This window comes from Populus nigra, chromosome 1, assembly GCF_951802175.1.
Source record: "Populus nigra chromosome 1, ddPopNigr1.1, whole genome shotgun sequence".
Lineage (NCBI taxonomy): Eukaryota > Viridiplantae > Streptophyta > Magnoliopsida > Malpighiales > Salicaceae > Populus > Populus nigra.
Window position 1 is genome coordinate 36,370,282 of NC_084852.1, and position 130,706 is coordinate 36,500,987.

A 130,706-nucleotide genomic window follows, 5' to 3' on the forward strand; every position below is an offset into this window, starting at 1 on the left:
TAAACTCTCTACCTCTATACTACGTGTCTGTTTTTACTATGCCAAAGGGCATTACAAAGGCTATATCCTCCATCAATCGTTGTTTTCTCTGGAAGGGCACCTCAAATTCACATGGTATTTGTAAGGTTGATTGGCATAAGGTAACTAAGAGTAAGCCCCTTGGAGGTCTCGGGTTGGGTTCTATTCACAACAAAAATCTGGCTCTGATGTTTAAATGGCTCTGGAACCTTGATAAAAGAGTGGTAGGAGGTTGGCAAGAACTTATCCTACGAAAGCACCAGCCATACTTCGTAAATGGCCTTCCTGTGTTTGGAGGCTCTTTATCTCCAACTTGGCGTGGCATGGTATCTGCAATTTCCTTAAATCACAGCATATTCGCTCCCCTTCAATCCAATGTCGGGTTCAAGGTGGGCGATGGGAGAAACATCAAGTTCTGGTCTGATTCCTGGCTAGGCCACACAGCCCCTCTCCAGTTCATGTTTCCTAGGCTTTACAACCTCTCCCGGCAGCAATCTTTAAGCATTGCAGAAGTTCATAACCCAAATGATAACTCAATCAATCTTTCTTGGAGAAGACCTCTTCGATCCCGCGAGCTCTGCATGCGGGAAAGCTTGATAGCAGAAGTGGAACGTGGTCTAGTCTTCTCTAATGGTGAAGATAGCAAGATTTGGAAATCCCACAGCTCCAACGTTTACACAGTCTCCTCAGGGTGCCATCTTCTTGATGGTTTAATTGTTTCAACAAACCTTCACTACCCTGCTCTGCTTTGGAAAGGGTTTGCGCCTCCAAAAATAGATGTGTTCATATGGCTTCTTCTAAACGGCAGTGTTTGCACAAAAGATTTCTTAGCTAAAAGGAGAATCATCAATTATGAGGAAGCTTTTTGCCCTTTCTGCTGCAAAGAGATTGAGACTATACATCATCTCTTCCATCTCTGTCCTACATCATGGTCTCTCTGGGGTAGACTCTTTAGTTGGTTTGAGTGTGTAGGTTGTCTGCCAAACAAATCATAACCTTCAGGAATGGTCCGGCTTGTTAAAAGGAAAATTTCAGCGTCAAGCAATTACCCTTCTCTGTAAAGGATTATACTGGTCAATTTGGATAGCGCGCAATAATATGATCTTTGACTCCAAAACTCCAGACTGGGATGTGATTTTTTACCTCACTTTTCATCGGTAAGCCTTTTGGTTGAAGTCCTCTGTTAAAAATTTCAGTTATACAGGCTTCGATCTTTATAGAAATCCTGAATGTATCATGAACTGGACTAACTAGTCGGGGTTGTAAATTCCTCGCTCTCTTTATGTTTTAATTCCCCCCTGTAATCTTCCTTATTGCAGCCCTCATCTTCTTAATGGGGTCGCCTTATTTATAATATTCTCGATTACTATAAAAAAAAAGTTTCTACCCTATAACATTATTTTTTTAATAGTACACTGGTAGTTAGGGTGCACGTGTTATGCTATAAGTCTATTTATTTTTTTATAAAAAAAATATCATAATAATGCAAATATTTTTTAAAAGAAAAAAAATGTAAGATTCTCGTCATTGAATTGGATAGTGATAATAAACTCGGTTAATGTAATAATATAATTAAAAAATAAGAAATTGACAAAAAATAAAAAGAAAAAAAATAATAACGATTCAATGCAAAAGATGAATACTTTCTAATATTATAAAAATATATTTATACAATATTCAAAAAATGTATGAATGATCTTACTTGTACACTATTCATAAAACATCCGATCTTTAATTTTTTAAAACTGAAAAGAAAAAAGTTCAGGAAATGCTTATGTTTTCAAAGAAGTAAGAAAAATTTGATAATCAGGTTAAATCTTGATTAATTTAATAATATTATAAAAATATGAGGCAACCAAAAAATTAATAAAAAAATATCAAATAATAAAATTGAAAAGGAAAATAAGATAAAAAAAGATTTCAATTCACGTTAACTTTTCAAATTGCATGAATAAAATAAAAGACAAAAAATACCATGCAAGGCTGCACATATTAAAAATCTTATAAAAAAATATTTTTTTTCAAAAACATTTAATCTATATAAAATTAAAAAACAAATCATAGCGCTTGGCCCATGAAGCTACGGCTCACGTGCGAGTCATTTATTTTTTTTAATCTCGTCATCCGCCCCAACCATTTCCAAAAAAAAATGACATGTCATCTGCTAGGCTCAAAATTCAGCCACTAGTGTGTTAGGAAAAAACAAGGTTGTTTTGTTTACCCACAAACTAATTCTTAACTTATTTTTTACCGAAAACACTTAGGAAACACCCCAAGGACCTTGTTAAACCAATCTATAGCCTCTAAAAAAAAAAACAAAAAACCGGTCCAAAACCCAAATCAACATAAAACCCAAAACTCCTCCCAAGTCTAAATCTGTTTTTTAGGTGTTTTCATGCTAAAAAAAAAAAAGAAAAAAACATAATTGTAACCTCCCTCATCTTATGGAACTATTTGACACAAAGAACGACCGTTTTGGTGGTTGAAATTGACACCAACAATAATTTTCTATGTCCACACCGCAATTTAACGACTCCTCTCTCCTCTCCAATCAAAGAAGGACCGAAAAATAATGAAAATAAAGTTCGTTACCAAGATTTTTCTCTCCCTCTCTCTCTATAAGAACTTTTTTGCATGCTACCCTCAATATATGAAAATTACAGGGACCGATAACCTAATATCTCAAAAAGATAGGGGATGAAAATGAACTTCCACAACAAACTTTAAATACACCCCTTATTCTTCCCGCCTTTTTCACTTTAATCCTTTATTTTTCAATTCAACCCTCCCTCCTTAAAAAAGATCTTCATAACATATTTATTTTTGTATTTTGAAAGTGAATTTGAAAAAAAATAATTTTTATTTTATTTTTTTACTTCAAATTAATATTTTTTGGTATTTTCAAATCATTGTAATATGATAATATCAAAAATAATTTTTTAAAAAAATATTATTTTAATATAATTCTAAACAAAAAGTACTTTGAAAAATAACTATTACCACAATATCAAATAAGCTTTAAATAAACAAACAATTCACAGGTCAACTGCTGGCATTTTTTACTTGGTTATGTTAATTGCAAGATAATAATAATTATTAATTAATTAATTAAAAAAACACTAAAGATGAAAGAGACATTATTGTAGCTAAAGATTCATATTATTATTCATTAAAATAATGATTTGATAAAATTGCTAGTGACTCACTAAAAAAGAACTTTCAACAAAATATTAGGGTAAGATGGTCTTTTTACCATAACACAATTATTTTATACAAATTGTATGAGGTTAAATTGATCATTTCACTTTTTTGCATAGTAAAAATATAATTTAACCCTAGAATTAAAAAAAAAGATAATGCCTATTACTCATGGATGTTTTTGTTTTTTAATTTGTTTTAAAAATAGTGTAATTACTTTAATGCCTTTAAAGACAAAATCAACTTAACTCTCTCACAATGACTTTTTTTTAAAATCATTTTATATTGATTTTATTGTAGATTAGAAGGTTATTTAGCGTTTTTTTTCCTAATTAAAATATATTAAATATAATTAAAAAAATTATTGATGTCTGTGTGGCACGCACTAGTATGTGGAGAAACCCTACAGTGTGTTGGGATGTCTAACAACCAAACACCGCCTTCAGGGACAGAATTTAAAAGGTCTCGATGCCACCGATCTGATAAGGAAAGGCATGTTTCAAGATTCATGATGGTTTGGCGTTAGCAACCATTTCTTTCCCCCTCTTTTCTCTCTCTCTCCACCAAGATTTTCGCGCTAACGTCTTAAAAATTCAAGAAGAGCCCGTTGATTTATTTTTTGTATCTTGATTAATTTATAAAATTTGTATGCCTTTTCAATTTCATTCTTCTTGAAAAAAAAAACATCTTTAAATTTGGTCCAAATTCTTTTTATTGTAATCTTTTTGTTTTAAATAATTTTTTAAATTGATTTCGTTTTACGATTTCACTCTCCTTTGATTATTTTTTTCTATCCAATTTAATTCTTATTCTTTTGATTGTCAATTTTTTTGCCTTGAAATTTTTTTAAAATTGATATTTTTAAATTAGTTCATAATTTTTTATTGAACCTGAATCCAAGGTTTCACGAGTTGCTAATTTTTGGAATTTGACTAAGTTTAGGATGTTTGCCTGAGTATGCTGTGTTTTTTCCTTTGCCTAACCTAATTGTTTTTTATTGTTGCATCCTTTAATCTTTATTCAATTGAAGATTGGGTTCCTTTTGTTTTAGCTTTTTTTCTCGTGTCTTTTTTGTTTATCGTCATTTTTTGAGTTTTTTTTGCCTAATTCTTTAAAATAATTTTTTTTATCCCTTCCTTAGATATTTAAAATGATTTTTTAAAAAAAATTATAAGGTTAGAATTCTTTTCTTGTTTCATCCCCTTTTATTTTTATTTTTATTTTTTAAATTTACTTCTCATTCTTTTGATTACTATTTGTTTTATTTGAAATAAATAAAAAATTAAGTTTTTTCATTTATTTTGAAAATGAACTGAGTTTTCTTGGGTTTTTTAATTGTTGTTCTTTGTTAGATTTACTTTGGTTAATCAAAATTAAATTGGTTAAGAATTGAGATTTTTGATTCAGCTCGAGTCTAGGATTTAGTGGATTGCAAATTTGAGACATTTGTCCAGGTTTAAAAGGTTCACCCAAGTTTTCTTGGGATTTTTTCTCTTTTTTAAAACTGATATTTTTTTTTAATTTTATCATTCAATATTTATATCATTTTTTATTAAGCTTTTTTTTTTTGCGTATTTGGCTTCTATATGATTTTCTTAACCATGTATTTTTTGTCGTTTCACTTTTTTTGTCCATATATCAGCCTTGTTTCCTCGATCATGTTTATGTCTCGAGTCACATTTCAAAAAAAATAAAACACGTTTGTGTCATAAAATCACAAATGTTTTTCAATTTTGCCCTCTTCATTTTTTTTTATCTTTCAAACAAATCCACTCCCTATTCTTTTTATTGCTATTTGTTTTGTGTTGGATGATTTTTCAAATATTTTACAATTTCATCCTCCATGAGTTTTTTTCTATCTAATTTAATACTTATTTTTTGTAACTTTTTAAAATTAATATTTTTTTAATTTGATGAATTGAAAATTGATCTTCATGCTTTTTTTCCCTTTCCTTTCAAGTGGTTCTTTTTTTTTTAATGTTTTTCTTTCTACGAAAGTATCTTAATCTGATGTCAATTATCATGAAATTTGTGAGTTAGCCCATTTTAACAAGGTTTTTTTTTCTAGCCTTTTTTCACCCTTAAAAATTGGGTTTTTTATACTCCAAATAAGCTTATGTCGGGGATTTTTTTTGTTATCATTTTTTTGTCATTTTATTTATTTTTGTTATATTTTTTTTATATTATTCAAATTACCAATTGGTTCAATGACTTGGGTCTTAAATATTTTTTCTTGGCATTTTTTTCACGCCAAAGAAATTCTTTACCTACCCGTGGCGAAGCGCGGTCCACAAATCTAGTAAAGTACTAAAAAAAATGATGTTTTCACTATGCACCACCTCACAAAAACACTATTCATTTTAATTGTGTCTTATGTTTTTTTTTTGTGTGTGTTTTTAATTTCATGAATCAACATTTGATTTTTTAGGCATTAGACTGCATGATTTGTTTTGACTTGGTTTTAATGAGGTTATCCGAGCCTCATGAACTGCATCATGAGTTTGGCGGGTTAACTTGGTTTATTCAGGTTTTTTTTATTTTTTTAATTGATATTTTTTTTCAATTTCATCCTTGAATATTTTATTGATTGGAAATTAAATTTTTTGATTTATTTGATTTGCTTCCTATGAAGTTATAATGATCTTATGAACCGAGACATGTTTTAGCAATTTAACTCAAGTTATTTTTTTATTTTTTTTAAAAAATTAATTTTTAAAAAATCTTATTCTTTAACTTTGGGTTTATTAAAAATTATGTTTTATAATTTGTTTTCATTTGATTTCTATATGGTTATTTCACCCTCGTGACCTCAGTCGTGAATTTGGTAATTTAACTCAGGTTAACTTGAGTCGTGAGTTTGGTAGTTTAACTCAAGTTGACTTAGGTCATTTTTTGTTTACTTTTTAAAATCTTATTCTTTAACTTTGGGTTTATTAAAAATTATGTTTTATAATTTGTTTTCATTTGATTTCTATATGGTTATTTCACCCTCATGACCTCAATCGTGAGTTTGATAATTTAACTCAGGTTAACTTGAGTCGTGGGTTTGGTAGTTTAACTCAAGTTGACTTAGGTTATTTTTTGTTTATTTTTTGTGAGATTATCTCGGTCTCATGACATATTTTATGGGTTTGACGAGTTAACTGGGGTTGACCTGTGATGTTTTTTTGTATTTTTTTAATTTTTTTTTTCAATTTCAGCATTTACCATTGGGTTAATTGGGAATTGATTTTTATTAGTTATATTATTTTTTATGAGTTCATCGTGGTCTCATGATTAGATTTCATAATTAGATATATATCCATAAATCTATGTGTTATTTTTGGTTATTTCTTAAAAAATTTAAATATTCATAAATTATCCATCGTATTTCGGGTATCCAATTAGTATATATTATTTATTATTGTTTATTAATAGTTAATTTATATATTTAAAGTTTGAATATATATATATATATAGGGTTAGTTTCAGATAGGTTTCAAGTCGGGTTTGACAATATATATACCTTATCTATTATCCATCAAGTCTAAAAAATTAATTATTTATTCAAGTCGGATTAATATCCATTAGATTTAGATTAAATTATCATCTTAAATGTGCATATTTATAGAACCTTGCTAGGCTGGTGACCCATTGATATTTTTACCAAGATAATTTTTTATTTTAATTAAAAAAACCCAAAGTAATGTTATTTTAATATTAAAAAAAATAATGAATTTATCTATTTATGAATTAATCCATCCAATTCACAACTTGAACCCGGTCTTATAAAACTATGATCATGTAGGTAGGTAGGAAAGGTGCGATTGGGGTTGGGTGCTCCCGCTCTTGGAGCATTTGAATACAAGTTTTATTATAGGTATTATAAATTTACAAGGGTGATTATTTTTTATTTGATTTAATTTTTAACTATAAAAATAACTAAATTAAAATTTTATGAAATATAAAAAATAAAACCAAAACTGAATCGAAATCAGTTCAAACCGATAGATTTCGGTTCAGTTCAGTTATTTTATATTAAAAATCAAAACCCAACTGACCGGTTTTGATTCTGTTTGGTTTGGTTTTAGTTCAGTTATTTTATATTAAAAACCAAAAACTATATTATTTTTTGGGTTTTGTTTTTTACTTTCTAATGAGTTTGATTTCGATTTTTTTTGTTTGGTTTGTTTAAAATATTCAATTCAGTTTAGTTTTTTATTTTAGACTTATAAAATCAAAATTGAATCAAACTGAATACTTTTTAAATATTTCAATTGTTTTTTTTAATGGTTTGATTTTTTTATTTTTTTAAATTTGTTTCTTCACTCTTGATGCACTATGCAGAAGAAAAGAAGACAAGGTACAGATTGGGGGGCCGTCTTCCCGCCATCTACACCACTCCCCACCACACACCTCATCATCCTCCAATTTTCTCAATTTTTCTTTTTAGTTATTTTGATTCTCTTTCTAGCTTTCAGAAGACCTCAAATCTCTTACTGTAATTGGGGCATCTGATCTCTCTAGAGCCAGTTTTCTCTTTGACTAGTGACTCAGCCCTAAAAGGACACATCCTCCCTCTCTCAGAAACACACAAGCACTCACACGCTCTCTCTCCTATGCACAGTACCCAAACACATCTCAAAAAGTTTTTAACTTTTGTGAATTCCCCTCATTTTATCTCCCTCCTCTCTCTCGCTCTAGCTAGAAACGACAATAATTCTGGAAGCTGCTGAATTTAAATAGAGGAGAAGATATGCACACACCTATACCACTTAAATTTCATTTCACAGTGAGCTATTAGAATCATGTGTAGGGTTTTCTCCAAGAATTTGAAGGGAGCTCCTTATATGTATTTTAATTAAAATTTCTCTACTCATTTTTATATTTTTTTTGTTGTTTTGTTTATATCAAGATCATCAGTCTCCATATTGAATTACAAGTTCCAAAAAAGGTAGAGCTAGAGGTGGTGAGGAGAACAAGTACTATTAATAGTATTATAATAATCATAATCATAATACATCATCAAGAAGTAGAAATGGAGGTGGTGATGAGATGATGATGATGAGTAATAGGATGAAGCCTGCATGGCTTGAAGGATTGATGGCAGAGACATTCTTTGGAGGTTGTGGGGTCCACGAGAATCGCAGAAAGAATGAGAAGAACGTCTTTTGCTTGTTCTGTTGCCTTAGTATCTGCCCTCACTGCCTTCCTTCTCATCGCTCTCATCCCCTCCTCCAGGTACACAATTTATCACTTCTTCTCCATAGCTAGCTATCAGAATTCCTTGTATATATCTATATGCATGTCTTTCTTACACATATAATTGTACCTTTTACTCAAAATCTGAACTTTTTTAGGGCTTTGATTTCCTTTTGAGAAAAAACATCCTTGATTCCTCGGTGGGTATTTAAAATTTTCTGTTATTTCTCTTCACTTTTTTTTTGGTCTTGATTTTTTTCATGTGAAAGTGGAATCTTTTCTGTGTTTATAATTTCCTTACACAGTCAATTACACCCATGTGATTCACATACAATTTTCAATTTTGAAGTTTGAACTATCCTTTTTACCAGTTGTATTTTTCTAACTTTTGCACAGTTTTTCTTGACTTGCCACCTTGAATTACTTGAGTCTTCTTTTGAACCATACTCGCCCTGGATTATTTGATGGGTTCTTGAGAATTTTTTGAAAGCAATTCAGAAATCTTAAAATTCTTTTTAGGTGTCATGTTTCTTCTCCCTTACATGAAATCTGGGTTTGAAGTTTTGTATTGTATACGTACAATTGTGGACTTTTCTTTATCTACTAAATTTGTTTTCAAAGAACTTCACAGATTTTCTTTTGAATATTATTGGCATGTCTTTCTATTTTCTATTTCTCATTATTTAATTATTGTTCATATTCCCATGTATGTAGTTCATCCACCCCCCCCCCCCCCCACAATACATGTACATGTAAAAATCTTCTGAAACCAACCAGCTAAAAGTTTTAGAATAAAAATAAGCTAGCTAACAATTCAAGGTCAATTTCCTTTTTGTAGGTCTAGCACATTGAGCAAATTGAACGTTTATTTTAATTTCTTTTCGGAAATTTTCTTTCTTTTGTATGATTCCACCAATGGATGTCGTCCATGAATCCAAGATCCTCTTAAGCGTATTTCCTTTCTACCAAGATTTTCCTAAGATTGATTATGTAATTAAACTTTACCTTATTTATTTTAGTTTTGATGATGTTCCATAAATGGATTGTCTTGTCTCCCTTGATTCCCACCTTTTTGATTTGGTTTGTTTCCCATATGTGGAAGATTTCTTTTCTATCCATTTCCTCTGCAAAGCTTCCTCACCTGTTGCTTTCAAGAAAGCGAAAGTTTGACCATATTTTTTACTGTTCATTTTCTTGTTCGTTATATTATTTATATATATTTCTAGAATAAAAAACCCAAGTTCATAATTTATGCTCTGCTCAACTCATTTACTATTTTACTTAGCTATTCGTTTTTTCTTATGAGGAAAGAGGTTTCACCTAGAATTTAAGTTGGTAATGGTGGGTGGGGTAAAAGCTTACATCACTTTCATGAAATAATTACAGTTATCTACCCCAAGATGCCCATTGCCTTCCCAACATTATCCTGTGCTTCATCAATTATAGTTCGTATAGGCACTCGTTGTTAATGATCTTTGACTCCATACGTAGAATTCAATATAAAGGGCTTAATTGGATGACAATATAGTGGCTAATTAATTCCTATCTATTAATGAGCTTTAGATGGAACTAATTATTGGCGTAATTAGATACCATGCATGTAACAGGTAAGGAGATACGTTTACCATGATGTGGTTCGCTTGGGGGATCTTGAGAAGCTCATTGACTGTTCTTATATTCAGGTAATTATAAATCTTGAAGATAATCCAGCGATCTTTAGGTTGAAAAAGAGAGGAGAGAGATTATGATATCAGCTGTTCTTATTTGTTTGACAGCCCTATACAATAAACAGTGCCAAGGTGATATTTCTGAATCAGAGACCACAGTCAAGGTCTTGTAAGGATTCAGCCAACAATTGCTTCACTTGTGACAGGATACTCCAAGACCCATTCCACTTCTGTTCTCTCTCGTGCAAGGTCCATTTTAATTTCTTTGATTAGTTAGTTTTAATCTTGCGGGTTTTCCCAAGTTTGTAAATGTATATACACTATAAAGGTCTTTTTTCTATGACAGGAGTTTTTTTTTTTTTTTTTGAAAAGGGAGTCATTACTACATTGATTTGGTTGCACTAGGAATGCCAAAAAGGCAGTAGTTGGGGGTGATCTTAACTAAACTCCCCCCCCCCCCCCTTAAGTGGATGTGCTTTTAGCTTCCTTGTTAGGTTTGTGGGGTTTAGCTGTCTCCTGTAGAATTATCCAGATTATAGCACTTTGTTTCTTGGGAGTTGCAGCAAGTAAATTTTACTACCTCTATACTATACGTTCATTTATGTCGCGTTTCCCTTTTTATGTTTTTTTTTTACTTCTCTCTTTTGACCTTCATGCTCATCGACTTAGAAAAGGTACACACAATGCAGGTTAATCACCTGGTGGATCAGGGGGAGGATCTCTCTGCTATTCTCTACAGGATTGATGAATCTGATTTTGCATTTTCCCAGTTTGAGGGATTGAGGATGGACAGCTCCGAGATTATCGATGATGAAGGTCAAATCACCCCGAGCTCCATTCTTGAGAACCCATTACAATACAGAGGATCATCGTGCTCCAGTGACATCATGGGCAGCTCAGGAACTGCACATGAACCCAAGGTCCTGAAAAAGAAGGAAAAAAATGGCTTCCTTCAGGGGAATTTCTTCTCCTTGAGCAGCAGGCGAAAGGGATCTCCTCACAGGGCTCCTCTCTCTTAAATTAGACGACAACAAAAAAGGGTTCATAACTATCTGGAATGCTAAGGTACTAAAGCTGGTCATGGTATTAAACCAATCAGTATAGCTAGCTAGCAAGGCTTAGCAATTGCATGGAATGTTTACTTAGGAATTTACCTCCATGTTTTTTTTTTTTTTTGTAATCGTTTTTAGGGTAGGAATTTGCCTGGGCATTCCATTGCTGACTTTAGGTGGTTGTAGAGAGACTGGATTTCTATCTGAAATCTAGGCGAGCTACGCTCTTCACTCCACCAATTTTGCATCCATGTAATGGAATCTGTACGTATACATTTATATACATGTATGCTGTTTCCATATATTGTATCCTATTGTGATTTTCCTACTTTTCATATGTTCATTTTCACTGCACGCGATGGTTTTTTTTTTTTTATCAAAGTCATGGATAATCAAGGAACAGGATTGGTCTCGCGGTTCGTCAACAATTTTTAATATAAAAAGTGATGTTTAGATTTTAAAATGGAATCAGAAAAATAACATAAAAAATGGTTCATAATAAACTAATATCTATTAAGCATGAGTTAAGCCTGAATATCTTACCAAACTCATGAATATCTTACCAAACTCATAATTTAGATAATATAATTGAAAAAATTTAATAAAAAATTATAATTTTTTTTAAAAAGAACCTGAGTTAATTTTTTAAGTTATTAAATTTAAACCATCCAATCTAAAAAAACCATAAAGTTCAATTTTTAATCAATTATATATTGAATGATAAAATTAAAAAGATCATTTTAATTATACAAAAGGATTTTAAAAATAGCAATTAAAAAAATAGAAATAAAAATAAATTTATATACTAATTGAAAGGTAAAATTAAAAAAAAATTAATAAAAGAACCAAAAAATAGGGATTAAAATTGACATAAAAATGTTTTTAATTAAACGGTAAAATTTAAAAGAATAATAACTTTTACAAAAGAGTCAAAAAAAATTAAAAATCAAAAATTAAAATAATGATGATCAAATTGAAAAAACATAATACATTCAATTTGAATTGGATGGTGAAATTAAAAATCAATAAAGCTTTTATAAAAATATCAATTCACAAAAAAATAGAAAATTAAAAATTAAGAACCAAATTGAAAATATAATATTTAGTAAATTAGAATTCAATTGCAAAATTAAAAATAAATAAAATTTTTACAAAAAATCCACCGGTGACAAATCATACCACTATTTATAAAGTGATTTTTTATTATGCAATAATTAAGATGGTTATTTGATTGTAGATAAGAAAATATTTATTTTTTTTAGATCAATTTAAAAATAATAAATGAATCATAAAAAAAAAACTTGAATGCTTTTAAAATTCAGTGTAAAGCTTTCAGATAAAGAGGGAAAAAATCAGTGCTTCAAGGAATGGAAGGGTTTTAGGTTATTTTGATTTGGGAATATATAGTGCTCCGATGTTTTTTAAATTTGAGAAAATGAAGTACGAATACGATTTAAAAGAAAAACAAATAAAACATTTTTGGACACTAGCTAGCAAAATAGTAGTATAGTACAATTCTCGGGGTGAGGTACGCAAAGGGCGCATGTTAGAGGCAGGACAGGAGGTCATCTCATGCGTGATTCGTACGAGAGGGGGGGGGGGTCAGCCAGTGGATGATTTTGGTACTGTGAAAATTTCAAGTTTCTAGCAGACAAAAAGACGGTGTGAGGACAAAAAAAAACACGACACCTACTAACACCTACCGCAACCCCTAAACTAATCAACAAGTAGTATCGTTGTCTTTAATAGATAGTAGGAGATTATTTTTTAAAGGAATTTTTATTTATAAATATATTAAAATAATATTTTTTAAATTTTAAAAATTATTTTAACATTCGTAAATTAAAATAATTTAAAAAATCAAAAAATCAAATTTTTTTAAAAATATTTTTAAAATACAAAAACAAACAACTCTATCCAAGGTTTTTTTTTTGTTTTTGGTTACCCGTACTTGTTATCCTACTAATTCTACAGCCTATCGCACCCCCGCCTCATTCATTCAATGCATACACCTATATATTCAATCCATTATATCTTTCAGTATTGTCTCACAAAGATTTAATTCAAGGTATGGGTTAAAGATTCAATTCTAGTTAATTTGAGTCACTCGAATTTAATTTTTTTAATATTAAAGTGACTCATTTAATATATATATATATATATATATATATAAAAGTCAAAACAAGTTTTGTTCACACACAACTTCATTATAAATTGATGTATCAATCAAGTTAAATCAAATTAATTTTAGTTTGATTTTTTTATAACCCCAATCAGTCAGGAATTAGGCTAAGAGATCATTTGATTGACCGGTAAGTACAGCTAGGTTTAGAATATATTTAAGATTTGAATAGTAGTATTGTTTCGAATATTTTTTATTTAAAAATATATTAAAAATTAAAAAATTAAAAAATTATTTTTAATATTAATATATAAAAAAATATTTACAGTTTATTTACATATCACGTTTCCAACCAGAATCGAGAGGAGTGTTGTTTTGTTGATGTTTGTCCAAAGATTTAGCCATAAAATTAGTAGCAAGGGTTAATTCAGTCCCCAAAAAAATTAAAAGTAAGATGGGGTGAGGGCATATGACCTCTCTCTTTCCTGTCACCGCTCCCCAGTTACTCCACCTCCATACAGACAGCAAAATTATTTCCTGACCAAATTAACTGTGTCACGAAGAAAACATTGCATGTACATTTCAAATTTTGTCGCAACGAGTGGACTCCTGCATCCTTTTCATCTCTGATTTTACTTTGTCCATTGAAGATTGCAGATTGTGGGTTGAATTCAAGAGAAAGCTTTTTTAATTTAATCATTAAATAAATGAAGAGTTAAGATTCAAACTTCAGATCACTTAATTAATTAATCAAACTAATATTTTGTATTGTTAATTGAGATCCTAACAGTTCGTGCCTATCTTGTTAACATTCTTTTTTTTTTTTATGATAAGAGTATTTTTAGACCGACTTACAAGTTAATCAATATTAATTTTTTTTAAACAATTTCAAGGATATATTTCTCATATAACGATGGTGTATTTAAAAAATATTCAATTTTTTAAATGCTATATATATATATATAGACGGGGTATTTTTGAAATCACACATCGCGTATGAATTCGGAACCATTTAAGAACACCGTCTAATCCGTGTTTCTAAAAAATTTGAATTTTTTTTATTTAAAATAAATATTTTTAAATCATTTTACTACATTGATATAAAAAATAATTTTTAAAAAATTAAAAAAAATTATTTTAATATATTTTTAAATAAAAAATACTTTAAAAATTAACTATAACTCAACTCTTAAACACATCTGAAATTTTTTTTGGATTTGAGAAAATCTCATTTCTTCAAAAACGTATTTTATAAGTCCAGATGAGTGAATAAAACCCTAATTATTCCAGACTTTTATAAAAAATATACATTTCCACTCGAATTCAAAACTTACTATACATATCTTAAGCCCTTTGACACGCTATAACTCAACTCTCAAACACACCTGAAATGATGAGTGATGAATGATATTTCCATCCGTAAATGAAAAATCGAGCGTGCACCAGACAAAAGGGGACGAAGGGGGTAACTCACCGTCGTCACCGACACTCAATGAGGACATATGTCATGAAGGAAAAAAAAGTCACGAATCATGACTATACGTAAAGCAGGTGATTTGTAGGGATGGGGAGTGTTTGGTTTAAATTGAAGGGGACCACCGAAGCATCTAGCCACCGATTCATTAATTGGATTGTTAACGGTTTAACGGCAATCTTTTGGCCGTTAACTATTGGAGCTGTACTATCGTGTCATACTTTCATTTAATTTGATCGCTATCATTGACCAACGACCCTCACAGAAATATTAATCCTCATACGTGCTGATAAAAATCCAGTCTACTGTAAAAAGTAATTTCGAAAACTTTTGAGGTCAACAAGCATTTTTATTTTTTAGAAGAAAAATAAATATTAATAAAATTATAAATGATGTAAATAATTTAGAATGATCGAAAACTTCATTATAAATTCATGTATATTCATACAACTTCCTTATTTATGACTTCTAAAAGAGTTAATATAATTCTGGTTTATTTTATATTTTTTATAATTTGTGGGGTTTTTATTTTTTACAAATCAAAAAATAATTTTATACTTTAAACACCAACTTTTTAATTAATGCACATAATATTTACTATATTTAATTATATGTAAGCATTAATTTTTTAATTCACGGTGATATTTTTTACTCGATGTTAAAAAGAAGTTAATAACACCTACAAATTAATTCTTTTGTGTTAGAAAACGACCTGCATCAAAGTAAGTTGAATAAACACCTTAACCTTTTAATTTATAATAAGAATTAAAAAAAAGCACAATTAATAAGATTATATTTTTTTAACAAAATTACAGATTTATAACAAAACACGAGTTAAATAATTAGTTAATACCTCAACTTGATCGAAAGCTTCTAGAAAGATGGGTCAAGCGTAAGTTATCCCTAGATAGTTGCATGGTTTATGACCATATACATATACATATATATGTACGTGTGTGTGTGTGTGTGGTCACATATACATGCATACTAGATGGACGGATCAGAGACTCGGATGGAATATCTCACATGGGCTGTCCCATTCCATCGAGTTCCCAGAGAATATAGGCAGTGCAGTTGCCGTTTTATATACAGGACAAGGGGCATCCGTTATTTTCTCTTTCGGTGCACAGTCATGATCGGACAGGAAGCAGTTATATTATATACGTCGTGGCTAAACTCCCATACAAAATAATAATATTCTACGATGGCAGCCCCTTACTGATGATCCCCTGCCACTGCACTGTCGATTCAATTTTGCCCACCGTTTCAATTCCATATTCTTTCCTATTTCCTGCTTCTATATGACCATAGCATGCCTCGGATGTGGCCTCTTCCCTGTACTCAATCTTGTTGTCTTTATATTTTTATCGTTTAAAAATATATTAAAATAATATTTTTTTATTTTTTTATTTTGGACCAAACAAAACAATAATATTGAAGCAGGTATTTGATTAAAACTGTGGTTGAAATTAAGGTTGAAAAAAAATAGTTTAATGTGTTTGGGTAATAATGTTTCTGAAATAGAGGTTATAAAATACTTTTAAAAAATATATATTAATATTGATGATTTTAAATTTAAATATTGTAGAATTAATTACTCATATTACATTATGAGATAAATAATGCTTTTATATAAAATATTTTTTTATTATTTCATTAAACTATTTAATAATATAATTAAATAAAATATTATCAGGTATAAAATTGATATTACACTGCGAGTAAATTTAATTCACTCTATACTAGTTTTTTGGTAAAAAAATATTGTTCATATCATAGTACAAATAAATTTAATTTACTCTAAACTAGTTTTTTTAAAAAAATATTAATAAAATTAACACACACTAAAAAAAACTGTTTTAACAGTGCAAGTGAAATGCACTGTTCACATGAACAGTGCAATTCTCCTGCACTGTTCATGCTAATTGCAATGTTAAATGAACAGTGCAATTAGCATGCACAGTGAATGGACCCTTGGTTCGAGGTCCATGTGCTAATTTCTCGAGGCATGGAATGACTTAATTAACTATCATTTTAATTAGTATTATAGGAATTACAATGATTTAATATATAGATAATTAATGTGGTGATTTAATTCTACCTCTAAAGAATCTATCCCTTAATGTAACATATAATTGAATTTGAACCAAATGTGATTATTTGATGATATCATGGCATCAATTTAATATATTATATATATATATATATATATATATATATATATATATATATATATAGGAGAGCAGGGACAAGAAAAAAGAGGGATAAAGTGTAACTAATAAATATTTTATCTAAATAATAATCTCAAAACTTTCATATTGCCGATAACTGCGAGGCTCGTGAGTGTATAGGAGAGGTTACCTTACCCTTCTTGGGATGCTCCCATCAGCAATGAACTTTTCAAAGTCACTGCGTCACAGGGTGAAAACAAATTATGCACTCGACAGACGACACCCTTAGTATATATCCGTTTTCTTTTTCTTTTTTGTTCAGAGTGGCGTGATAGTTTTGCTTTAATTATCATAAATTTAAATATATTATTTAATTAATCAATACATATTATAAATTACATGAAAAACTCTATCATAAAATCTTAATTAAAAGAATTATAATTTTATAACAGCAACTACACAGTTCATAATAGTACCGAACACAGCAAACAGAGTAGATTGTTAATTGGTTGGCTGGGTGTGCATGTTCCAAAGTCAGTAAAGAGTGCAGTGGCAACTGGTTACACCGCTTTACCCAGTGGTTCTTCCTGCTTATTTATTGCCTTTGTGTCTCTTCTCTTGTTGCGCTGCTTCCTGGAAAGTTCTTGCTTAATACAAACTCTCTCAGTACTCATTACAAATACACATAGTATATGCGTGCGTACGTACGTACGTGTACATAGTATATGCGTGCATGCATACATGTATGTATGCATGTAAAGTCCAGCACTACAAGGGTCTGGTTAGGAATAGAAGGCCTCGCGCGGGCATCAAACAAAATATAGTTTCCAAAAGAACATGGGGGAATGCATGAACATGATAACTTTTTGACCAGCATTTCAATTAATGTATGGAACCCCACTTGATATGACCGATGACCGTTAATTTACTTAACATTGACCGTTGACTGTATTATTTTTTATTTAAAAATATATTAAATTAATATTTTTTTTATTTTAAATAATATCATTTTAAAGTTAAAAAAATTCTTCTTAAAAACTTTTAAAATACAAAAATAAATATGCATGTCATCGTTGAGCCTGTGAAAACCAATAACAGAATTGCTTGAAGCTGAATGCTCTATTTTTCTAAATTATTAAAAAAATTTAGTGTTGATTTTTTTCATTACTATTTTTTTTAATATAAGTCTTTTTTATACGAGGGTGTTTCTATAAAGTTTGATAAAACGATCCAATCAAATGATAGATTGAAAAGCGATCTTATATTTAAAATAAATTGAAAATAATTAGACTTATAGTAAGGACTGAAAATAAAATACAATTCAAGTCTGTCCACGTTGACAATTCCCTTATTCATTTTGTTTTCGAGCAAGGGTAATTCCTCTATCGAACGGACACGTGTCAAACACTGTAGGTTCCAAAAATCTCCATGCCCCACTTAGTTTTCCCTCCTTCCTTGATTTATCTAATCTCTTAAAACAAAAGTAAGAAAGGTCTTTCCACCCTTTTCTTTTGCATCATCAGATCATCAAAAGCAAGAGGAGACGAGGGAATAATCTCCAGCTTCAAACGAGACTGATAATATGGGTAGATTTTGGCATCCGCAGTTGGATACCCTTTTTTTAAAAAAAAAATTAGGTGCCATTTTCAGAGAAAATGAGAATTACAAGGATGTCAAGCCCTTCAAGTTCCTAATGATTGAAATGTTCCAAAAAGCAATAACAAAAAGGGAAGCAGAGCCACCCCCCCATGAAGCACTGCAGAATTCTGAGGTGGGACAACGCTATTTGCAAGAAAGGAAGAGAGAGTTGCAGGGTTGAGTCCCATCTAAATAAATACACATCCCTATCGTCCTCGGCAGTGCAACTTGTTGCTGCCATGCCCAACGAGAACACCTCTCTCTTTCTCCCGGCGGCTTATTCTGTGGCCGTTGTTGTTCGAGAGTGTGAAACCGGTTGTGTTGGTATGGAAACAATTATGTTTGATATTTGAAAATATATTAAAATAATTTTTATTTTTTTAAAATAATTTTTAATATTAATAAATTAAAAATATCAAAAAATTATTAATTTAAAATAAAAAAATTATTTTTTAAAATTATTTTTAAAACACAAAGTCAATCAAGTTATTTTCCCATCTTTACAATTTCACCCACTTGCTTTCTTCAGTTCGCGTGCTCCATAATTTCTAGCAATAGTATTTTAATAATTTGTCTTCTTATTTAACGTTTTAATCTTTCTTGATCTTTGAGAAGAATATATGAATGGTAATATGTAGAATCTATATAATGGTTGTGTTGGCACTGACTATTTTTAACTTCTCCTTTATATTGTGATTTTTGGGATGCAATTATGGCTGTAATATTGGAGGTAAAATGTTGCATAGATAATGATCATGGAAAAAAAAAACTAGATAATGATCATGGAAAAAAAAAACTATCTTAAATTTTATAATAAAAAAAACACTCGCAAAAATCAACCTAATATCAAAATGTTTTGTAAATTGCAAGCATTGTTTCCTAAATAAATAAAAAGAAGAAGATAAAAAGACAGATGTTCATATATACTTCATAGCCGAGTCATGCCCAGTTTTTAGTATAATTGAATGGCCAGCACAGTAAGTGAGAGGTTGGGATAAAAGAGCTTGGCATTGAGAAGGGTGTCGAGTGCATAATTGAGGCATCCGCGGAACCTGTTCCTCAGTTAGCACCACGGTGTTTACCACCTCACAACACCACGCCGGAAGCGTTTAGTATCTTAGTTTTTTTAAAAATATATATTTATATATTTTTAAATTATTTGAATATACAGAGATTAAAAATAAATTTTAAAAAATAAAAAATATATATTAATATATTTTGAAATAAGAATAATTTCTCCGGCACGTCCAATAATTGAGTGACAGGAAATGGATGCTCAGATAAAGGGAGGGAGGAAGGGTCCAAATTCCAAAAGCCCACCGGCCACCACCACTAACAGCCGGAGTAGTGTTTGTTTTATTTAAGATTTTCTTGATCTTGGCATTGCATGATACAAATGCAGATGATGGGCACTCTCTGTGTACTCTTGCTAAGCAGGAGAGTGTGGAAAGGGACCTGACACCAGATATTCCAGAGCCTATCATTGTCCCATTTCTTTGACCACCGGTCTCCCTTTTTGTACCCTCCCTTTGACCCTACACCCTACTCTACCACCTTACAGGCTTTGCTCCCCCCTCCCCCCCATGATGAAGATCCCTTGTTGAAAATTGAGACCAAATCTGGAGTTGCGGCAGCTTGTTGATTGATTCCTAGCATCAGTCTCTTCCATGCACCTCCCGGTAAATGAATTTTCTTAATGTTCTTCAAGGTAAATTATTCATGTTGACGAGATTTTATCCCGACATTAAATCTCACGGACCTGAATAGGTAGCCTAATAGCATAGGAGTTTCTTGTTTTGTTGTCTATGATAATTGGATTTTATTTTATATGTTTTTTAAAGATTTTTTTTGTTTATCAAATGATAAATTCTCAATATTTTTTTCTTTTTTTCACCGCATTCCTCATATAATGGCCGCTTTTAGTCTTCCAACTAGTAACTTTAGCAAATCTATAATGCAACCTAAACATCAAGTTCAATCTAATCTTTTGGAATAATATCACAACTGGTATGCTTCCCAACTCAATCAATGATTGATTCAGCCATATTATTTATTGTATTTTTAACTTTTATTTTAAGTTCGAATAATTATGTTACCCAAGTTTTAAAAGGGATGTTCTTCAAGCAATTAACAACATCATTGTCAATATCACCAATATTCTTCATATAATTATAGTAGTTAAGGTATGTAAATGATATAAATGTACTTGAAATCTAATTTTGAGCTCTATGCTATAAAATTCTGTTTTCTTTAAATTAGCATAAATATTCCTAACATGGTTTGTAGTTGATTCAAGTTTTGATTAAGAGGCATACAAAGCATCATTCTCAACTTGTATAATAACATATGTCATTGAAAATAATTCATTCTATTATCAAGAACACTCTTATATAAAGACTCTTCAAATAAAAACCATCAATTCTCATAAAAGATTTATAACCACTTACAAAGTCATCCTTCAAAGATTTCAAGCAAATATATTGTACCTTTCATGATAAATAGATATCAACATTAGAATTAGGATCAAACCTTAAAACTTCTTTTCAATGACTAAACATATCTAGGCAAGTTCTTATAAGAACTTTTACAAATTCCTTAGCTCTTTTTTTTTTCCGTAGCCATTAACCACTATATTAGTTGTAATTTTATTTCAAACTTATCATCTAGAATAATCTTGAAAGCTTTATTGGATATGTTAGGGTCAACATTAATAAGGGGGTAGCAATTTTTTAGCTATCCATGTGGAGTTAGTTGCTTTGATGATGGTTAACCTAAGACAACTATATTTACCTTTTAATGACCTAATTAGAATAGTTTTGCTATCAGGTAACAAGAAAAAGCATAACTCCCCAATGTGCAACCATTATCTAAATAATATGCACCCTTTTTTATTTTAATTAATTGTTTTTTTCAATGTTTTTTTAATAATAACTATACTTAACTTTATATTCTCTAAGTGAGATATATCATTGAGTATTTGACACTTTAAAAATCTATGGATCCATCAATTGAAATCTTAAATCAACATTTGTATTTAGAGGGTTAATCTACATTTCTTTTTTTACCTTATTGTTTTCATCTTTACTATTATTAGTTTTGTTCCTTAAATTAATATTATTATCATCACTACTCAATTTCTATTCATTCTCAAAATAAAAGCCATAATCTAATTTATTTTCTATTACAAAGTCACTGTAATTACAAGTGTTGTTAATCCATTCATCCTCATTTTTATTTTCAAATTCAAAACCTCCTTGTTTGATGGAATATAATCATCATCCAAACTCTCAATGTCACCATCATACTTATCTTCATCAACATCACACTCCATACCAATAATAACATTATTATCAACCTCACACCCCAAATTAACATTTTCATTATCTTCACCCATAATTAACATCTTTATTAACTAAAAACACTACATTATTTCTCATATTATTTTCATCATTATAATTGTTGAAATACATAGTCGTAAGAGGTCTACGATCATTAGGTTTAACTGAGTAGCATTTGAGCATTAAAAAATTAAAAGGATTATGTTTAGAGTTGCATGTATAATTGTATGACTTTAACATCTTCACGCAAAGACAAAGACAACATCTTCGTAATGGAAACATCATTAAAAACTTCATTACCTTCATCATCTTGAATTTGAAATCCCTTTTGGTCACCATCGAATACTTGTTTTCACATGAATAATAAGTTTATGTGCCATGTATAGCCAGTTCATATTTTTTTAATATGTAGGTGTCACTTCCATGGTGTATGATAAAATTTGGCTTTTTATTTTGCAAACAATCAATTAAAGCTTAAATAAAAGTTAAACAAAGTTAATTAAAGATTAAAAAATCAGGGTTTAGTTAAATCTATGATGAGAATATTAATTAGAAGATACGAAAATTTGATAATTTTTTAGGATTTTGAAAAAAAACAACAACAACAATTCATTTACAAATCGTAAAAGGTGTTGGGAATTCTAAAATATTATGATTTAACCGAAACAATTAGGCAACAATTGCGTTTTTAGGGCTTTGTTCATTCGGGATTGACGAGCTTAGTTTAAGAAATTGGTTTTTCTCATTCTTGATTTTTGCTCACTACTAAAAGAGAATAAAATATTCCAGGACACAAAATGAAGTAGAGAAGATTACTTGGATAGTTGGGTAATTCGATTTCTTTTGATTTGTGTTGGATTTTGTTTGCTGTAATCATTTTACAGAGAGGTTGAAAAGAAAACTCGAGAAGCTAATAAGAGAATGTGATCTATCATGTGTTTTGGTATTTAGTTGCTATGTTATATGCAAGAGTATTTTTTTTTTTCTTTTTATTAAAATTTAAATCTTACGTTAAATTGGTATATAAAGAGCAATTCTAAAAAAGACGAGAGGTAAAATGTTATCGCACTCAAATGAAGGAAGGGTCAAGAAAATCTTTCTTAATATCATCCTCGCACGTTCAGACCTTCTATTAGTTGATGTGTATTTATTGACACATGGTATGTTCCTATAGCATGGACTTTTTATTGATGTATGTTTTGGTCCTTAATGTTTCTTAAAAAGTACTTTGATCCTTATATTTCTATCTCTAAATATGATATTATAGGAATGAATTCTATCTCTAAATAATAGCTCAATACCTGATAGTTTTTATTTGTTTGGATTAATTGACCATGTATGCGAATATTTTTTAATAATTTTGAGAATTTAAATAAGTTTTATAATTTGTCACGTAAGAATTTAATTGACAAAAACAAATTGAGGAACTAAATTGTATTTGTTGTAAAATATGATGACAAAAACTTTCAATCAAGGGCTTTTTTATAAGAAAAATAAAAAAATAAGGACCAAGGTAAATTTATTAAAACAAATCCAGGAATAAAAAACGTACGTGCTATAGAAGCATAACATGTGTTCGTTTTCTGGTATTCATTTTTCTAGTTAGTCCCATCCACAAGCATGGGCAGATCATCTCTAAGTCTTTTCACAGCATATTCTACCAACGGATCATTAAGCACAGCAAAATAATTTCTGAGACAAGAGGCCTGGTAAAAGCATCTTAAATACTTTTCTAGAGAGAGAACCGCATAACCACCACCGTCTAGACACCTTCACGATCCATTTGCAATACCAACCCTTTTATTTAGGCATCTTCCCTTAATCCTCCCTGAAAATAAAAATACGAAGAAAGTATCCTTAGACAAATGCCATTTCTGCGGTAAGGTCTCAATTGGATCCATAAAGCATTTACAATTCTCATTATATAAGCTCTAGATAAGTTTTTATAGGAAAGCATTAAATAGATTGCCTTTGTATGGAATCCATTAAGGAAAAGAGATTCAATGGAGAATTTATGAAACTATGGGGACCCGATTGAGAAGGAAAATTCTTAGGGGACCTATATGGTTGGGAGACCTTTTGAACTCTGCCCAAAACCTAAAATTGATCCCACTTTTCAGTTCCATTTACACGAACCCACTAATGTATCAGTTGGTTAGATTCAGCAGAAACCAGATTTCCAACCACACCCACCCCTTCAAGCTGAATTTTGACAAATTATCAAGTGTGGTAAAACAAGTCAATGCAAATCTACCAGGATAGGAACTGCTTTCAGAGGTGTAATTTTTGGAAACTGAAAATCGAACACAACACGAAATGAATGTCATGACAAGACACAAAGCATATGTTAGTCAAACCAACACATTAGCCTTGTTGACAAACATACAGGAGTGCCAGAGAATTTTAGCACAAGTGACACGTGAGCTTATGCATACAAAAAAATCAGCAATAACATTTGAGTTAGAGGCCTTAATCATTCTCAAAAGGAAAGAGGGGGGTTAAAGATATAATCAAATAAGATTTAAATATTTCCAACTCTTTTATCCTCTTGTAAGGAATAAAAAGTCATAGCAGCATCAAATATAGACATACAATTGATCAAGTTTAAATTACTTCCTTCAAGCACTCCAATGGTATATAGAAAGTTTATGGGTTAAAGAAAGACATGGAGACCATAGAAATCACGGGCTGTGTAAGTTCCATGAGGCAAAGCATAGATATATGAAAAGATATAAATATCATAAGGTAACAGCTAATGCTAAATACATAAAGTTTGGTTCACGGACAGGCAATAATGAACTTACCCAGCAGTCACTGACATACAGAAGCATATGCAAAGACAAACTTAGTCCACTTGGAAATTACCTGTAGAGAGATTCCATGGTATTCTTCAACTTGGCAACATCAGCACCAACAATTGTAGTTTCCTTTTTGCCATTTTTGTAGAAATCAAGAGTTGGCTGCAAAAGAAGACTCAAATCAGAAAGATTTGAGCCATAAGCCCTCCAAAAAGAAATTTTGCACAAATAGGCAAGGCTTCTTTTGAGGCATAAATGAAGTGATTGTATAAGGAGAATAATGTACTTATACAACTAGGAGAAAAAAAAATTGTAGAAAAGAAAATTAAACTCAAAACAAGAGTGCCTCCCATCCCACTGTACTTCAACCAAGGCCTCTAATGGCAACAAACACTAGACATTGTATGTTTCTTCTTATGCCAACCACTATAAATGCTGAAAAACTATGAAAGCAGAACATACATGTAAAATATTACAAACTTTCCTCCTGCCAAAACCTACAAAAGATATTCCCTAACACCCTGCCACAGTGGAATGGTTAACATACAATCCATTAACACATTGGCATGCCCAAAACCTTCTCCCTAATGCCATGTTGGCTCTCATTGCATCTTGCAAAACCAATACACAATTTCCCATGCCTGCTCCATCATGATCAAGTCATGCAGAGAACTCTTTCAATCTGAACATTCTAATTTATATGCACCTTCTGGTTTCCTAGCAGTAAGTGGAGAATTCCATGTTTTTTAATGTCACATCACAACCTTGGAAAATTTCTTATTTATTCTATGAAGAACAGATGCAAACCATATGATATTATTGGTTCAAAACAGTCACTCAGCAGGTAATAGAAACAGAGAACAGGAAGGGAACTTGGAGACAGACTCAAACTCTCAACCTCCAAAAACTTTGCATGGAGTGGGTAATCTTAGGACTTGAACGTGAAACAATTTGGTTGCAAACCCAATACACATACCATCCATTCCCAAGAACACTCTCAGAATAAAATAAGAAAAAATACAAATATATTGATTAGTAGGGATGTTCAGGGAACATATATGGAATAGGAGCAATGAAGGAATGAAAAAGAGGAGTGAACTTTACCACAGCAGCAATATTCAAGCTCGCCAACGCATTTTGAAGACCTTCCTGCAAGGGAGGCCGGCAACATTAGTCCCTACCATTTTGAATTCATGACTATCTATGCTACCATAAGACAGGAAGCAATTTGGCCCTTTAACAAGGTTGCTTTATATCTATGAAATATGAAGACCAGAGCTATGTCACATTGCTATAATGATCACAAGATAGGCTTTCCTGTGAGCCAAATAAGAATACTCAACAGTCAAAACTAAGTCTTGATTTCTTGATTGTTTCAACCAATGTGCTCATACTACTATACTCTTATTCATTTTTAATCCACATCATCCCATGTTTCCAATGTGGCAGACAGATCAAACCATTGACCATTTTCAGTGGGTCATTCAGATCACAGGGACAGTTTTAACTTTTATCTTAGATAAACCTAAAGCACACAACCTAATGTTTCATGCATAATATTGATGTTGTTTAATGCCTTCAAATATTATTTCCCCATGGTCTTACGCTCCTATTCCTTTTCAATTATCTTATGAACACAATAAAGAGCTCCACAAATCCCCCCAGACAGATTCAATCCGTTGACCATTAGGACAGGTTCATCTTAGGTGCCTCTGTAGCGCAGAGACTAATGTTTCATAAATAATGCTATTCATTACACCTTTTAATCAATAATGACTATCAGCCACCAAAATATAGGTTATGGCGTTTGTGGTGGCGGCGGTGTATTAAAATTAAAATTGCAAATTTGATTACATTTTAATTGGTTTCATCGATTCTCTTAAGATGTAAATAGAAAGAAAATCCCATGATATAGAATCAAGAGAGAAACTTTTTCGTAAGAATAGAAGTATAATTTTTACACCATGAAGCATGAAACTTTCATACCGTGTCAATGTCAACTTTATATATTGTTGCATGAGGGTATTTCTTACTCAGCTCTTCGATTACAGGAGATATAAACTTGCCTGCAGGAGATGAACACTCAATAACATGACCAAACAGGAAGCTCTACGTGCTGTATTGTGCACAAACATCTACATAGGAGAAATCACAATGCCCGAAAGCAAAACAAAGCGATGATTGATGAGGAACTTACAAGGCCCACACCATGTAGCAGTAAAATAGAAAACCGCTGGAGAAGACTTCTCTGAGTCAACGAATTTTCAACAGAAAAGTAATGTAAGCCACAAGGAATGCACAATGCAAGGAGCTGTCACTTCAGACCTTATATATTTCAAATGTTTGTTTTTTAATTTGAAAGTCCACCAAATTCAAATTGCATGCAACATAGAATAATTAATAATTTAAGGACTGAATTGAACAAACTGCAAGAGTAAAAGGACTAATTTTGGAATACCTTGAACATTTTTCAGTCCGCTATTCAGCTCTTCATCTGATTTTACAAGAACAATGTTTGATGCACCTGAAATTATATGATCGATTCATCATTAATTCAACGGGTATACATACATGCAGCATTAAAATACCAGAGAATTATAAAAAGAAAAAAAGTAGAAGAGATTAAGGCTTTACCGGAGGAGGAGGAGGAGGAGAGGGTTCTTTGGAAGAGTTGCAGATAAGGAGTTGAGAAGTGAAATTTTGTGGTGAAGTTGGTGAGAGATTTAGAAGGATGTGAGGTTTTGCTTGGATTTGAAATTAGGTTTTCATGAAGACGACGGGAGAAGGAGTTCATTGAACTCCGGTGGCTTCCGAAAATTAAAGCTCGAACCAGCAGTGCTTTATTATTCCCCCTCATGTTTTGCTCTCGCTGTTTGTTACCAAATCTCTCTCTCTCTCTCTCTCTCCGCTTTGTTGTTTTGTTCCGAGCACCGCTGTCTGGTTTCGGGGGCATGAAAAATCCAGGATACCCAAACAGACAAAACAATGGGCTTGTAAGTCCATGGGTGCCAGCTCTTGGACCTAACACGGCCCAAACATCTTAAACTAGAAGGGATCTCAATTTACCACTAACAAAACCTGGCCCAATATATGTTTGCCTAGCCTAGATCCATCTTTTAGACATGGGCCAGCTAAAAAAAAAAGACCTCACCATGTGTGTGTGTATTTATTTATTTATTTATTTATATGTAGCTTTGCATTTGTGATTAATATAAATATTCCTTTGCTGATCTACCTGATTCGACAATATTAATTGGATGATGTTACGAAGTATGCATTGTTTCGAAACAAATAATGTGGAGTTTGCTTGCGAAGGAGCTCAAGATACTAATGATATTTAATTAAGAGCATCAATGAGCTGTAAGATAAGAACAATCATTTAACGTTAGGTTCTTAACCTAATTACTAGTTGAAACTAGAAAAAAGAAATATATATATTTTTTAATATATATATAAATACATCATTATAATGTTATGACATGCTTAAAAGTAGATTGAGAACAATCTGATTTTATTATTTAAAAAACTAAATTGAATATACTATTTTAATAAATAAATAAGAAGCATATATACTTTAGACGGTACTAGATAGGTGGTCCGTGCTACGTCGCGGGTCGGTCTAAATTTTTTCAACATAAGAATATAATACTCAAACGATGATAATCTTAGACAAATCAGGTTAAATTTACTAAAGCACAACTCACGGTATAAAACAAAAACAACCCACATTAAAAAAAAAGCGAAAATAAATCGTAAAATTCAAGACCTAATAACTTAATATCAAATATATATATATTGCCAAAAAAGTAAACCTGAGTCAACTTGACCTAACTTGATAAACTTACAACCCATGATACGATATCGAGATAAAACAAAAAAATATTAAAAAAAAACACCTAGCAAAAAAAACAAAGTTCAACAAAAAAAAACTTTAGAAAAAACCCGAGCTAACCCGAGTTAACTTTACAAGCCAGCCATCGTAATAATCAAATAGAAGAAAGCAAAAAAATAACAAAGCTCGATGACAAATTATTCCATGTAAAATGATGAAATTGAAAAAAAAACTTATAAAAAAATCGAGGTAAATAAATCAAACTTCCAAAAGAAGCACTTAGCAAAAAATACCAAAGTTAAATAAAAAAAAACTTAGTAAGAAAATGCAAGCTAAGTCGGGCTAACTTTACCACCTCGCACTCAAGATAACCCATCATGTGCAGACACGTTTATTTATTTTTAAATAATATTTAATAAAAAAATGTTAAAGGGTTAGTAATTAAATGACAAATGATAAAATAAAAAAATAATTTTAAGAAAAAATCAAGTCAACCCAAATTAATTCAACTAACTTACGATATGAGATACGAGGCAAGAATAACCCAACAAAAAGGAAAGCAAAACAAATCAAGAAACTTCAGGGCCAATAATTCAATGTCAAATGATGAAAATAAAAAAAAAACCAAGTTTTAAAAAAGACCCTAAAAAGATCAAACTTAAATCAGGTTTATTGTCGAAACTGGTGGACCATGTTATGAGATTAGGATTACTCTGTAAAAGGCAAACATGAAAAAACCACATAGAAAAATTTCAGACCATACAAAAATTAAAATTTAAAATAACTAAAATAAAAACAATGAGAACTATACAATGCACATAAATAATTGAAAGAAACTAATAGGGGACTAAATTGAAAAACAAAATAAATAAAGAAAAGGATAAAAGAAAGAGCAATAAAAAAATATGGACAAAAATTGAAAACCAAAAAAAATTAAATCAAACTCCCAAGGACAAAATAAAAAAATAATAATAATGAAAATGATAAAAAAAAATATTAATCAAAAGAATGAGGACCATATTAGATTAAAAAAAAATCTTATGAGATTAAATGATTAAGGACAAACTTAAAGAAGTATCAAATATATAAAAAAATAGAAATCAAACTAATGAGGATCAAATCCAAAACAAATATAAATTGGAGGATACAATTGAATTTATCAAAGCTTTGCACATATACCGAGGCCTGGGAGAGAAAAAAGAAAGGGAGGAGAAAAAAAACAATCATCGTCAAACCGCCGCTCATATGACAAAATGCATCACCCTAAAATATATGCTGCCACATTTCATGTCAGGTGAGTAGGCGATCAATTTTTTTTTATTACTGTACGTACCTCATACGCTACTAGAATGACACAAAGGGTGATGATGCGTCTACGCGTGTGAGGCATATGTAGAGCTACTTTATCGATTTATTAATATTATAGGAAAGCAAATTACTAAAAAAGTCTAATAGCATATACACATTATGAAAAAACCATGATGTAAATACAAAAATATCCTCCAAAGGCAACCTTTAATTTTTCAAAATCAAGGGGCAGCACATGAAATTTTATTGTACATGAAATGTGCAAGGACATAATAACCTCTCTTTCAAAGACTAATATTTTTCTTGCCTAAAGGATACAAACGTTATTTAACTGTGCAAATAAAACTTGCAAAGATGCAAAAGCCCCTGGACCGGAGGTTAATTTTTTGAGCTTGGTAATATAGTACTTTTATTGTACATAAAATACGCAAAACAATAACTCTGTCCTTAATCAATTCTTAAATAATATTCAAACCTCATGAAAAATATGATTTTGTCTCCGGTACAAAGACAATTATTAAGAGAAATTTAAAGATAAAATTATCATTACACTGCTTAAATCCACAATGAATTTCCTCATATACTACAGTAATTCACCAGGAACTTTTAGGTTTTTTTCTTAATGCTTTTCTTACTCTTCAAAACACAAAATCGGCATTAAGGTCCAAATATTCCTCTACTGTAATGTATTGCCGCTTTAGAAGCTACTCTTTTCTGTCATACCCTCATTCTCTGATTTAGCACATGGAAAGTTGATAAAAGTTCGTTATGATCCGACATCTTCTTTTTTCCCTATCAGCAATTCACTTGACCCAGAAGCACAGACATCACATTCATCATCGGGATAAGCAACAAAAAGAAAAAGAAAAGGAAGAATTATGGAGTCAGTGGCCTCGCCACCACCAACCCTAAACGAAAAGCACCTTAATATTAGAAAATCATATTCCCAGTTGTGGGAGTTTGTTTGGATGATGGTTGCGGAGCTAAAGGATTGGGTGATTGACATTACACCAACCGCCCGCTCTGGATCACCTGTCCCAACTAGAAAACCAAAACCCTTGACTTCGCATGCATTTCTTCCTTTTTTCCCCGCAAGCGTCCATATCAGCTATCACCCTCTCTTCCATACTCCACAGATTTGGTGAAACTTTGGTGCTTTTAAAAGCATGAAACTATGATGCACTTTATTGCTAAGAATACATAAGATCACCTAACAGCAGTTCTCAGAATTACCGAATCCTCCTCTCTGTTTTGGGACATCAAGAACTTGATAGTACATGGAGATACAAATAGTGTAATATTATATGCACCGATGGGGTAAATGTTGGGTTTTTTTTCCTTGATAATTCAAACTCTAGAGATTTTATGTTTCTGTAGACTGGGCCAGGATTTGACAATGACAGAATTAGATCATGTGAGTGTGTGTATACATGCACACATCATAAGTGGGTGTGAATGGATGCCACGTCATGCCATTTTTACCAGGAAGCTAGCTTTTACGTTTTGGTGGAAGGATGAGAAAACCCATTTTCTTTGAATGGGGAAACTGTAGTGTTGGGTGGAAAGATGAGAAAATCCAGTTTCTTGAATGAGTAGTCTTGTCCTGGTTAGCGAAGATTGTTTCACTTTTCTTTGAAGCTTTGCTAATTTGTCGGTGCTCTTTGCTGGTGGACAAGACGTCATTTCTATCAAGCTACCTATTTGACGCGCTTCGCTCTTGGGGTGGTAATTTTTTTAAAAAAAATATATTAGGTATTCAGGTTATTTTCTAAAAAAAACTTCAAAATATAAATTAAAAAATTTATATAAATATTTAATTAAATAAACTGATAATTATTTATATAAATAAAAAAATAATTAACAATAAAAAAAAATTTAAAACCTGACCTATTTCTTGCTGAATTGTTGCTAGTCTTCAAGCGATATCCATAAAAGTGTTATTGGAGGCCAAGATATTTAATTTCACAATATTAGTCATTTACATGATTGCGAATTTATTTATGAAAATTAATCCATAACAAAAATAGATACACATATAAAATTTATTGAATAAAATAAAAGGAAACTTTTTGTTAAAGGCCACACATATTAAAAATTTTGAAAAAAACAAATGTTTTTATTTTAAAAAATAAGTTTAATCTATATCAAATATAGAAAAAATTATAGATGAACAACATTAACCTTATAAAAAATTAAACAAACTCTATATAATTAAAAAAAAAATTATTATTTCAAAAAGACTAAATAAGCCAAAACAATTACAGAAAATGGGTATTAATAAAAAAAAATATAAAAATTATTCTGAAAAATATATATAAAAAGATAGTAATTTTTTAAAAAAATCATATATAAAAATAGAAAATAGAAAGAATGAGGTCATGCATTATGGGCCCGGTAAGCCAAGCCCAACGTCTGGTCCATAAAGAAAGGCCCCGCACAGGCTTTTTTTTTCAGAAATGAAAGAATGGAAAAGACGACACGTTGTCTGTTGATCCTAGAATTCGGTCATTGATGTGGCTGATAAAACAATGTTCTTTTTCAACCCAAAAATCTATTTTTGACCAAAAACATCTTAAGAACCTTCTTAAACCAATCTGTAGCCTCCAAAAATGCACAAAAAAAAAACATCCTAAAACCCTAAATCAATCCGATACTAAAAAACTTTCTGAGCTCATATATGTTTTTATAGGTGTTTCTAAGGTAAAAAAAACAAGACTTAAACTTAACTCTTCTCATCATATGGAACCTTTTGACATAAAAATAAATTATTTTGGTGGCCTAAATCTTTCTCAACAACAACTTTCATTCTCTAAGCTGGAATTTGACAACCTTTTCTCTCTCCTCCACCCAAAAAAAACTAAAAAAAGAGGAAAATAAAGTTTGGTACCAAAATATATATTTTTAAAATTATAGGTATCGGTCACCTTATAGTTAAAAAAGACTGGGGATGAAAATGAAATTTTGAAACAAATTTCAAAGCCATCACTTATGTTACCTGTGTTTTTCACTTCAGTCCCCTGTCTTTTAATTCAACCATCACCCCAAAAAAAAAATTGTAATTGAGCTTCAATTTGGGCTAAAAAAGGTTTAATTGTGTAAAAAAAAGTTCAAGGATCAAATTAAAACTTTTTTAAAATCTCAATATTACAATCCACAATGATATTATAGGTAATTTGTTGCAACTAAAAGTTTTTCTTTTCCTTTTTTCTTGTTCATTTAGGACTTATTAGATAGATGGTCTGCGCCAGAGTTTTAAAACCTGGACCGGCCCAACAGGTCAACCCAGGACCCAACCGACCCGGGCCTAGAACCGATCCGAGTGAACGTAAAAACCCGCTTAGGAGTTGGCCCGGTGAAACCCGGTCGACCTGGCGGGTCGACCTGGGACCCGGTCCACCCGGTCAAACCCGAGTGAGACCCAGTCTTTTTTTTTTTAATATTAGTAGTTATTAAACGACGTCGTTTTGGCCTTTTAAAAGGCTAAAATGCTGAAGAAGAAGAAAGCAATACTGGGGACAGTTGCAAACCTAATTAATGAAAGAGGAAATCAGCTCTTTGAAACCCAGCTAAATGATTTTTGGTTTTTTTAAAGTGCTAAGAGGTCAAGGAAAGATGTAAAACCAAAGAAAGAGAGAGTAACAATTGACTCTAATTTAGATTAAAAGAACCGGTGTCGGTTGCAAGATGCATTGCCTCTTGAGATCCCGTCTGATCCGGATTCTGCCAAAATTGAGTCTGGTGGTGTGAGCAAAGAAACAGACAAGAAACCAAATGAACACGGCGAAGGAAGCAAGCATTCTTCTAAGCCAACTAAAGTGCCTTGGTCACGGTCCTTTTTTCAAGTTTTTTCTTTTTGACGTAATTGTTGATATGTGGTTTTGTGAAATTTGTTCTGGTGTCTCATTGTCATTATCTAATGGATATGAAATCTAGCGCGGTTGAGACAGTAAGTTCAGAAACTAAGGTATACTTGGGTGCGTATAGAAATAGAAAATTTGAGTTTGTAGCCATTATAGGACTTAGTGGTCTGGGATTATTTCTATACTTTCCTGAAATGTCATTTATACTATACAGTGGTTGCTTTGTAAATGTTTATTTGCTTGAATCAAAACAGAGCAGTTCAAATTTTGCAACAAAAAAAGGAGAGAATATGTATATATATAGGTGTATTTTTTTAGGTTGACCCGGGTCAACCCATCTGACCCGTAACCCAATCACTTGACCGGGTCAATAATCGGGTCGGGTTTCAAAACTATGGTCTGCGCATTGTTGTGGACCGATTTATAAACAATATATTGTCATAGCAGTTGGAAGTTAGATTTGTGAACGTTTTAATATTTGTAAACCATGTCAAACTCATGCGCCTTCGGGCTTGGCAATCATGCCTGACCCGAGCACCTACGGTATAACTGTTTTGCCAAACCCGAGCGTCTAAGGTTTGGCAGACAATATTGACCCCATCGCTGTGTGTCTGACAATCATGCCATTTCCCAGCCCCTGGGGCCTAGCAGTCATGCCATACACTAGCATCTGGGGCCTGATAGCCATTCCATATACCAGCGCCTGGGGTGTCATTCCTCGGCGTCTAGTGTCTGACAGTCTTGTCATACCTCAGCCTTGCCATACCCCGACATCTAGGGTTTGACAACCAAATTTCTTGGGTCTGACAAGCATGTCAGATATATATTGTTTAGGTCTAGCATGATAAGTCAATATATATATATATATATATATATATATATATATATATATAAATTCACGCAATAACCGATCACATTCATGATAAGTCAATTGAATTAAAGAATAAAACTAAGTGAAAAAAGGTTTGAGGGTTCATTACTAAAATTTTAAAAAAGGGACAAATACAAAAATATTTTTATATTCTATTTTTATATTTTTTCTTCATACTTTCATAAATTATATTTTTCATCTTAAAGTTTATATATTCAATAACAATTTACATTCTTAACCATTCATTTTATTTTATTTTTTTGTTTGATCTATGATATAAAATATAATTTATAAAGGTACGGAGAAAAATGAAATTTAGATCAAATTATAGGAGTAGGGATTTTGTAATTATCCCTTTAAAAAATCATGGATTTAGTTGTCACCACCACTTCCATTATATGAGCAATGAGAGCGAGGTATCATGTTCAAGTTCCACTTTTTGAAACACATGCAGCAGAAAAACACACCGCTACTAGGTCCATTACCGCATTAGTGGCAATTTGATAATAATTTGGTGATTGTATAATGGTAACTATTTTTTGAAAGCATGTCCATCAACATCTCGATCTGTAACAGGAGGAGGCAAAAAAATAATATTAGTGGTTTTAATTAAAGGATGGACCAAAAAAATGTAGTGGCTATAGCTAAAGAAGAGACAAAAACAATTAAAAAAACAAAGTGGTTTTAGTTAAAGAGGGACAAGAACAAATTATAAATAAAAGCAAAAGGTAAGGTGAGAAAGTATAGATGTTGCATTGCATTAATCGCATGCATAGGATGAGGCAATTAAAGGTTCTTTTTTTGCTCGGTCTAATTTTATGTGTGCAAATTTATTATTATTATTCTGTTAATTATTAATTTATATTAAAGTTTATTATATAAACACACTAGAAGAAGCTTTTATTTTTCTATTGTGAAATTGAAAACTCATTAGTGTATATATTTTATGTTCACGAGAAAAAAAATTATATTTTTTTAGTGTAAAATAAGAAATCTTTTTCGTTTAAATATTTAACTTACAAATGAGAAGATAATATCTTTATAATAAGGAATTAAAAAATATTTTAAAAAATATTTTAAAATTTATTATTTATAATATGCATTGCATATATCAACACGTATTGTTTCTTAATTTTTTCATGTAAAATATTAAAAGCTTAAAATTTTTTTTCTAAGCCGACTCTGAACTCATCCTCTTGGTCGGGTTAACCCTGGGTTTAAAATTTATTTTTCCATCAACTATTCCAAATACATTATTAAAATTAAAATGTTATTTGAATTTTTTTTAATTATCTATTATAATTCTTCAATTTCCACTCCAAGTTTCTTAATCCTAGTATTCAAACGCCCCTCAGTGGCGTGAGGTGCATAATGCACTCCAATTCCAAGGTTCTGCAGGAAAAAAAAACATGATTAATAAGCCGATCAGCATACAGTCACCATGATTTTTTCCGAGCAAATAACAGTACATTAACAAATAATTAAAACCAATTCTAATTTTTTTTTTCATGAGGAATTAATCGGTGGATGCATCTTAACCCCATTTGTTTGCTGGAAGATAGTTTTTTTTAAGTGAATTCTAGAAAAATGAATTACTTTCTAATGTTTAGTAGTGTAATGAAAAATAAGTTGGAAAACATTGTTCAATGTTTGGTTATATCATGAAAAATGAGTTGAAAAGTAACTTATTAATGTTTTATTTTTCTCAAGTTTATTAAAATAATAAGGAACAAATCTTATAAATTAAAAAGTTGAATGAGAATAAAATTGAAAAAAAAATATAATTTTAGGAAAATGAATTATTTTCTGATGTTTGATAGTGTAATAGAAAATAAGTTGGAAAACACTTTCCAGTATTTAGTTATGTCATGGAAAATGAGCTGGAAAATAACTCTTTAATATTTTATTTTTCTCAAGTTTATTAAAATAATGAGGAACAAATCTTACAAATTAAAAAGTTGAATAAGAATGAAATTGAAAAAAATATAATTTCATAAATAATCTCAAATAAAATAAATAATAATCAAAATAATAGAGATCAAAACTAAAAAATAAAAAAAATAAAAAATGAAGAAATTAAAATAATAATAATTAACATTTCATAAATTATTTCAAATAAAATAAGTAATAATCAAAAGAATGAGGACCAAATTTGATACATAAAAAATTTCAACAAAAGAAAAAAGCAAATAAAAATTATAAAAATGAGGACCAAAGTTAATATAAAAATTAAATTTTAAGAGATGAAATTGAAAAATAAATATTCAAAACAAAATATATATAGCAATCAAAAGTTTGATGACCAAATTTGATATAATCAGCAAATGATATGATATTTTTAAATTTTTCACAACTTTCAAAAAGTGTTTTCCGTCCAAATGTTTTAGGAAAACACTTTTCTGGAAACCAAGTTAAATTTTTCTTTGACTGTAAAGTGTTTTTCGTTGACTAACTTTTATATGACAAACAAACACAAGAAAGTTTGGAAAGTAGTGTGGTTTTCCAAAAAATGAATTTCAAAAAACAAACATAGTCTTATAATCAAAATCCTGAAGTGTATGATCCTTTGAACTTGACTCATTGAAAAAGCATCGCTTCAACTTTGGTATGTTTTTTAGATTATAGTAGAGATTATTTTTTAAAATAATTTTTATTTTAAAATTAATTAAAATGATAATTTTTATTTTTTAAATTTTAATTTTAATATAAACATATCAAAATAATTTTAAAATATAAAAATAAATGAATTTAAACTAAAAAATTAGGGTTTTTAAAAAATAGTATCCAACCGACATCAGGAAAAGAGCGTTGAGAAATCGTAGGAAGTAACTTACTTATGTCTTTAGAGACGGGGGCGAAATTGGAAGGTTCTGGTATATTTTTCCTCGTGTTCAAATTTGTAGCCTCCCAGGCTTGGCCCTGAGTTGGTCAAAGCTTCTCCCACACCTTCCGTGTCTGCTACAGATAACAGCGATACGAATTACGACACGCTAACCTGTTGCCTGCTACTTTTAATAATTCTCTCACATATAACTTCCCAAATCCCAGAAGTACCCTCGAGATCCCTAACATATTTTATTCATTCTCAGACACATGTTGCATGTGTTAAACCAAAAAATAATAAGTCAGGAGAAAAACACAAATTAATTAAAAAATAAAAATTCGCTGGTCCCAGCTTCCGAGCTATTCTATTGTATTTGTATTTTATCCTTTTGCTTAATTAATTCTTATTATCAACAATCTATAACTCATAATTATCTATGCCGAAATATTTAATTTCGATAAAAGTGCCTTTTAAATTTCAAAAACCATCACATATATTAAAATAAATATATTGATAAATATTAAATATATTGTCTTATCTTAGAAAGATTCTATGTACCAAAATTAAATAAGCTTCTACTCTATATATAAAGAAAATATTTTTTTTAGATGACAATACAAAAATATGGTAATACTAGTATTTGAATTTAATTATAAGGGACTAAAATATTAATATATTTTCTAAGAAAATAGATTAGTCCTGTTTTTCTGTTATATTCTATTTATACATCTTATTAATATAATTCTTAAAAAATAAGTTAATCCTGTTTTTTTAATATATACCTATTTATATATCACATAAAACCTTAAATAATATAGAATAAGATTTTTAAATTACCCCTTACCTATATATTACTTTATTTTGACTATTAAAACTCTAAAAAAATGTTTTAAAATAGGTCAATAAAAGACAATGATTGAAATTTAAAAAATCATCAAATTATATATAAAATCATCAAAATACTATATCAAATCCTTGATTTTTATATAAGATATAGGGTTGTTTTATGTCAACTTTTTATTTCTCTAGATGAGAAGGTTGGTAAAATCTTTGCTATTTTTTTCACTATCGCTATTGGTATTAAAAAAGACTCCTTTAAATAAGATGATTCATAAAATTTATGTTCATGTGTATATTTTTAATTTTTACATGTAAAATTAAAATTAAAAAATAATAAAATTATATCAAAATTTAATAAATATTTAATTGGATCTTTGTTATTTTTCTTGTAGGGAGCCATTGGTAATTTTTTTATTTTACTTTTGACTAAAAAAAATAATTTATATCTTTTGATAAATTCCATTAATATTAAAAGGACCCTTAGTTTAAAAGGTATAACAAAATCTTTATTCGTATCTACATTTTTAAATCATCTATTTAAAATAAAAGTATTTTTTTAGTATTAATTTAATTATGTTAAAAATCAGTGGAGATGTGAAAAAAAAAATTATTCACATATATACCTTGTGTATTTGTGCTAAATATGGATGATTTTATTCAAATTTTATTTCTACTCGGTATTGTATTGGATTTTAAACTCTTGATTTTTTTTTCTCAGACTTAATTTTAATATATTTATATAAATTTTACGGATATATATGCAATACGTGTGCTAAAAATATTAGTATCTATAAATCTATCTATCTAACAAAAATCAAGAATACATGAGTTTATACTTATCTGGTCAAGCAACGTGTTTTTTTTATGCGAAATTTTATTTGATGATATATTTATCATTGAAGAAAAATATAAAATTAGATTCCAAATAAGATTAATTGGTATGACTATTAAATTTAGGTAAATTTTATTAAGTTTAAGACTTCAGTTTACAATTTTAAATAAAATCACTGGAGGCTTTGTCATGTAATAAACGGGTATGTTTCTACCTTAACATTCAAAATTACTAATTAATAACCATCTAGGTGGTAACTTAGTGATAAAAGTCTGGGATCAAGAGGTTTGCTCTCTCTGTGGTCTTAGGTTCGAGCCCTGTGGTTGGTCATATGATAGCCACTGGAAGGCTTACATGGTCGTTAACTTCAACGGCCATGGGATTAGTCGAGGTGCGCGCAAGCTGACCCGAACACTCACGTTAAACTAAAAACAATTTACTAATTAACAAAAATTATTAATCATTGGAGTTCTCATAGTAATATTTTTTTATTTGATTTTTTTTAATTTTAATTATATGTTTCAACTTTTGGTTTATTAGGGATTAAATTTTATATATTTTTTCAATTTATTTTTACGAGGTTACTCAATTTTATGATTTGAACCGCAAGTTTGACATGTTAATTCGATTGACTCGATGTTTTTTTTTTCTAAATATTTTTTTTAATTATCCTTCAACATTTGTTTGTTTGAGAATTAGACTTCATGATTTTGTTCTAATTTATTTTTTATGAGATTATCCATGTCTCATAACTCGGATCGAGTTTGATGAGTCATTAACAAAAAAAACTAAAAGAGAAGATGGTTTTACTGAACTCCTCCTAACATAACATTATTCACTGTAATTTTTTTTTGTTTTTTTTTTCAACCTCAATTCCATCATTCGTTATTAAATTTATTAGGAATTGAACTTTATATTTTTTTCAATTTACTTCTTGTCACGATATTATGATCCGGACCGCGGATTTTACATATTAACTCGGTTGACTCAATTTTACATTCCCTTTTCTAATTAATTTTTTTTCTCAATTTCATCTTTAAATATTTATTTGATTAAAAATTAGATTTCATAATTTATTTCAGTTTACTTTCTATGACGTTACATCAATCTTATAACTCTGGTAACAAGTTTGGTTGGTTATTAACATAAAAACAAAAAGAGGAGAAGATTTCATTATACCCCTCCTCGCTTAACATTATTCGTTAAAATAATTTGTTTTTTTTAATTAAATATATTTTTTTCAATTTTATTTTTCAACACCAGGTTGATTGAAAATTTATCTTTGTAATTTGTTTCAATTTGATTTCTATTTAGTTATCTCAATTTTATAACCTGAGTTGCGAGTTTGGCATGTTAACCTAGGTTGATTAGGTCATTTTTTTGGTTATTTTTTTAATTGATTTTTTCTTCAATTTCATCATTTAACATTGAGTTTATTGAGAATTTTATTATATAGTTTGTTTTGATTTACTTTCGATGAGTTTATCATAATCTGACACGTGATCCAATATGTTGCTATCTTAAAATTTATATAAAAAAATATTATTTAAAATATTTATTATGAATTAAACTATGATTTTATTGGCTATCCATAATATTTTTAGACCAACAAAGTCAATTGGATTAATTCTCAGTTAGTTTAATTTTTTTTTACTTGAAAAAGATTAGCAATGCTTAAATAATTTTATATAATTATTTTTTTAATCCAATCAATAACATAGTGCGGGCCAAAATTTAATGGAGTTTATGATGAGATTGTAAGGGGAAAAAAAATTTACTAATATACTACATAACTAAACTACGACTCCATATATAAAAGACAAGAGGTGATATTTGGAATTACGGTAAAAGTATATTTTTGAAAACTTTTAATTTTTTTTTGTTTTGGATTATTATGATGATATTAAAAATAAATTTAAAATAAAAAATATAAATTATTTTGATATATTTTTAAATAAAAAATATTTTAAAAAATAATATTCACTGCACTCCTAAGCATGCAAACTTGATTGATAAAAATGTTTATTCCGTAGAAAACTAGCTTAAAAATGTTATGTATAGAAACCAAATCAGCCAGCAGCTTGGGAGCACGTGATTAGTGTTTTTCTATTATAGTTTCTGGCTTTGATAAATCTTAGTTTATTTCCTAATTGGTGTTCGTGCGAAGCTGCGTATTAGATTATTATTTTTTTAATTCAAAACAATTTGATAATTGGATTAAATTCTAATTAATTTAATAATACAATAAAAATTAAAACAATGACAAATTTTTTTTTGTCTTGAGCAAAGCTGGATTAACACATAAAACTCGTAACCTAAACATGAAATATATTCAGATAACATGTCTATTGTATATCATAGGACATGAGATTGAGATAGTTCGATAAAAGAATTGACAATGAATAAAAACAAAACTAGAAAAACTAAGAGAAAAATATATATCAAGATATTTAATATCACAACATTAGTCATTTAACCAGTCGTGTTTAATGAAATCGATTATTAAAATTAATTTGTAATAGAAATCGACATATATATAAAATTTATTAAATAAAATAAAATGAAAAAAAATACTATGCAAGACTGTATATATTAAAAATATTATAAAAGAATCAATATTTTTAATTTTTAAAAATAAATTTAATTTATATAAAATAAAAAAAAAATTACAGATGAATCATACCTCTTCAAAAATTAAACACACTCAATATAATTAAAAAATAATTTTTATTTTAAAAAGGCTAAATAAGCCAAAAAAATCACAGAGAAATGTATTAATAAAATATAAACTTAAAAATTAATTAAAAAAACATATAAAAAGATATTTATTAAAAAAAAGAATGAGGCAAAACATTATTGGGCCGGGTAAGCCAGTCCCATCAAGGTTAGGCCCATGTATGCAGGCTTTTAATCTTTTTCTTTTAATTTAATAGGGTGGACGACATGTCGTTTGCTCTAATTTGTTTCAGAAAAATAAACAATGCGTTGTTTAAATTCCCCTAATTCTGACAACAACAAAAAAAAAAAGAGTTCATATTTGTTTTTACCTAAAAACCTATTTGTAACTCATTTTGACTCAAAACATATAGAAAACACTAAATGAACCTTGTTAAACGAACCCATGACCTCAAAAAATACTAAAAAAATCTCAAAACCTGAAATCAACCCGAAACAAAAAAATATTTCTAAGTTTATATCTATTTTTAGGCACTTTCAAGATAAAAAAAGACACCTAATTCGAACTCATCTCATTATATAGAATCATCTGACACAAAAATTAACCATTTTGGTGGTTGAAATCGTCGTCAATGACAACTTTCTCTCTCTATACTGGAATTTAGCAAGTCCCTCTCTCTCTCTCCAACAAAAAAAGGATTGAAAAATGAGAAAAATAAAGTTTGGTATCAAAATTAAATTTTTAAAAATTAAAGGGACTGGTTACGCAAGAGCTAAAAAAGATAAGAGATTAAAATATACTTTTCAAACAAATTTCAATGTAGCTATTTATTTTTTCTGTTTTTTTCACTTTAATCATTTATCTTTCAATCCAACCATTTTCTCTTAAAAAATATATAATTAGATGTTAATTTGGGTTTAAAGGGGTTAAGCAGTAAAAAATAAAAGTTCAAAAATAAAATTATTTTTTTAAAAAAATAACAACCATTACTGTTTCATTTAAAGTTTGTAAATGACCATGGTCCCTTAATCAAGATTGCTCACGTAGACAACACTTTCAAATTTCAATGGTTATGCTAAGAAGATTGGTGGCGATCATGTCCATTAATGCATCTTTTCTCAAAGATAAGCTGCTGCTTATACTGTGTTTGGTATAACAGTAGAAATTATTTTTTAAATAATTTTTATTTAAAATTATATTAAAATAATATTATTTTTATTTTTTAAAATTTATTTTTGATATTAATATATTAAAGCAATTTAAAAATATAAAAAATTTATAAATTAAGGAAACAGTAATGGAACTGCTACGCTAAACTGTCCCTGAAATAAACTCTTATGAAAATTATTTTATATATATTTCACAATACATTAAATTTAAATTCACTGTTCCATTCAAATTAAATACAAATGTCAATGTTTGAACAGGAAGACTTTCAATACAAGGACAATATTTTTTTTTATTAATAGAAAAAGAAAGACGAACCAACTAAATAAAAATTATTGTAAATTATTAGGTGTAGACTATAAGCGGAAGCAACAGAGACGCCCACAGGCTGAGGCAGTACAGATTACAAAACCACCAACCATGCAAGTACAGAGGGCAATTATGTACTTACACAACTTCTTTTTTCCAAGTTCTAGTTAAAAAAAAGTCGCTGTTCCAACCAATAAATCTTCCCTCGGAGCCCTCTTGCCTCTTCCCATCTTTCTGGCCTCTCTCTCTCTCTCCCAAAATCTCTCATTCTTCCGTTTTAATTACTTCAGCTCTGTCTGATATATCGAGAGAGAAATAGATTGGCTCTGCTTTTGACCCCAATTGACGTCACCTAACATGAGAGACCTACAGTTGACCCAGGTTGCTGGAACCCGGAAATCCCCTCCGGCCATGATTTCTGCAGGCGAAGAAGATGCCGATGACATGAAGGAGGATGTTAGGCTTCTTGATTCTTATGAAAGCCTTGGAGATAATGATAATTCGCATAGAATTGTGATCGAGGAAGATGGGTTTAAGAGAATTCAAGTGAGAGTTACAGGGATGACTTGTGCAGCTTGTTCCAATTCTGTTGAATCAGCATTGAAGAGTGTTGATGGGGTTTTCAGAGCTTCTGTTGCTTTGCTTCAAAATAAAGCTGATGTTGTATTTGACCCTGCTTTGGTTAAGGTAGGTTGGTATTCTTGGCGGTGGCTAAATTGAAAAATATTACAATTGAATTTTGATTTTTTTGTGGCGTTTTGATTGTTAAGTAGGAGATGAGTTATTGTTAGTTCTTTGAGATTCTTAGCTTTTCATTAGTTAGTAGCTTTGATTTTATCTCGGTTATTTTGAAATTTTGTTTTGCTGAATTGGATCATATTTTTGTGCTCAATGTGAAATAGTTTTAGATTTTCAGTTTGGGTTTGGTTATAGCTGATGGTGGATTGGAAGTTGTTTTTATAGCATAGTGTTTTGAACTGAATGTTCTAAGTTTTAAAGCCGAGCTGAATATCATACTTTTGACTTTTAAGCTCTAGGTTGGCTTCCTTGTAGCTATTGAGTTCATATATTTTCAACCGCGGCATAATTTTTTTTTTTTAATGTACATTCATGGATCATATATCATGTAGACTTGATTGAGGAACTTCTTTGTGGTTACCGTACTTCTGATGTTAGAAAAGATCTAAGATGACATGTTAGTCCTAAATGATGAGAAAGGTATGATTTGACATTGCTATTGATAAAGCAGAACAACAGGACATCCTATATAACTTACTCTGGATGCATTCAGGTTAAAGATTTCTTGCTCCTACATTTTCCTTTTTGAACACACTCAGAAAGTTCGACTTTGAAATTCTAGGTCCCCATTTTCTGAATACATTTCTTGCTATGGGTGGGGGTTTGGTAAATTGAAATGTTCAGGTACTCTAAAAAATTGTAAATTGTATGTTTTATAGATTGATTGCAATGCTTCAAGTGAATCTCAAGGTTATATATTTGTGGCTTATGAAAGAGGGTTTCCACAGTTGTTGAAAGACACCTAGATAACAGGATCACTGAGATGTTTATATAACTGTGAGAGATTTATGTCACATGGTTTCCTTCTCTGAATGGCTTAAGTGAACTGCATGGGCTTTTACTTTGTGTGGCTTAACCACTGTTAACGTAAATGTACTGAAGTATTTTATAAATGCCTCTGAATTCAGGATGACGATATCAAGAATGCAATTGAGGATGCAGGCTTTGAAGCAGAGATTCTATCTGAACCCATTAAATTAAAAACAAAGCCAAATGGAACCCTTTTGGGGCAGTTCACAATTGGAGGTATGACCTGTGCTGCCTGTGTAAACTCTGTTGAAGGCATTTTGAGAGATCTTCCTGGTGTCAAAAGGGCTGTGGTGGCTTTAGCTACTTCTTTAGGGGAAGTTGAGTATGACCCTATTGTCATTAGCAAAGATGATATAGTGAATGCTATTGAAGATGCAGGCTTTGATGCGTCTCTTGTACAGAGTAGTCAACATGATAAAATTGTACTTGGAGTTGCTGGGATATTCAGTGAGGTGGATGTACAGCTTTTAGAGGGAATACTGAGCATGCTTAAAGGAGTAAGACAATTCCGTTACCACTGGATATCCAGTGAACTAGAAGTTCTCTTTGACCCTGAAGTTCTAGGTTCTAGATCCTTGGTTGATGGGGTTGAGGGAGGGAGCAATGGGAAATTTAAATTACATCCCATCAACCCTTACTCAAGAATGACTTCTAAAGATGTTGGAGAGACCTCTGTTATGTTTCGACTTTTCCTTTCCAGTCTGTTTCTTAGTGTAAGTATTTCTTAACATGCTAATGGTTTTGATTATCTCTTCAATAGTGTACCTCTAATGTTTTTTCTTTCTTTCTTTATGTTTATGTGTGTGTGTGTGTGTGTGTGTGTGTGTTGGGGTTGGTTGGTTGGTGAGTATGTTGAGGTTAGTTTACAGTTGGTATCCTTGTTTACCTGCTTTCATACACAAGTGTGCACTATATCTCCTGGTTTCTTCTAAGGACCGAGGATAATTGAGAAGGCATTATATGTTAATACATTCTTCTGAGAATCTCGCTATGGTGACATCTTCTCTTTGAACACTTGGAAAGCCCATATAGGCATCTGCTTGTTTCTTTGTTGGTCTGTTTTTATTTTTTACTGTTGTATTAATTATTGGCATTTGATGAATTGTATCCAGATTCCCATCTTCTTCATGCGAGTAATTTGCCCTTATGTACCACTGTTGTCTTCCTTGCTGCTCTGGCGCTGTGGACCCTTCTTAATGGGTGATTGGTTGAAGTGGGCATTGGTGAGTGTTGTTCAATTTGTAATTGGGAAGCGCTTCTACGTGGCAGCTGGTAGAGCCCTTCGAAATGGTTCAACCAATATGGATGTTTTAGTTGCATTGGGAACTTCAGCCTCATACTTCTACTCTGTTTGTGCACTACTATATGGTGCAGTCACTGGCTTTTGGTCTCCAACATATTTTGAGACAAGTTCCATGCTGATTACATTTGTATTGTTGGGGAAGTATTTGGAATGCCTTGCCAAGGGGAAAACGTCAGATGCTATCAAGAAGTTAGTAGAACTTGCTCCAGCAACAGCACTGCTGGTTGTCAAAGACAAAGGTATTTTTTCGATCTTTCCTTTTTAATTTTTTGCACTTGAGATATGGTTTGAAATTATCTCATTAAATTTTTTTCACAATGAGCTATAGACAATATCGAAACACAGATAAATTCCCCTCAATCTTAATCAGGCTAAAAATAATAAAAATGAAGAGCTAAGTAAATTTTGGTTCATTTTCTAGGTGGAAGGTGCATTGGAGAAAGGGAAATAGATTCATTACTTATTCAGCCTAGTGACACATTAAAAGTTCTTCCTGGTACCAAAGTTCCTGCTGACGGTGTGGTTGTATGGGGTTCAACTTACATTAATGAAGGCATGGTGACTGGTGAATCTGTGCCTGTTTTGAAAGAAGTTAGCTCATCAGTTATTGGAGGTACGATGAATTTACACGGTGCTCTTCACATAAAAGCTACTAAAGTAGGATCAGATGCTGTTTTGAGCCAGATAATTAGTTTGGTTGAGACAGCCCAGATGTCCAAAGCTCCAATTCAGAAATTTGCAGATTATGTAAGTACCCCTTAAGTGGCTTTGGCTTGGCTCTATTTTACCACTATTGTCCTTCTGGTAGAAATTTTTATGGAATATGTCATCTGCTTTGGGAAGAATTGCAGTTCCTGTTGCTTGCCTATCTGTAGTAACTGAATGAGTTTTCATGCACTAAGTAAACCGTACCTTTGTTAAACACTTGTTAGCTGTTGCCAAACATGTCCTTGCGAAATTGCCAATCCATATTCTTATGTGCCAAATATATGCTATGCATTAGCTTAATTGTCTCTTATTTTGATGTGAAAAGGTCCAATTTCAGTTGTATTAATGTTAATTTGAGCTATTTATTGGGACGAGGGAGACACTGCTAAGATCAGAATAAAAACTGGCTTTAAGACTGCCAGTTGTCTTTCTGGAATATTTTATAGTTCATGTTGCTGTTGGCTGTTTTTACAAATAAATTGTCAAAGGGATTATGTATTACTTGATACACAAGTTCAGTCAATTTTTAAAATCTCGTAATCCAGTTTTTCTGTCTGTTCCCCTCCACTGAATTACCGGTATTGCTAGATCTCGGATAGAAGGAAACCAATAGGATATTTTATCTTGTTTGGACATTACTTGCTAAAACCATCTGACTTGTGTCTTGTTTTATATACATATCTGGTTGTTCATTTCTTTCTGGCCACTCTTTTTTCTATAGGCAATCATTGTTGTTGTTATGCATATAGACAGATATGTACTCAGATTGTCTTACTCTTTAATATTCTTCTTATATTAGATGTCTCTATGAATTGCAGGTGGCAAGCATTTTTGTTCCTATAGTTGTTGGATTGTCTTTGGTGACATTCTTTAGCTGGTAAGTTCATTGCTTGTTTTGCTTTGTTGATGTGGCATCTTATTTTTTTTAATGGTTGTATTCATAAATTCTTTTGATTAAATATTTTCTGTAATCTCTTGCAGGTACATTAGTGGAATTTTGGGAGCTTACCCAGAAGAATGGCTTCCAGAAAATGGCACTTACTTTGTCTTTTCCCTTATGTTTTCAATCTCAGTTGTGGTAATTGCATGCCCATGTGCACTTGGCCTGGCAACACCAACCGCTGTCATGGTTGCTACTGGGGTTGGGGCTAACAATGGTGTGCTGATAAAAGGAGGAGAAGCTTTGGAAAGGGCCCAGAAGATTAAGTATGTGATATTTGATAAAACAGGTACTCTAACCCAGGGAAAAGCCAGTGTTACTGATGCAAAAGTTTTCACTGGAATGGGCCGTGGAGAATTTCTCAGATGGGTGGCTTCTGCAGAGGTGATTTTTTCCTTGTCAAATGTATCTTTGCATGTGTTTGCATGTGATGTTTATGGTATGTGTGCATCATACACAGCCTACCAGAGCTTGGTTATGGCTTGGTGTCCCATTTAAGGTTTCAAAGTTAGTGCCTTGAGTGTTGGTACAGAGGATACCCATAATTTAAAACTACAGGAAAATAAGCCTTAATGCATTTTGTGACATGCTATGAGTAATTAGGCACTGAAGGGAATCAACCCCCCCTTCTTTGTTACAGATTATTCAAAAATATAAAAACAATCTCTTATTCTCCATTACATTGTTTACATGTCTCAGGCTAGCAGTGAACATCCACTGGCAAAAGCAATAGTGGAATACTCACGTCATTTCCATTTCTTTGATGAACCTTCTGCAACCAGCCAAACCCCCAGCAGAGAGTCTACAATCTCTGGGTGGCTTCTTGATGTCTCAGACTTCTTGGCTCTTCCTGGAAGAGGTGTGAAGTGCTTTGTAGATGGAAAACAAGTTTTGGTGAGTTCCTTGGCATAATAAATATGTAACATATTACAGCTTGAATCTCAAGAAAAATGTTCAATCACTTCCGGGAATACTCATAGGACTGTATTCTTAACAGGTTGGTAACCGGAAACTTATGACTGAGAGTGGAATTGCCATTCCAGACCAAGTGGAACATTTTGTAGTAGAGCTTGAAGAAAGTGCAAAGACAGGCGTCCTTGTTGCGTTTGATGACAAAATAATTGGTGTTTTGGGAATTGCAGATCCATTAAAGAGAGAAGCTGCTGTAGTGATAGAGGGCCTTCTGAAAATGGGTGTCAAACCAGTCATGGTGACAGGGGATAATTGGAGGACAGCACGTGCAGTTGCTAAGGAGGTTAGTATATTTTCTATAATACCATGCCCATAATTTTTTCCGGAAACTTTGACCTACTTTCACAAAGAAAATCTATTTTCACACAATTTTGAACAGTTTGTAGATCCATGACTGAATTGAATGAAACAATCACTTTGTTGTTATCCCCTCTTTCGTGAAACTAGACACCAACGTTGTGGAAATATGATCTCCCTATTTATGCATCCTGGTTCTGATCAATCTTTACCATTTCTCTTGATCCCACAAGACAATAGAATCCAAAGTCCTTCCTTAATTGATGTCTGATTTTTTGCTGTGGCAGAATTATTATCATTTTAATCTTCACCAATATGATTTTTTTCAATACTTCACATGAAGTGAAAATTTTGCACTACAACGTGTTTTCAAACAGTTCTAGTAGTGATTTTACGGTTGTGATTTAGGAACCCACATGAAACCATAATAGTTTCCTAGTTTTGCTGAATAAATAACTGTTGATTGCTGGCATCATTGGCTCATTCCCTCTCATTTGTGCTGTTATTAATAGGCCTCTTTATAAACCCAAGTGCTCCATCACCAGCTTCATGTTGGTCATTGTTATTATGCTATGTGGCTCTTTATATGCTGATTTTAGCTGCACTTTGCCTACTAACTTGGAGGCTAAAACCAAACTTAAGCTATTTTCTGTGTGAAAACAAAAAATGGATTTACATTGGGTGGGCTTTATATTTTGGCTGTAATGTAAATAACTTCTAGTTTTTCTTGTATTGTTTGGAAGGGAATTTTTTTCTTTGTTCATTTTTCTTTTCAAGTAAGCCTAAAGACTTTTTGCTGAGCAGGTGGGCATTCAAGATGTCAGGGCTGAAGTAATGCCAGCTGGCAAAGCTGATGTTATCCACTCATTTCAAAAGGATGGAAGCATCGTATCAATGGTGGGTGACGGCATCAATGACTCGCCTGCTCTAGCTGCGGCAGATATTGGTATGGCAATTGGGGCAGGGACGGATATTGCCATAGAAGCTGCTGACTACGTGTTGATGAGGAATAACTTGGAGGATGTAATCACAGCCATTGATCTCTCAAGAAAAACCTTCACTCGCATTAGACTGAATTATATTTTTGCCATGGCTTACAATGTGATCGCAATACCTATTGCTGCCGGGGCTCTATTCCCTTCTCTAGGGATCATGTTGCCACCATGGGTAGCCGGTGCTTGCATGGCTCTCTCATCTGTAAGTGTTGTGTGCTCTTCTTTGCTTCTTCGAAGATACAGAAAACCCAGACTTACCACCATCTTGGAAATAACCGCGGAGTAGAAAGAGAGAAACACAAGAACTCTAGTTGTCAGATCCCTTCTCTAGGGATCATGTTGCCACCATGGGTAGCCGGTGCTCGCATGGCTCTCTCATCTGTAAGTGTTGTGTGCTCTTCTTTGCTTCTTCGAAGGTACAGAAAACCCAGACTTACCACCATCTTGGAAATAACCGCGGAGTAGAAAGAGAGAAAAGCAAGAACTCTAGGTGTCAGATCTGTAGGGGAAAAAAAAAAGAAGAAAACGGAGATGAAGAGGAGGATGGGACATAAAATTCTCAATTTTGTATCTATTTCTCTTTCTTTCGCACACTTGTTATACGCCGAGGGGATGCAATTCATCACCCGAAATGTAAATGTACTTGTATAATGTCATCATTGTTGTATTTTCTTGTGGTCTTCCCCATTCAATGAAAAGGGTTTGGTTCGTTCTCTCTCTCTCGTTTATTGTACTCTGTGACAGTTCATTGATTTGAAAATAATCTTGGTTTCTGGACATTGAAAGAATTCGTGGAAACTACTGTTGGGGTGGCTTGGTTCACATTTTCCTTCTGGCATTTCCTTCTATAAAACTCGGCTAGCGATGCTGTATTGCTGGAAAACGTAAACCTAGGGTTTTAAAGTTGAAGCCACCTGGACCTCCTTACGGCGCAATAGGCTTGTCAACTGGCTTTCAGAACGGGACTCTCTCTCTTTAAGTGAGTTCCGGTTCGTGTGGAACTGACCCTAGGAAGTGGGAAGATATAGCTGCAGGTTTTTTTTTTCCGTCAAACAATAAATTAAGATCACAGCACCAAAACTGCCACAGTAGCAGCAAGGTGGGAAGTGAGCACATCAAGTCAGTAATTATTTATTTTTTATATTTTGAATAGCTGAGACAAGGAACCCACATGAACCATGTGGGCTTTGACACAGGTAATATTATAGATAAAATTCAAGAACAAATGCAATGGCTATGTGGGAGAAGCAAGAGATCGAAGTATAAAATCATTGATTGATGCTGGTAGAATGGTGAAGGCGCAGCAATCTTCACATCAGTCCAAGGTGCCACACCCGCAAAGTGATCAAATCAAATTTCTTTATGTATGGGATGAAACATGTACAGTATATTATATAGACCAAGTCGTCTAAAAAAGTTTTTTGGCAATAAATCCGTTCATATAATTCAACTGTGATCGGAGAGATGATAAGTTTGATCTGGAAAATTGTTTTATCTCACCGGTCCATGGTATGCACCTACCGCTGCTGTCCAAGTCAACACTACACTTGAAGCTTGCTTTCACACCACACTTGACGAAAGAAAAGTAGTATGCCACAGCTGTTTCTACTCTCTAGAAAGATGTGCTTTCAACTTTCAACTTTCAACCTTCAACTTTCTGTTTTATTTATTTATTTCGTAATTGAGTAAGGCCACCTAAAACAAAAGGCTTTTCACTACTAGCCATGTAGTTTAAAATCTTCCAATGTCATCCTTCTATTTCCCACAACTTCCAATCTTGCACCTAAATATTCAATAGCTTACCTTTTAAATTTTTTTTGAGTTTTTTTAAGGTTTTATGAGATATTATATATTTCTAGGGCTTCAGATAAACTAAAACAAAATATAAACAAATTCAAAATCAACTCTTATTTGGTAGTAAATTAGTTCAGACGCTCGTGTTGGTCAGATGTCTCTTTCTTTTCCCTCCCCTTCTCTCTTGGGACAAGCCTTCATTAGGATTGAGTGAGATGAAATTTGAGATTAAATCTAAAAGTTATTAGAGAATCAGGGACTATATAGAAAAAAAAAGGCTTGAATTAGGGTGAGATGAAGTTCAAGACTAAATTGAAGAGTTATTAGAGAATTAAGAACTAAATTATACAAACAATGCAAAAAATATCTAGCGTGTGTGTTACCTGTTCTAACATGTGAGAGGAGCTGCCTTATTAGGGTGGTACTGCTCACGACTTCCTCCGATCTTTGATATCAGCTTTTCTTGATGTTGTTAGTATTGTCTTGGTGAGACCTTCCTTCCAAGACGTCGCGTGGTGTTGATGGAGCCTATGTGGCCATGGCAACCAATTCCTTTTCTCTTCCTTTTATTTTTATTTGTCTCTCCTTTTCCTGGTTTTCATGTCTAGTTTCTTCTCAGTCATAAAATAGGGTTGCATTTTTTTTCTTAATGACAATTCCAGTCCCTCTATCTTTAGTCCTTTGTAAAACAAAACATTTAAATTAATTTTTTTGTAAAATTGAGCGCCAAGTTGACATCAAGATGTTTTTTGGACATTACAAGGACTTTATATCAAGCTAATCAAATCAAATTATAGAGCCTAATACCGATTAAACATATTGAGTAAGGATTGAATTAAATGACCAAAAAACTACGGTGATGGAAAAAAGGCAAACAATGAATGAATTGAACTAATAGAAGAAACAATGAAAAAACCCTAGCTATTTGATTTTTTTACTTAGTTAATAATGGCAAATTCATTTTTGTTTTTAAGAATTAGAGGGGCAACATTGGGAAAAACCAAACTAGGGGGATAGAAGTGGAGCATTGAAGAATCTACGAGGGCAAAAACATAGTTTAGCGAAAAACAGGAAATTGGCAAATAATCATGCCCAGTCTTGGATAACAATCAGGGTGGCGTGTGTATTCAATTTCTGAAGCAATCACTTTGAATGGGATTATAATAGAATTGACTTGTAAGAAGATCAATTAATGAAGTTGCCTTCCTGGTTAAACTACACATCGACTCCCTGCCCTACAAACGTGGCCATCGGTAAGGACGTCAAAGTTGATAGTCAGCTAATTAATCAATACATGCCTTTCAGACATTATTGTGGACCTGGAAAAAATAACCTTTGGTCAAAACCACATCTCTTCCCCCTGCTTGCTTTGCAAGCTAACTAGTGGCTAAACCTTGTTGGAATCATAGAATTTCCAGGCAGTTTCCTGATTGCCCAACTAATCCTTAATCTTCGAACACGATCCTAGCTAATCCATAAAATAAACACCACTGCCTACTTCATAATCCTAGCCAATCCTTAAAAAAAACCAGAATATACATCAATGCCTACGTCAAAGCCTCGATACCATCACCAGCTTTATGTGAAACGAGAGAATTGATTATTCTGCTGATACCATTTTGTGGGAGAGTGACGGCACAAAACATCAATCTGTAGCAAATTCGAATACTGAATATAGGGCATATATATCGTTTCGAACCCTATCTTGCATTAGCTAGCAGCCTTCATTAATTCGTTAGATGTTCATATTGATAATTCTAAGAGCTGGAATTCCCAAGAAATTTACATGGTGGATATATTCCGTCGAAAACAAGATCATGACATTAATGAATTGCTGATCGTGTACATGCACAATATATACTTCAATTTCATGCAAAAGAAATTCAAGAAACACATTTATGACAGTAGAAAAATACCAATCAATGCCGTGCGCTGATGAATGACTAAGTACATTAATTGCCAAAGTCAAATGGGCAAATCATCCATTGGTCCATTCTGATGGACGCCGTACAGTTTTTTAAAATATTTTGATAGATTAATCTTTCTTAGTCTAACTAAACTATACCTTAAATTATCCGAGACGAAACATATTCCTAACGAATAAATACAGAAGAAGAAAAAAAGGAAAAAAACAAAAACGAAGGGAAATGGAACGTCGTCTTTACTTCTCTTGCATTGAATTGAATCTGAAGGTACAAGAGTACATTCAACCCACTAGGATGTTTGATTCTAGTCAAAAGAGACTAAGGGTGGTCATTCTTAGACGCTTGATTAATTCAACAATGTCTTTGGTTGAATAATTATTATTTTCAACATATATTATTCTGTGTAGGCAATAAAACTGTTTCGAAAATTAAGGCACTGCTTTTGGTTTCTCAAAACAAAGGGCCAGGTGTTTGATATCGACGAGGAGAATTGACGCAGAAGAAACTAATAAGGGAGAGGTGGTGGTTTGCGATTGCAAATCACGGTAATAAAAAGCAGTGCTGCATTATTTTGATGAATCTATATTAATTTAAGCAAGATTTTCTGACCAAGAAGCTAAGACCATCTCGAATGAACCCGAAGATAACCTACTATAAGTCTAAAGGTGATTTTCACTCTCTGGTATTGTGATCTCATTGACAAAAACAGCTGTTGCTTCCAGGAAACTACACTCGCTTCGGCCTTAGAGGCCCAGTTTGTCTCTCTCCCAAGGAATAGTCAAGAGTAAGCATAATTACTTTGACTGAAGATGGTCTTCTCGGTATATGTATGACTCGAGGTTTACATTTGTATTTGTTTGCTTTCCATACTAAATAACACGGCTTAATACAGTGCCAGACAGGCAATTTAAGATTACCATCAGAGCCACCGTGAGTGACACTATGGCTAGTTCGTCGAGTGATTGGGTGCAAGTGCAACTCTATGAACAAGCCAATATTCATGGACAGGCAACACCTTCCTTTGGATTCTCAGATGCCACCAATGTTGCAACCAGTGGTGCATCGCATATCATAAATCCAAGCAGTTCAATTACATCAAGTGCTGGTGATCAGACGTTGACCCCTAAAGGTTGTGGGTCGAAGCCAATCAAAAGGAGGTCTAGAGCTTCTAAGAAGACACCAACCACCCTGCTCACTGCCACCACCGCAAATTTCAGAGCCTTGGTGCAACAATTCACTGGCTGTCCTAGTAATCCCATTTCAATCGGGAACCAAAAGGGTCCAATCACCTTGAATTTTGGACTCGGGAGTGCACAAGATCATAGCTACGCGACTGCAGAAATGGCACCTTTTGACAACATTTATTATCATGGGCCATCTCAGATGCAAGAACGACAGCAACCGAGGGAAAACGCACAGCAACTGCACCAGGACCAAGGATTACTTGATCATCTTCCTAATAGTAATGCTTACTTCTCAATGTCTAGTGACCTTGGACCTAATTTAGACAGGCCAGCTGATGATGGGCTTTTCAATATGGACGATATTGCTTTGCAAGAGCTTGCTAAGGAGTCTTTCTCCGAGGAAAATATGAATAATATTGATTGCTTTTAGGGATAGTTAACCATATATATCCAGGTGCGGTTTTGTTCGTAGAATCTCCTCTTAGAGCTATATTGTATGTTTATCCATCAATTCCACAGGCATGTATGCTATTTGCTATTTATTAATTCCTCATCCAAATAACATAGGAAAAGGAATTAAGACTAAGACTAAGACTATATACTATATATTAAATTTTCATTTTTTTTTATCAAACAGAGTGGGATAGAGCTGAATCTTAGTGAATAGTGACGCCATAGACCAAAGTTATGATTAACTGCGGGCTATTTGGTAAGAGAAAAAAAATACTCACTGGAGTTTTGATCAATTGAAACCTAACCTTTCATTTATCTGATTTTGATTCCTAGCCCACGAATTTTTTTTCAATTCATTTTTGTATTGTTGTATTGAAACTGCTGGCATGGCAAACAAATTTTAAGCTAATTTATGATGATTTGGTTGGGATTTCATTCTTATGCCAGGGGCGAGAATGCATATCCTTCTGCTCATCAATGGGATGGTGATGATGACTTCCTTTAAAACTGAACGTTTTTACTTAGTTATTTTTCTGGCATATGCTCGCTTCTTTTGCATGCCCAACTCAGATTATACTGAAGTGTTTGGATTTTCTTGATTTACGGGGGAGTTGGCACACAGAAAACAACGATTCTTTTCTGATGCTATTGAAGGAAAATTGGAAATGGGAAGTGTTTATTTATATATATTTTCTAACCCCATGGCACTTTGAATAATCCTCTAATATCCATACATCAATTAAACCACGTTGCACATGCCTTAAGGTTATTGTTCATCCATCTTTCGGAGACTACTCTGGGTGTGGCATGTTATCAAATTCTCCAGTTACCATATCAAACCTCGAAATTGAGTTTGAACATGGTGTATCGTCAAATTCTCTATTTCTTGGTGGCAGGTTTTGAGAAAAAGATATTTTGACTTTGATGCAGAGCTCCATCTACAACAACAGGGGTAGCAGAACGCGGATGACAGTAAGAAAGAGAAGCTCGTTAGGTGTCAGGCTAAACATCATATACATAAAGCATTCATGTTCCTCAAGAACAGAAAGCACCCTAACACCTCTTGTCAAAGAATGGAAGAAAAATTCACACATAAAACCAACTCCTTATCCCGCTGGTGTTTGGATAATCATAAGTTCTTGTGCCATCGGATTCCAAATGAAAAACACCCTCTTTGCTCAAGTGTTTTGAAAAGTACTAACGAAGAACAGAAAGGTGAACAATTAAGCAGTCGCAATGGACGCGTGGGGGCCTGCTCATTTGCCGTACTAGAATCTGTGAGTGAATAATCAAGCAGTGGCATTTGAATTTGATGCCTGACACCTTGTTTGCTTGCTATGTACTAATCTCCGGCCGTTCATTCTAAGAACCGAAACTTGTTGAGTTTCAAACCAAATCAGTGGATCGAAAGGTTAAAATAGAATTACACCTGCAAGCATGGCCCAAGCATTCTGATATAAATCCTTCGACAACCACATCTTCATCGACTGATTTAGAATTCTCGCCTTTTGAAGACAACATATATTCTTTCCCATCTGCATCCGCCACTATCTTCTACTGGAACCTTTAAAATATGAGCATGACTCACCGTGAAGATCAATTCCAAGAATAGAACAATTCCCACGCCAAGATTTGTTTCCGGTCAAATAAATAACCCCTTATTTATCGATCAAGGCTCTAGCCACTGAACCCCATTTGTAACGAGAGAGAAATTATTTTCTCAACAACGTGAGATCCCCTAATCTAAGCATCCAAAACAAACCACCAAACGTACAACAAAGAAAAATAATCCAGGGATCAAAATAAAAAAAGCAAAAGGACTAACTTTTTTTATAAAAAGAAAAGAGAAAACATTATGGAACACCATTACAATTCATAATGTTTTCTCCCTACTTCCATAGTAAATCTACCATACCTTTAAGTTTTTTCTTTTTTTCTTTTTTTGTAATTGTAATGTAATAGGATTCTTATTTGAGTGAGAGGTGTAAAAGGAGTATTTTATTTTTTTCAACTTCTATTATTACGTCCTATTTTCTCAATTCAGTACATACTATTTTCTCAAAAAAAAAATAATGTACTAATTTCATTATCTTTTTCCACGTGGAAATGAAGGTAATGGTTTTTTTATTTAAGGAAAATGGTTCATCGACAATTAAGCAACTGGCTTATAAGTTTAAACTCCCAATGCTTGTATTTGTTGTTCAAGTCGTTCCAACACCTGTGAGGGGAAAATAATGATTAGATAAACAAAACTTGATGAGATCTAAATTGGCAGCAGAACACCACAAACATCTCTAGGCTCACCGCCTTCGTGCTGTCAAGAGCAGTTTTCAGTGCTTGGATTTCCTGCAACACAACCGATTTATTCAGCATCACTACTTCCTGTCCGAAGCAAGTTATGTGAATGCCACTCACTTTGTTGGTGTCCACAAGTGCACGTTCTAGTGCCTGGATATTCTGCGCCTCGGTTTTTCCAGCAACTTTGGTATCCTCATGTTCTCTGTGTTCTTCTCGTGTGAGGCAAGCATCACCGGAATCTACATTTTGGCCAGTACCCTGCATTATTCAGCGAGTTAAATGTTGGCTGATAGGTTGGAATTTTATCATATCATATTAAAAGCACCAAACCAGAAGCCCGCAGGCAATGAATTGATAAGTATTGCTAGTGTCATAAGAAAGGTTGAATAATTTGTTGATTAATTACCATAGCCTCCTCTGAAGCGACACCTCTGTTTGATTCAGTATTGTAAATCTCCTCTGTTATAGAAGTTGACTGCAGGGAACAAGTTAAATATTCACAGGAAGGAATCGCTACTACGTAATAAACACTACCCTAAAGAAAGTATTTCACGGTAGTTAAGAAGATAACCTGAAGCATTTCTACAACTTCTGGGTTCTGCCAGGGTCCTTTATCACTAAACAGGCAACCACCATAATCAGAACATGTGCAGTTCCCTCCAAGAAAACTTGGCAAATTACTGTGAAAGAAAATAGGGAAACTTAGTGGTGCTAACAAGTGTAAGGAAACATTCAGATCCAAAAGCAGCATGCACATGCTTTTCAGAACAGCAATACAAGTGCCAAAAACTTGCCACCTTTGATCAATAACTTCAAGCAGGTTGCTTAGATAGTTGCATCCCAAAACCTGCAATTGAAACAAACACTCGATTCATGCAGTTTGAGAAGGGATCTGCAATTGTGTTTTTCAATGGGAGAAAAATCCTTACATGAATCTTCGCTAATGTGCGTGCATCAAGAAAAGCCCTGAGTGCTTTCCACAGCATCCTGAACCCATTCCCAGCATTGACTATAAAGAGCCGATTCAGAGTCTGGAGATTTCCATAGCAAAAGATTATTAATTAATATTAATTCATAGAAAGAGGAACATGCCAAGCTTGACAAGAGCACCACTTGGTCTTCCTAGAGAGAAGCATAACCCCCATCCTGCTTTGCACAAACAGAACAATGGGAAAACAATTTTTTTGATATCAATGCACTAAAATATAATTAAAAAATTAATATTTTAGGATTTGTAATTCATGGTATTCATTTGTGGCTTTATTAATCTTCAACACTCACAAATTGCGAAACTTACTATCCATCTTAGCTTAACTTACAAATCATATTAGAGGGACCACGCATGATTAATTAGTTAATGCAAGTTTAAGATATATTATGCCCAGTTTCATAATAATAGAGGAACACATTCGATTAAAAAGTCAAATTAGAAGGAACATGGGCCATAACCCAAAAGGTTGGGCATGCATGGCCCTACAAAACAAGACCCGTTCACCCATCTATTCAAATAAAACTAGGCAACGTGTCGTCATTGGTGAGCCCCCGACCACCTCTAATAGCCGAAAAAGCATGCTCAGCGTCCATAACCTATAAAATCTTGTTTTCCATGCTTTTTTTTATCATATAACTGTCAAACTAAAGGGACGACAAAAGATTTTGACAAAAAAATGAAGGCATAATTCTTCAAAAAGGCTGCCTCCACGGTGGTCTGCATGTTTTTTTTCCCCTCAAATTCAGTTTGAGTCCCTTTACTTTTAATTTTTCAAAATAAAAAAATTCAAGCAACTTTTTCACAAAATCGAGGGCTTACCAAACTTTGATTGGATTTAAAATAGAGTTAGCTGAAAGATGTATACTTCAAAATAAATATAATGCTTGTTGGGAAAAAAAAAAAAAACTGAACAAGAAGTCCTGGACTTGTTATAATATCACAGTATCATTTTCTTTTCATTTCTCCTTAATTTTAGAAGATTGTACCTCTTCTTCTACATCAAGTAATTTTTCTTTTGGTAAAAACCATGTTTTATAAAATTTTAAAAATTTTTTTGTTTAATTTTTATTTTATTTTAATATATTGATGTTAAAAATAAATTTTAAAAAATAATAAAAAATAATTATTTTATATATTTTTTTCAAACAAAAAACAGTTACTGTAATATTAAAACACACTACCTAGAACCTTCACCAATCTAGAACTTTAAACAAAAATATTACCTCTGGGTAGTAGTTGCTATCGATTTTCAAAATTTCCATGAAGAGACATCTCGCAGGCTTTGAGAAATTGGACATGCCCTAAGCAAAGGCAAGAATCAAACTATTGATCAGGACATGCCACAGAAAAGCTTGGAACTAAAATTAGTATCAAGAAAACTTTATGGTTTTCCCCGACATCAACAGAAACGAGAGAGGGAATGACTTAAAAAGTCAAGTAACTCTTAATTCTCAGTGCTAATAATTTGCAAGACACGAGTATAGGATATGATACTCACCACTCCCTTCACATCCAAGATACTTGTGGTGGATGCTATATGCCTTTTTGCTGTAATTGAACATGCAGGGAACCTCAAATTTAATGTCTTCTCCTGTTCGGACACGTGATACTTGACAAATCTTTCAATGGTAGTTGCCTGTACCAGGGAATTAATGTCTACCATTCCAATCCGTTCAATATATATCGGTCTTCCATACCTATCAACCCCATGATATCCATGAGGATAGCATTTCTTTACTTCTGCATATTCTTCGAACTTAAATTCCTGCAGTGAGTTCCAAACAAATGAATCCCTTGAAGAATTTACAGACAAAGGCAAGAGTCGAGCCTTGTTAAGATCGAGGATTCGGTGGAGGTCGAATTTAAAGGGAAGGTTGGATTTGAATGTCAAACGATGTACGGTAACAAATAAATTCGGCCTTCACCTTTGGAATTGCATCAACCCCATATTCCCCACGCCACTTGAGATAATTCACATATGTGTCCTTTGCTTTCGAAAAATCAAAGTCTCTCATTCGGAGAAACCTGACACGCATATAACGTTAAACACCATCGACTTATGGTAGAATAAGCAGTCAATAACTAAGAATATTGCTGTGTAATTTATCATTAAAACTAAAACTGATACCATCAAACTTACCGTAAAAGAGTATGATAATCATTGTGCTTCCCCGTTAAATGACCTTCAACAAAAAGCAGTTCGCGGAAAGAATCAATAAGCTTTTCATCTTTTGGATCATGAACTCCTTCAAGGACTACTCGCAAGCTTTTGCTCTTTCCAAGTTTCTTCAAGGAGTCGCGAATCCTGAGAGGGTAATTTAACATTGACTTGATGCCTGGTTTTGGCAATGAATTAGATGGCTTATTTTCTTCTGGAGAACGGAGAAGCCAATGAGATTCAATGGGTGGATGGATTGATTTTTCCCTTCCTTTTGTAAATTGAGAACTCTTCAAGTCCGAAGTTTCCTCACCTTCTCCACTGCCTCTCGAGATGATTATGTCCCGGTAAGTCTCCTTTGGTCTAAACATATGTGATGATAACCATTCACCTCAATGCGTGCACACGTCGAAAAGACTTATCGACAAAAGATCACTAAAATCTGTTTCTGCAGACTCCAATTCTATTTACTCATCTAGAAACTATTATATGACCTATCTAGGACAAAAATAACCAAAATTCGAAGGTCTCGCTCTATTAGTCTGGCGTTTGCAATGACATTTGCTATCAAAATTCAAGTGCAGTGTTTAAGAGATCAATTTCAAGCTCCAATGTAATAGAGAATTGATCAAATTTCAAGATATCATCTCTCAAGCCATCCAATCAAACTCTACTACGGAGAGAGAGAAAGGTGGAGGCACCACTAAAACTATTAAGGCACACAATAAAAGAAACTGGTTACAGCTTACAAAGAAAACAAGAGTGATAAAAAATAAATAAATTTACATGAACAAATCCATCAACCATTAGAGAGTAATATTTGTTGAAGCGGAAAGAAACGGAATAATTTGAGCTTGTCCAAGTTACGTGAACATGACAGCTTTTTAACAGAGAGAAATGAAGAGAACAACTGTATTGTGTACGGCTGGGGGGGGAAGAAGAAGAGGCAAAATGACGGAGGAGAACGAAAATTCTGCAGAATATTAAATAATTAAGAAAGCATCGAATGCAATCCAATGCTTACTTGGTCTTCACGATTGGGTTCTAACTTTTCTCTTTTGGAATATTTCGTTACCAAGTAACCTCTTCTTTTCTTCTTCATTTTTCATGTTGTTAAGCAAACAAATTTATGGAGGTTTCACGAAACAGTAAAGATTGTTAAGTAAACATGGCATGAGAGGGAGATAGTGCCAAGAACTTTTAACGGTAAATTCTCTTCAAACTTCCTAAAAGCCCAGAGAAAACATGAAATAGCCCACTCTGGCCTATTAACAGGTCCAGGGTCTAAGGCTAAACACTTGACTGATAAGCATAATCCAATCCACACAGGCGATGCCGATGACCATATACGGCTATTAGCAGCCCATCCCCAGAAAGAAAATATCGAAGTCTTTTCATAGGATTTTTTTTTTGAGAAATAATCTTTACGGTATTAGTTTCATGAAGTATGAATTAAAATTTGAAAATTTTATATTTCTAAGCAACGTCAATAAAAGAATTTGGCTAATGTTTGTGATCACAAAGGGATGACGATACTTTTTTTTTTGTTTATTTATCTTAGAATTTAGAAGACAGAATCTCCATGTATTCGATTTTACAAGGTAGAAGATCAGAAATTCCTTCTTCTTGTGTTAGGAAGGATGAATAAACTTCATGTAGGAGGGATTAGTTGAGATAGGTAAGTTCATTCGAATAATTATATTAATAATAATAATTAAAAAAAAGAGGATGAATAAACTTTGGTTTTTAAGGTACTGTCATAATTGAATTTTTAAATTTCAGATTTTAAGCTAAAGGTTTGGGGGATGAATGTGATTATCTCCCGTTATGTATAGTACATATACATAAACTTAATGATGAAATAGCTTCGGGGTATAATAGGAGCAAGAATCAGAAGAACTACATTAGTTCCAATATTTTATCTTTAAATTATTTATGAAAGGGGGAAAATCAATTTTACCGAACGACTAAATTAGTTTGCATTTTAAGTTGTCATAGTTAGAGAATTCAAATATGTAATAACCTATAGTTTAAGGCACCATCGTTTCACATAAAAAGTGTTTTTTTTTTTGTTTATAATCAATTTTTGTTTATATTTTTAGTTTGCTTTTAACTGTCGATTTCAAAAATAAATTGTGAAATATTAAAAAAAATTATCTCAATGTGTTTTTAAACAAAATATACTTTTAAAAAATAATAATTATCACAATATCAATCACTACCTAAAATTCTTAAAATTAGGTGGTTCTTTAAAGAGAAAATATTCAATAATTCTATTGAAGTTGACTACATAAGCATTCTATTGTAGGTGGGATAAAAAAATATTTTAATATAAAAAAATATTAAAGCCATAAAATATTTTTTAATAATATCATTAAACTCAGTTCAACATGCCAATATTAAAATCTCTTGATCTAAGTCTTTGACTTGCCCGAACTTCAAATCAAACCATGTTGGAGTTGCCTTGACATAACTCAACCAATTTGGTTGATTCAAAAACAACTCGGAAGACCAGTAAAAATATGATTTGACTTTTAAAAAAAATCAATATTGACATTTTTTTTCTAAAAAAAAAATTGAGATGATGACATATTAAATCGACCCGAGTCAATTTAGTTTAATCTGCTACACTCGTGATCTGAGTCACGGACTCTACTAAGTTTAATAAAATTAATTTTAGTTAATTATTTAATAAAAAAATAGAAGCTCAATCGAGCATCAATTCAATGTCAAGATGTTTATTTGAGACCGCAATAACCTTATAGAAAACAATCAAAATAAATTATGAGACTCAATTCTTAATATATTTTTCTTTTAATTGAGAGACAAAAAGATGCTATTTGTACATTATAAAATAAATTAAGAAATATATGAACTGATAAATCAAAAAATATTGTTGACACTAATTAAATATTAAAAATATAAAGTTAATCTTCATAGTAGAAATGAAAGATAGATGCAAATGCAAATATTTTGCATCGAATATCCTTTTTATTTTAAATGTTTTCACTTATTTTATCTTAATAGCTCATTGTTGTTTCTAATAACAAATGATTTAAATTTTTATTAATTTTTTAATATATATATCTAATTCTTATAAAATACAAAAGGAAAAAAAATCAATAAAAATTAAACTAATCTCTTTGAAATATTATAAAACTAAAAAAAAATATTATGTTAAAAAAAAGCTAATTCAATAGAAACAATTAATGGAAAGGGTATATAAAAAAAAAGGTCAGACATTGATGGGGCAGACAATATTTTTTCTCTCCCAATAATCTGCTTCTACTCTTTTTAAGTAGGCAATGAACTCCCTACAATTTTAAAATTTCAAGCGACCTTACTTTTATTGTTATGTTTTTCGATCACATTCAATGATTAGAAAAGTAGGATCCACTCCTGCGTCTCACTCAAGTGGATTGGTTTTCAGAGCATTCCGCTAGTTTTTGGTGATTTTTTGAACTTAAAAACTCATTTTTCAAGCTTTTTATCGGGAAATATCTTATAAAAACGATGAAAATTTTTATAAACCACTTTCCAATCTTAAGACACCCTAAAATCATTCAAAAATAAAAAATAAAAAATAAAATCAATTATGTTTAAAAATCTAAATGGAAAATAATCTATGTTTTCATACATATTTATATATATATAAAAAAACTAATATTATCAAACTTTCTTGTTAAATAAAACTCGTTGACACGAAGAATAATAAGTTTTATTATTGAAAAATTATTTATTAATTTTTTTTTTCTTCGCTGATTTCCTTTCTTCTTTCAAATTAAGGAACTGAAGTGTTAATAGAATAAAGTTTTAAATCAAAATTAAAATTACAAAAGTAAAGGGAGTGCAGAGTAAAAAAAGAATAAATAAACTAAACATAATTTTATTTTAGTGAATTTTATTAACCATGAGATTTCTCTTATTTAATACTTTGACCCTTTTTTGTTGACTTTTTTCTTTCCTTGGCAAATTCTAATATAGGAAAAATTACCATATAGTTTGGTCTAGATTATATTTACCTAAAACGTTTTAAAAAATTACAATTTACATTATCATAATCAATAAAAATTCTCAAATATAATAAAATAAATAAATTACCTTTATATATATTAAATTAAAAAAACCAAATAATACATATGATCCTCTCTATTTTGCACACACTATTTTCTTATCTCTTTCTAAATATAAACCATCTAATAAAATACAAAATCTTATGAGGATGTGAAATCATTGGGTCTAGGAATCAACTTGATTTTTATTCAAATTATTAAAAACATTTCACTTACCTGGAAGTGAATTCCTCTTTACCCATGGCCATGACAATCCAAGTCGATGGATAACATCTCCCTCACTCCCTAACTCAAAAAACCCTCAAAATCCATTACAAATGAAGGAGAAATCGACGGGAAGCTCAACCAACTTGTTGGCGTCAGCTGAACTGGCAACTTCATGGCGCCAGGCTGGAGGGCACAAAAGGAAAGCGAATCCTATGTGTCATCATTTTATTTTGGACTTTTTTTTTTTAATAATTTAATGTATTACACATTTTGATAAAATAACACTATTTTAAAAAAAATTAAATCAATAACATGTTTTAATCTTGTCGCGTTTAAATATCTTTATTTCTAAGTGAGGCAAAATAGTTATCGTGTTTTAGAATAATGATATTTAAAACATATCACGTTTTTGAAGCGTGACAACTGTCAATCAGTTGGCCAGTTGAATATAGTTATATAATTAGTCAATCATTTCACATAAAAACTATAATTTTATGAAGTTTTTTTTTCAAATATGTTTTATGAATAAAAATATATATCTTTGTGCAACTTATAAACTAAAAGATAAACTTAAATTAAAATCTTAAAAAATAATTACTCACACAATAGTTCTCATGAGTGATTCTTAATAGTCAGATATGAGTCTGCCATAACTAGATGATGATTTATTACAGACAGATTACATAGATGGCTTAACAAATCTATTTATGAATAAATGGAATAAATTTAGGGCCAGGAGGAGGTCTGATCGTTCCAAACTAAAATAATAACTCAAAATAACCGTAATTTTTGATTTGATAGTTAGATTGTGTTCAATTTTTTATAAGAGTTTTCAGAGGTTATTTTTTTTTAACTCTATATATGAAATCACTACTTTCATCATCAAATCTCACTACAAGATCCTAATTTTGATAAATTTATAATTTGTTTTGTAAATCGATTAACCAGTTTAACAAATTAGTAAATCAATTAGTTCTATTATAATTATAAACCATAAAATCAATTAAAATTTTATCCTGATCACCAACAACCATGACATAATTAATGTCGCTGCAGGACCGTGAAATTTAATTAAATATATGATATTAAAACTTTTTGATTCTATATCATTTCATCATCTGTTTGTATTTTGCATTCTAATTGCCTAATTTATCCTTTTATTTTCCAGGCGTCAGTTAATGTCAATTGTTTTTTTTTAAGAGTTTCTTCAAGGAATCCGTATTACGCATGCTATCTGGATTCGACAATTTTATCCAAATGCTTGTGAATAATGGAATTATTCAAAGAAAATCTCATCTCTTAATAATAGCATTCTTGATATATTTATTTATTGTCTGGTGGGTATTGGCACCAGCAAGTTTCTAAAAATTATAGGACCTTGATGGGTTATCATGGCTAAAATTATTGGCACCAGCAGTTGCGGAGATAAGAATTTTGTTTTTTGTGTTTCAAAAGTATTTTTAAATTTTTTTATTTTAAATTAATATTTTTTGGTATTTTTATATCACTTTGATGTGCTGATATCAAAAATAATTACATTTTAAAGTGAAAAACACTTTGAAAAATAACTACAACTATACTCCCAAACATTTGTTTCTTGGGAAAAGCTCTGTTAACTTGAGTTTGGTTGCTAAGAAATTTTGAAGATACGTGCTTTACTGGATTTTTTTAGTTGTTTGTTCAATTGGGTAGTTTTTAATGTGTTTGGTTGCCGAGAAAAAAAGTGGGAATTTTGAAGGGAATCAGTGCTTTGAGTTCTGGGACCTTTTGAATTATGCATCCGTTATGCATTTCTTTTCAATTTAAAGTGTTGAAGAAGCCCAAAACAACTGAATTTTTATTTTTTATGTTTCTCATATGCTATTCTTTGAAAATTAATGCAAAGAAAATTGCCCATGTAGTTGCTGAAGAGATGATACAACACTTGAAAGACGAAAATGACAGGGGGCGTAAACAAGCCATTTGGATAAATAACTGGAGTTTTTGGATAAAAAAAAATCAAGAATAAAAATAAAAAATAAATTAAATTACCGTGGATTTATTTATGCATTTTAGTATATTTTATAATTATAATATAATTATAAATTAAAGAAAAACTCTAGTAATGCTAACTAGGCGTGTTTGGGACCACGCAAACTATGCTCTTTTAAAATTTTGATTTATTTTGTTTAAAATTAAATTTTTTTATATTTTTTGATTATTTTAATTTATTTATATTAAAAATAATTTTTTTTAAAATAAAAAATATTACTTAATATATTTCTAAATAAAAAACTTTAATCAATACAATATTTAGAATTAAATTATCCGAATGAAATACACCCCCAATTTAAAGAATTCAAATTAACATCAAAGTCCAATCACCGAATAAGATTTAGAAACCGTTTAAAAACACTGTGAAAATCATGTTTTTAAAAAATTAAAATTTATTTTTGTTAAAATTTAATATGATTTGTATGTTTTGGATCGTTTTGATGTGTTGATATCAAAAATAATTTTTTTAAAATAAAAAAAATTATTAATATATATTTTAACATGAAAAATTATTTAAAAAACAATTACAATCATACTGCGAAACATAATCCCTTACTTGTTTGTTGGTTGGGAGGCGGCAAAAGACCTTTAATTTTGAAGTGCCTCGCCCCTTTTATTTGTTCGTGGTGAAAGAGTTGAATTTTTTTGTTGTTGTTTTAAATAAAACTTTTAGTATTTTTATATTTTTTTAATATGGTAAAATTAAAAATAAAATTTTAAAAATAAAAAATATTATTTTAATATATTTTTAAATAAAAATTACTTTTTACATGTGAACAATTACTATTATTCTCGGACAAAAACTCAAACTCGTATTTCTAGCTGTTAAAGTTATTCTTTTCAGCACTAGCCATCTAGAAAGAGAGAACTCGCAAAATGAAATTAGCAATAGGAACAATCAAGGTAAAACCTAAAAAAATTAATTTGAATTAAATAAAAAAATTATTATTTTTTTAAATATTTTTAAAACACAAAAAAAAATTCTAAAACAATCATATTAATTATAAAAAATAATTATATAAAACATGACCCATTCATAAAAGAAAACAAAAAAACGAATCATATAATCGGCTCCATTAGTCCATTTATTAGAGCAAATGTTTTGTGGGTTTTAAAAGATGCAGTGCTTTAACAATGACATCCAATTCCAAACAACATGCACCAACCACAAAAAAAAAAGAAAGAGAGAGAAAAATATTGTGTAAAAGGAAGGAAAGAGCATAGTTTTAAAACCCAGTCTAATTTGAAATTTGGCTGATTCGAGGCTAGAACCTGGCCGGATTAAAAAAAACAGGAGAAAATTTTTTTTATTATAACTTGGCAAGATACACTTAAAAACCAGTTATAATTTATTGACTTTTTTTAATTAAAATAATATTATTTTAATTTTTTTTTAAAAAATTGACTTGAGCTATCCGGTTAAAATCCGGAATCCAGATCTTGAACCGGATCAGGACTAAAAAACCATGAGAGAGAGGCCCAGGCGCGAGATGATGTCACCAGAAAAAGACACGTGGCGAAGTATCTAGGAACGCACGCATGGGTACAGCTAGCCAGTTGTGTCAAGATCGACAGATACAGAGACAGAACCCCTTGAGCTTTTGGGGAATCGAGAACACGTTTTTTTAACTCCGAACAAAGAGAAGATCCTGGCGGCGTTTTTGTTCTCCTTGCCACGTAATACTCCGCCAACCTGCATGGTTGACTCTTGATTCGATGACTCAGCTACCAAGCCAAAGTTTACAGGGAAAAAAGGAGGAGGAAATACCGCAAAAATTGCAGTGATCACTGAAGTTTTTCGTTATCGAATTAGAATTATATACATTAATTTTTTTTATAATAAACAAAAAAAAAAGAAGTGTTCCCACAATTCTTGCAATTTGGTTACTATAAATAAATAACTCAGTATCAAAAAGGGTTTTCAAAAATCTTATTTCAAAAGGTTTCTTCTGTTGTGGAGTAATTTTAGAATTCTTCTGAGCGTGTTTGGCAATGTGATTGTAGATGCTTTTTAAATAGCTTTTTGTGTATTGAAATATATGTCAATAATGTTTTTTTATTTTTTAAAAATTATTTTTGATATCAGCACATCAAAACGATTCAAAAAATACAAACAGTATATAATTTTAATAAAAAAAATAAAATTTTAAATTTTAATGAAAGACAGTTACAAATAGCAAACGGTGACTTACTGTAGATAGAAATGGATGTCTCAAAACGAGGTGATGTATGCCGGGTTGGGTCTACCTGCGCAGAAGAAGCCTAACTCTTGATATGCAGCCAGCATCTTACAACTGGTTGCCAGCTGGTTAGCATTTTGCATGACTGAGTTGACCTCCTCTACTGCCATGCCAGCTCGTCCTTGGGAGCTGCACACGCACATCTTCTCTCGAGGTGGCCCTTGCAATAAAGAAGAAGAAACAAATTGTAATTGAGTACTGAAACAGGCTTTCATTTGCAAGTAAACTTTGCCACTCCTGCTAATTAATTAATGAGCTCCATTACGCAGTAAAAATTGAGATTTCACTCCCTCTAGTAAACTTGGTGGTGTTATATGATGCTGCCATGGTGCATGTACTAAGAAAGAAATCTCTTTTAATGGATCCCAAAATGATTCTTTTTAATATATAAAACAATTAACAGTTCCAACATAACTCGAACACCTATGAAATCAGACGTCAGCCAAGAATCCGAGCAGCATGAAAATACCTGCAAGTGAACACAGCCATTTTTTTAACTATCCGATTCCCAATCTGGCACGGTCGAGCATGTATGGTTATGGTAAGTAGTTGAGCAATAGTCACGTGAATTATACCAGAGATGAGCCAAGTTTACGCATCCATTTATACTTGTACGGCATGAACGATTGGGATTACATTCGACGAGTATATATGGCACCGCAGCAAGCGTGAATAAAGCAGGGGAGTCAGCTAAGAAACATAAGATGGTCCACATTGTGCAGCAAATCTGGGGATCAGATCTTCAATATCAAATTTAATAGCAGCAGCAACATATAGTGAGAAAGGTGAGATTGGCAAAAATATCATTGCCTTATGAAAAAATCTGACCAATGGGATAAAAATTACCTTCTTCCAGTAACATCAACTTCATCCCATTTTAATTTTGGGAACAACTATGATCACTGATCAGTAGTACCTGCGGATTGGAGAAGATTTAAAGAGCTTCAACAAACACAACACAGTAGATGAGAAAGGGAATTGTGGAAAAACGTTTTGCACCGTCACTGTCAGCTCTTATTGAATAATGTACAAAACATTGCTCAAACTAAATACATCATCCATCCCTGGAACACTTTAATCACAACAACCACTATAGATTCCAACTTTACACAGCTTTTTACAGGCATTTCATTTTTTTGCTTCTCACGTCCACCTTCCTATGTGCCAAGCAATAAACATTTCAATGGACATTATTGAGTTCAATGCCAAAAGCAAAAAAGTGAAATGCGAATATGAACTAAACTTGTACGAACAAAACCCAAAACCTTGTACTTTTTAAACCCTCTTAAGGTTTAATTGTTAATCCTGGTTCAAGGTTTCCCATAAAGATGCACACTGCCTCCTTGCAAACCCAACCCTTTTATTCTCCAAATCATAAACCACTTCAAACCCCTGTTGCTGGTAATTCCCCAAAGTAGCCCCCGGCCCGCCACTCAACTCAGCCTCGTCACCACCGTTCATCAGCATCAAACACCCAACCTTTCTTTTCTTCCCCTTCCCATCACCACCATCCAAAAATTCATAAAAATAGTTCCTCCTAGGAAGCACCACACTGGATCCATTCCCCACAAAATGCAGCACAACACTTGGCACATTCACCACGTTATTGTCAAAATAATAACAAGGACTCAATCCAGTATCTTCCTCAATAACTCTGGATCGCTCATTAACTCGCCCGACTCGGTTCTCAAACTCTGCTACAACCGAGCCATACAAACTCGCCGGCAACATAGTAAAAGTAGTCCCTGAATCCACCACCAACCCACCACTCCCCTCTCCATCAACCTTCCTAAAAAACCCTGGAGCCGGGATTTTCTTTCTACCAATAGAAATACCCTCAAGTCCAACACAATAAAAATAAGGGTGCTCTAGATTATCGAGCATAGAAGTATATACAAAACGAGGCTTATTAACACCGTTTACCCTTCTCTCTTTCTCATCATGATCATACCTTCCTAAAATGAGCGGACTTGGTCGACGAAGTCTGTCTGAATCAAAGGAATGAGACACCAAACAATAAGAGAATTGGTTCCCAAGTTGGGGAGATAATGTAGCAAGCTGGGCAGGCAAAGAAAGGACTCCCCGGCCAAACCCAGCAACTCCAATAGGCTCGGCTAGCGCGGTGTGGGCACAGCCAAATGTGAAATTATTGACTATCAAGTTTGTTGGGTTGCTTAACGGTAGACTAATAGAGTCGCGGTATAGGCTAGCTATCAGGCTGCCATCGCCATAAGCATAATAGAATTGCGGGCAAGAATGTTTTTGACATTCAGATGTTTCGATGGATTCTAACGGGCAGTTGGAAATAGCACAAAGGTCGGAGCTTGGGAGATTGGAGTGTGCAGCCGAACATGCAGATGATTTGCAAGAAACTGGGGTGGCGGTTTTGGAGAGTTTAGGTGGTGGAGTGGAAGCTAGAGAAGTGTTTTCAGCTTTGCCTTCACAAAGAATGCATTCAAAAGGCTGGCATGGGAACCAAACAAGGTCACTTCCTGTGTCAAGATAAAGAGAGATGGGTTGGGATTCGAGAGTGAAGGAGAGAGTGTAGTCACTTCCGGGAGAGAGAGGGAGGGAGACTTGACGATGGTTGTGGGTGTTCTTCTGGTGGTGGCGGCGGCGGAAGCGGGTGATGGAACTGTTGGAGGTGGATTTTATGAGGTGGTGGGTAGAGGTGAATTGGGTTTTGGAGAGGGAGTGAGTTAAAGGCAGAAAAAGAGTTTGTGAAGTAGAGATAAAAAAGTGGGAGAAACAGAGTGAGAAACAGAGCAACAAAGAGTAAGCGGTTGCCATGAGCCAGCAAGCACTTTGCGTAATTTTTAATTTTGTTTAAGAAGAGAGAAGGAGCATAGGGAGAGAATGGTGTTGAAATTTGATTTTGATTTAGGAGAGAATGCCGAAAGGGGAGTTTTGAAGAGGTGAGGATGAAGGTTCTGGGAGGAATGGAGTCTATGTTGTTAGCAGGCAGGCAGGCAGGCACGCTTTATATATATATATATATATATATATATATATATATATATATATATATATATATATATATAATCAATTGTAGAGGAGCTACAATCATTGGCGATAGAAGTAATGGAAACGTGGAGGAATATATGTGGAGTTGGAGTACTTGCTCTGATTGTCCGATGGCGCAAGATTTTAAGTGACTTTACCTCCTTGAAGCAAGCAAAGTATTAACAGGTCTTGTCTAGGCCTGGAGTTATCTAAGTTAGGACAGCCACCGTTAATTTCTTAATTAAAAGGATCAATTAATCTGATACAGAGGACATGGTAAAGAAACATATCAGAAGTCAAAGAGTAATCGAAGCCCCTGGAAGGCGGTAAATAAATAAAAATAATAATAATTAAAGTCCAGTTCAATATTCAAAGTGAAGTCAACCCAAGGCACTGAACTGGGTCGACCTAGAGTAAAATTTAAGTGCTGTACCAAGGGGCAAACTAAAACATAGCTAGTAAGATCCTTCTCCTTTCAAGAGTTCTGGTTATTTATAGTAATAATAATAGTTTTTAAAGTGTATTTTTTAAAAATATATTAAAATAATATTTTATTATTTTTTAAAATTTATTTTTGATATTAATACATCAAAACCATTAAAAAACATATAAAAAATCTAATTTAAAACAAAAACAATTTAAAATTTCATGAAATTCCGGTTACGCTTTGCCCAAATAGGTCTAAGACTTTTGAACCATTTTCTTTTCTTTGGATAACTATAAATCAACAACCAGCCTTTATAGTCATTAACAAATCAGTCCCCGATCTTCAAGATATTGCTAATTTCTCCCCAAGCTTTCTCTATCGTAGCATGTTCTATCCGTCTATATTACCACAACCTTACAGAAGAAACTGATTACATGGAAACTCAATTACACGGCATGGAAAGGGATGAATAAGTTAGACTGAAGAAAGTATAGGGAGAGTTTAGAGAGAGCTTGAAGGTCTAGGACTAATCTGTTAAGGAGTGTATAAGATGGGGAATAATATGCTTATATATTATCACAATTTACTATTTTCTCTTTCTTCTTCACTTACTAGCATTGTTCCAGGCTTCAGACAGCCACACTAATTGCAAGTCTGTAATAGTCATATCAAGGAACACACGTAGAGATGAGCAATCACTGCTATTTCTTTCAAACAGAGCTCTCAACCTACCTGTGTCAGTGAATTGGAGTAGCAGAAAGATACATCCTTCCAAAGTTCCAAGCATGCATGTTTCATCCCAGTGTACACGAGAAGGAGCGCAGAGATTTTGTTTGGTTCTATTTGAAGTTAAAAATGGGCCCTCAGTTTGGATAAAGCTGCTAACTTTTATCCTAGAATCCATGCGACATTTGTGCATGTACCTTGTACGTAGCTACCCAGTACACTGAATCCATCCACCTGATATTGCCCTTGATTTTACGTGTCTCGGTTGAAAATCCTTGGACACATGAGATCTACACTACATACTCGAGAGCAAAACGTGGACAAAATACAAGATTTTTAAGATATCATATATATCTTGCGTTTTCACAAAGAACATGAAGCAACACTTTAATACACACCAGAACAGTAGATAAAGAAACGAACCCACAAACAACCAAACAACATCAGAAGATTCAGAAGGGAAAGCAGAAGCCAAGCAACCAAAAATTCACAAACCAAACGCAGAGAAAGCAGAGACAAAGAAACTAAAAATTCATAAACCAAACCCCTAGATTCAAATCAACGTCCAAGTCCAATCCAGCAATAGCAATCACCGGCCAGTAACTAAAATTCCACAAACCGAACCCCCCGCACCCAAATCAACAAATCAACGTCCAATCCAACAGAGTAATAATTAGTCCTCTTGAAATCACGGAAAGACAAAAGACGAAGACAATTGCACCTTGCATTTAATGCACAATAATAACTGCACATCATCCCCTGCAAGACAACCCTCACATCACTTAACAACCCAGCCAAACCAGATGAAAACCAATGGTTTTCTGGAACCCAACTCCAAGACTAGCGCACCCTCTATAGGCAGATTGAAACAGAGAAGGGAGGCGAGACACCCCAGAAACAAACCGTGACAAAAGCAAGAAATTCAACCGCTGAGGAGACGAAGAGGCGTGAACACCAAGCCTGCATGCCCACAGGAAGCCCTGACCCACAGTAGAAAAAAGTGGTTGATGCTTCCCTGCCTCACCCTGCCTCTAACAAAGAAAGTAACCAAAAACCAAGACAACCCCTGCCCAACAACACCCAACCCTGAATTCACCAAGGGCAAAATCAGCAGCACGACCACAATCCACAGTCAAAACATCTCAGCATCCACAGTGAAGCAAACAGTAAAAGAGCAACATGTTTGCCTATTTCCCATGAGTCGACATCTTCCATGTAATAGTCCCACCAGCCATAACCCTTTGCACCTGTCAAACGGTAAATAAAACCACTACATCTTAGAACAAAAAAAGGATTATAAATTAAAAAATAAATAAATTTTCAAAGAGTCCTTACTGGAAAAAGCTTTTAATTTCTCTTGTATAAAGCATATATCCACAATGACTTTAGACAAGTCTTTGTTTTCTTGCTGCAAATAAAGCTTTCTTTTCTTCCTTTTTGATTGGGACATGAGCTATTACTTTGCAGGTTATATATAAAACTCATAAACCATAAATAAAAGGCTGTAAGAATGAAAATGTTAAGTATAAATTAACTTTGTTGTTAAAATATGCAATATTTCATTAACATTGTGAAAGCAGAGTACAAGTAAAAAGACTATTTTACTAGCATTGTTAAAGCAGGGAATAAGTAGAAGGTTGTAGATTTGAATTCTATATGAGTAAAAATGAATTAAAATTATGAAAGTAGAGCATGAATGAAACACTAGAGCTAAATTAATTTCAACATATGCTGTTAGATTTCTTCCCATTATTTTAAGCTAAATCATTGGTAAATAATTGATGATGTTTAGACATATGAGTTTATGTATACTACTCATGATTTTAGATTAAAAGAAAAACTTTTATGAAAGATTAATGCAAGTGATATTTTTTACTATTAGCTCTGATATTAAATTTAATTGTTGATATTAGATTCAACATTGTATTATCATAACAAGCCACACTTCTCCAACACAAAGATCCACCCTAAACGATCTATTCTAAATTATGTAATCCTGGCGATAAAAGAGCAGCTTGATTTACAATAGAGATCCTAAAAAATTATATTGATAAAATTTTAATTTGGCTAATCATAATCTCAATAGAACTTCTTCCTATTTATTCTCATATGGAAATTTTGGAATTATAATTGGAACAACTCACAAATGGCTAGCAAGACAGTAACCTTATTAGTAATATAATTAATGCAATATCACCATCTTTTTTTCAAGCTTTTTAACAATCAAATATAGGAAAAGAACAATGCATTTTCAACAAAGCCAAACAATTTCTAAATCCAAAGAGAACCCACCAAATATTAAGTAAAAAAGGATAGTAACTTTAATCTTGCAACTCAAAATATAAAGAAAATCAAATAATTTATGAGGAATTTTTACAAATATATAAATTACATAACCAATACTTCCATTAGCATTAACAACACAACTCACTAATGATCTTTAATGTAATAATGACAACAAATCAATTCAACAAAAAATTTACTAAAACCCAACTAAAAAAAAGCTTTTTTTCATACCCAATAATAAAAATGTAAAACATGAAATGAAAAGGCCCATATCAGTAAAAAAAAAAAGCATCCTTTTGCCATAGATTGAAACTGTAATTATCATTACAAAGAGACTCATATAATGACCTCTTGGTATCGATGGTATTGTATTTGTTTATAGCAAAACTTCTCCATATATTTCTAGCACTTGAAATTATGGCACAAAAACCCTCCCTTCATTTGAATTGAACAAAGAATTAAAGCAACTTATTTTTATTATTCTTATCAAAAATATTTTTTGATACTCTTAATTAATTTGTTTTAAAGTAAGGCCATATATAAAATCTAGAAAATCAGGGAGGCCTAACAGACTATAGATCCTGAATATCAGAATGAGAAAAGTATTGCATGTGAATGGTATGGGAAAGAATATAAAGATCCTTAACATACGCTCTGATAAACTCCATATTGGTGTGGATATTCCTTCACGAGCAGATGTTCTTCCAAGTATAGTAATTGGTATTCATTGTCGAATAGTTGTTTCTTCGCGGGTGTTTTGCTTGCTTAGATGGCAAAGTTATCTCACGTAACACCAATGGGATCGAGTTCTATTCATACAAGAGCCATACAGCCAACGAATTAACAAGAAGGAAGAGAATAATTGATTGTGTGGTGGATAAGTGATGTAAGAAAAGTAAATTGTTAAGCGATTTTGTCATTTAAAAGCCAATAAGGTGATTTGCTTAGCATTGCTAAGGTGCAAGTCAATGTTTTGAAATGGGGTTCTGAAGTCGTAGATTGTGTTTGGTGAGTTGTAATTGGTAGTTGAAGGTTATGCAAATGCTTACTTATGAAGTTTGTTTCTGATTCAATTGCAGGCTAGTGAGATACTGGACTCGGAGTTATTGGGCGAAGGGTTAATACCGATTCAACGACATGCTCTCATGATATGCTGCTGGTGGACAATCCACTGACTGTGCCATATCGAGCTACGACTTATGGCCAGGTGTTTGAATGGACTATCTACCGTTCCTTTTCTTTTTCCTTGTTCTGTATTTTTGCAATCTTATTTCTTCTTTGAAAATGGTAGATTACATCTCGATTGTTGGTTTTAGCATCCAATCCTCATATTCTCATATCTGTTTATGTGGCTATGCTTTTTTCACATACAGTGGAGGACGGTATAAAACTCAATGTTCCTGCAAATGGTGCTGAGTAGTAATTGACACTAAATCTGTTGTGTCGTGTTATTCCTTGGCAACTATGTTTGTCTAGCTAGGATTATAACAAACATAGGCTATCCTTCAGAAATTAGTATTCATTGGCACCTTTGAAAACTCAACAGAAATCAGTAACATCATCAGAATGTGAATATGTTTCACTAGGCTGCACTAAAGTCTTGAATAATTTGCTTTAGTTTTTCTATTGACAGGTGGGAGTAATTTCCTATGTCGCGGACTAATTCATTACACTGGCTCTACTGGAAACTTGAAATCTGGCCAGCTGAAAATAATTGGTACGTGTTCCCTCTTCCAACCCAAGTTTTTTCTTTTTTTTACGAGTTATCACTTGACCTTTTATTCCATAAACATGGCTAGTTTATTTTTCAATTGATTCATCCTTTGGTTGAAAAATGATCCTCTTTATTATTTAGAGCTCATGCAAATGTATTTATCTATTTATTTTCAACTTTCCCTCCTCCTTCCTAAGTTGGTTGAAAGCACATTCCTGCGGAAGCTGCATGATCTATCTAATAATGAAGCAGCACCGGACAGCATTCGTCTAGTTCCAACTGGCTTGGACACAGATTTTTCTTGTCAAAGCACAACAACATCCCATACATTGTGATGCAATATCGAAAGAGATAAATCTGCTAATGACACTGGTCACTATCTCGAGAGGACAATTGGTTTAATTGTTGCTTGATTTAGGATTCATCCAGCTGTCAGAACCGTTCAAGAATTTTTTATTTGACTTTTGGAAACGGACAGCCAGCCAAGGGGACTCAAAACTGCTCATAAAGGCAATCAATGATGGTAGAGTTCATGCTGTAGTATCATGGTAAGCATATCTCTGCTGTTTTCTGTGACATTTTCTGGATAGCTATAACATATGTATCTATGTCTGTTCTGGTGGATTCTTCATCTTGATCCTGGAGGGACAGTCTTTTATTCCACTGCTCCTCGATGGATAACTTCAATAAACACAAGTCACAGATGCTTTTCCATTCATGGGCAATTTTATTTTTTATTGCACTCTAAAGTGCTATAACCATGCACATATTGCGTCTTTGGAACGAAGTTGAGTGATTCAATGAGTTAGAAAGGATTTTAAATGACTGACAACCTACGCAAATGTAACAGCAGTCGGACATGATTGCTGACTAGGTACTATATTCTTCCTAGTGAAAGTTTGCAATCTTGTAGCATCTGCAATTAAGCAAATTAGTTAAGAATGAGCGATCAAAGTTGTTTAGTGTGAAAATTGAAGCGATGAGTACAGGCTGTTTGATTATTAAGATTGATATTATATTAAAAAAACTATCTTAATCTAGAATCTTAAATTATTAAATAAAACTCTAATTATATATGATAAAATTATAATTCAGGTAATAGACACAATCACAATACACTTATCTGGTTAGTCATTTATCTTTTCCTTTCCCCTGCCCTAATTCTCTCCTCGATTGGCCTGTATGGAGCTTGGGTCAGATAAAATTTGAGTCTAAATTGAAAAATTGTTATATAATTATAGATTAAATTAAAAAAAAAGTTTAGACTCACGTGGGATGAAACTTGAGACTTAATTAAACGGTTTTTATACAGTCAAGGATCAAAGTAAATGAAGAGGAAAAAAATAGATGGTAAGTAAAGAAAACGTCCCATGTGGGACGACATGTCGCGTTATGATGGAACATATGACGCTCTCTAGCCTCCGAAAGCAGTCCTTCATTGCTATTTCTTGATGCATCTCAATGGTCTTTTCCATCAGAGGTAGCTTCAGGCGGTATTTTTTACTTCTCTTTCTTTTATTCTTTTTTTTTCTCTATGCTATCCTTGAATTTTGTAGTTTTTTTATTATTATTATTATTTCTTTAAGAGATTAAATTTTTCCTAATTGGTAATTATAGTCTCTTGAGTAAAGAGAGAAAAAAAATCAAAAAAGATTGTCAAATGATAAATCTTTGTTTTTCTGGTACCTCTGAGAATCTTGCAACGAGCCTGTTGAACACAAACCATCTACGCCAATCATGAATAGAGTAAATATAAAAAATATTTAAGGGGAAAAAAAGAAGAAAAAAAAGTGCATTGTGCGAATCCAAATGTGTCTGTTGTTATAGGGGAAGAATAGGTAACACCTAGGCGCTTTAGTTTTTCTTAATAATCAATAATTTATTGTGAAAAAGAAAATCATAGAAATCAAGAATATATTAAACTAATAGAAGAAATAAAAGAAATTAATCAATAATTTATTAAACTAATTTCATTTATTTTTTTAAGAAAATAACAGCTTTTTAGAGTAGTTTTTTTCTTTTATGAAATCAAGAATATATATATATTAGAAAAAACCTGCTCAGTGTAGGTAAGAGTTTTCACTATATAGATTGTAGCCTAGACATGAATCTAATTATAAGAAATAAATACAAGGAAATATAAAATCCTATTAATAAAGCAAGCAATATAAAATCAAAACTTAAACAAATTAAACTAAAATACATTCATGATTCTTGTACAAATCAATATTACCGGTAAATTAAAATGAAGACAGCACCGGTTTATAGAGTAGGTTTTAACTGAGTCAATTCCTTCTCTAGGTTAACATGATGGAAAGCTAGCTGTGGGTCAAGCACCAGAAGTCATGGCATGTCATTTCTTCCTTTGAAATTTTGAGATTCAACTAATTCGAAAGCAGCTGCATGCAAGTTTCACCCAGGATTCCCTAACGACTAATCAAGGGTATTTGACTTCCACTAATGAATCAAAGTAGTCTCGTGGATATTTTGTTACAAAAACTTTATTTTTTTATTTTTTAAGTTGAAAAAGAAAGGGAGAAACATATTAAAAGAAATGAAAAAAAATAAATTTGATAGGTCATATTCTAATCATTAAAAAAATAATCTTAATATTGATGTATTTATCTTGAAAATAAAAATTCAATGAAGATTATTTGGGCTTTTAATCATAATAGAAAAAATAGATAAGAACCCTCAAAATTCATTTTAATTCAATTTAATTTTATGTTTTGAAACTAGTTAGATTGTATTTTTAGATGAAATTAAATATATTAAAATTTAGATTTTAAAGTTTAAATTTCTTAATTTTCAAACCACTAAAATAGTCAAAAATTTATTGTGACATGTAATCCATCCATAAGTTTGTTAATTAAAAACAATTTAGGTGAATGATGTATTGTACTCTTGAGTTAAGAAAAAAAAGAAGAAAAAGGTGCATCTGAGATTTTTATAATAGGCCAGATGCGTACCAAACCTTCTAAACCTAGAAGCCCTTATCTTTTTTTAAAAGGCCATGCACCCATATTCATCCTTTATCTTTTTTATTTATACAATTGGATTATTTTTTTTACTTTATAATGAATTTCTTTAAAATATTTTTTTAAATGATAGGTTAAAAAAATCCAGTTATACCATAATTGTTTAATAATATTTTTTTATAATAGTATTAAAAATTATTTTATGAATAATATATATGAAAGTAACATACGAAATATTTAAAATAAATACATATGAATATTTAATGAGAATAGATTATCTATATTGTTATTTTTTTATTATGAATTTTTTATATAGTTTTTTAAATAAATATTTTTTCATATAATCATATAAAAATTATAAAGGCATGTTTTTTTTAATTGAAACTTGCTTTTCATAGTATGATATTTTTTTTAACTTAGAATTATACTTCTAATAAAAAAATAGTTGTTTTTATCAAAATAAAAAAAATAAAGAAATACATGGAATGAGAGTTTTGATTATATATATGGCAATGTAAAATAGTTAATGTAGAGATTACAACACAAGAATAATAAACTTCTCCTAAATATATACAAGCCTATACTATAATATGCTTCCTCAAACTGAGGGTTAAGATTCTACCTGAAGAGTAGTAAAAAAGGAAGAGGAGAGAGGTTTTGTGAGAACATCTGCAAGTTGATCCTTAAAAGAAATAAAAGAATCTAAACGGCTTTTATAGCAATTCTATCACGAACAAAATGATATTCAACCTCAATATATTTAGTACACGTATGAAAGATAAGTTTGACAGATAAGTAAGTAGTATCTAGATTATCACACCAAGTCATAGGCACTAAAGAAGGAGTAATCTGTAGATCTTGCAATAAATATTGAAGCCATATGACCTCATAAGTGCCATCAGCTAAGGCTTCATACTTTGTCTCTGTAGAAGATCGAGCAACAGTGTGTTGTTTCCTGGACTTCCAGGAAATCGGTGTATGACTAAAGAAAACAACATAGTCACCCGTAGATTTACAATCATCAACACTACCAGCTTAATCAGCATATGTAAAACCATGCAAGGAAAAAGAAGAGCTACGTGATATGAAGACCAAAAGAGATCGTACCCTTAAGATAACGTAGAATGCGTTTGACGACAGCTCAATGTGAATATGTAGGAGCATGCATATACTGACAGACTTTGTTAACAACAAAATAAATGTTTGGTCTCGTAAAGCTGAGATAATGAAGCGCACCAATAATTTGCCAAAAACATGTAGGAGATTAAAGAACAAGCACTCTAACACGGAAGTAACCTTTGATGTAGAAATAAGAGTATCAACAGGCCTGTAAGAGGACATACTTTTCGATGATAAATATGTTGTAACCTTTGATGTTTCTTGATGATAAATATGTTGTTTCTTGATGATAAATATGTTGTTTCAATGCTATTTCTTGATGCATCTCAATGGTCTTTTCCATCAGAGGTAGCATCAGGCGGTATTTTTTCCTTCTCTTTCTTTTATTCTTTTTTTTTCTCTATGCTATCCTTGAATTTTGTAGTTTTTTTTTTATTATTATTTCTTAATTTTTCCTAATTGTTAATTATAGTCTCTTGAGTAAAGAGAGAAAAAAAACCAAAAAAGATTGTCAAATGATAAATCTTTGTTTTTCTGGTACCTCTGAGAATCTTGCAACGAGCCTGTTGAACACAAACCATCTACGCCAATCATGAATAGAGTAAATATAAAAAATATTTAAGGGGAAAAAAAGAAGAAAAAAAAGTGCATTGTGCGAATCCAAATGTGTCTGTTGTTATAGGGGAAGAATAGGTAACACCTAGGCGCTTTAGTTTTTCTTAATAATCAATAATTTATTGTGAAAAAGAAAATCATAGAAATCAAGAATATATTAAACTAATAGAAGAAATAAAAGAAATTAATCAATAATTTATTAAACTAATTTCATTTATTTTTTTAAGAAAATAACAGCTTTTTAGAGTAGTTTTTTTCTTTTATGAAATCAAGAATATATATATATTAGAAAAAACCTGCTCAGTGTAGGTAAGAGTTTTCACTATATAGATTGTAGCCTAGACATGAATCTAATTATAAGAAATAAATACAAGGAAATATAAAATCCTATTAATAAAGCAAGCAATATAAAATCAAAACTTAAACAAATTAAACTAAAATACATTCATGATTCTTGTACAAATCAATATTACCGGTAAATTAAAATGAAGACAGCACCGGTTTATAGAGTAGGTTTTAACTGAGTCAATTCCTTCTCTAGGTTAACATGATGGAAAGCTAGCTGTGGGTCAAGCACCAGAAGTCATGGCATGTCATTTCTTCCTTTGAAATTTTGAGATTCAACTAATTCGAAAGCAGCTGCATGCAAGTTTCACCCAGGATTCCCTAACGACTAATCAAGGGTATTTGACTTCCACTAATGAATCAAAGTAGTCTCGTGGATATTTTGTTACAAAAACTTTATTTTTTTATTTTTTAAGTTGAAAAAGAAAGGGAGAAACATATTAAAAGAAATGAAAAAAAATAAATTTGATAGGTCATATTCTAATCATTAAAAAAATAATCTTAATATTGATGTATTTATCTTGAAAATAAAAATTCAATGAAGATTATTTGGGCTTTTAATCATAATAGAAAAAATAGATAAGAACCCTCAAAATTCATTTTAATTCAATTTAATTTTATGTTTTGAAACTAGTTAGATTGTATTTTTAGATGAAATTAAATATATTAAAATTTAGATTTTAAAGTTTAAATTTCTTAATTTTCAAACCACTAAAATAGTCAAAAATTTATTGTGACATGTAATCCATCCATAAGTTTGTTAATTAAAAAAAACTTAGGTGAATGATGTATTGTACTCTTGAGTTATGAAAAAAAAAAGAAAAAGGTGCATCCGAGATTTTTATAATAGGCCAGATGCGTACCAAACCTTCTAAACCTAGAAGCCCTTATCTTTTTTTAAAAGGCCATGCACCCATATTCATCCTTTATCTTTTTTATTTATACAATTGGATTATTTTTTATACTTTATAATGAATTTCTTTAAAATATTTTTTTAAATGATAGGTTAAAAAAATCCAGTTATACCATAATTTTTTAATAATATTTTTTATAATAGTATTAAAAATTATTTTATGAATAATATATATGAAAGTAACATACAAAATATTTAAAATAAATACATATGAATATTTAATGAGAATAGATTATCTATATTGTTATTTTTTTATTATGAATTTTTTATATAGTTTCTTAAATAAATATTTTTTCATATAATCATATAAAAATTATAAAGGCATGTTTTTTTTAATTGAAACCTGCTTTTCATAGTATGAAAATTTTTTTTACTTAGAATTATACTTCTAATAAAAAAATACTTGTTTTTATCAAAATAAAAAAATAAAGAAATACATGGAATGAGAGTTTTGATTATATATATGGCAATGTAAAGTAATTATTGTAGAGATTACAACACAAGAATAATAAATTTTTCCTAAATATATACAAGCCTATACTATAATATGCTTCCTCAAACTGAGGGTTAAGATTCTACCTGAAGAGCAGTAAAAAAGGAAGAGGAGAGAGATTTTGTGAGAACATCTGCAAGTTGATCCTTAAAAGAAATAAAACGAATCTAAACGGCTTTTGTAGCAACTCTATCACGAACAAAATGATATTCAACCTCAATATATTTAGTACGCGCATGAAAGATAGGTTTGACAGATAAATAAGTAGTATCTAGATTATCACACCAAGTCATATGCACTAAAGAAGGAGTAATCTGTAGATCTTGCAATAAATATTGAAGCCATATGACCTTATAAGTGCCATCAGCTAAGGCTTTATACTTTGTCTCTGTAAAAGATTGAGCAACAGTGCGTTGTTTCCTGGACTTCTAGGAAATCAGTGTATGACTAAAGAAAACAACATAGTCACCCGTAGATTTACAATCATCAACACTACCAGCTTAATCAGCATATGTAAAATCATGCAAGAAAAAAAAAGAGCTACGTGATATGAAGACCAAAAGAGATCGTACCCTTAAGATAACGTAGAATGCGTTTAACAGCAGCTCAATGTGAATATGTAGGAGCATGCATATACTGACAGACTTTGTTAACAACAAAATAAATGTTTGGTCTCGTAAAGCTGAGATACTGAAGCGCACCAATAATTTGCCAAAAACATGTAGGAGATTAAATAACAAGCAATCTAACACGGAAGTAACCTTTGACATAGAAATAAGAGTATCAACAGGCCTGTAAGAGGACATACTTGCCGATGATAAATATCACGGAGGCTTTTGTCGTGCCTCATTGATAAGGTGTGATGTGTTGGGAAAAGTTTTTAGATTTAATCATAAAATTATGATTACTGTTTAAGAGTCGCCACCTAGTATTATGGTTACTAGAAACTTATGGTTCGTGAGAGTCTGAGTAAGGGACTGGTTGTGCAAGGGGAAGACGCATCACCCCCAGTACACCTTACCTAAGATAAGCTGCATTGTTGTTTAATTGTTTTTTTTTTCTAAGTCAAGTTTTTATTCGTTGGTCTTTTCTAAGGTTCAAGGCAAATCTTGTTTCATGAGAAAGTCTCTACCTTATTGGGTTAGATCCTAACAATTCTAAAGTTTGGATTTTAGCATCGTATTTATTTACACCTTATATCTTTAATACCTGAGGGTGTACCTTATTGTGTAATTTTACACCCTCCAAATATTAAAGTTTACATCTAGACCCTCAAAAAACGATTGGAAAAAGGTTTTTGATATTTTGACCAAACCCTAATGGATGATCATAAACTGGTTATGATATCCATTTTCTGGATTTTCAAAACATGAGAAAGATGCAATTTTTTAATGAAAATATGCTTTGAAAAATTTTAGAATTTGGTCATATGCATGAAAACAATTTTTTTTAAAAGGGAAAATTAATTTAAAGGTTTTTGAGATTTTTTTTGAAAATTTTTTCAATTTATTTTTTTGAAATATTTTGGAGAAAATCAGGTATTTTAATACTGGATTTGTATTTTACAGTGTAAATATACAACCCAATATTATGCAAAATTAGTAGAAAAATATTTGAGAAAATCACAATTTTTTGAAATGATTATATATATATATATAATTCATGGCTACTGTTCACGCAGTAAGCAGAGAAGAAGAAGAAGAAGGAGGAGAAGGAGGAGGAAGAGGAGGAGGAGGAGGAAAGGAGGGAGGCTCACATGGCTGAAGGGTCATGGATGTCGTCATTAGTTTGGCTGAGGATGGTGGAACAGGTGGTGGTTGCAATGGTGGAAGCTGATGTTGGTCACAACGGGAAGAAGAAACATCTTCCAGATGAGAGAAAGACGTTCACAGTGGCTTATTACAGGCGTAGTGGTGGCTGGTTGGTGGTATTGGCAATGTGTGGGTGTGTTGGTTGCTCAAGGAGGAGCTGAAGGAAGAAATGGTGACGGTGTTGGTTTCTTGTGTCGGAGGAAGAAAGAAGAGGAAGTAGAAGAAGAAAATCTGCAGCGGGGAGAGGGAGGACCTCGTGGTGGTTGCCCCTATCGCCGGTGAGGATTTGGGTTCGTGGGGAGGCTGAGCAGCCGTCTGTTGGTGGAGGAGAAAGGTTTCTGTGGGGTCTTCAACGGCTGAAGACAAGGTGGAGAGAGAAACAGAGAAGAAATGTGCAGAAACTAAAAAAAATTGTTTTTTTTTTTTTTTTTCTGAATTTGGACTCGATTTTCTCCTCTCTCAGGGCTTGAAATCCACTTTTATTTATAGGCGGTTGATTCAGTTGGGAAGGATCTCAACTGTTGGTTCAAAGTAGGCATCCTGAATTGTCAAATCCGCAGGAAAAGGTTGACTGAGTTGACCTCTTTAAATCGACACTGGTGCCGATGGGTTGTCATTCAGCCTGAACGGGCTATATGAGGTTGTAGAGAAATTACAGAGGATCATTTGTGTGTAATATTTGTCAATTTTTATGGACGTTAGATGCATTAAATGCACCTTTAAAGTAGCTTCTCTGAGTTGTCATTTGATAGAAAATTAAAGAAAAAGATGAACAGTATTAGAGTTCTGTTTTTGGTCAAAGTTCATTTCAGTCCTCCCTCTTTAAATTTGATTTAACTGCACCTATAATTGACCTTATACTTTTGATTTAGTGCAATTTAACCCCTACCGAACTTGAATTAGAACCCTTAATTTACGCGCCTTTTGCATTGTGGTCCTTGATCTCGGTTTTATGCAATTTAACCTCTAATTGACCATTAAACTTTCAATTTCTTCAATTTCACCCATGGTTTTTGTCAATTAAGACCCTATAGTTTGGCGCCTTTTGTAGATTTTGGTATTTGGCTGCGAATTTTATCAATTTGACACTTAATTGACCCCAAAACTTCAATTTTATTGCAATTTTACCCTTGATTTCAATCAAGTAACTTGGAAAAAAAATTAAATTTAGTCTCTTAAAATTTCAATCTTCTTAATTAAGCCTAAATTAGGCTCCCAAACTTAATTTTTCACCAATCAAGCCCTTAATAAAATTAATTTAATCATTTTAAAGTATAATTAAGTCCTTACACTTAATTAAATCATTCAATTGGATCCAAATTAATTCTTAAACATAATTAAAATTTAATTTGGCCCATGATTAAATCAAATTAGCCTATTAAAAATTTAATTATGTCCTTGAACTTGATTTTTATGCAAATTCGTCCAATAATCATTTAATTTGATATTAAATTTGCATTTTTCTCCATTTTTGGGCATAATAAGGTACAATTATGCCTAAAAATTTCCTCTCCCGTCTTGCTTTCTCCATGTTGCTAGCTTTAATTTTATTTTTTTATTTTGAAAAAAATATGATTTTTAGGGAATAACCCAGAATTGGGTTATGACAATAAATGTCAAGAATATACTTATCTTACCATAGAATAAGACCCATAAGAGTAAAATGAATCTCAATGCCCAAAAAATAATGAACAGCTCCTAAATCCCAAAGCTTAAACTATGAGCTCAGTATGAATCAATCTGTGAAGTAAGGTTGGGTTGCTTCCAGTTAACAGGATATCATTAACATAGACTAACATATAAAAAAATATCATCGCCCACAAATATAATGAACAATGAGGTGTCAACATTCTAAGCATGAAAACCAATTGAGAAGAGATAATCACTAAGTCGAGTGTACCATACCCGAGGAGCTTGTTTCAAGCCATATAAGGATTTTTTCAATCAACACATATAAGAAGAGAGAGTAGAGTCGATAAATCCCATTGAGAAAGGCATTATGAATATCAAGTTGATTTATTTTCTAACCACGAGACACTGCAACTATGAAAATTAACCGAACAATAGCTTGTTTAATAACAGGATTGAAAGTCTCAAAGTAATCAATATCTTCTTGTTGACTAAAGCCTTGAGTAACCAACTAAGCCTTATAACGTTCAATGTTGCCATCAAAACGATACTTGATTTTGTTTAATCAATGACAACCAACAACATTCATCTAAAGATGAAAAAGAACCAAGGACCAAGTGTCATTGAAATGCAGTTCTTGAATTTCAGCCTACATAGCATCGCACCAGGCATCATACCTATCAACATCAAAAAAGGTAAGTGATTTATAGGCAGGAGACGAAACAACCCGAGAGGCAGGAATGTTAGTTGTGGCAGAAAAAACAATCAGATTGACTGTCTTTAGCTGCCATAGATAAAGAACCATAAACGACGATGCATGGAGAGGTGAATATGAAGGGGGATCCTGCTACAAGGGATAAGAGGACAAGTCAACAACTAGACTTAGCCTATCAATAGAAGTATAGTAGAGCTCGTAATAGAGGCATCACTGGCAGAGAATGGGGAAAAATCAGTAGGACAACTGGGAGAACCAACAACAACAAATTTGATATGCTGCAAAGCAGAGGGGGACGAAGATGTACCTACAGTATGATTGTTAGGTAAACATGCATGTAGTGATGGACATGGGGAATTTTCGGGCTATTGTGGGTGATAAGAAACAAGTGTGTGAGAGGAAGAGGCATACGGGCGGAGAGGTTGAGTGGTAGCAAGTATAGGAGAATGAAAAGGTGGGGAGAGGAGGAGATTGGGTAGAAGACTAGTTGGGTTGAATAGAGAGTAAGAGGCGGATTGTGCAATCTGTTCAGATTTGACAAAAGAAAAATATGTTTATGAAAACGGACATGACGAGAGATATAAATGTGTTGAGAAACGATAACCAAGATGAGAAGAGTTATAGCCAAAAACACATAAAAAATGAGCAAAATTTTAATTTATGATTATGATAGGGACGCAAAAACAAAAAACAAAAAACAAAGATACCCAAATGTACATAAAAAATGATAATTAGGAGACCATTGAAAAAGACAATCAAAAGGAGATTTATTGTCTAGGACAAGAGTAAACATTCAATTGATAAGATAAACTGAGGTTTCAAAAATGTAATTTCAAAATCTTAATGGTGCTTTACACTGTCCTAAAAAAGTAAGATTAGTTTTCACAATATGCCTATAACGACGTTAAACTATTCCATTTTATTCATGAGTATGAGGACAAATCAAACGATGATGAATACTAATGGTCTAAAAGAAAGTGGATAAGTTACGGTATTCACCACCCCAATTAGTTTGAACAGATTTAAGTTTTAACGAAAATTGACACTCAACAAAAGTTTAAAATTAATGAAAAATAGAGAAAACATTAGACTTTTCAACAAGAGGATAATATCATATATATTTTGTATGTGCATAAAAAAACAAAATAGTAAAAACCATCAAATGAAAAGAAAGGAGCAGGACTCTAAACACCACTAAAAATTAATTCAAGTGGAGTAGAAGTTTTGTGACTCTCAGGTCCTAAAGACGGATACGATGATTTTACTAACAAACAAGCTTGACACTAAAAATTAAGGTGTTTAGAGCTACAAGCAATCTTGTTTTTTTATACAAAAAAATTAAAAATTACGGGAAGTAGGATGACCCAGTCGACGATACCATAGATTAACAGAAGCAGATACATGAGAAAACCAATAAGCTTGAGGAATTGACATTGAAGAAGACTCAAAGAAAACACAGAGACCTTCTTTACTCTGATTGGAAAGGAGTAATTCCTTGGTGTTGAGATCCTTGATATAAAACACATATGAGTGAAATTCAAAATAAACATTGTTATCAAAATAAAATTTCTGAACAGAAATAAAATGTTTTTTAATATATGGGACATGAAGAATATTATACAAAGTAAAGGTATGATGTGGTGTATATAACTTAGTATGACCAATATTAGATATGGAGAATCCATTATCATCACCAACATGCAAGTGATCATTGCTAGGATATGGTTCAGACCCTGTCAAATTTGCAAGATCAGGTGTGACATGTTGATTAGCACTAGTGTCAGGAAACCAATCGACAGAACCTGTTGAGGAAATATTGTTCAACGCAAGATTTGCACTAGATTGTTGTCTATGGCTTTGAAGTTATACCACATGCTCAACCATATTGAGGGACTCAGTGGTCGAAGACTTGATATAACTAGCATTGGACATTATACCACTTTGAAAAGCCATGATGCCCCCTATTTTGCTGCTAATTTCATTGCCTCCAATCATTGTTGGAAGACCCACTGAAGTTGCAAAAAATAGACTAAGAAATAGACCTATGTCCTCTGCCGCTGCCAGCAATAGGACACCACCCTCCATGAAAGCATCCTCTGCATTTACCAAAAGAACAAAAAGGCTGACATTGGGAAACAAGTGTTGAAGGGCTGGTTTGGTGTGGGCAGTAAAGGAGCATTGACAACAGCAACACCTATGGATTGAAGGGAAGTCTTGTGAAGAAACTAATGAGTTAGAACATGACTATGAAGATCTGTATACGAAAGAGGTTCTGCCTTGGTCACGAGGGTTATTACCAACTCTTTGAATTCACCCTGACGACCATAAAACACATACAAATTAAAGTCCTGTAGTGAAACTGACTAGCCAACAGCAACTAATTTATCAAATAATACCTTTGCTTTTTACGTAAACATAATGACTGAATCATTACCATATCGAAGATCTTGAAATGAACCATGAAGTTGTATGATATGAGAATTAGACGGAGAAACAAGAATTGGCTCAAGAGTACGCCAAACAAAGTGTAAGGTTTGACAATCAATAACAAGATGGAGAATATCCATTGAAAGAGAAGAAAGTAATGCACTTAGAATAAGATGATCCTGTTGTTTCCAATGAAAAAAAAATGGTTAATCTGAAGAGAAATGTCATCAATAGCAACCATACGAGGAGAAGAACATGACAAGGAGTCATCAACAAAATAAAAAATACATTGTCCAAGAAAATATAGTTTCATCTGCATTTGCCAATACATGTAATTTGTATTTATAAATTTCAAAGAAATAACTTGATGAATAATAGAGAATCAAACAATAGCATCCACGGAAACAAGATGCACAGAAACAACAGTAGAGGAAGTCTACAAATTTGAAACGTTCATGGTGGCAAGATTTTAGCCAACAACAGCAGGAGAAGAGTGCATAATAGAGGAAGAGAACAAGTTTTGCAAAGGCACGACAACAAGAGTAGGAGAAGCCTTCAAAATAGACTGGGAGGAGGAAATATATATATATATATATATATATATATATATATATATATATATATATATATATATATAAGATAATGTCCAATAGTTAATATCAAGATTACAATACAAGAATAATAAACCTTTTTTTTCTTTTTTCTTTTTTTCTTTTTTTTTTTGATTCACGTGGGATGTCTGGACCAACTTGCGCGCACCACGACTATTCCCCACGGCCCACTGGACATCTTGCAAGCTCAGGGACAGGTTAGGCACCGCGGGGATGACAGGCGTGCACATAGAGGGTCGAACTCAAAACGGGGACGGAACAAGTCACACGGTTGACCACAGCAGCTAGGTCCTCAAGTATATACTAGCCTATGCTATAATAGACTGGCCTTCCAACGACGTTAACCTTTTTAACCTTCATGCTTCTTCCCTAATAACCAAACACTGAAAATGAACGAAATCTCGGGGGTTTTTTTTTCCAGTATTGCAATACTATTTCCAACTGTTACATGCCCACAATGTTGTAGATCGAATCAAGAAAGACGTGTTCTGGTACTTTTGTATTAATCTTCTGCAACCCATGTCAGGAATCAATGTAAGAAGTTAGAATTTTTGTCCTTTGGAGCCCTTCAACTTGCCGTTGCTACACATGACAAATTGCTGTCGACTTCTCTGGCTAAGATAATTCATGGTCACTCTACATTAAATTGGATCAAATCAACTCCTGTACTTCCAATCTAAGGTGATTTGAGCCCCTTCATCGATCCCACAATCCGATACAAATTATATAGCTAGATGAATGCCGCTTGTTATGATGTAATTGGTTGCAGAGTCTCAAATTAATTACTTTAATGAATTAGAGGAATAAATTTGATCCAATTTAAAATAGAGTTTGATTAAATCAAAAGTGCAAAACAGAGGGACCATGCATGATTTTTATCCCACAGGAAAGCGCCGATGTAAACTTGCAATATTTATGCATATACCAGCTTCGAATTTCTAAACATGCATCATATGACGCATTCATCTTCACAAGAACAAAACAACACCAATCGGAATCAAATACTGATCTGTGATCTATGATTAAAGCAATAATTAAAATCAAATAATGTAATGGTTCCAAGATTGGATGTGCTGACTTGGTTAAATAATAGTAATTAATGAACAAATCAGCTATACCATTGGAGCTAAAGCTGGCTCCACAGTGTGAATGGAGAGAAAATTAACAAATCATGACAACGGTTTAATTTGGTATGTATTCTGCTGATAGCTTGCATAATTCCATCAAGAACCGCAGTGGAGCCCATGTTGTTGGTTTTAGGGTTGCCCGTGACACTCACATCGACCAAGTAAACTTCACAAGATCGAATAAGCCAACATGGAAGCGTATTCGTTACCAAACTATAGTACATATTCAACAATAATTAATAGGCCAAAAACAACATACCTCTTTGATTTACACTGAAGTTGTTCAAAAATCCTTAAAAAAAAATTATATCCGGCCCGTTTGCTCCATTATTTAAATAATATCTTTGGTTTGTCTGTTATTTATATTAAAAAATAATATAAATTATATTTTAAAATTTTATTTAATAATTTAAATTTTTAAGTTAAATTGATTCTTTAATATTATATCAAATTCTTAATAGTTAAGTGGTCACGAGTTTCAATTTTATTATTTTTATTTATTTAATAAAAATTAAATATAGAATAATATGAATCTATATAAGTTTTAAATTTAAAATTTAAATTTTTAGATTGAATTAATTCTTTTATATTTACTTTGTTTTGTCACGATTTTCTACACTTCTAGAATTTTGAAATTGTATGCATGATTTGGCTGGAATTGGCGTACTTTAATTTCCGGGAAAATTAAGAAGGAAAAGGTTTATCAAAGCTAATTATTCATGGATGAATATGTGCATCAAGTTTATTAAGAGTAGAGGATTAAGTTGTACAGTTAATAGCCAAGATGAATATTGAAGAGTGACAGTCGGGTACAATAAAAAAAAATATATCAAAACCAGCTCGACCTCAGCAGTAGGATCTGGCCTGTAATTTAGAAGGGAGCTGAAAGACATATGGATTACCATTCATGAAAAAGAAGGTAGAAGAAAAGGCAGTCTTTACATTACTAATTACTGGTTATGTGTTGTCTTAGCAAGTTCTTGCCTCCATCATAGCCGGTATGCATGCATGAGCACATTTAGCAATCAATTTTACGTAGAAGAACATGTGGTCAAGTCAAGGTGGGTTCTCAAATTTGTTTCCTCGTGAGACGTTCAAGCAACCATAACATCTTGATTCTGGGGACGCCCAGGATAACTGGAACTAGTATGTTGCAGGGTTAAAATCTTATTGCTGACTAGACAGATACCATGGTAATGATGCTAGGACCAAGGAACATGGCAATTTGCCAATTAAACCCTACCACACAAGCATCCAAACGTTTGCCAAATATTGCTGCCAGCTATAAATTCCAAGAGCACACATGGCTAAACGAACTTATTCTATTAATTATTTTCCCTCAAGTCTGATTAGCCGACTGAATCTAGCTCCTTGCACCCTATAAAAACCCATCCCTTACAGCATCTCTCCATCACTGAAACAGCTCTCTTCTATAGCTTCAACTACTATAATTCACTAGAACTACTGCTCTCTTCTATGGCTTCCAAAAGCACGACATCACTTGCTCTCTTTCTTGCAGTCAACCTTCTCTTCTTCTCCCTAGTCACCGCCAAGAGTAGCAGTTGCCCCCCTCCTCCTAAACCCAAACCAACACCAACACCAAGCCCTTCCGGTGGAAAGTGCCCAAAGGATGCACTTAAATTAGGTGTATGTGCTGATTTGCTCGGTTCATTGCTTAATGTCACCGTCGGCACTCCCCCAGTAGAACCTTGCTGTAGTGTCATTCAAGGCCTTCTTGATCTCGAGGCTGCTGTTTGCCTTTGCACTGCCATCAAAGCTAACATCTTGGGCATCAACCTTAATATCCCAGTATCTCTAAGCTTGCTTCTCAATGTCTGTGGAAAGAAGGTCCCCAAAGATTTCCAGTGCGCCTAAAAGTATTTTTATTCCATCATGCATAGTTTGCTTAGTGTGTGATTTTTCATGGTGTGAAGTACTTTGATTTTCTATTAAGAATCGTGTGATGTAAGTGTAACAGCTACTTGCTTTGCTTGTTTCAGTGCTTGTCTGTTTACCACGAATAAGTGTAGCTTCCCTTGATAATGTCTACTCAAGGTTTTTTTTTTTTTTTTTGATGGAATGAATGCCGCGGTTGAACTTGATTAAGATGTAATTCCTGTTATAAATCCTTCTTTTTGTTTCTTTTTAGTGATAATTATTTGAAGTAAACTTGCAATTCTTGTCTATGATTCTGCATATGACAAATTGTTGCATACTTGAACTCCCCACCAGTGAGTATTATCCAAGAAAGAAAAAGAAAACGAGTGTTCTTGAGTCCGTTATTAATTAGTACTCTTACCATCCGAAGAAAATTGCTCAAATTCATCTTAGAGAAAACTGGATGAAAAGAACGCATTAAGAAAGAATAAATCTAAATGGTGTCTATTTCTTAGCCAATATATTCGAAGCTTACAACAAATCTAATGCTTGTGATTTAATCAAAAGTATTCATCTATTATATAACTTGGAACTCCATAGGTTCACCCCATTACTCGTATCATTGTACAATAACTAAAAGAGGAGAGGATGAAGTGTTTAACTGTTTGTAAGAACTGTTTAGTGTTTACATAGAGATGCACGGGGGTGTTGATTTACAAAAAGACTTTTTTGCTTAAAGAACGTTTTTAAAGACATTACAACAGAAGTACTTCAGGCTTTGTTTGAACAAAAATATTTCTAAGTTGTAGGGTTTGGCTTTAATTTGCTTTTAAGTTTACACATATATTGCTGTCTTACTCATAAGACGTTGTTTCACCCATCCATAATAATTATATTTCAGGCAACGCAGAATTGCAGACACTTTAGAGAAATTTATAGTACAATGGAATCAATGATCAGGGTTCACAAAGAGCAAGGAAATGAATAAAATTGCTTTTGCAAATTGAGTTCACGATCCTCATATAACATCACATCAAAAGGTTACCTTTCTAGTTGTAGGATCATTTGTAGATCTATTGTTGATGATTAGTTGTTTCAATAAATATGACAGCATCTGTTTCCATATTCCCTGCTGCATTAAGCCATGGAATTCGAAACACCTTTTCTAGGGAGTAGGAAAAATATTGCCACTACTAATCATAAAAAGCCTCCTCCAAGAGTCCTTTAAAAGGGAATCCGAAAAGAAGTTCACTGCTAACTATAGGAAGGCTGCTGAGCAGTGTGCTCAGGGAATTCTTTTGTTGCTCCTTTTGGGACTCTTGGTGTTTTCTAGTTACAAACTCATTTCAGAAATAATTGAATCTTTCGTAAGTCACCAGCCGGTGTTTAATCTTGAATCGATGGCGGTATCGATGATATTTCTACAACAGAAATCAGAGCTCAAGGCGTGGATTTCAACATTGAAATCCACGATGAGGTTACAGTTAATCCAGGTTTCCCTCTGAAAGGAGGATTGGAATTACGGTGGGCATGTAATAATTATATCAGGCTTGAGTTTTTGGCAGATGGCATGGTTGGGAAAACATCGAACGCTCAGTACTGCTCGTTGGACAAGTACATGTCTTTTTTTCTTTTCTTTTTTTAAGATTATGGTATTGCAGTTGCAGGGTTTATTTTATAAAATAATGTTACAATAATTATGTCAAATTTATCTGGGAATTTCTCTGCTCACTATGAAAACATCCCTTGCAACTAGAGACGACAATTTTTATTCTACTTCTCCGAAGCATTGTCATTAATTAACTTGATGTATGCCTTCTATGCCAAGAACACAAATTTCAATGTCTTGTGATAAATTTTCTTTTTTCATTTAAAGAGTAACCATATCCATCTTAAAAATGCTTGATTTAAGCTTTGGAATGACACAACATTTTAATTTATTTGTTGCAATGATTCAACCACTTTTTCCATATTTTGAAGCACAGAGAATGTTTCTAAACTCCAAGTTGCTTGAAACTGAAACATGATTTCTGTTGGGATCACCCAAAATAATCGACAACCTTTTTTTTAGGACTTGTGTTAGAGACACGCTTGCCGCTTTTATTTATTTATTTTTTATTATCCCACTAATTAATCTAAACTTCTTACGGAACCTAACCATGCTGATTAGTTATAAGTCTATCAGAAAAGTAAATACCAAACATTAAAACATGAATTATACAATTCGTTTCCTTACTAATATCTATAAAAAGAAAAATTAATTCCCTATAAATTAATTAATTAGAAAACCTAAGAGAGAACTAAATTTGATAAATCAAAACCTTGAAATAACATAAATCAGATTCATGTGCCTTTTAAAACTTTGTTGCCATCCAAATAACATTCATTACGAACGGAATCATCGAAGGCCTAAAATTCCTTGGAAAATTGTAAAAAGTTCAAAAATAATTAATTATATGATTTTACCATTAATAATATATAAATCACCAATAGTTTCAGTTCGTTGATAATATAAACAAATCACCATGGTTTTCTCTGTCGGTGATATGACATGGTTTTTTTATTAATGAAATTACCAATGGAATGATACTGGTAATTTTTTTCGCGTACTTTTTCCATCTATAAATCAATCAGTGTCTATATTACTAAAGTAATGACTGATACAATAGAAATCATCGACAATAAGTTTTTTAACAAACAATATTCGTCCATGATTTCATCAATAAATATTTTTCCAATAAAATTAGTGTCTAAATACTGACGGAACAATCCGCCATTAATATACAAAATTCTAGCAATAAAATAGACTTAGATACTAAGTTTATCATAAATGAAAACCATGCAACACTATAGTTTCTCTACTTCGAAATCCATGTGAGGCCCCAACCAAATGCATACGTAGCCTTGTTATCCTGTGATTGAAATCATAGTTATCAAACCCGGTTCTAAGATTGACCCCGCTAAGGAGACGGGTCCTAGGTTTCATGGGTCAACTTGGATTAACTCGCAAAAATTAAAAAAAAATATTTAAAGTTTTAATATTTCATATGAAAAAATTAAGAAAAAAATCATGTGAATATAGACTATACATGTTTTAAATAATGAAGTTTAAAATAATATTTTAAAAAGTTTTTTATCCTATATTGAAAAGATACTATGGTATCTTTTTAAGTTGAAGTATTTAAACCAAAATTTTGTTTTATCCCACATTAAAAAAACATAACTTTTTTTTCTTGTGAATATAAAGTATATATACTAAAAGGCTTCAAAGCCCACATTGAAAAAATAACTTCTTTCTTGTGAACATAGAGTATATATATTAAAGAGTTTCAAATCCCACATTGAAAAGATGTTATGTTATCCTTTTAAATTGAAGTATTTAAATCAAAAAAAAATTTATCCCACACTGAAAAAACTAACTTTTTTCTTGTTAACATAAAGTATATATATGAAAGGGTTTCAAATCTCATATTGAAAAAATAATTTTTTTCCTTGAGAACATAGAGTATATATACTAAAGGGTTTTAAATTTCACATTGAAAAAACATAATGTTTTTCTTGTGAACATAGAGTATATATACGAAAGGATTTCAAATCGCACATTGAAAAAATAATTTTTTTCTTGGGAACATAGAGTATATATGCTAAGGTTTCAAATCTCACATTGAAAAAATAAAATATTTTTCTAATATTTATATAGTGAACTTTAAAAAGTGTTAATAACTAACTAAAAAATATAAAAAAAAGGGGTATAGGAGAAAAACCACATTTGAAGAAAAAAAACATCAGGTCTCGTCTGGGTTCACCTGGTCATAGGTTGACCCACCGGGTCGACTGGGTTTTGTCAGGTTGTTGCATTGGTTGGTCTTTTAACAAACCCGGACTGATCTAGCCACCGGATCGACCTGCCAGAACAGTCCAAGTTTAATAACTATGATTGAAATCATTAGACTAAATGGTATAGACATTCTCATTACAACCCATTCAAACCACAAGATTTTCCTCAATCCTCTATTAAGGCACTTAAATAATTGAAGTAGGACTGATTTTCTCGATTTTCTTTTGAGACCAAAACTTTACATCTAATGTGATAGTACTTCATCTTAATTTTATTTTTCTTTTGAAGTTTATGTCTCACTCATGGATCCCTCCATAAGCTAGGTTGTTGTGTTAAGTTCTAAGGGTTGATAGAAGAAATTTAGCAACATAATATTATAAATATGATAGAAAATTTAGCATATTTTGCATATGTTGATTAGTAAATTTAGCATGTGAAGATTAATTAGTTGAATAGGTCAATAGATAATTAGAAGATTAGTTCATTGTATAAATAACAATTAATGGGAATCATGGAATCCAAGCAATAAAATTGATTTTTTTTATCAGTTAAAGTTGTTAGTTCTATCTGTATCTCTCTCTCTCAATTTCTTCTACTTCTTCCTTAATTTTTTTTCTAAACTCACTATTTGTTAAGAAAAATCCTTAAGAATTAGTATTAGATCTGCTTTCCAAGGTAAACAAAAAGGTTGCTAGTGTTTAAAAAGAAAACAATAAAATCAAGGCTTTAGAAGAGCATGGAAGGAAGGTATATGAACAAATTAACTTCAAGTTGGAGACCATATTGGCTGCACTGAAGACATTGGCAGTGTTAGCATATATGCTTTGAAGCCAATCAATTGTTTATATATGGTATTGACTTTGTTCATGTAAACATATTTAATTTTTAATAAAGACTTTATTTATTTTTAATATTCATCAAATATTTGTTTAACTAATCTAGAGTAAAGATAAAGTCATTGAGACAAAAATATTTTATAAATAAAATTATAAAATCGTTATAAATATGAGATTCCTATTGCATTAAAGTATTGTTTATAAATGTTCTTGATCAATGCTCTAGTAAGACTGGATATTAATTAAAGTTATTAAAACTGATATATAGTAATTTCTTTCCTTTATGAAAGAAAATAGTTGTTCTTATAAATTAAGGTATAAGGGATGTCTAAAACTAATATGTAGATACTTGTTAGATGACATGTACACTGAACTGACCTATATATGAGGATTACATATGAAGAAATCACATGTGTTTATTGAAGGCTCACGTAATAGTTTATAAGTGATCTTTAAATTTGAGATTACTAAGTTATTTTATATGAAGAATGTAATGTTTTGATTATGCTACACATTGTCTTAATCAAGAATAACAAATAAGTAGATATTAGATATAACATGAACTATATCAAGGTATTTAAGTAATAAAAAACACGGAAATCATTGTTGACATTGATTTAGGCCATAAAAAATATCACTATTAGTGTCAACGAGTTTCATTCAATTAGCAGAGTTTTATTTTGGTGTTCTTTGTCATTCCTCTTGCCCGATAGAGTAAATTTAGTCTTGGAAAGTTTTTTCTAATTCAAGTTGAATTTGGCTTTTAACCGATTTTGAGTTGAGATCATAAATGGTTTTCTCAAGGTATTTAGGATATTTTTTTATGTGATTTTGAGTAAAAAAATAATATGAAAAATAAATTTTTAAAAATGAAATACCCCTACCCTGATTTTTTTGGTTACCCTTTAATTGCTGGATTTTAAGATGGAAGATGACGTCTCGTCTATGTTATTTCAAAATAATAATGGCAAACAATGCATTGGACACTCTTTATTATACAAAAATAAAAAGCTTGACTTGTGAGCCAGGTTTTTTATTATTATTATTAGGCTAGATACACGGGCTAAAATGCACCTAGCCTATTTTGATTTCTTTTTTACTTTATAATTTGGGTTTTTATCTTTAATTTGAAAATTTGTTTTATTGGAATAGATTGAAATTTCAAATTTTTTTATGAAATCATAGTTTTTTTCATTATATTATCAAGAACTCTTTTTAACCATCATTCATTATGTTTTATTTTATATATAAAAAAAATCAATCCCTTATATTTTTTTTTAGATTGTTTATAGCATTAGCACTCTTTGTTCTTATAACCCTCCATGATGGTTTTCTTTTCTACAATGTTATTCGGTAGCTTTCAATTTTATTGTTGTATAGTTAGATGAAAAGAAATCCAAGAAAATAAGTTATTAAAGTTATTCAAACTCATCACCGGTTATTACGAGATTTATTATCATTTTTTTATATCCTCTAAAATTAAAAATAGATGCAAATTCTTCCAACTTATAACTCACCATACGATCTGTTATATAAATAAGTAAATGCTCCTTCCCATTATGAACTAGCAATATTATAGCTGATCATTGTGAGTATAATAATAGATGCCCGGGATCACCTTACTATTAATTTTTTTTTATTCACAAGTTTAGCAAAGCTAAGTTAATAAAAAACATCATCGTCTCAGCATTAAAAAAAAAAAAAAACTTAAAACAACAAAATCTTGAAATTATTCTCTCTTGATATCAAATCAGGTTCTAACTAGATATATCAAATTAGATTTTAACCAAATGAAAATGATACAAGGTCAGCTTCAATTTAAAACCCAGGTCAAGTAACGGCCTAGTTAGAGTGTCTCTTAAAACTTGATCTTTAAGTTATTATTAACAGCTTTTTTTTAACGATTATGAATGCTTTTAATCCTTCATTTGTTTTATTAAATAGACGCTTTAAATTTAAGTTCAAAAGGCATGTGAAGAAGCAAAATTGTGAGAAATAGCTGGTTCTAGATTACACCGCTGTGAGAGGCATTCAGACTCTATGGGATTCTTGGGGTATCAACAACGCTGCATAATCATCAACCTCCACCTGTTAAAATGAAAATTGTCAAGTTAAAAGGGTAGAGCATTCGTCATGGGACCTTCATCATAACAGCAAAATAGAATTGCAGTACCTCAAATCTTTTGCCACCGTAAGTGAATTCCACATGCAACAGCTTAGGTTCACCAGGGCAAGGATCACAAAAGCCCATGATTCCTGACTTCCTTACACCCTCATGAAGCTGCACCAGCATTTTGGACACCAGAATAAGCACAAATGCAAAAAAACATGGAATAAGGAATCCAAGTGCCATGAACGCTAAGTGAGATAAAACCTCTGACAAAAAATCTACTATCAAAAGCAACCAGAAAGCATACAACAGGACTAGAGAATTTATCCGGCATATAACATCAATAAATTACTGAAGTTTTGAAAGAGAGAAATTCCAACAGCCCCTCTAACCACCATGAGGAGCTGTAACAGGATGTCAATTATGACTCAAGGTATATTACTTTGGGCAAAGGTGTGAGGGGCTGTACACATTCCTTTGGACAATTATGACTATGCAAAAGCAATTAATCAAACATGATAGATGGAACACATGGTACCATCACACAAGGATGACCATTAAAACACTTCAGATGCACATTCACAGCATTATCCCCTCAGTCACCTGAATGTAGAGAAGAAAGCTGCAAACATCTCAAGACTGAATATCCTGCATTTACAGCATTATTTTATGCGCATGTATTCTTCTTCAAGGTAGATTACAGAATCCAGCAAACGAGCACTCATATAGTAGATCAAGCAGTCAACCTCAAACTAAAACATTTAGCCACTACACTCATGTTTGAATTAAAATATAAAGTTTGTTGATCATGCAACTAGCTCTCTATTAACACACACACATACACGTGTGTTATTTTTTCACATCCATTGATAGAACCACATTTCAATGTATATTTGATAAGAACATGATTTAAAAGAAATATACCTTCAGTTGGCCAGAATCGTTAATTAGGAAATTAAGAGGTATTGTAACATCAAAGACTTCTGAAGCTGATTCTTTGTTTACTTCTCTTGATTCATCTGCTTTCTTCAAAGCTTTACTGCTTCCATACACAGCTTTAGTAATTACAAGTTCATTTGTTTCTAAATGCCTACTTATTTTCCTATTGGCCACAATTTTTAATAATTGTTGTGCCTTTTCTGCTGCAGCTCTTGCCTCTTGAACCTAAACAATGATCCAGAAACAATCTTCAAAATCAATTAATGAAGCTAAAAAACGAAGCATGTAGAAAACCATAAAAAAAAAAGAGAGAGAATAAAGCATGAAAAGGTACCAACTTCTGTCCAAAATACATGTGACATTGCAGGAAAGTACACATGCTAAAAATGCTCTGTATTTGTAAATAAGGGGAAAATCCTTTTCATGTAAAGAAGAAATTTTACTAGTAGTAGCACAATTACAACGAGGAGAAGAAAGCCTACTCAAAAGAAAATGACAACCAAGAGAATAAAGCATTCTAATCCCATTGAATATCTTAAGAACCTCCTCTAAAGGTCCTTGCAGTAAAGTGACCAATAAAAATTAAGGAAATCATCTCCATTAAACTACTATAATTGTGAATCAAAACCATGCAATCAAGGATCGGGCATTTTTAAAATTGAATAATTATGATTGGGCATTGACATGTTATAGAGTTCACATAACAAAAAGCAGGCATAAACCACTGCTTCCTTGGGCAACCTTAGCATCCATACCTGGGCAGAATTTCTCTCTTTATTCTCTAAAGTCTTCTGCTTTTCCCTTTGAAGGTAATAAGGTTTGACTACGAATTTCTGCCATCATAAGGATACATGGTTAAGCAGATAATATACAGATGACATTTCAGTAGTCAAAAAAAATTCTTTTGGTCATTGTGGTCGCACAATTTAATCAACTTATGGAGAGCAATCAAATGTCACTCCAGCTCGAAAACCATTCAAGGTTTAGATTTGTGAAAGTTTAGATTTATGTCAGATGTTTAACTGTAAACCAGAGTATAATGAGCCCTTCCTGGTACAGGATTTAATCTAGGTTCTCTGGTTCTTTAGTCACCTGGGGTTCAGTTGAGTGTATAATGTATACATCAAGCTGATAGCTTTATTGGACACTAAGAATAAAGACAAAGTTGATGTTATTTCTGCTGGCCTTCTCATAAATTACAGCTACTTCACCTAATCAACATGAAACTAAACCTAAAGAAGCATAAGGTGATTAATTGTTTAGCATGCAAGTGAAAACATAAGAGTGGCATCAGTAATAACCTTGAGTAAGAAGTAAAGAGATGTTGGGATTACAAATGCTCCAGTTGCAAACACTGGATTCAAATGCCTGGAAAGCAACATCTGCACAAGACAATCCATCAGCAGCACGATGAAAAAAAAAAACCAAGAAGCAGACAGGCAATAAACACAGACGTGCCAAGTTACCAATGGAATTAGTTTTGCTTGCTTTCTTGCAAGTAAATAGAACCATGCTACGGTGACATATATTGTAGCAGAGGTCTTCTCCATCCATTAGATACTTTTCATACTTTGCCAAAGTAATGCAAAACAGTGTGAAAAGAAACAATTTTTTTGTTGAGAAATATGAAACAGAGACTATTTTATTTGCATGCTACCCATCTACTGATTGGAAATACATTTTGAAATTTTGGAGGCGTGTAAATTGTTTCTCACTGGAAATTGAATATGTAAAGAGATGTGATTTTCCACGTGTATTAAAAAACAATAAATACATTCATAATATTATGTAAGGTCTAATCGATATATTTTGCCTATATTATAATGTTTTTACAACTATGTAAGGTTTAATTGATTTATTTTCCCTAATTAAAAGGAAGTAAAAATATCATTATACTTTCATCTTAATTTAATACATTTTCCATTATTCTATGAGTAGGAAAAATTTGCATTCAGAAAACAGAATAACACATCCATCACACTTGACACAGAAATTAGTAGAGAACAATGTCAAGCAAACATGACCTGTCAAAATGAACAGCAGAAAGAATTAGTTTTGCTTACAGGAATAATCAACTTTTGTCCTCCTCGGTGCAATTCAAATTTCCAAAAGATTCCCTGCCAACAGAGAGGAGAAAAAATCTAAGTTGGTGGTGCATTCATTGAGCATCTAAGAGAGGGTTATAAAATGAATGCCTTTGCCTTTTAAATTTACAAAAGAACATTTATATTTTTTTTCTTTTTCTTCCCATTTTAACCTATGACAGTTTACGCGAAAGGTCCCATAGGTCATTGCATCCATGCTTAATAAAATTGCAGAAATTAGTGCAAATGATCTATCCACACTCTGCTATTACAATGCCTTTTAGACATTAGTTTGTGTAACATAATTTACATAAAAATTAATTAGCAGAAAAGTTGTGGCTTCTTTATTTTCTCCTAGTAGAATCCAAGAAAGCACAAGAAATAAAAATAAATAAGCCATGCTGCCAAGGTAACACGTGCAGGTTTGAGTTTTGAGAGCAGCTGCTCTGTGAGAGAATGTTGAGGTGCAAACTCTCCCTCATTGGACCCCACACTTGATGGCATAACTGGATGATATACTGGTATACATCTCCACAGAACTACTTCTATGGTTCATTCTGGTTTCGTAAGAACCAGAATGTTACATGCAAAATGGCAAAATAACATAAAAGCACAATACTTAAATTTGGTCTCTTGTTTTTAGATACCTGAATTCCTATTGTATACAGCATTCGAACGGTGCTGAAATTAGATAATTTCCTCCCCCCACCAACTTCAACCTCCAAATTGGTGCTGCAACAACAATTGATTCACTCTTATGCAAGATATTTTATAGGCATTTACACATAACATGAGAGAAAAATGAATATATTAAAAGCTATTGCCAACTTTAAGCTATCCAATGCCCTAGATTTCTCCTGATTGTTGAAATTAACTGTTTGCGTCACATATAAGTTGTGCACTTGTGTCTCAGCAGGCATCACTCCTGTTTTCTGACAGATAATAAATCTTTCAATAGATTTATAGATGATGCTGTCCCCCCATCAGTGCAAAAATTACTATAACTCAAATGTTTTGACTTTCTAATCTACAGCATCATTCATTTGTTATTAGTGATGCAAAAAAACTCCTTAACATAAGTATAAAAGAATATGCACATCAGAAATGGTTGTTAATAAACTGTACTGAAGAGCTGAACTACGAGCGTTTCTCTCTCAATCTTTTTTCTTCTTCTTGGTTAAGACCTCATGAGAGTGATGACTTCTATGATGGAACTTTCCTCTCTCATTCAAATGTGTGCTCCCACTCAACATGTTTCACCTAAATGCTATGGACATACGAAATTTTAAAGCATGGGTTCATATCTTTTATATATGTAAAGCAAACTTGGTCAAATTCATAATCTATATCTTGTAAAATTGAAAACTTTCCAGACACATATACCAGTGCAAATGGGAATATGGAAAACTAGTAAATCCAAGGCGGACATCATATAAACAATATTAGTTACCGCCAAAGAATACTCCTTTATTACGATTTTGAGCATATACCTTCCAAATCTGCCAGCAATACGACCATGAGATTTTGAAGAAAAGCGATGAGTATAATGAGCTGACGCAGCAAAAGAGCTTGTGCCAATCTGCAGTCAATAAGCAAATGCAAAAAAAAAAAAAAAAAAGGAAGAGATGAGCATGAACTTAGTGTGAGTTTCTAAAAATAGTAATAGCAAGGTAATATGCATGGAATATGAAATAGCTAAAGATAGAAAGAAAATGGAACACGGTAGAAAAGTAGATTTAAAAGAATGGAGATGGAACAAAAGTAAAGTTCATAGCAAATCAGTTGGTCATGGGCAACTCCAAGTTAGATAAACTTATATATAGTTCATGTTCTCTCACAGTTGATTGTAACCAAATAATAAACTTGAGTGCAGAAAGCAAAGATTAAGCATTTGGCTAATCTATGTTGAGCAATAAACTAGTCACTTAACCAAATGATCAAAGCATGCAATTTCAGAACATGATGACAAAACCCTACTTTACTTGTAGTCACAATATCATTTACTTTTTCTCACTCAAAACTATTTCCCAAGGTTTTGAGGACATTTTTGGCATTGATGTCTTGCTTGAAAAAGCAATTAGATGTACCTTCAGCTCTCCAGAAGCAGACATTTTTTCATGTTTCTTTTGCCATCCAACTGCTATAGATGACTCAGGACCTAATAAAAGCTGTATCTGAAAAATAGAAAGTGCCAAACAAACAACAATTCAAAGATTTTAGAATAAGAATAGAAGAAATATACAAATGTAACTCTTTTATTTTATTTACTTTTTGACCCTACCCGTAATTCCACTAAATCAAATTGGTAATTGATAGTTCAAGCCTCTAATTACACTAGAATGTATTTTTATTATTATTATTTGACTATATTAAACCCACTATCTGATAGAAAAAGTTCGCTGTATTGAAAATCTTGGGATAAATTACATCAGAGCCATTGACCAATTTGATTCAATGCTTGAAATAAACACCCAAATCATATAATCACGCTAAAGGTACCAAGTAGAAGAAAAGAAGATATAAATGAACAAAAGTAATTTACATTTCCATTTGCTGTTTCAGAGAGTTGGCGGGTCCAGGTATTGGAAAGATTAATTGAACCATCCCTCAGAGACTTTGCTATGGCAATTGTAGCCGTTGAGTGTAAAGATAGGTTACTGCAAAGTCACATTTGAACAAAAAAGATATAGAAAGACAATAATTGTGCCATGTAATCATGTAGGTTCCAAAATCAAATTCCCTACCGTGTTGTTTGCACACCAATAAGTGCTCGTAAACCAGCTGATGCTATGAATTCTATGGATGAAACTGGAGAAAGCTGGTGCCTGAGCACTGTAGAAGCAGCTCCACCACCAGAATTTTCATTAACTTCCAAATTTCCACCAATAGCAATAACAGTGCGCTTAGATAATTGAGATTGAACTTCGCTAGACATAGCCATTCTGGAAGAGGAAGTCCAAAGATCAGTCAACAAAGAAAGTAGGCACAAGATACAGCACTTATCTGAAGAGTGATAAAGTATTTAGAAACAAAATGAAATCGTAAAGTTCAAGAAACAGACAATTTAACAGTAATGAGCATCCCTGTAGACTATCGTGATAACCATAATAAAATGAAAAATCATTTTGATAATAAAAGCAAAATACTGCCGATGCTTGCTTGGTGGGCATGCATGTGAGAGAGCACAAAAACTTTTCAACTCCGGTATCATATAAAGCATTAAGCTTTTCAAATTGATCCTCGCAATTTATGACATGCTTCTAGAAGACCTAAGTTCCATGGAAAAATACGTTGAAAGTTTCTGGTAAGGTTATACAGAGATATCAGCCAACAATACATCAGCCATTTCAGAACTTCCCATCAAATGAACGCTAAACTTTAATATAAAAGGTGGGGTGGGGGTGATTTATACCCTCGCATAATGCCATCACCATCCAGAAACTGTGGCAAGGACAAATGGGAGAGTATTGTGCCAGAAGGTCGAAAATGAGCTAACATCTTCTCTTCTTCCTTCCTCTTTCGCAACCTTTCAAGTTCGGCCTTCAACTCTTCAACTTTATCCAGCTTCGGACCAAGCTCCAAACCAGAATTTATACCTTCCATGCCATATATGTCATATATTTGCCTTTTATACTCATCCGATAATATTTCATACGCTTGGCATATTCGTTGAAAGTTCTCAGTGGCTATTTGCTGCATCTGAAAACAAGCATTTTCAACCAACCCAGACCAAAAAAAAACAAAATCAAAGACCCAATTCCGTTCAAGTAAATCGCACCTTACTGTTTATTATTTTGGACAACCAACAGAATCCCATTTTTAAAGAGTGATCCATATTGTCAGAGAATGTTCAAGAGTTTACACTGAATTAAGCTTGTTTAACAAGAAAAACACTCGAATTATGGAGTTTTCAGAGCTAGAACAACTTCTTTAAAGCTAAAAAAAATTGAATTACATGAAAATCTTGGTACTTGTCAGGATGATAAACTTGAGCCCAATGTCGATAAGCCTTTCTGATATCTTCATCGGTGGCTTCCGGTGACACTTGGAGAAGTGCGTACAGTTCTCTCTTGGGTGGTCCGGCCTCTTCTCCATCCATTTCTGTTCTTCTTCTCTTTTTCTTTCAATCGATTTAAAAACAAGCAAACAGAAACGCAAACACAGAGCTAGTTTTTGTGCCTTCTCTGTTTTTTAGAGTAGGCACCAAGGGGGAGGGGAAGACAAGGCTGGGATTTTAGTTTTAGGGGTTTTGCTTTGCAAAGCGTGGGGGTTCAGTCAGTGACTCGGTCGGTTCATGGCCTTATTATTAATTTATTATTGCCCACGGTTCCGGTTCTTCAGGACGAAACTAACGTCACAACCGAGTACATGGGTTTCTCCAATTACTAGCTGCCATTGTCTGAGGCTAGGGGAAGTTTCATTTCAGTTGCGTCGTCTTTTTAGTTTATCTTTGGGCTTTATAGATTTATCCAAGATTCGGTTTGACTTGATGTATGGAATGCAGCCCAGCCCTCAAAATAATAATTGAGAATCTCGCAATTTGGTAGCCCGGCATAAAAAATAAAATGTTTTTTAAGTATTTTTTTTTCTTTGTTTAATTTAATTTCTTTTATTAAAATAACTGAAAAGATAGTATTATTTTTCGTATGGTGGATCCGAAAACATATGGTTGACGATTGTATAAGGAGTGTTTGGAAATGTGGTAACGGTTACTTTTCAAAATATTTTTTATTTTAAAATACATTAAAATAATATTTTTTTTATTTTTAAAAAAATATTTTTGACATCAACACATCAAAATGATCTAAAAATATAAAAATTAATTTAAATTAAAAATAAATAAAAAATTTCAAATTTTTTTAAAAACATTTTCCAACCACGATGCCAAATACTACCAAAAAATTTGTAAATTGAAACTGTGGTACATCATTATAATTAGATAGAGTTAACATGTTAATATTACGAAGCTAAAATAACATGATAAACATTGAACACATACTTATTCATTCACTGTACACTTTCATAAAACAAAATTACATTTTCATCTATGTAGCTTGCAAACCTTATAATTCAATCATGAAAGTTTATTTTTCTTTTTGCATATTCAAATAAAAAAGAAAGAGTCACAAAAAAAAATACAAGGAGAGGGGGAAATTATGGACAACCACATTGTAATGATTAAAAAGTTCAATATTGGTGTTCTTGGATTTATTTGGACAAGAGTGGTTCCATTGAGATGATTTAGGTCTTTATTTATGTTCAAAAAGGTATATCTAAGTTCGGGGAAAAAAAAACTTAATTGACTTATTAGCTTTTAATGACATTTTAGAGTGTTTTAAGTTATTATTGGAATTATTGAGCTTTTTATAATTTTTTTAAATGTTTTTAGATAAAAATAGATTGAGATTTAAATTTTTAGATTTCAAATATAATGTATATGATTTTCTAACCACCTCTAATGGTTAAAATTTAAATTAGACAACATATCATTTAATAAATAAAAATTAACATGTCATCAATTTAATTTTCAAAAAAAAGTGGCACATGGGTCCAGGCATAGGCCCCTTAGCTTTTTTTAAACGGCCAAGCATTCAGGCCTGTATTTATTATTGTATTTTTTATATTTTAGAATAAAATTATTTTTAATTAATGTTAACACAATAAATTTTTTAAAAAATCATCCAATTATATCATATTTTCAAATAAAATTAAAGTTTTTTATAGTAATATTATCAATTAATTTATAAAAACAGTTATATAAATCTAATATGCATAATTTTTTTAAAACAATTCTCATGAATATTCAATGAGAATAATATTTTTATTATTATTATTATTATTTTATGCCACTTTTTATATAATTTTTTAAAATTAATTATTTTTTATTTTTTAATATTTTTATTTAAGAATTATCATGACATGATTTTTTTTTTGTTAGTTAATTGAAATTTGCTTTTTGAATGATGTTAAGTTTTTATTTAAAAGAATCATTCTCGTCTGATTAAACATAAATAAAGAATAAGGGTTTTGGTTAAACAAATGTATTTTTTCTCCTTGATTTAAATTACTCAAATAAGATATGAATGTTTATTTTAATTATGTTAAGGTTTCATTCAAAAAAACAATATTACTTATAAAAAATACATTTTTTCATCCAAACAAAAAGGAAATGCATTGATAAGAAAATAAAATTTTAACTAAAAATATATTTGTTTCTCTAGAATTTAAATCATTAAAATATTTATTCTAATTACAAGAAAATTAAATAAAAATAAGTTTTAAAAATCGTTCAACAATAGTGCATGGGTGTATGGCTAGTTCCAATTTTAAATTGATGTCTATTCATAAGGTCCCACAAATTCCATATGTTTGTCAAATTAGTTTTAGAATTTTTTCCATCAACATATAATCTTGACAAGTGATGAAGTCATTAAAAAAACTTAAAAGGATTTCACGGTTTTCCACAACTAATAATGGGTTGTTGAGTAATAGGATTGAACCTTTATCTCATACCTGAATTGTTCCTAAAACAATAGTTCCATGTTGGAATAGGAGACCCCCTGATATTTAAGTTGGTGAATGTAGGAGGTGGGAATAAGTATAGAAAGAGAAAAATAAGATGAAGTCATAGGAAATGCGTATATGTATGGCTTAGTAAGGCCTGCTTCTACTTACATGGTGATTGGGTGTATTTATACACCAAGTTTACCTCATGAAAAAAAAAATTATAGAAATTTAATTCATTGGGTGTTGTGTTTGTCTTTTCATTGACTATATTGGTGGCAACATTTTTCTAAAAAAGTTGTTGTTTATTATGTCATGCACACCATTAGTGAAGTGTGAGTAATGAGCAACGCCATTAATTATGCATACTCATATAAAAAGTTTTTTTGTGTGTGTGTAGAGAGAGTTTGTGTGTCAATAATGAAATGAAAAATGTATAGAGATGTGTGTTAGTATAAAAAAGAGAAGGGGAGAGAGGGGGGGAAAGGTATGTGAGAAGGGAGAATGTGCGTGATAGGAGGAGAAAGTGCAAAAAAAGGGGATATATATATATATATATATATATATATATATATATATATATATAGAGAGAGAGAGAGAGAGAGAGAGAGAGTTAAGGAGGAAAAGAGTAAGGAGAGAAGGAGTTAGTCGTTTGAGCTATTTATGGTCCAAATGACTAGACTGCATGTGTTACGCGAGTGGTTGCGCTATTGTTTTTAGGTAGCACATGTGTCCTACAATGGCAATTTTTAGTGGTCTTTTCATGATATCTGTGTTATCAAGTTTTTTTTATGGCATTGAGGGTGTCGTTATCGGAGCTCTAGTGTGACCTCAACAACCCATTCTTTCTTTCTTCTTTCTTTTTTTTCATTTTCTTTCTTCTTCCTTGTCTTTGGTGTCACTTCATTTCATCTTTTTTTTTTTCTCTTCTCCTCTTTTCCTGCATAACACATACATAGAAATGCAATACAATTCCTAACTATTTGAGCTTATCCTAGATAGGTAGGAGTCTTAGCCATTTGAGCTAGGTCAAAATGGCTAGATTTCTTTCTCTTTAAAAAAAAAACAATTTTTGCACTAAATATTTAACATGGTATCGTTTATCACATTAAAATTTCTCAAATAACTCAAAGCCTTCATAAATACATAGAGGTTTCACCGTTGTTTCTTTTTTTTTTGGTATAAGAGGTTTAACCTATGTTTTCTTTATTAATGAAATCTTGCAAAATAAAGCTTTCAAACCTCTAATCATATTTCTATACTTGAAATTCCTAAACAATGAAATTATGCCTCACACACCTTTCAAAAGTTTTTTTAGACACTTTCAAGGTAAAAAAATACTTAGTTTGAACTCATCTCATTATATGGTACCATTTGACATAAAAATTAACCGTTTTAGTGGGTTAGAATTGTCGTTAATGACAACTTTCTCTCTCCATACTGGAATACGATGAGTCCATCTCTCTCCTCATATAAAAAGAACTGAAAAATAAGAAAAATAAAATGTATTACCAAAATTAAAATTTTGAAAATTAAAGGGATTGGTTACCTAAGAACGAAAAAAAATAAGGGATGAAAATGAACTTTTAAGACAAATTTTAAAGCCGCCATCTATTTCTCCTGTTTTTTCACTTCAATCATCTATCTTTCAACACAACCCTTCCTCCTAAAAAAAAATACAATCAAGTACTAGTTTAAGCTCAAAAGAGATAAATCATATAAAATAAAGTTAGAAAATCAAATTAAAAATTTTAAAACATCATTGCTTCATTTCACAATGATCTATAAGATGATGAGCAATAATCATGCTACAAATAAAAGAAAGATCTCTTTTAGTCTATGCAAACTAGATTTGTTGCCCGTACTAAGCAAAAGTTTTTTTCAACGTATAAAAAATGTTAGGTTAAAAAGAATCCAAGTTCCAATTCATTGGTCCAATTAATAATTTAAATAATATAAAAATAAAAATGCAACAACAATAAATAATTTGACAAAAAAACAATGAAAAAAAGGTGAAAATATCCAATCTTTAGCCTATCCAGATTATCAAACTGTCAAGTACAAACCTAAAGCACAAAAAACCCCAAAACAAATCAGCTTAAAAAAAAAAAAAACCTAACAAACCAGACGAACCTCCAAAACTTATATCTCGTTAAATCATAGATCTGGGTTCAATAAAGAAGTTTAACTCTTGATCAATTTTGTTTCGAATGATGAAATCGTTAAAAATTATTTATAAAAAAACTTGCAAAAGAAAAAAAAAACAACAACAACAAAAATAACGAGGATAAATTTAAGAGAAAAAAACCTAAGAGAATGAAATTTGAAAAACAAAATTTAAAAATAATCTCATACAAAATAAATAATTAAAAGAATGACTATCAAATTTGAAAGATTAAAAAATCACATGTGGTGAAATTGAAAAATATTTGTAATTTAATAGATTATTTATAGATTAAAAAATAATAGGGGGTGAAATTGAAAATAATTGTAGAGGGCTAACCTAATAGAATAAAATTGCAAAAAAAAACCCTAAAAAAGGATACAAAATAAGAAAACATCAGCTTAAAAAAGAAAAAAAAAAGCAAACTTAGACGAACCTCCTAAATTTGGTTTAGTCTCTAAAACTCATAACCCATGCAATCTTAGACCCGAGTTCAATCAAGAAGCTCAATTATCAATAAATTTATTCTTGAATGATGAAATTATATTAAAACAAACTTGCAAAAAAAACAACAAAAAGAATAATGATAAAATTTAACAGAAAAGGTGCATAAATGATGAAATTTGAAAAAAAAAATCACAAACAAAATAAATAAAAGTTAACAGAATGAGGACTGGATATGAAATATTAAAAAATCATAGGGGGTGGAATTGAAAAACATTTGTAATTTGATAGATTATTTACATTAAAAAATAGTAGGGGTGAAACTGAAAAAAAAAACTATAGAGGGTTAACACAATTGAATAAAATTGTAAAAAAAATAAGAAAACAAAATGCTAAAAAAGATTAAAAAAGAAGAAGAAAACAACAGCTTAAAAAATACATGCAAACCCGGATGAACCTCTTAAACCTGATTTAATCTCTAAAACTCAAAACTCATGAAATTATAGACCCGAATTCAATCAAGAAACTTTTTGAAAAATAACAAGGGGTTAAATGAAAAAAAATACTGTAAGGGGCCAACTCAACAAAAAGCAAACCATAAAAAATAACAAAACAAAAATAAAAAAAAAATAAGAAAACATCATCTTAAGAAAACACAAAATAGACAAACCTCTTAATCCTTGTCTAATTTTTAAAAGTCACAACACTTGAAATTTTGGACCTATATTAAATTAAGAAGCTCAATTATCAATCAATTTAATTTTGAAGGATGAAATCAGTATAAATATATTATTTAAAAAAGCTTGGAAAAGCAAAAAAAATAGGGATAGAATTTAATAGAAAAAACCCCAAGGAAAATGAAATTTGAAAAAAAAACAATTTTAAAAATGAACACAAATAAAATAAATAGCAAATAAAAGAATGAGAACCAATTTATTACAAAAATAATAGGGGGTGGAATTGAAAAAAATTTGTACTTTTATGGATCATTCAAAGATTAAAAAATGACAAGGGGTGAAATTAAAAAAACAATAATAAACAAACTATAAAAATTTAAAAAAAAATAAAAAAAACATCACATTAAAAAAAAAAAAAAACAAAACAAGTGAATCTGAACCAACCTTTTAAACCTGATTTAACTTTTAAAACTCACAACTCATGAAATATTAGATCCAAGTTCAATTAAAAAAATTTAATTCTCAACCAATAAAATTTTAAAAGATAAAATCAATAAAAAAAATGACAATAAAAAATAAAAACAACCTTCAAATTTACCGCAAAACCATTATTTATAACCGAAATTAACCGGACAAAGAATCGCATCGCTTTTGTACTGTATACGTATTCCCATGTCAGGTAGCTATTCCTATATGGGAGATATCGACATCGTTGAATTGCTGCTTGTTTGGATTATGGACATTATTACTTCACAAAAATCCGAACTCGGAGAAATTTCCTTGAACCTTCCTCGTAGGCCCCACGATCCTTACTATTCCCTCCATATCGATTTCCTCATATTTATATGTACATGAACATTTACAATTTTACAGTCCGTTACTGTAAAGTCATGTGCATGTCCTCACTTTATGCGATATAAACCCAAACTTGAAACAGAAACATTCCAGCATGTCCATTTGGCCGTTTGCCATCTTTCAATCTTAAGCAAAATCCAACTCCTCTTTACAAGATTCCTTGGCATAGAAGCGAACATGGGGATACCCATGGTGGCATTAGCCAAGCTCAACCTCCTCTTATCCAAATCCCACACTGGAACATCCTTGATTACTTGCTTGCTATGCCCTTATGTACTTAAACTCACCTTCAGTGTCAGGCTTGTTCGCCAAGCTTACACTGATCTGCTCTACTCATCGAGGCTCTTCTTATTTCAGCTGAGTCAAATCGCCTTTGATGCTGATGATCAACCTGCAGCTCTAGCTGGAAATAGCACCAGGCTGGGAAGAGCTCTAAGGTTACTTAATCAGAGGGTAACAAGAGCAAGAAGGTCGCCAACCGCACAAGACGATGAGGATAATTTCCATGCCCTCTCCATGTTCTCACTTTAATTACAAATGATGATGGGAAACGGGTAATGATGATGATTTTACACCACCAATGAAATCCCATCTTAGTGATTGTATGGCTCTCGTTTGTTTTATGTCTTTTCGTTTGAATGATTTTGTTCCGCAGCTGGTCCTAATTGAGGGCCTCGGCCTGTACGTACGTAATATATGATGTTCTATTTACAGTACCCAGTCAATTTGATTTTGTTAGAGTAACCTTTATTTCATTCGTTTTTTCTTTTTAAACTTAATTGAAGAAACATTTGCTTAGCTTTTTTTCTTCCCTTTTATTTTGATTTTCAAACTATTTTATTCAGCAAATAGCATCCTTTTTTTTGGAAACAGTAGTAATTTGTATTAAGAATGAGAGAATAAACAAAATACGAGAGGCATACCTCTCGGAATACACAGAAGAAAGAAAAAAGAAAAACAAGAAAAGAAACTAGGAATAGGAACAGAGAGAGAGTTGATTAGTTGGCTGGAATGATAGCCATTCCTAAATTAATCAACTAGTCAACCATGCTAATTAAAATACAAGCTAGTAGACAGAAAAGGAGAGGCCGAGAGTTAAGGCTCCTGAAGGCCCCAAATAAATGCGATGAACAGAGGCAGAGATGTTGCACTTGTGATTCAAGTTCACCAGGTGGGTTCGAATATGCTGGAAAATGACATCACTAAAGGAATGATGAGGCTGAGGCAGGAATGATGAGGCTGATATTGATGAGTGAAAATACGCACTACTAAAAATAAAGGGTATTAGCATCTGAATTTAGCAACGGAATTATCCGTTGCTAAATTCAGTAACAGATTTGCAACGGATTAAACATATATTATTTTTTTAATATTAGCAACAGAATTTAGCAATGAAAAAACCGTTGCTAAAGACAACGTAAAGTTTGCAACGGATATTCCGTTGCTAATTAAAAAAATAATTATTTAAATTTTAATATAAAACCAAAATGATATAAACCGTTGATTACTTTTGATAAAAAAAAATCTCAACCGTCTAATATTTTTACACCTACAGGACTCCCCCCACCCTACACCCTTAGAAACGTAAAAGAACAACAAAACCAGCACCTTCCCATCTTCTTCGTCCCCAAAACCAGCAGCTGAAAATTAATTACCTTCCCATCTTCTTCGTCCCCAAAACCAGCAGCTGAAATTCCCATCTTCTTCGTCCCTAATAACACACTTAGCTGCAGAAAAATCACCCTCTCTTCATCGATTTGATTTTTCTTTGTCCCAAACTTTTCATCTTCTTCTCATTCGTCTTCAACATCACTAATTTTTTTTCTTGATCTTCTTCTCCTTCATCTTAACAGTTTCAATCTTTATCTGTAAACCACCAAAATCACAGACCCATGGCAACATCGAACCAGACCCAGCATAATCACCAACGAACATCCTGATTTACCCCTTCTCTCTGTAAATGGGGTGGGTTTTGCAGTATTTTCTTTATTAATTCAAGTAATTAATTTAGGATTTATATTTCTCTCTGTTGAAATCTAACTTACCCTAAAACGTTTTAATCTAAATTTTCCAATCTCAGGTGTTATTCTGTCTTGTAGATTCATCTCGTTCACCTATAACTCAAGAACACAGGTACTAATTTTTTTTTATCGATACTTTGAATAATGGTTTTATGCTATTAATTCGATAATATAAGGGTTATGAAATGTTTTTACCATGATCTATAACATAATTATGCATGTTTAATTGAAAATTTATGAAAACCCCCAATTTAATTTTTAGGGTTACGGTTCACAAATTGAGTGATTTTAGGCAATTGGAAAAATGTTTGCAATTCATGTGTCTGGAAGAGAGTGATTGATGGAAATTATGCATCAGTTCAATTTCTTCACTTTCACAGAGGTGTTTCATGATGTTATAACTTGCTATCGTTCTGGTTCAACTTTTTAACTTGTGCTCTATTTCTATAAATTTTAAGTGTTACAGGAGTGTATGGATGCTGTTGAAATCTAGATAGTCTAGCAACTAGTTAACCTGTGATGCTCTGCTTCTGTAGCAGTCCAAATTTTTCTTTTTTTCTTGCTGTGAATATTTGATTGAGCATGCACTACATTGTTTGTTGCGCTACGTGTGGTAATTATCATATCAACATCATACACAGTGCTATCAGTTGTTTATTCTACCCGTGGTTACTGTTATAAATTTTGATTTTATACCAACATCATATGCAGTGCTAACAGAAAATATTATTAATTGCACCTGTGGTAACTGTTATTGATTTTGATATATGTTTAGGATTTGACGACCCAAGGAGTAAAGAGGTTGTGTGACTATGCCTCCAGTTTGGAAAACAACTTACTTGAAGAGAATATCCAGGCATGTCATCATCTTTTTGTTTCCTTTTGGCCTTTTCAATACTCTGTTACTGAACTTTACCGTTCACCATGGTCCACAAATTCTGCAGACTTCAGCATCCAGTTCACGGCTAACATTCTCATCAAATGTAATATTTTTCTTTTGCATTAGGGCACATCTCTAATAAAACATTGTAAACAAAGTAGTTGGTTTTGTTATTGGAGACACCATATCTATATTTCTAAACTAGATATTGTCTATTTTACCGTCTTGGTTAGTGGGGAGATCTATTTAAGATTGGAATTTAATTAGAGAGATTGTCGACAATTTTGTATATATTGCGACTTACCCTGTTTTCCAGTCCATGAATAATCTAATATAGCCATCTTACAAGTTTAAAGAATTTCTTTATGACTTTTATTCCATGCTAATAGCTTGATTGATGTTCCCTTTATAGTTTTGTTTTTTACAGCATAAGATAACTTCTCTGTCAGGAACTCTTCCCAGCACTTTTAAGAATATAATTACCTCAATTTCCTTTCCTTGATTTTTCCCTTTCCCAGGTTCAAAGGCCCCCTCGTAATGCTGCATCACCCTCAGCAGGTTCAGCTTGAATTTCAATTTGCAGTTTACATCCTTTTTATTTATTTATATAATTTCTTGACATCTAACTTTTTCAACGAAACATTTCCAGAGAAGTAACGGGATTTCAGGAGTGGCTGAGCTTGCTAGCGGCCTCGGGATTTCTAAAGGTATCCATATAGAAGAAGAAACAAGTAATAGAACGAGTTGGTTGAAACCTGCATTTCTTATGAGAACACGTAGCGCAACAAACAGTGTAGTGCAGCAAATATTGGTGTATTTGCAACCAGCACCATGATTGTATCTTTTGTTATTTTTTTTTAATTGTATTTCGACTTAATTGTATTAATGCAAGTTTGACTAAATTTTTATAATATGAATATTATTTTTATTTCATTTTTTATTAGTTATACAATTATTTTTAATATTAATTTATGTTGGTTATATATATTCTACAACTTTTAAAATATCCATAAATAATTAATTAAACAAATTAAAAGTCATTTTAATAAATAAATAAAAATTAATTTAATAAAAATAATATAATCAGCAACGGATTATCCGTTGCTGATTCCCAAAATTAGCAACGGAAATTCCGTTGCTAAAATTAGCAACGGAAATTCCGTTGCTAATTTTGCAACGGAATATCCGTTGCTGGTTGTTAGCATCGGATTATCCGTTGCTGCGAAATCAGCAACGGATAAATCCGTTGCTAAAAAATCAGCAACGACAAATTTGCATCCAATATTTTCCGTTGCTGATTCCGTTGCTAAATTGTTTTAGCAACGGATTTTAGTATTATTTGCAACGGACCAGTCCGTTGCTAATTACTACATTTTTTAGTAGTGACGGTTGTTCCGCTCATACCATAGGAAATACACCGTGATTGATAAGAGCAAACGAGCTATCAGATGAGTGAGCTCCTACCTATTCTGGTATTTAGAGGAAGCCCATTGAAGGAGATGATGCCAGGGAGAGGTAGGCCAATGAGTTTTAGACTTGACGGTAACAATTCTCCATACTGTGCTGGAGTAGGAACACTCGAAGAAAAAGTGATTATGAGATTCATGCATTGTGCGTTCCACAGAGAATGCAAACAATGTTGGTTATGGTTCCAGCAACGTGAAGTCTATCCATGGTGCGTAGACGCCCCTGAGAAGCAAGCCAAAGGATGAAAGATTGGCGTGGGATATGGCCCTGAAACCATAGCAGGTGATGCAATGTAGCAAATAGCATCTTCTTAATACTGGAAGACGAAATGATGCTATTTGAACAATCCCTTGATTAGATAGATGAAATTATTAATAACTTAGCAAGAATATATAATTATTAGCATTAACGGTCCATCAATTTTTATTGTTAGAATGAGTTGGGAGATTATATTTTTTCTAATTATAACAATTATTAGTTATAGTTTTCTTGTATTCATAGAATTATACTATATTACATGTATTATAATTATTTTTCAAACATACTATGTTGTAACAATATAGAAGGTCTTCTAAGAAAAAACCTTTTACCTTAATTTAATATGACATCACAACTTGGTTTATTATAATTATTTTTCGAACGTACTATGTTGTAACAATATAGAAGATCTTCTTAAAAAAAAAAAATTTGACATGCCATCACAACTTGATTTCTAAAATCTTTCAACCCTTAATATATATTTTTTCTTTTAATTAAAATAAAAAAGCACCAAAATCTTTAATATATTTGGATATGGCATCGTCAATTTGGTAATGCTTCTTTTGGTTATATTAAACACTTATTTCCTTTCTTTATATATATTATTCTTCATATTTTCATTATGATGTTTGTGTTATGACAAAAAGTCATTGTTCTAATAAAATGACAGCACCATTTAGTTGAATTCGTTCTAATATTTGGGATTCTGCCCTAGTTTATACTGTATTTAGGTATCGTTGGTTTGTGATTTTGTTAATGATTATAGTTATATAGCTTGACTCTATTTGAGAAAAAATAAAAGTGATGAGTATTAATGTTTTTGCTCATTTTATAAAATGGTACACACCCAATTTTATGTTAGGGTGAAAGTTCTAAGGTCTGATAATGGTGATAAAATTCTTAGTCAAAGGTTATATGCTTATTTCTAAGATTATGGTATTATCTATGAGATGGCATCTTCTTTTACACCCTAGCAAAATGGTGCAGTAGAAACAAAAAATTGGCATTGAAAATACATGTGCTTTCGAGGAAGATGTTATTTTGTATATTATTTATCTTTTGAATCATGGATTTAGTAGTGTTCTCCACTTTAAAACACCCTTGAAAAAACTTTTTGTATATGTTATTATCTCTTTCAATTTAACATTAGCATTAAGAGTTTCGGGTGTGTTGCATATGTTCACCTTCATAAACATCAATGTACAAAGCTTGATTCGTGTACATTGAAGTACGTGTTTGTTGGTATTTACTATATAAAAAGGGAAACAAATGTTTTCATCCTGATAGATGTTACCTTCTCTAAAATATGAATGTATTTTTCTTCTTTGATATCCATTTTTTCTATTTAGAGGAGATATGTGTTGGAAAGTATAATTGGATAGTTGTATTTTCTTATTTAATGATAATTGGTCAAACATCACCGACTAATGCTTCAACAATAACAAATTATGATACTAGTAGTTCAATGGTGCCTTAAAGTTAAGAAAAAACTACATTCTAATCTATAATACTTGCCAATAATTTTTTCTTTGATGAAGTTTCTGAGATATGTATCAATTTTGAGTACAATACTAACAATTTAATTAATGAACATATGATTATTATTTCCAGTGATACTAACAGGTACAATTAACTCCTTGGAGCAATCGAGGAAAACCAATAAAGAGATATTCACCTAAAATTTTAAAGAATATAAAGTATTATGTTACTTATTTGTCTCTACTAAGTAATTACCTTATGTTATTCAAGGTTTTGTGAATCAAATGCTAGTTATCTCCATTTCTATAAGGATACCAAAAAGCGTTTAATGATCCTAAATGAGTATAATCGAGGATTGAGGAGTTGTGATCACTAGGAAAAAAAACCAAACATAAGATGTTGTGACCTTGCCAAAAGGAATGAAACATGTTGGATGTAAATGGATATTCATAATACAGCATAAGCCAAATAGAATTATTGATCAATATAAAGCAAGGTTAGTTGCTCGTGTTTTTACACAAACTTAAAATATTGATTATCATGAGACCTTAGCACTCATTACAAAGTTAAATATTATCTGGGTTTTATTATATGTTATTGTAAACTTTAATTAGCCATTACAACAAGATGATGTAAAAATGCCTTTTACATCCAAATATATCTATATAGAAATGTCATTCGGGTATAATGCTTTTAGCGATACAAGCTTATTATGTAGGTTAAAGAAGGTATTGTATGTCTTAAAAAAATCACTAAAAGTATGGTTCATAAAATTTTGACTAGCTATGAAGAAATATGGTTATACTCAAAGCAAGACAGATCATATGTCGTTTTTGAAGAGACAAAATGGTAAGATAGTTTCATTTATTATTTATGTGAATGACATGATTGTTACTGGTAACAATATTGATGAGATGATAAAGTTGAAGACTCACTTGGTATATGATCTTGATATGAAAGATCTTGGAGATTTAAAGTATTTCTTGGGTATTGAAGTTATCAAGTCTAAGCAAGGAATATTATTTTAACAATAAAAATATATTTTGAACTTATTTGAGAAGACAAATATTCTTAGATATCAACCTATTGATACACTTCTAGAGAAAAATCATAGCCTTGAGAAATTTTCTTATCAAGTTCATGTTGACAAGTGAAGATATTATCTAAGTGAAGTTCAAACATGTCAATTGATTTACTTATCACACATTCGACCAAATATTGCTTATGTTGTTAGTATGGTAAGTCACTTTATACATAATCCAAGTGAAGTTCATATGAATTCTATTGCTAGAATTATATGGTATTTGAAGTTGATGCTTAAAAAAGATCTTATATTTTTTTAGTATAACCATGCAACTATTACTGGATATTATGATTTGGATTAGAGAGTGAAAGGAGAAAGACGTTCAATAACTAGGTATTTCACTTCTTCTTTTTTAGTAATCTAGTTACATGAAAAAGTAAAAAAAAATAAAAAAGTTGTTTCATTATGTAAAGTAAAAGTTGAATACAAAGAAATGGTAAAATAAATTTTAGAAACATTATGGTTAAAAGGACTTATAAGACAGTTTGGTTTTTCTCCTAAAAAGGCTATAAAATTATATTATAATAATCAGTTAGCTATCAAGATTGCGAAGAATCTGATATAACATAACCAATCAAATATATAGAGATTTATCATAATTTCATATCTAAGAAATTTGAAGAAAAAATTGTTAAAGTTCTGAATGTAAAGACTATAGAAAATTTACTTGATATCCTCACCAAGATTATTTATAGTCAAGCTTTTGGTGACTCACTTGTCAAGTTAGACATGCATTATATGTGCAAGCCACTTAGAGAAGGAGTATTGGCATGACCTATAAGATTATATTTTCTTAATTATAACAATTAATCATAGTTTACTTATATTCCAAGGATTTTACTATGTTATAGGTATTGTAATTAATTTTTAAATGTAGTTAGGTAACTATTATTTTATAACTATATAAAAGATCTTTTTCAAAATATAAATAAAAAACTTTTACCCTAATTTAACATTCATCGACCATGAGTGTATCCATGTAAATTACAAAAATAACAACAGTTTAAGGGACTATTTTCACAAGTTTAAGGAGCTCTCTCTCTCTCTCTCTCTCTCTCTCTCTCTCTCTCTCTCTCTCTCTCTCTCTCTCTCTCTCTCTCTCTCTCTCTCTCTCTCTTCTCTCTGTGTGTGTGTGTGTGTGTGTGTGAAATTATCCTAGTATTTATAACACATGTATCATATTTTACAAATATTACAACTCGTTGCCTATATTTTTATGTCTTGTTCACTTAAGATTTTATAGTTTATAACCATTTACCAGATCACATTTCCATTAGTCTATGATAAAAAAAAATGTTAAGTTTTCTATAAAATTGTCATTATGCATGTTAAGGGAGGGAGGGAATGAGGGAGGGAGAATATCAAAATAAATTATGAAGCATAATTTCAATCAGCCCAATGTTAAAGGATAAAATTGAAAAAAAATCAATTAAAAAGGACATAAAAAATAGCTTAAATCAACATTGATTAACTTACAAAACCCATAACACGGGTCATGGGACCAAGATAATTTTATAGAAAGTAAACAAAAAAAATACCCAAGTTAACATGGGTTAATTTATCAAACTCGTAACTCAGGTTATAAGGTTGTGATAATCCTATAGAAAAAAAATCAAAATAAATTATGAAGCATAATTTCCAATCAACTTAATGTTAAAGGATAAAATTGAAAAAAAAACAGTTTAAAAAAATTACTAAAAAAATGACTTGAGTCAACTTGAATTAACTTACTAAATTAGGTTAACCTCATAACAAACAATTCAAAATAAATCAGGAAGTCTAATTACCAATCAATAAGATATTGAATAATAAAATTAAAAAAAAATAAGTAAACTAGGTTAACTCATCAAATATGTAACCGAGTTATGAGGCTCAAATAACTTCATAGATAGTACTATTAAAATTAATAGTTATTTGTGAGATGATTCATAGTGAAAACATTACCTCTTTTAATGTTTTGTTAAATATTAAAGAATGAAATTGAATATAAAAAATACATTAAGAAAACAAAAAAAATTAAATAAATAGTGTTTTATAAGGCATTGCACGTGAAAGTACCATAGCTTTTAGTTAAATTAAATTATTATGATTATTATTGTTATTATTATTATTATATATCTAAAGGAATTGGATTTGTTGTAAAAAACTATCAAATGCATAGAAAAAAAAAAAACAGTTTCAATTCATTAATAAATTGAGAATTTGCCTGCTAAGAACTTCACAAAGCAATAAAATCAAACTTTTTTTTTTTCCTTTGAGAGGTAATAATGTGTTTTCTTTTACTGGACTCATGCATCTAATTGCATAAGGGGAAAAGACCGGGAAAAAAGAAGAGAAAAGGGAAGAAAAAAACAAATGAACAGATGGATGCTAATAAAAATAATGCTCGCAATCGGGGACATCTCAGTTAAAATCATGAATACAATTTTTAAATATTAAAATTAAAACTGGAATAAAGGTTTTTTTTTACTAAAATTTAATATAATTTGTATGTTTTGGATTGTTTTGTTGTGATATATCAAAAAAAAATTTAAAAATAAAAAAATATTATTAATATATATTTTAGTATAAAATATTATTTAAAAAATAACCATGCCTATCACTATCTGTAAATAAGGATTAGTGGCTTATAGACTGGGACGTCCTCAGACAGACAGCAAGGGGTTAGAATCGTCGACGGTATTGGATGATGCGGCCCAGCTGACCTCTGAGCTATTTGCTTCCAGTGATGTGGGCTTGGGCCAGCTTCCGTGATATTTTGCATCCCAAATTCCCATTAGACGAAACGAATTAATATTACTCCGCTAAATTGTGTTATGAGTTTAAATTTGACAGAGGGGGAAAAAATTATATGACAGGTGTTCTTCATGAATAGAAAGATTAATGGTTGTTGTTGGCAACTCGGTATAATAACATATATATTTTGGAGTAGGTTGAAATTGTAAAAAAATTATCTTAAATAAAATAAATAGTAATTAAAAAAATGAAAATCAAATTTAAAAGATAAAAAAAATCAAAAGGGAATGAAATTAAAAATTAATTCTAATTTTATAAATTATTTCAAATAAAACAAATAATAATAATAAAAAATAAAATAAATATAAAGGAATAACAAGTTAGAGGGTTGTTTTGAATTTTTGAAGGGAATGCATGGAAATTAAGAAGGGAAAAAAAGAAAAGAAAAGTATTATCAGCATCAAAATAAAGAGCCATTGGCCACACATGTTTTATCATCGAGGGGATGTTAAGACGATTTAAACATTGTTACTTAAAGCAATGTTTGGTCACTAGATGACACCACACACGTCACTAGTAGGGTGCACAGATTACCCACTTGATGGCATCTGGTTGCACGTGCTAATAAGTTTTTTTTAATAATTTTTAATTTTTATTCAAATATAAAAGTAATCTAAAGTCAACTTGATATTAAATAAAAAATCATAATAAAATAGTGAAAAAACCCTTGGAAGAAAGTTCAATAGATTTTGCCTCTAAAAAAAATTAAGTAATTTTACCATGTTAAAAAAACTAAAAAGCCCCTAGAAATAAGTTTTAATGTGGTTTTTTTTTTATTATTTTAGAGGTAACCAAATCATTTTAGCATATTCCTGTATGATTTGAAAATAACAATTGAATTATGGTTAAAAGACTGTGTTGCTCCTAATATATAGTTCAAAAGTTTTATGATTAAAGATTAAATTTTTAATTATAGTATTATAATAAATAGTAATTTGTGTATAGATGTATAATAATTTCATGAGGAGTTTTAGGTTCTTGTTAATTAATATTTTCTTTATTCCCTCCCTTCATAAGCATGAATATTCTTAAACATTTGGTTCGAGAAGAGAAATCAAATAATGATTTTTTCTTTTAAAAAATGATGCTTTGTTTTTTTTTAAATTAAATATAACTTTGTTGGCTATTAAATGGACAAGCATTTATAGTAATGTTAATTCAATTAATTATTGTGATATATAATTTTTAATTACCATGCAGTATGATATTATAAGGTGTTATTTCTATGTAGCCGTACTTAATTGTTTTTTTATTTTTATTAAATAAAATATAATTTTAAAAAACAAAGTTATTAGATACAATCAAATTTGATTAAATTAAAAATTGATCATAATAAATAAAATTATTAGACACAATTAATGATATGATATGTGGTTTGAGATCGAGTATCTTGATTTATATATATTTCTTGATTTTTTTTAATTTAATCTTTAGTCATTGTTAGTGATTTTTTTATTGACATAAATAAATTTTTATTTATTTAATTAAATATATGCATAAGATTTTTTTTTTCCTATTATGATTTTTCTATATAAAAAAACAATAAAAAAGGTCTGTATATTTATTTTGATTTTGAAAGAAAAATAGTAGCAAACCACGGGCATCTAATTGTCAAACTATAAAGAATACCTTCGCAACAAGGGGGTACAAAAGGTTGTATCCAAGATATTTTTAAGGCCAGTTGGAGCCGAGTGGTTTGAAAAGTCTCAGATTTTGATATCCATAATAATATATAATATATACAAGGTCGCTTGACCATTACTTTTTTTAAAGTTATTCTTGACATCTACGATGCCATTGGAGACCCGTTGGACCTGGACTCGTTCCTCGCTTCCAAGAAGCCTGTAGCGTAAGGAGCGTTTTATACCGGTGAAAGAGAATCCTCCTTATAAGAGTCAACGGAAGTAGAATTTTCCGGTCATAAAACGCGGTTAAGCTTTGATGCATGCAGACAACAAAAACCAAAAATGAAAGATATATGCATCTCTATCCAGAAGCATTGTTACCGGGAGAAGAAATAGAAACAGTAAGCAAGCAACCTCCCCACACTTCACGCTTAAGAACATAGCCAGCGCCGGGATAAGTTGGGACAATAACGAGCCCCAGGAGTCAACATGAAGGGAACTTCCTGGTCATAGAAAGCTGGATGACAGCTTCAATAGCCTCAGGAGTCAACATTATGTTCGCATTCTTGATTTATTTACATCATGCGCCGAGTGTATATACATTTCTTCAATTCTGAGTTTGTGACTGCCTGAGCTGGTGAGCCCCAAAATTAATTAAAGATCGACGACTATTCTTGATAGGATCAATTGATGAGGTCTTCAATAATCACAAGGATAATTCCTCGTCTGCACAAAAAGTCCTAATCTCCAGAACGACACAGGCCGGTTGCCTGGCAACCTGGTCCTCAGGCTGACATGAATATTATAATGTCTACTGTAGTTTTTAATTCAAGATTAATTGAAGTTGGTATAAATTAAAGAGTGTAGATATATACAAGGTATATCCTCATAGGACATTGCATCATATACCTCCATTATTTAGCATGATGACCACTGAAAAATAAAAGAAGAACCCATTTGAAAACCTCATCATCAGTATAATTTTTTTTGTTGTTGTTGATAAGGCACGGAAGGATTTCTCAGCACGCATATTTGAAAGTGAAAGAAAGATTTATTACCAGTAGAGAGTAGTGTCTTTTCAATTCATGAACAGCGATTTTCATACAAGCCATTCGTGGGGGAAGATTAAATTAAAATTATTTTTTAAAAAAAAACTTAAAGGCCTAGTACAACTCTATTTTGTCTTTTTTTTTAATTATTTTTTTTATTTCATCATTTAATATTTAATTGGTTAAAAAATAGAATGCATGTTTTATTTTTGTTTGCCTTTTTATTTTAGAGTTGGTGTTCAATTTTACGAATATCTATTTTTATCACATAATTAAATTAAAAAAAATATTAACCCTATAGGGTTCATTACCCGGGTCGTAAGGGGACCCGAATCGATCTAATTTGTCATTGTCTCAATATTATTTTTTTAAAATTAATATCCTGAAGTTTTTTAGAAAAGAAACTCATGTTTTTACCGATCATCCAGGTTACTTTTAAGTCCATGAAATCGATTTATTTAAATCAAATCAACTCCTACGCAATTTAATTGAAAACTTGAGCCGAGCAAAGAGCTATGCTACGAGGTTTTAAGATTAACTTGTTTGATCAAGTTTAATGAAATTGTCAAAAAAATCTCTACATTCTTTAACATTATTTTTGTACAATTTAAAATAATTAATCCAACTTATACGCGGGGCAATAGACTATTAAATACCACATGACAACATATGATTAAAAAAAGGGAGCAATTTATATCCTGTAAAAAATTAAATTAGTGGTTTTTTAAGCACTAGACGGATGAGAAAAAACAAACTAAAGAGTATTGTTCGGCCATGGTTCGACCACCCCCCCCTCTATCAAAATAAGATGGTCTTTCCCATCTTCCATTATAATCCTTTGAATATGTCTAGTTTTGATTTCTAAGTTGAACTCAAATCTTGTTGGAAGAGAGGGGCAAATGAAAGGGATTTGTTGGGTTTGGGTGGTGGCTCAATTTGTGCTTTAATAGTAGGGATTTGTTGAGATTAAGTTACCGGATTCTAGGGAGGAGAGAAGGATGAGGGTAGCGGCTTTTTTTTGTTTTTTTTCTACATCATTGGTAAAATTATAATATTTAATATAAAGATTCTTAAGTTGTTAATTATTAGAGGCACCGTCAAACTCACAAAGTCCAAACTCAAAAAAAAAAATTATTTTTTATATATATAGAGAGAGAGAGAGATGTTAGGCAACCTTTTAGGATTCAAGAAATCTAAGGATAACATTTAATGACAAATCATTCACCGTAAGTTGATTTTGGGATAATAAAAATGATTAATATGCTACCAAAATTGCTAGGAAAACACAATATAGTAAGGGTTTTAAAAATATATTTATACACAACAAAGTCATGAATTAATAAATTCTAATATTTTTTTGATCAACATCCAAGGGCAACTCGCAACAACAATTTATTTATTATGAGGTGATTCATGAATAATAAAACCCTCGTTACGCAACGATAATATCAAGAAAAAACTTAATTATAAATATATTTATCTTGTAAAAAAGAAATTTACAAATAACAAAGTCTCCACTAAGAGGTTTCATTATCTTTTTTGTAATCATTTAAGGATAATACTCAATGACAGTTCATTTATCCTAGGTTGATTCATGGATAATAAAACCTTTAATACATAATAAAATTGCATATTAAAACGCCGAACACACAACACAACAAATTAAAAACAACATCAAGATAACAAATTAAAAACAACATTAACAAATCAAATACAAAACATCACAACATAACAAATCAAAAACAATATAGCAATTCAAAAACAACATCAACACAGATACAATTTCCATGTCGAGATCAAACTATTATACCTCAAATAAACCTACTGCAACCCAATCTTTCAAATTCATCACGGGGTATTGATCCCTACCTTATTCCATCTTAAAAATAAATTATTGGCGGCCGCATACCCTCAAAATTACCACAAAATAGTGTGGACCCCAACACTTTAAATAATCATAATCATTCACAATAATGTGCATGAAATTCAACAATATATTAGAATTTTATGAGATCAAATTTATTTTTTACAAAGTCAATTTGTTCAAAACAGGGGTAAAATCATAAGAAAATCAAAGTTTTGGTGTCAATTAGGGGTTAAATTAAAGAAATTCACAGTCAATGATCATTTTGCAAAAGACAACGAACTATGAAGACTCAATTGATTGAAATCAGAGGGAGAAATCAGAAGCCAAAGTTGAGAAAAAAACCATCTTTCTGCCCAGTTTTTTCTTTCCCCCCTCTCGGCCACCATTTTTTTCACTTCCTCCGTCGCGCCTCAGTCATCGTTGCGGCCAACAACCACTCATCGGTCTCCCCTGTAATACTAGGAATCTTACCATCAACTTTTCTCCTCCGACCAGACAAGTTTTCCCCTTGTTTTTCCTTCTCCAAACCCTCATAACCACTGCATTTTATATGCAGTTGCCATAATAATTAACCCCATAGTCATTTGGGCTAGGCCAATGACTATATGGGCCTAGACTGGATCCAGCCCATATAGATTAGCCATGTCCAACCTAACCTTAAAAAAAAAAGTCAGGTCTGTTGGGCCGTTATTAGCCCAACCCGACTTGCTTGGCTCCGGCCCAGCTCAATATATTTAATAATAATATATTAATAAATAATATTAAAATATTTTAAAAAAGAAACGAAAAAATTCTAAAAAAATTTCAAAAGTCCTTTAAAAAATTGTGATTTTATCACGTGTTTTTCTATAAATTTTGCATAATATCAGGTTGTATATTTATATTGTAAGATATAGATTCGGTATTAAAATACTCAGTTTCTCTGAAACGTTTCTAAAACAATTTGAGAATTCAAAAAAAAATTAAATTAATTTCCTCTTTCGAAAAACCAAAAAAAAAAAAATTTCATGCATACGGCTAAATCCTAAAAGTTTTCCAAGCATATTTTCATAAAAAAAAAAACAAAAATTGCATATTTCTCATGTTTTAAAATGCAAAAATGGATATCGTAACTAATTTATGGTTATCCATTAGAGTTTGACCAAAATACCAAAAACTCTTCACTAATCATTTTGTTCACTTTATATTTAAAGTGTTAGAGTTTAGCTGTAGACTTTAATACTTGAGAGTGTAAAACTACATAGTAGAGTATACCCTTATATATTAAAGATACAAAAACAAAAAATATAAATAAATAAATGCGATGCTAAAATTTAGACTTTAAAGCGATTAGGATTTAACTTAATAAGATAGAGACTCTCTCACGAAGAAAGAATTGTCTTAGATTAATGAATAGAAACTTGACCTAGAAAAACAATCAAACAATAACGCAGCTTACCTCATGTAGGATTCACTAGGGTGATGTGTCTTCCCCTTACACAACCAATTCCTTACTTGGACTCTCGCAAACCATAGGTTTCCTAGTAACCAAAATACTAGATGGCAACTCCTGAAC

At 31.7% G+C, this 130,706-nt stretch overlaps 8 protein-coding genes across 11 annotated transcripts; 4 read left to right on the forward strand and 4 right to left on the reverse strand.

Moving 5' to 3' along the window:
* Positions 1–7,806: 7,806 nt before the first annotated feature.
* Positions 7,807–11,418, forward strand: LOC133692337 (protein RGF1 INDUCIBLE TRANSCRIPTION FACTOR 1-like). Its single transcript, XM_062113244.1, has 4 exons — positions 7,807–8,436; positions 10,005–10,079; positions 10,173–10,313; positions 10,754–11,418. The coding sequence occupies exons 1-4, from the start codon at positions 8,251–8,253 to the stop codon at positions 11,081–11,083; spliced, it is 732 nt and encodes a 243-aa protein (XP_061969228.1). The 5' UTR covers positions 7,807–8,250; the 3' UTR covers positions 11,084–11,418.
* An 11,935-nt stretch (positions 11,419–23,353) lies between these two features.
* Positions 23,354–27,591, reverse strand: LOC133687564 (thioredoxin O2, mitochondrial-like). Its single transcript, XM_062107050.1, has 7 exons — positions 27,292–27,591; positions 27,116–27,181; positions 26,855–26,905; positions 26,644–26,723; positions 25,762–25,806; positions 24,725–24,819; positions 23,354–23,687 (listed from the first exon to the last, which is right to left on the reverse strand). Exons 1-7 carry the CDS (start codon positions 27,512–27,514, stop codon positions 23,678–23,680), a joined length of 570 nt encoding a protein of 189 aa, XP_061963034.1. The 5' UTR covers positions 27,515–27,591; the 3' UTR covers positions 23,354–23,677.
* Positions 27,592–43,376: 15,785 nt separating this feature from the next.
* On the forward strand, positions 43,377–50,715 carry LOC133673310 (copper-transporting ATPase RAN1-like). Its single transcript, XM_062094051.1, has 9 exons — positions 43,377–43,864; positions 44,884–45,498; positions 45,898–46,327; positions 46,510–46,835; positions 47,615–47,673; positions 47,778–48,120; positions 48,436–48,630; positions 48,734–48,991; positions 49,810–50,715. The coding sequence occupies exons 1-9, from the start codon at positions 43,535–43,537 to the stop codon at positions 50,284–50,286; spliced, it is 3,033 nt and encodes a 1,010-aa protein (XP_061950035.1). The 5' UTR covers positions 43,377–43,534; the 3' UTR covers positions 50,287–50,715.
* A 3,688-nt stretch (positions 50,716–54,403) lies between these two features.
* On the forward strand, positions 54,404–55,671 carry LOC133700049 (VQ motif-containing protein 22-like). The gene has a single exon (XM_062123616.1). The coding sequence runs from the start codon at positions 54,662–54,664 to the stop codon at positions 55,331–55,333; it is 672 nt and encodes a 223-aa protein (XP_061979600.1). The 5' UTR covers positions 54,404–54,661; the 3' UTR covers positions 55,334–55,671.
* A 1,488-nt stretch (positions 55,672–57,159) lies between these two features.
* LOC133700041 (phosphatidylinositol/phosphatidylcholine transfer protein SFH11-like) lies at positions 57,160–61,761 on the reverse strand. The gene is made up of 11 exons (XM_062123611.1): positions 60,786–61,761; positions 60,571–60,670; positions 60,144–60,410; positions 59,869–59,946; positions 58,584–58,685; positions 58,452–58,501; positions 58,226–58,334; positions 58,061–58,129; positions 57,772–57,912; positions 57,661–57,702; positions 57,160–57,574 (listed from the first exon to the last, which is right to left on the reverse strand). Exons 1-11 carry the CDS (start codon positions 61,172–61,174, stop codon positions 57,530–57,532), a joined length of 1,392 nt encoding a protein of 463 aa, XP_061979595.1. The 5' UTR covers positions 61,175–61,761; the 3' UTR covers positions 57,160–57,529.
* An 8,562-nt stretch (positions 61,762–70,323) lies between these two features.
* Positions 70,324–72,313, reverse strand: LOC133703825 (probable aspartyl protease At4g16563). Its single transcript, XM_062128523.1, has one exon. The coding sequence runs from the start codon at positions 72,145–72,147 to the stop codon at positions 70,657–70,659; it is 1,491 nt and encodes a 496-aa protein (XP_061984507.1). The 5' UTR covers positions 72,148–72,313; the 3' UTR covers positions 70,324–70,656.
* A 21,380-nt stretch (positions 72,314–93,693) lies between these two features.
* LOC133699042 (14 kDa proline-rich protein DC2.15-like) lies at positions 93,694–94,465 on the forward strand. Its single transcript, XM_062122173.1, has one exon. The coding sequence runs from the start codon at positions 93,773–93,775 to the stop codon at positions 94,169–94,171; it is 399 nt and encodes a 132-aa protein (XP_061978157.1). The 5' UTR covers positions 93,694–93,772; the 3' UTR covers positions 94,172–94,465.
* A 6,294-nt stretch (positions 94,466–100,759) lies between these two features.
* On the reverse strand, positions 100,760–108,268 carry LOC133695407 (chaperone protein dnaJ 13-like). 4 transcript variants are annotated; one of them, XM_062117400.1, is made up of 13 exons: positions 107,937–108,268; positions 107,394–107,674; positions 106,726–106,923; positions 106,524–106,638; positions 106,069–106,155; positions 105,472–105,560; positions 104,629–104,713; positions 103,961–104,014; positions 103,199–103,279; positions 102,653–102,730; positions 101,883–102,122; positions 101,022–101,129; positions 100,760–100,936 (listed from the first exon to the last, which is right to left on the reverse strand). In XM_062117400.1, the coding sequence occupies exons 1-13, from the start codon at positions 108,078–108,080 to the stop codon at positions 100,880–100,882; spliced, it is 1,617 nt and encodes a 538-aa protein (XP_061973384.1). In that variant the 5' UTR covers positions 108,081–108,268; the 3' UTR covers positions 100,760–100,879. The 4 variants fall into 4 exon arrangements, with proteins under 4 accessions (XP_061973384.1, XP_061973375.1, XP_061973393.1 ...); XM_062117391.1 differs by having other exon boundaries at positions 107,394–107,680; XM_062117409.1 differs by having other exon boundaries at positions 107,394–107,680; positions 107,760–108,268.
* Positions 108,269–130,706: the final 22,438 nt, after the last annotated feature.

Excerpts from the sequence above, each read along its gene's own strand:
- LOC133673310 (XM_062094051.1), top strand. The coding sequence starts at position 43,535 with ATGAGAGACCTACAGTTGACCCAGGTTGCTGGAACCCGGAAATCCCCT. Across the intron at positions 45,499-45,897 it reads TTTCCAGTCTGTTTCTTAGT|ATTCCCATCTTCTTCATGCG; the intron begins GTAAGTATTTCT and ends AATTGTATCCAG. Across the intron at positions 48,992-49,809 it reads CACGTGCAGTTGCTAAGGAG|GTGGGCATTCAAGATGTCAG; the intron begins GTTAGTATATTT and ends TTTGCTGAGCAG.
- LOC133692337 (XM_062113244.1), top strand. The coding sequence starts at position 8,251 with ATGATGATGATGAGTAATAGGATGAAGCCTGCATGGCTTGAAGGATTG. Across the intron at positions 8,437-10,004 it reads GCTCTCATCCCCTCCTCCAG|GTAAGGAGATACGTTTACCA; the intron begins GTACACAATTTA and ends TGCATGTAACAG. Across the intron at positions 10,314-10,753 it reads TCTGTTCTCTCTCGTGCAAG|GTTAATCACCTGGTGGATCA; the intron begins GTCCATTTTAAT and ends CACACAATGCAG.
- LOC133695407 (XM_062117391.1), bottom strand. The coding sequence starts at position 108,080 with ATGGATGGAGAAGAGGCCGGACCACCCAAGAGAGAACTGTACGCACTT. Across the intron at positions 103,280-103,960 it reads GACAAAAGTTGATTATTCCT|ATGTTGCTTTCCAGGCATTT; the intron begins GTAAGCAAAACT and ends TGTCTTGTGCAG. Across the intron at positions 102,731-103,198 it reads CTCTTTACTTCTTACTCAAG|AAATTCGTAGTCAAACCTTA; the intron begins GTTATTACTGAT and ends TTATGATGGCAG.
- LOC133700041 (XM_062123611.1), bottom strand. The coding sequence starts at position 61,174 with ATGTTTAGACCAAAGGAGACTTACCGGGACATAATCATCTCGAGAGGC. Across the intron at positions 58,686-59,868 it reads ATAGCAACTACTACCCAGAG|ACTCTGAATCGGCTCTTTAT; the intron begins GTAATATTTTTG and ends GGAAATCTCCAG. Across the intron at positions 57,913-58,060 it reads TCGCTTCAGAGGAGGCTATG|GGTACTGGCCAAAATGTAGA; the intron begins GTAATTAATCAA and ends TGAATAATGCAG.
- LOC133700049 (XM_062123616.1), top strand. The coding sequence starts at position 54,662 with ATGGCTAGTTCGTCGAGTGATTGGGTGCAAGTGCAACTCTATGAACAA.
- LOC133687564 (XM_062107050.1), bottom strand. The coding sequence starts at position 27,514 with ATGAGGGGGAATAATAAAGCACTGCTGGTTCGAGCTTTAATTTTCGGA. Across the intron at positions 27,182-27,291 it reads CTCCTCCTCCTCCTCCTCCG|GTGCATCAAACATTGTTCTT; the intron begins GTAAAGCCTTAA and ends ATATAATTTCAG. Across the intron at positions 24,820-25,761 it reads GCTTGAATATTGCTGCTGTG|CCAACTCTTGATTTCTACAA; the intron begins GTAAAGTTCACT and ends CTTCTTTTGCAG.
- LOC133699042 (XM_062122173.1), top strand. The coding sequence starts at position 93,773 with ATGGCTTCCAAAAGCACGACATCACTTGCTCTCTTTCTTGCAGTCAAC.
- LOC133703825 (XM_062128523.1), bottom strand. The coding sequence starts at position 72,147 with ATGGCAACCGCTTACTCTTTGTTGCTCTGTTTCTCACTCTGTTTCTCC.